Raw genomic sequence first — 144179 nt, 5'->3', positions numbered from 1 at the left:
GGGTTTTTAGCAGAGGTTTCAAACAAAGGCATACTGTGCGTGTCAGCAAATTTCTGTGCCAAGTCCGTGGGTACCTGAATGGCACTCCTCAAGTCACATTTATTTCCAACAAGAATCCGTGGTATATCGTTGGCTAGCAAATGCTGTTTGCATTCTTCTATCCAAGATGGCAGGCTATGAAAACTCGCCATGTTGGTCATATCATACACGAAGACAACAGCATGTACGTTTCTGTAGTAGTGCTGGACCATGCTCTTTCTGAATCGTTCTTGTCCCGCTGTGTCCCATAACTGGATCTGAAAGCGGGGGGAAAAAAAGAGGAAAACTGAAAGTTTCATTCCAATTATACATGCAGAAAAATTTAACCACCTTTGCATGGTCTTTCCTACTTCTTCACTTGTACTACTTTGCTCCCTTCCATGATGCCTTTTCAGTGTTATTTAAGGGATCCAAATTTCATGATACTAGTCTAGTTACCTCATCATTAATGCAAGTGTCAGAACAAAGACTTCAATTTAGCACTTTAATTTCAGTAAATCAAGTTTGTTTAGAAAAATTATACCTCAAAAATTGATTTTAAAACGCTAAGAGAAACAGATACCAGGTTTTAACAAACATGTGAAGTGTCTAATTCCTGCAAATTTGGTTACAATATGCCCTTCCCTACATTTCACTCATCTAATTTAAAATAGTAGACTTAGGATAGATGTGAAAAGTCATGAGATCTAGCCCCCAAATCAATATATATATATATATACATCCTATAAAATCCAGGCACCTGGTAACCCATAGGTTACTTTGAAAATTTTAAATGAATAGGAAATCACTTATCTATCCTAAATATCTCTACCAATAAAAATATTCCAATACCTCCTAATGGAAATATGGGGGAGTTGGGGAAAATGATATCTGAAACTAAATACAGGACTTCCCTGGTGGCGCAGTGGTTAAGAATCCACCTGCCAATGCAGGGGACACGGGTTCCAGCCCTGGTCCGGGAAGATCCCACATGCTGCGGAGCAACTAAGCCCGTGTGCAACAACTACTGAGCCTCAACTCTAGAGCCCGGGAGCCACAACTACTGAAGCCCGCGTGCCTAGAGCCCGTGCTCTGCAACGAGAGAAGCCACCGCAATGAGAAGCCTGCGCACCGCAACAAAGAGTAGCCCCCGCTCGCCGCAACTAGAGAAAGCCCGCGTGCAGCAATGAAGACCCAACGCAGCCAAAAATAAATAAATAAATAAGTAAATTAATTAATAGATAAATAAATAAAGCTAAATACAAGTCATGTGTTATGATTCTCTTAAAACACTGAATTTATCCTGCCTTTGTTTGGTTCCTAAAAAAAGTTAAATGAGGAGGGTACTGGTCACAATGGAAAAGACTAGAGGCAGATTTGCTTAGATAGCCTAAACTGGTGATTTCTCTAGAGCAATACCGAAGGAGAGTGAAATTGAGGGGAGACTGTAGATGACACCCAGAGTAAGTAGGATGTAAGACAGGAAGCGCTGAGAACACAGCGGTATATGGTAAGTGCTCAATTAAGATGTAATGAATGAATAAATATATTTAAAAATGTGATTAGAGATGGAAATATTGATCACCACTCTCTTTCATGCTACCTTCGTTTTTAGCAGTTTTGATTTTTTTCATCTTTTTTTGGTGGTAGCTCTTTTTAGTCCAAATTTCTCCATCTTTGAAATATTCTCCCTTTCTTCCAAATTAACATAAATCTAACTCTGTTCCAGGTGGAAATATAAAATCCTATACAGGCGTATCCTGGAGATAGTGCAGGTTTGGTTTCAGACCATTGCAATAAAGCAAATATCACAATAAATCGAGTCACACGAATTTTTTGGTTTCCCACTGCATATAAAAGTTATGTTTACACTATATTGTAGTTTATTAAGTGTGCAATGGTATATATCTTAAAAAAAGAGTACATACCTTAATTTAAAAATAATTTATTGCTAAAGAATGCTCACCATCATCTGACAAGTCAGGGTTGCCATAAAACTTCAATTTGTAAAAAATGCACCATCTGCAAGTGTAGTAAAACAAGATATGCCCATAGAAACTTGATTTCTCAGGCTCTCTTGGAACTACGGGGACCAGTGACACAGTTCTGTCTAATAATTTGTAAATAGTTTTTTCAGGGGGGGGTTCTAGAAAAATAAACTGATTTGTGATTTTTTTAAAAAAAGACAGAGCATTTGGCACGTGCCTTTTGCACTTCTCTCACCACACCCGCTCTGCCTGGAATGGAATATCATGCTGGGAGGCTCAGCAGCCATTTTATAAGCATGAAGAAGAAAGCCACACACAAGAATGACAGAGCAGAAGTCTAGCATAAATAGAATACTGCTGACAGCGTACCATCATACAGACTGCTGTCCCTGGTCTCCTTATTACATGAGAAAAATAAAACCTTACATGGTTAAATCACCATAGTTGAATTTTTCTTACATGTAGCTGAGTGCTATCCTAAAATTATTTGCTATGTACACTGTTTAAAACCTTTACCGCTTACAGTCACATTTACTCAGGAAAGTACAGGTTCTGCCTTGACGCACTCCTAGAGACCACTTCACACAGTACTTTGTTAAAAAATACCCACTTTGTGATGTAAGCAACACAGTTGACAGATGGGCCATAAAGACTCAGTATCATATAAATCAGAGGTAGAAGCAAACAGTTGTCAGCAAACTAAGAACTAATAACATCTAAGACTATTTAAATCAACAAAAATTTATTAAATACCTACTGTGTACCCGTAGTTTACTTACACCACTTGGGCTTTGCTTCCTCAACAGTAAAAGTAAAATTTAGTTTCAGACCCTATAAAATAAGCATTCATAGACTAGTTACACTAACTATGCAAAGAACTAATAAGGTAAATTATAATTTTTTAAAAATACAACTTTCCTTTTTAAGAAAAATATTTTTTTAACCCCAATTAACATGTTAAGAATAAAAACACTCAGCATACAACTAAAACTCTTTCAAGCTATAGATGTCGGAATTTATTACAAAGCTACACTGTGTACTATCAAAATAAGATTAGAAATACAGATCAGTGGAACAGAACTTAGAGTCCAGAAATAAATCCATATTATCTATGGTCAATTGATTTTCTACAAGACTGCCAGGACAATTCAGTGAGGGAAAGCACAGACATTTCAATAAATGGTGCTGGGAAAATATGCAAAAAATGAAGTTGGACCCCCTACCTCACACCATATACAAAAATTTATTCAAAATGGATGAAAGATCTAAATTTAAGTTAAAACCATAAAAATCTTAGAAGAAAACATAGGGGTAAATATTTGTGACCTTGGATTAGGCAATTAGGTTTCTTAGCTATGACACCTAAAGCAGAACCAACAAAAGAAAAAAATAGATAAACTGGACTTCATCAAAATTAAAAATGTTTGTGCTTCAAAGGACATTATCATGAAAGTGAAAAGACAACTCAAAGAATGGGAGAAAATATCTGTAAATAATACATGTGTTAGGGGTCTAGTATTCAAAATATTTAAGACCTCTTACGACTCAATAATAAAAAGACACATAACCCAATTAAAAAATCGGCAAAGGATGTGAATAGATGTTTCTCCAAAGAAAATATACAAATGTTCAACAAGTACATGAAAAGCTGCTCAACATCATTAGCCATCAAACAAATGCAAATCGATAACAAGTGTTTGCAGAAATGTGGAAAAGTGGAACTCTCATACATTGCTGGTGGGGATGTAAGTGCAGCCACTTTAGAAAAGTTTGGCAGTTCCTCAAAAAGTTAAACAGAATTTTATTTAGCCATAAAAAGGAATGAAGGGACTTCCCTGGCGGTCCAGTGGTTGAGACTTCACCTTCCAATGCAGGGGGTGCGGGTTTGATCCCTGGTTGGGGAGCTAAGATCCCACATGCCTCGTGGCCAAAAAACATAAAACAGAAGCAATATTGTAACAAATTCAATAAAGACCTTAAAAAAAAAAAGGGAATGAAGTACTGACACATGCTACAACATGGATAAGCCTCCAAAATATGCTAAGTAGAAGAAACCAGACACAAAAGGTCACATTTCTATGGTTCCACTTATATGAAATAACCAAAATAGACAAACCCATAAAGAGAGAATATAGACTGGTAGTTGCCAGAGGCTGGGGAATGGGGAGAAACTTTAATGGGTGAGGGATCTTACTTGGAGTGATGGCAATAATTTGAAACTAGATAGAGGTGGTGGTTGTACAACATTACAAATGCACTGAATGGCTCACTTTAAAATAGTTACTTTGATGTTATTTGAATTTCACTTTAACAAATTAGGCGAAAAAAAAGAGAGAGAGAGAGAGACAGTTGCCATGTGACCCAGCAATTCCACTCCTAGGTGTATATCCAAGAGAACCGAAAAGATATGTTCACACGAAAACTTGTACACAAATGTTCATAGCAGCATTATTCATAATAGTTAAAAGGTGGAAACAACCCAAATATCCACCAACTTATGAATGGATAAATAAAATGTATGTCCATATAATGGAACATTATTCAGCCATAAAAAGGAATGAAGTACTGACACATGTTACAACATGGATGAATCTTGAAAACATTATGCTGAGCGAAAGAAGCCAAGACACAAAAGGCCATACATTGTAAGCTTCCATGTATATGACATGTCCACTATTAAGGCAAGTCCCTAGAGACAGTAAGTAGATTAGTGGTTGCCAGGGTCTGAGGGAACAGGAGGAATGGGGAGTGATTGATCATGGGTATAGGGTTTCTTTCTGGGGTGATGAAATGTTCTGGAGTTAGACAGTGATGATGTTACACAGGCTTGTGAATATACTAAAAACCACTGAATTGTATATTTTCAAAGCATAAATATCTCAGTTTTTAAGAATGAAAAAACAAAACCCACTTCAAACTATATCTTTAACATTCAGAAAGAGATTTTGGGAATAATTTGGATGACCTACATAAAAGCTGTCCAAAGAAATTGGAACTGATCTTTTCCCTTTTAGTAACATTCTTGCAGCTCAGGTATTCAAAAATCATTTCATCGATGGATACAAATGAACCTATATACAAAACAGAAATAGAGTCACAGATGACAGATGTATTATAGAAAACAAACTTTGGTTACTAAGGAGGAAAGCGGGGGAGAGGGGGAGGGATAAATTGGGAGATTTGGACTGACACAGACACACTACTATATATAAAAAGGTAACTAATAAGAACCTACTGTATAGCACAGGGAACTCTACTCAATGCTCTGGAATGACCTATATGGGAATAGAATCTAAAAAAGAGTGGATACCTGTATAATAGATTCACTTTGCTGTACAGCAGAAACTAACACAACATTGTAAATCAACCATACGCCAATAAAAATTAATTTAAAAAATCATTTCATCAATGAAGAATGATTTATAATGTTTTAAGCAGAGTATATTTTTAAGTTAAAAAAATAATAAAAAGCACACAAAAAGGAAATATACCAAAACATTAACAATGGTTTTCTTTAAGGCAATTTCCCCCTATATTTCTACTTTACTCTGTTTTCCACAACAAACATACATTTGTTCTATTTGTTTTAACAAACTGAAGTTTAAAAAACAAAAATTATGCAGAATTTAGACCTGCCTCAAAGAACCGTAGAAGTCCTCAATAAATGTAAGTGGTGATGATTAGGATGTTTATCCCTAAGAAAACCACTTGCTTGTTTTAGGCTAGGATTGACTCAACGATACCCCTCTTCCCATCAGCCCTGCTCAAAACATTCTAATCATATCAAAACTTCCAGGAAACAAGAAGTCGTAAATAATAACTCTGCACACTTTATTGGAGAACCGTAAAAGTAAATACTATGTTAAGTGAGGCACTTACAAAGAAGTACAGCTATCTCTCAGTATCCATGGGGGATTGGTTCCTGGACCCCACAAAATACCAAAATCCACGGATGCTCAAGTCCTTTATATAAAATGGCATAGTGCTGGCATTTAACCTACACACATCCATATACTCTAAGTCATCTCTAAATTACTTATAATACCTAATGCAAAGTAAATGCTATGTAAATACTTGCCAGCAGTGGGCAAATTCAAGGTTTGCTTTTTGGAACTTTCCGGAATTTTTTTTCCCCAAATATTTCCCCATGGATATGAAGGGCCGAGTGTATCTAAAAGGAAGCTTCAAAATTTCACTCACCGAATTGCTAGAACCAGTGAAGGCATAGGACACAGACACAGTGTTATGCTGCCTGCTGCCTTTCAGGTCTGCACAGGACACTGAGGTGAGGGCCAGCGGCTGCAGAAGGAGCAGTGAGAGACCCGGCAAAGAAAGGACAGGACAACTAATAAAAACTGTCAGCCACAGAAGGCTAGAGGAAACTTCGACTGAAAGAGAGAGACACAGGGCTTCCCTGGTGGCGCAGTGGTTGGGGGTCTGCCTGCCGATACAGGGGACGCGGGTTCGAGCCCTGGTCTGGGAAGATCCCACATGCCGCGGAGCGGCTGGTCCCGTGAGCCACAGGTACTGAGCCTGCGCGTTTGGAGCATGTGCTCCGCAGCGGGTGGCGGGGGGCCGCGACGGTGAGTGGCCCCCACTCGCCACAACTAGAGAAAGCCCTCGCACAGAAACGAAGACCCAACACAGCCAAAAATAAATAAATAAATAAAGTGTAAAAATTTAAAAAAAAAAAAAAAAAAAAAAAAAGAGAGAGACACATATAGATACCCAGCGGGGAACAAACCTCACGATAACCTAGAAAAATCTTGAGCTTTAGCTGTGAGTGGAGTGGTTCACAATGCTTAAAAAAAAAGAGAAAACGACGCTCTGGAACCTAAGGAAGTGACATGCTTTTGTCCCGGGAAATGTTAAGTTAGGAAGTATTTTCAAAGCAATTTTTCCCAATTTAATACTTAATATTTTAAGAAAGAAAACGGCTCATAGGTGCTTCTACAAGATATTACTCCCATTTTAAACATTATAAAGATAACATAGAATATACGTTAATAATATTTCATGAACCTCTACTTTAAATTCCAATATCAAGTTCCAACAAAAATGACAAACTAATTGCTAAATACTAAGGGCAGATTCTTTTTTTTTTTTTTTAATGTCTATTCAATGCTTTGCCCAGTTTTAATTATTTGTCTTTTTATTATTGATAAAGTGTGTGTGTGCACACATGTGCGTACACATATAGATTCTGGACACTAGACCCTTGTCAGGTATATGATTTGTAAATATTTGCTCCCGTTCTGTAGGTTGTCCTCTTATTTTTTTTTTAAAATAAATTTATTTATTTATTTATTTTTGGCTGCATTGGGTCTTCGTTGCTGCACACAGGCTTTCTCTAGTTGCAGACAGCGGGGGCTACTCTTCGTTGCAGTGCGCAGGCTTCTCACTGCGGTGACTTCTCTTGTTGCGGAGCACGGGCTCTAGGCGTGCGGGCTTCAGTAGTTGCGGCACGCGGGCTCAGTAGTTGTGGCTTGCGGACTCTAGAGCACAGGCTCAGTAGTTGTGGCGCACAGGCTTAGTTGCTCCGTGGCATGTGGGATCTTCCCGGACCAGGGCTCGAACCCGTGTCCCCTGCATTGGCAGGCAGATTCTTAACCACTGCGCCACCAGGGAAGTCCCAAAGAGCAGATTCCTACTGTTCATGAAAGCTCTTTTTAGTAGCTTTATGACCAAAATGAGAAATGACCTGGCTAGATTGATTTAATGCTTTTTTTGCTTGACTGAAAAGGATAAGGGTATTAGCCCAGATGACCTTTCTTTGTTTGATCAGCTATCAAATTTACTCTTCCCCTGTTCTTTCAAAGAACACGTTTTTATTATTTTTGCTTCTAAGCAGACTATATAAAAGATCATCTGGTAATTACATAAAAGCTTCTATTAACAACTTGACGATGTAAATCAACATCATAAGGAGTATAAGTAACATTTCAAGAGAACTCTTTTTGCTTTGGGTATACAGAGTAGAAATATGTACATCTGATGTATAGATCCAAATGGCAAATCTTTAAATTTATTTTAAATTTTAGGGGTTTTTAGCTTCCTTAACAAGGAGGAGTAACAAATTTTGTGTGACTATTTGAAAGGAATACTTCAAAGGAAGAATTTAATTATAGCCTAATGAAAGGGCTAGGAAGAGAGTCAGCAGGGAGAGAACGGAAGCAAGAGCTGGGAGCCCCGGGGTTGTCAACTCCAGCACTGCCACCTCCACGTCACCACCACAGTTTAGGGATGGGCATGTGTCACAATCCCCAGTCAGAACCACGGAGTCTCCATTTCAGGACTGGTGTTGGAACTGGCAGAAAGAGAACTTTACTTCTGGGTTTCCAGTTACGTGAAACAAAAAATTTTCATTTTGCTTTGCTACTTTGAGTACAGAGTCCGGACACAGACTCTAAAGCACAAGATCTTGATTACTGATTAAAGATTCCTGGAAAGTAAGTAATTCTATCGCATCTCACCACCTGAGTACACACACCAATGCTGCCACCTGCAAAGACGAGGTACAAGAATCACAGGCTTCTGAAATCAGGCTGGAGGAAGAATGGGACTCTGGCCTGGTTCCAGGGGTCCTTCAGACAGTAGAATGGCTTGGGTCTGTGAAAATGTATATTGCTTGTGCCATACAGGCCTCACCAAACCACTGCAATACAGAATCTCTGTCAGACTAGACCCAAATATCCCAAAGTTTTCTGAGCTAAGGAGTCACACATTAAGATTCTTTTTAGGGTACCCCAACAGTTAATACTCTCATTCTCTGAATTCCAATGCAAATCAAATCAAGAGGACCAATTTGGTATCTCCCTACCCACCATCACCACATTTTAAGATGAATTATCATTTTAATTCTAGTAAGGTAAGGTATGAGATGATGTCTTATAAACTATGCTTTGACTTATAAACGTTAGATGACTTTTAATAAAGATCAAGATACAACAATGGAGAAGGGTAAATAATCTGATTTATATTTGGCTTCAGCATTCATTGCATACCATCTTCATCACGCCATGAAACAAAGCTCTCCTCCACTCCCTATGCATTTAACTAAATTGGGCATTTTGTTCTCATCCATCTATGCTCCCCGGCTTCAACTTCATATTCATGATTATCTCCTCCAATTCCACACTTCTAGCTGCGAATCTGACATTTCCATCTGAGCACACCACCATCTCAACAAAGAAATGACTATGACAATACTTTTTACGGAGCCTCTCAAACTTCAATCTTCCATATTGTACTTCTCCCCTCTACTAAAGGCATACCTACCTCCAGCCAACCTGACCCACACCCTCAGCCATCTGAGTCCTCTTCCTTCTCATCACCAAAAGCCAGTTACTGAAGCCTTTTGGCTTTACCATCAAAATGCCTCTCTTACCGCCTCTTTCTTTCATTAGCTTCCCTTATCACGCCGGTTTGGATTTCCAGAGCAGCCTACCAATTGATCTGCTGCCACCAAGTAGGCAGCACTTATCCGAGCCCTGCATAGTTTAGAAACTGAGCCAGACACTGGAAGATGTCTACGGGGTTATCAGACACGTGCCCTGTCCTGAACAAGACTGAGTAAGACCTAATAAAAGAGGTGGATGCATATATAGCACAATGAGGAAAGAGAGAGAGTTTAAAGGCTCAGGTAAGGTGCTAAAGGAAGCTGATAGAAGGAAGAAATAGAATTGAGAATGAGAGGCAGGGAGATTCCTAATACAGACACACTGAGTTGAATAAGGAAGAAGTACATGTGGTGAAATATGGGAAGGGGGGATATTCCAGGCAAATAGTGGGAAATGTAAGAGGAAAACATAGGGATCAGGAAATAATTGGCTGGACTATAGGGTACTTGAAGGAAATTAATGGGGAAAAAAAGTTAAGTTAGAAAAGCAGTCTGGAGCAAGAGAAGGAAGGCCTTATGTTAATTTAAAAAGTTGGACCACCTAGAGGGGTGGGATAGGGAGGGTGGGAGGGAGGGAGATGCAAGAGGGAAGAGATATGGGAACATATGTATATGTATAACTGATTCACTTTGTTATAAAGCAGAAACTAACACACCATTGTAAAGCAATTATACTCCAATAAAGATGTTTAAAAAAAAAAGTTGGAACTTTACAAAATAATGGAGAACTACTCAGAGCATCTGAGGCAGGGGAGATTACTCTCCCCAAAGCGCTACACACATCTGGCATTTTGGCAACAATGTACAAAACAGATTAATTGAGGACTGGGGTTGGGTGAAGTTGAGCTGCTGCAATAGAGCAGAGCGTAGAAAAGATGAACTAGGATTCCGAAGGAAGGGTGAATGAGAGAAATCACCCAGGTAGAAAACTAAGGATTTAGGGAGCAAAGGAGAGAGGCGAGGCCTCCGGGATGAGAAGGATAACATCAGGACCACCTAGGTCACGTCGAGGAGAAACCGGAGAGGCAGATTTGACAGGGACGATGAACTCACGTCGGAATTTTGAGGGGAGGGAGGGATTATCCAAATAGCCATGTCTACAAAACAATAGGAAATGCAGAATGACAGATGAGGAGAGAGGTCTGGGCCAAACAAAGATTTGGAAGTTATCCTCATAGACGTGATAGGCGAAGTCAAGAGACTTCTAAAGGAGAGGATGTAGATAGAAAAACAGGTCACGGGGCAGATCGAGTCTCTCTCAGGATTCCTCCTCAATCGCTGCCACATTTATCTTCCTAGAGCACTTGGACTTTTTGCCACGCGTACAAAATCAAGCTACACCCTAGCTGTTTTCCAAACTCTTCAGAAACGTTGCCACCAAAACCTTTGCAGTCTTCTCACTTGCCACTTTCCCGCAGGAACCTTTCATCCTGCTGGAGCATCCTGCTGACTTTCCCCATCAAAATCTCCCTCCAAGTGAGAACGATCCCTCCACCAACATCCAAGCCAGTAACTTGGCACTCACCTACTGCCTGGTTTTGCTAGTCATCTTTTTAGGTATATAAATCTTACCCCTATCTAGGACAGCAAATCACCTACGGAGTACATCAGGGTCAGCAAACTTTTTCTGTGTTATGTTAGGCTTTGCAGGCCTAACAGTCTCTGTCACAACCACTGCTCAACTCTGCCATTGTTGTGCAAAAGCAAGCACAATATGTAAGCAAATGAGCCTAGCTGTGTTTCAATACAACTTTATTTAGGGACACTGAAATTTAAATTTCATAAAGTTTTCACTTGTCATTAAATCTTATTCCTTCGATTTTTTTTTTCCTCCAACCATTTAAAAACGTAAGAATCGGGACTTCCCTGGTGGTCCAGTGGCTAAGACTCCGTGCTCCCAATGCAGGGGGCCTGGGTTCGATCCCTGGTCAGGGAACTAGATCCCGAACGCTGCAACTAAGAGTTCTCAGGCCGCAACTAAAAGCTCCTCCCGCATGCCGCAACTAGAAGATCCCGTGTGCTGCAACTAAGACCTGGCACAGCCAAATACATAAATTTTTTTTTTAAATATAAAAATCATTCTTAGCTTGCAGGCCATATAAAAACAGGCAGCAGTGCATAGATGGTTACTGGACTTATTGTGGTGATCATCTCATAATGTATGCAAATATCAAATCACTATGTAGTACACCTGAAACTAACATAATATTGTACATCAACCATATTTCAACTTAAAAAAACAGAAAAACAAATTAAAAAAACAGGCAGCAGACCGTATTTAGCCCTCAAGCATGGTTTGCTGATTCCTGCACTGAATCATAATTCTTTGTGCCTAACAAAATGCCTTCTTTCCAGCAATTACTCATTAAATGTTTGATTGACCAATGGGGCAAGAAGTCCTGGTTGTTTTCCTTTAGTTAATATTAACATGGGAAAATTTCATATCACTACAAATAATAAGTAAGCTATCTCAAAGTTCAAATAGGAACTGATGATCCCTAGTTGAGAAAGAGATTAAATCCAACACTAGGCTTTAACGATTCTGCTGGTGTCTGCCATTGCCACAGGCTGATACGAAAGGAATACGGCTATGAGGAGGACACACATAGAAGGAAGGAGCATGAGGATTAGAGCCTCAATTTAAAAAGCAAATGTATGGGCTTCCCTGGTGGCGCAGTGGTTGAGAATCTGCCTGCCAGTGCAGGGGACGCGGGTTCGAGCCCTGGTCCGGGAGGATCCCACATGCCGCGGAGCAACTAGGCCCGTGAGCCACAACTACTGAGCCTGCGCGTCTGGAGCCTGTGCTCCGCAACAAGAGAGGCCGCGACAGTGAGAGGCCCGCGCACCGTGATGAAGAGTGGCCCCCACTTGCTGCAAATAGAGAAAGCCCTCGCACAGAAACGAAGACCCAACACAGCCAAAAATAAATATATAAGCAAATATGGTTAAGAAAAAAAAAACCCAAAAAATCAAATGTATTTTTATTTAAGGAATTAATTTTATAATTTTATTTAACTTCCAAAATTCTACAAACAAGATTTTACTCTTTCAATTATACATATATAGTACTTAGGACAGACTAACAGATGTAGACTTAATTACATTTCGTGAAACATTTTAAGTGATTCTGAAATAGCACTGCTGTAAGACATGCTCTCTGAAAAATTTCCAGGCCACAAAACATTTAACACAATATCTCACTTTTATCAAACAAATAAAAATAATGTCTAGAATGTCATTTTATTGGTAAAGTAACATAGAGCTTCCCAGCTTTCACTTTAAGATGAAAAATTAGAAGAAATGTCATTTCAGGTTAAGCTTATAATTTTCCAAAGAAATAATATGAACATTTCAGCAGCACTTAAGATATATTATAGGTTAACAAAAAAGAAGTAACAGCAACACATAGAATGAAGCTCTTCTATATCACTTCAGGGTTTGTTTTTTTCTTTTTTAAGACACCAAAAAAAACCTTGAAAAAATTTTCCAAAATAGCCATGTCTTTTTCTACTACAGAAATCTCTGAATATTTCTGTAATCTTTTCAACCTCAATAAAAATCTCTGTCAAGTCTTACAGTTGGAGATACAAGTCAATGGATAAGGCCTTAGGAAGAATAAAAAGAGGGAGTTCCCTGGCAGTCCAGTGGTTAGGAAGGACTTGGTGCTTTCACTGCTGTGGCCCGGGTTCAATCCCTGGTCAGGGAACCCCGTAAGCTGTGCGACTCAGCAAAAAAAAAAAAAAAAAAGAGGGCTTCCCTGGTGGCGCAGTGGTTAAGAATCCGCCTGCCAGTGCAGGGGACATGGGTTCGAGCCCTGGTCTGGGAAGATCCCACATGCCGTGAAGCAACTAAGCCCCTGTGCCACAAGTACTGAGCCTGTGCTCTAGAGCCCGTGAGCCACAGCTGCTGAGCCCATGTGCCACAACTACTGAAGTCCGTGCACCTAGAGTCTGTGCTCCGCAACAAGAGAAGCCACCACAATTAGAAGCCTGCGCACCACAACGAAGAGTAGCCCCCGCTCGCTGCAACTAGAGAAAGCCTGTGCGCAGCAACGAAGATCCAACACAGCCAAAAATAAATAAATAAATAAAAAAGAAAGAAAGAAACTCAGTGTCCCTATCAACTAGGATATCAACTAAGGGACCCTATCAACGTATCAGGTTGAGCTGAAGCTCAGGAAGAACAATCCCAGAGAAAAATGTTTCTCCTTGCTCCTCTCAACCAGAGGGAATAACTCCGTGCTCCCAGCTTCATCACATCTGTGGTTCTGCTTTACTTATCACTGCCACCACTAATCCCAGTAGCTAAGCCTTCGATGTGACGCACTGGACATATTTTATATACTTTTAATATGCTGTAAGTATCTCTGAAATTTGCACCTGATTCATCTGTGATCTTAGAGTATAAATGGCAACCCGGAGGCAGGTAAAGGGCCACTGAACCCCAGCTCCTCCCCTGCCTCCATCCCCTCTATTTTGTTACTATCCTGCTTCCATGTGAGGGGAATTCCTCTTCCCTTCAGCTGTGTGCCTATGCCCTACTCCATCTCTGTTCCACTCTCGGGTTGTGCAGCTGCAGAACTGATGGTGCCAAAGAGAAAAAGTGATGTTAAACCACCAGGGAAGAAGAATTTTCTTAAGATTACCAACTATGGAGCCAGGTGCCTTATATATGTTCTCGTCTATCCCTCATATTAGCCTGATGTGGTACTATTGTCCCAATTTTTCAGATGAGAAAATAGTCTCCGAAAGATTAAGGAAACTGCCTAACGACTAGAGTAACCAACCGCCCCAGTCTGCCTGAGACTGAGGGGGTTCCTGGGAACGTGGGACTTCAGGTTTAAAATTGGGACAGTTCTGGGCCAAGCTGGTCACTCTACTAAGGACACACAGCCCTTTCATAGGTTCAGATTTGAGCCAGGTCAGTTGGGCGCCGAAGCCCCTGCACTTTTTCTCAGAACTCCTTCTTCTCCCAAACAAACTCCCTCTCAAACCTCAGAAAGAAGTCCCACTACTTTCCTCCCCCAAAGGTTCCTGGGCCTAACTTAATTCTGATGGAAAAGAGCCTCTTGGGCTTCCCTGGTGGCGCAGTGGCTGAGAATCCGCCCGCCAATGCAGGGGACACGGGTTCGAGCCCTGGTCTGGGAAGATCCCACATGCCGCGGAGCAACTGGGCCCGTGAGCCACAATTACTGAGCCTGCGCGTCTGGAGCCTGTGCTCCGCAACAAGAGAGGCCGCGACGGTGAGAGGCCCGCGCACTGCGATGAAGAGTGGCCCCCGCTTGCCACAACTAGAGAAAGCCCTCGCACAGAAACGAAGACCCAACAGAGCCAAAAATAAATTAATTAATTAATTAAAAAAAAAAAGAGTCTCTTATTCTACCTTTTTCTTTGCAATGTATACAAATCTTTCTTAACTCACTAATACGGTGCACCCAAAGGACCACCACTCACAGCTTGAATGGGACAATGAAAAATTAAAGTGAAGATTAAAAGGCAAAAGGGCCTACAGAAGACTGATGTCTTTTACAACCCTATTTCTCCTTTACTATCATTAGCAGTAAAACCCCTTTTGGGGTGGGAAGGTGAAGCAGTGGTTAGGCAACTAAAAAATAAATTGTTTGTGCCTCAAGGATGTGAGGGTGGGAATGAAGTGAGCCTATTTTTTCCCCATGGGGGACTGAGGTAAAGATGAACATCCTAATTCAAAGTGAAAACATAAATGCAGTATAAGGAAGGCAGAGCAGTTCCTCGGGCCCACGTGTTTTAAGGGATGGTATCAGCAGGTAGCTGAGGGGTTAGTGGTGGCTCAGACTCAAGAAGTGTGTCTAAGGATTACATCATCAGGAGGCCTCAGCCCTGTCACTGATCCTTACTCTCCAACGTCCCCATTGCAACCTCAGAACCCCAGGCTCGGCCTTGGGCTTACTACCTTCTCCACTGTTACTGTGTCTCCAGTCTCGGGAACCACCAGTAAGACTTAAAGAAGACTTGAAAGCTGGTGGCACCGAGAATGTGCTCTGGCAACCCAAGTAGGAACCAAGTACAAATTACAGAACGTGTCTGCAGGAAATCAGATTCTTCTCAACAACTCAGTGTCATACCAAAACTACTGTAACAAAACTGTATGCAAAAGAAGATCTAAGTACTTCCTCAAAGGCAAAGGGGCTTTACTTCCACAGTACCTAGAGCAGTGCTAAAATGAATGTTTAACAAATAGTATTTCCTAAATGAAATTCCCATGCTTGAGAAATTTCACTGTTTTTCCTTCGGTCTTACTTCACTAACTCCCAGCACGTGAGACACAGCCCGTGAGTCAGTGGATACCCCCTACACCCTGGCTACTCAATGTGTGGTCCACAGACTAGCTGCATCTGCATCACCTGAGACCTGACCGAATTAGAATTTGTATTTACTTAAAAAAAAAAATCCCCAGGCAAATCTCAGGCACATCAAAGTTGGAGAAGCACTGCCTTAGAAGTTTGCTATATACAAATCCTTCCAATGCCCAACTCCCATCTCCACACCAGCGTTTGAAAAGATGGAGCGCACGCCCCGCACCGGGCCAGCAATTAACCCACGGAGCGGTTGGGACCCTTGTCATCCCCGGGACAACCTTCCTCCTTGACAGTCTGCCATCCGCTCACCTTGATACGCTCCCCATCAATCTCCACCGCTCGTTCTCGGAAATCCACCCCGATAGTAGCCTCGGTGCGGTCGGGGAATCGGCCGGCGCAGAAGCGGTAGGTCAGGCACGTCTTGCCCACATTGGAGTCGCCAATCACGATGATCTTGAAGATGCGGGAGCGAGCCGGGGGCAGAAACCCTGAGGCCCCTGACATCGCACCGCTGGACGAGAAGCTCGCCTCGAGCGACGACTCCATCTCCGAAGCCATTCTCCTGCCCCGCCCCAAACCGAGGCGGAGGAAAGGAGACGCAGAGAGGCTGGGCGATTACGCCACCGCCGGCGAGCTCGCCCAGTCCGCGGGCTCCGTCGCTCAACGTCCCGGGAGCCACCGCCCTCCGGGCCGCCAGCGCGCGTGCGCACCTTCCCGCCCCACCCCCGCCCCGCGCAGGTGTGGCGCCCCCCCAGACCAGCCTCGCCGACCCTGCCGCCCGGCCCGCGGCTCCACCCCGGCGTCAGTCGGGCCTGCGCCGTCTACGTGGGAAGGGACGGGGCCTGTCGGGGGCTTGACGGTGGCGCGGAAGCCCAGCTGCCGAGAGGCCGAGCAGAGCGCCCCAGGCCCGGCACCCCGGCTGGCCCGGCCCTGCCACGTCCGAGGCTCCCGCCCCCCGGAGGAAGCCGCGCGAGCACTCGGGGGGCGGGGAGAGAAAGACTGCTGAAGGGAAGGAGGTGGCACCACGCACTCTCGCGAGAGGGCCGAAGAGCCGTTTCGGCGGGGGCGTGTGCCTGCTGAGGACGTGTAAGGTCTCCGGAAGCTTCGGGCGTCCCGTTCGGCGCTCTCACCGACGTATCGGTGTGGCTTCCCCGGACCTGGAGGTGGAGGCGGGTTCCTTTGGCTTGCAGCTGGGGGCCGGCTGCTCTGCCTGCCTCCTCCGGGCTCTCGGGACCGCGGGCGTTGGGACAGTGACAGGGGCCGGGGAGGTGGAGGGCTGGGGGGTGCGAGGCTCCGCCGGAGGCCCGCGGGGCGCGGGAAGCCGTTAGAAGCGAGCGCCGGGCCGCGCGGAGCTTGAGTCTTGGCAGGAGCATGGCTGTCAGTGAGCAGGCGGGAGTTGGAGGCCGCCCGCCGCCTCCGCGCGGAGGCTTTCGTTAGGCGCGGGGCACCGGCCCAAGAGGTAGAGCAGGTGGACCCTTTGGCGGCATTGAAACCGGGAGCTGGTACTAGACGGCCTCTCTGGTGAGAGTAAAACCCACTGTGCCCGAGTTGTGTCTTCGTGCTTGGGTGACGGTAGCGGAGCCATTAAATATTACTGAGCGCACACAGAAGTTCTCTAGATCCATATATCCGAGGAAAATGGTAATAGGCGAGACCAGCCAGCATTGAAGAAGAGTCTCTGGATCACTGAGACTCTTCTGAGGAAACCTACCCTACATTAAGTCACAGAAAAGGTCCAACATGTGCAACCATATCGCTTTCTGTGAGAGGTTTTGTTTTACAGTGTCAAGGCTGGGGCTTGGGGGTGTTTTGTTTTTTCTGTTTGAGCACATAGTTATGCCGTTTGGAAATTCAGGGACTGTGGAGAGGAGGACAGGCATGCCTTAAATAGAATGAGGGCAACAGTAGAGCACTGAACGCCCTAGGGAAGGAGATAGACTGCTTATTTCTTAAATTTATTTATTTATTTATTTTTGGCCGCCTTGGGTCTTCGTTGTTGGGTCTTCTTTGCGGTGCGCGGGCTTCTCACTGCGGTCGCTTCTCTTGTTGCGGAGCACGGGCTCTAGGCGCTCGGGCTTCAGTAGTTGTGGCTCACGGGCTCAGTAGTTGTGGCTTGCGGACTCTAGAGCGCAGGCTTAGTAGCTGTGGCGCACGGGCTTAGTTGCTCCGTGGCATGTGGGATCTTCCCGGACCAGGGCTCGGAACCCGTGTCCCCTGCATTGGCAGGAGGATTCTCAACCACTGCACCACCAGGGAAGCCCCTAAACTGCTTATTTCAATAGATAAAATGAAAATGTGGTCAGAGAGAATTTGTGGTAGAACCTGAGCATGCCAAGTTGCCAGGAATTTGCAAAAGCCTTTAATATACAATAATTTCCGTTGCGATAGAAAAACTTTATACAGTTACTGATACACCAACTTATGTTAGCCGGGGGAAAAAGTTTACACACCTGGTTGAATGTGTTTACCAATTATATTTATTCAGTTTCCTGTTACAAAACCAGAACATGGCCTGGAAAATCCTAATTGTTTACCTGTGACATTATTTCCATGAAAAGTAATCATCCCAGAAACTATTAGAGGGCCTTGGAATATATTCATCTGACCTATTCTACCTATCCCATTTAAAGGATAGCATCTGAAGATTTAATAACAAAAAGCAGTTGAAGCATTCCAAGCTGGATAATCAGGTAATTTTTAAGGATGGTGAATAAAAGCATCAATGTCTCTGCATCCCAAGACCCTTGCTCTCTCTGTTGTATTCTGGCTTTTTTGGTTTAGCTCGTGCTAAACTGCATTAGAAATTCTTTTTCTTGTCTATTTATCCGATCCTTTTCATATTTCACATCCTAGCTCAAAAGTCTCATCTCTGTGAAGCTTTTCCTGCTTACTTCAGCTCAGAGTGTTCTTGATTTATTCTAAATCTAATACGCTCTTTGGGGTATTGCTCATTGGGCTTTGGAATACTGTCTTTGCTGTTTAAGTTTCATGGTTATGTGCTGTGCCTTCCAACTAGATTGTCAACTCTTGACTACTGACTGAGAGCTCATTGTTACTCAGCAAATGATGAATAAATGAGCGAGAAATTTCTTGTGTAAGCATTGTCAATTTGAACCCTTTGCCAGTTATACACACTTCAGCACCACTTAGTTGGAAAAATCATTGTAGACACTTGACATTGTTATGAAGAGTTTTATATTTTCAATCTGCAGTTTGAGAGGCTACTTATGTGACTAAAGTGTATGTCACTCTTCTTAATTGAATAACCCCAGAACCTGCAGGTTTGATGCTTGAAGGAGAGTCTGCTGTTGGGAAGAGTGGATGGATTATGCAGCCCTGTTTTCTGAGAATTCATTTTGTTCTTGGAGTTTTTCACTACTTGCTGCCACTACCGCTTGGCCCCAAAGTATAAGCATGTTAACCCTTCTTTCCTTAATACTTTACTTCAAAGCTGAGGAGAGACTGAATTTGGATCCTTTAGCAGTACAACTGGAATATTATACATAGTTTAGGGTAAGATGGGTATTTAAAAGTATTTTTCTAATAGGAGAAAAAACTGAATGGATATTAAAAATGTAAAATAAGGGTAATCTTACGTACAAAATATAACTACTCATGTTCAACTTTTGTTTACTACAGAGATGCCACCTCCCTGTGGCAAAGGCCATTTTTTAACTGGTCTTACCAAGGAATAGCTCCTAGACAACTTCACTCTTTAAGTTCTGGCCTGAGCACAGAGGACAAGAGAGTTCACTTGCTTGCCTATGTAAGGGTTTCTCGACCTTGGCACTACTAACATTTTGAGCCAGATAATTCTTTTTTTTTTTTTTTTAATTGAAGTATAGTTGATTTACAATATTATGTTAGTTTCAGTTGTATAGCCTAGTGATTCAGTGTTTTTGCAGATTAAACTCCATTATAGGTTATTACAAGGTAATGGCTATAATTCCCTGTGCTATACAGTATATCCCTCTTGCTTATCTATTTTATACATAGTAGTTTGTAAATCCATACCTCTAATTTCTCCCTCTCCCTTTTGGTATCCACAGGTTTGTTTTCTATATCTGTGAGTCTCTTTCTGTTTTGGATATACATTCATTTGTATTATTTTTTAGATTCCACATATAAGTGATATCATACAGTATTTGTCTTTTTCTGTAAGCCAGACACATAATTCTTTGTTGTGGGCAGCTGTGCTGTGCATTGTAAGATGTTTAGTAGCATACTTGGCTTCTACCACTACCTGCCAGCAGTACTCCACCCCTAGTTGTAACAACCCAAACCATCTCTAAACATTGCCAAATGCCCCTGGGGGGTAAAATTATGTCCTCTCCCCCCTTTCATTGAGAATCACTGGCCTATATAAGGGCTCTTCTGACAATTCTGGTTTCCTGTCCATCCCATTGGACAGCAGGAATCATCTCTCCCTTAAAGACAGAACTCCAGTTCCCCAGAGAAGAACAGCTTTGGTCTTGTTGGCCTCCACCAGGTTACCATATCACTAGTTAATGGTAATCCCAAATATCTTACAAGAGATACTACATTATAAATAACAAGGACTTTAATTTTAGTACCTAAACAGCGAATTACCATCAACATTTTATAGGTAAGTTTACTGAGTTTCAGAATTCTTCAAGTCATATCTTCATAAGTAGGGTCATTGAGGATTTATGAAAGTTAACTATGTATTCTGTATATAGCACTGTGCTAGTGATTGCGGCAGGGGAGAAGACTTCAAAAATTCTAGATGTGTTCAAGTGTGGAGGTAGACTAGGAGCTAGGATGGAAGGCCTTCTTGTAGTGGACAATAAAGATGAGTGTGCCTCTGGTAGTGGCATTCTAGATAATAAACTCAAATTATGAGTAAGCAAGACTTACAAATATTTGATATATGTGCAAAGTGCAGTCACAGTGGCCTCTGTTGTTTCCGTTCTCATTCTGTTTCTCCCTCCTCACCTTTAGAATGTTTGATTATATAGCATTCCCAGTATTTGACATATCAAAGGCAAGCTACAGACAGTAATTTTGAAGAGGATCTAAAGTAGGAGATTTAAATACTAAACTTTCTAACTTGCAGGTAGAGAAGGTATTTTCTTAATGTGCATGTTTATAAAAATTTATTTTTAAAATAAATGCACAGAAGAATCTCAATTTTAAGTTATACTCTCTGATACCAGAGCAATAAAAACATAAGCTTTTTTTTTTTTTTTTTTAAGTAAAAGGATGAAAGAAAATCCATCATCTACTGTACTTGGAAGCTAAGAGGAAAATCTCTTATATAATTCTCATTCAAGGAGAAAATCACAATTGCTGATTTACAAAGTATTTAGAAATTAATGACAATGAGAACAATAAAATTGAAACATAAGGATTCAGCTGAAGTAGTATATAAAGGAAAATCAATAGATTAATATTTATCAATAATTTAATATTAACCAATTAATATTAATTGGTTAATATTAATATTAACCAATTAATATTAATTGGTTAATTAATATTAACCAATATAGAATGAATAAAAATATACCAAATGGTCTACCTCTCACTTATACAGTACTTAATGTGTCAGACAGTGTTGTGTTCTGAAAAAATTTACTCATTTAATCTTCACAGTATACCTATGAAGCAAGTAATATTCTCCCTCTTTTACAGATAAAGAACCAAAGCTCAGAGAGGTTAAGTGTCTTTCTGAAGTTTATTCAGCTAATAAGTGATAAAGTCAATAATCAAACCCAATCTTTTAACCACTACACTATACTGCCTCTTACCTTAAATGAGAAAAACACATAAAGTTTTAAGGAAAAGCAGGTAAAATAATTAATAAAGCAATGAATTAGAATCCAGAAATATAGATCAAAAAAGGAAAGAGCTGGTTGTTTGAAATGATCAATAAAATAAATATGGCAAAATAAAAATAGCAAAGATTTTTAAACAGGAGAGATGATGTTAGAAATTAAAAAGATATATTCAGATACAAAGGGAATTTTAAATATGAGCAAATAATTTGTATAAGTCCATGTATTCATAAAAATATTTTATTGAGCACCTACCACATAACAGGCAGGCCCTATACATGTCACTAAGGATATGGTGGTTAGCAAAAAGGTGCAATTTGTGGAATTTGCTTGACAATACCAGAGAAGAAGGAATTTACTCCAAGAAGATTTACAGAAATCTTGAGTCTTTGGCTGACTGCTAATCTGAGCATGTGTAGAGTAATACTCCACAAGGCCAACCAAAGATCAACTACCAAGGAAAGAACAATTACCCGGGAGCTGTAAATTGAAAAATTCCCAGAGCTCATAACAGACTGAACAACTTCAGAGTTACAAGCTTGAGCAAAGACCTCATTGAACATCTGAGGAATTCAGTAGAGACACCTGAAGGCTTATGCCTTTAGTAATAGGGCTGCCCTAGCCCTAGATTAAAAGCTACTCTAGATTTAACCTAACAACATTTAAAAACAAGCCTTGAAAGGATAAAGCTGATCCACAATAACTTAACTTCCTGCCAAAACAAGACTCAATACTTAAAAACACACACACAAAATCAAGACAATCAGCAATATAATGTTCACAATGACCAATATACAATAAACAATTACTAGATATGTGAAACTTCAGCAAAATTTGGTCCATAACTGGGAGAAAGATCAGTTAACAGACTAGAAATGACAGAGATCACAGAATTAGCAATAGGCCATTTAAAAAGGGCTGACAAGTAAATGTGAACATTATGATAAAAATTGAAGATATGTAAAAGAATGAAATGCAACTTCTGGAGATGAAAAATACAGTATCTGAAAATTTTAAACATCACTGTAGAAGCTTAACAGCAAATTAGACACTGTAGAAGATTGGTGGGAGAGTGAGTCAAGATGGCGGTGTGGGGAGTGAGTCAAGATGGCAGTGTGGGAAGACATGGAGTTAGCATCTCCCCACAACTAGGGCACCTGCCAGCCACTGTTGGGGGACTCTGATGCCCAAGGAGACAGGAGGAACCCCAGAGTGAACTGGTAGGACATAAGGGGACTGAGGGGAGAGGAGAACTGGAAGCCAGACAAGATCGGCACCCCTGAGGCTGGGGACATCAGGAGAGGCAGGTGGGAGGGACTCTCTGGGAAGAGTGGGAGAGGAGCAGAGGGCGATCACCTGGCCCACTGGGGCCTGGCAACCTGCTGAGCTCCCAAGCCGGTTCCCCTGCTCCAGGGCCCCATCCAGGCCATGTGGGTCCTTGGGGGCATAGGAAGGAGGCCGAGGGAAGAACAGGAGAGGCAGGTGGGAGGGACCCTGCGGGAAGAGTTGGAGAGGAGTGGAGGGCGATTGCCCTGCCCACTGGGGCCCAGGGAGCCTGCTGAGCTCCCAGGCTGGTCCCCTGCAATCCAAAGCCCCCTCCAGGCCGCGTCCTGGGGGCATAGAAGGGAGGCCGGGGGGGTCATGAGAAGCAGGTGGGAGGGGCCGTCCAGGAGGAGTGGGTGAGGAGCGGAGGGCGATTGCCCCACCCACTCGGGAATGGGGGCCTGCTGAGCTTCCAGGCCGATCCCCTGTTCTCCAAAGCCCCTCCAGGCTGTGTGGGTCCTTGGGGGCATAGGAGGGAGGCTGAGGAGATCAGGAGAGGCAGGCGGGAGGGGCCCTCCCAGACCCCAGACCGGAGGAGCAGGAGTGGAGGGCATTTGCCCCACCCACTCGAGCCCAGGAAGGCTGCTGGGCTCCCTGGTGAGGTCCCCTGCCCTCTGAGACCAGGACTGGGGGAATGCCTGGGCCCCTTCTGTTTCTTGAGCCTAAGCCCCACCCCCACAGCCCCCAGGGCCTTTTCCAGCCCTGTGGGTCCTGAGCATTGGCCCTGTCCACTGCCCAAACCTCGCCCTTGCTCAGGCCCCACTCTCCACAACCAAGGCCTTTCCCCTGCCCTTTTTTTTTTTTTCTTTTCCTTCCTCTTTTATACTACTGTGGTACTGATGTACCTTCTGGTTATTGATTCATCTATATTTTTATTTTTACATTCTTTCTAACATATCTGTTGGTTTCCCTTTTTTACTTTGTTATTGTTCTCTTTTTTTTTTTTTTGCCACCCCACGCGGCTTGTAGGATCTTGGTTCACGAGCCCAGGGTCAGTGGAAGCTCCTGTGGTGGGAGCTCCGAGTCCAAACCACTGGACTAACAGAGAACCTAAGACCCCAGGGAATATTCATCATAGTGAGGTCTCACAGAGGTCCTCATCTCAGCACCAAGACCCAGCTCTACCCAACAGCCTACAAACTCCAGTGTTGGAAGCCTCAGGCCAAACAACCAGTAAAACAGGAACATAATGCCACTCATTAAAAAAAAAAAATGAGATGGCAAAAAAATGTCACAGATGAAGGAGCAAGGTAAAAACCTACAAGACCAAATAAATGAAGAGGAAATAGGCAATCTACCTGAAAAAGAATTCAGAGTAATGATAGTAAAGATGACCCAGAATCTCGGAAATAGAATGGAAGCATGGATTGAGAAAATACAAGAAATGTTTAACAAAGATCAGAAGAACTAAAGAACAAACAAACAGAGGTGAACAACACAATAACTGAAATGAAAAATACACTAGAAGGAATCAACAATAACTGAGGCAGAAGAACGAATAAGTGAGCTGGAAGACAAAATGGTGGAAATAACTGCCAAGGAGCAGAATAAAGAAAAAAGAATGAAAGGAATTGAAGACAATCTCAGAGGCCTCTGGGACAACACTAAATGCACCAACATTCGAATTATAGGGGTCCCAGAAGAAGAAGAGAGAAAGAAAGGGTCTGAGAAAATATTTGAAGAGATTATAGTGGAAAACTTCCCAAACATGGGAAAGGAAATAGTCACCCAAGTCCAGGAAGCACAGAAAGTCCCATACAGGATAAACCCTAGGAAAAACACACCAAGACACATATTAATCAAACTAACAAAAATTAAATTCAAAGAAAAAATATTAAAAGCATCAAGGGAAAAACAAAAAATAACATACAAAGGAATCCCGATAAGGTTATCAGCTGATTTTTTAGTGGAAACTGCAGGCCAGAAGGGAGTGGCAGGATATACTTAAAGTGATGAAAGAGAAAAACCTACAACCAAGATTGCTCTACCCAGCAAGGATCTCATTCAGATTCGATGGAGAAGTCAAAAGCTTTTCAGACAAGCAAAAGGTAAGAGAATTCAGCACCACCAAACCAGCTTTACGACAAATGCTAAAGAAACTTCTCTAGGCAGGAAACAAAAGAGAAGAAAAGACCCACAAAAACAAACCCAAAACAATTAAGAAAATGGTAATAGGAACATACATATTGATAATAAACTTGAATGTAAATGGATTAAGTGCCCCAACCAAAAGACACAGACTGGCTGAGTGGATACAAAAACAAGACCCATATGTATGCTGTCTACAAGAGACCCACTTCAGACCTAGGGACACATACAGACTGAAAGTGAAGGTATGGAAAAAGATATTTCATGCAAATGGAAATCAAAAGAAAGCTGGAGTACCAATACTCGTATCAGATAAAATAGACTTTAAAATAAAGACTGTTACAAGAAATAAGGAGGAACACTACATAATGATCAAAGGATCAATCCAACAAGAAGATATAACAATTATAAATGTTTATGCACCCAACATAGGAGCACCTCAATACATAAGGCAAATGCTAACAGCCATGAAAGGAGAAATCGACAGTAACACAATAATAATAGGGGACTTTAACGTGCCACTTACACCAATGGACAGATCATCCAAACAGAAAATAAATAAGGAAACAGAAGCTTTAAATGACACAATAGACCAGATAGATTTAATTGATATTTATAGAACATTCCACCCAAAAGTGGCAGAATACACTTTCATCTCAAGTGCACATGGAACATTCTCCAGGATAGATCACATCTTGGGTCACAAATCAAGCCTCGGAAAATTTAAGAAAATTGAAATTGTATCAAGCATCGTTTCTGACCACAACGCTATGAGATTGGAAATCAATTACAGGAAAAAAAAAAACTGTAAAAAACACAAATACATGGAGGCTAACCAGTGTGCTACTAAATAACAAAGAGATCACTGAAGAAATCAAAGAAGAAATAAAAAAATACATAGAAACAAATGACAACAAAAACACAACAACCCAAAACCTATGGGATGCAGCAAAAGCAGTTCTAAGAGGGTAGCTTATAGCAACTCAATCTCACCTCAAGAAACAAGAACAATCTCAAATAAACAATCTAACTCTATACTTAAAACAACTAGAGAAAGAAGAACAAAGAAAACCCAAAGTCAGTAGAAGGGAAGAAATCATAAAGATCAGAGCAGAAATAAATGAAATAGAAATGAAGAAAACAATAGCAAAGATCAATAAAACTAAAAGCTGGTTCTTTGAGAAGATAAACAAAATTGATAAACCCTTAGCCAGACTCATCAAGAAAAAAAGGGAGAGGACACAAATCAATAAAATTAGAAATGAAAAAGGAGAAATCACAACTGATACTGCAGAAATACAAAGGATTATAAGAGACTACTACAAACAACTATATGCCAATAAAATGGACAACCATGAAGAAATGGACAAATTCTTGGAAAGGTACAATTTTCCAAGACTGAGCCAGGAAGAATTAGAAAATATAAACAGACCTATCACAAGTAATGAAATTGAAACCATAATTAAAAATCTCCCAACAAACAAATGGCCAGGACCAGATGGCTTCACAGGAGAATTCTATCAAACATTTAGAGAAGAGCTAACACCAATCCTTCCCAAACTCTTCCAAAAAATTGCAGAGGGAGAAACACTCCCAAATTCATTCTACGAAGCCACCATCACCCTGATACCAAAACCAGAAAAAGATATCACAAAAAAAGAAAATTATAGACCAATATCACTGATGAACATAGATGCAAAAATCCTGGACAAAATTCTAGCAAACAGAATCCAACAGCACATTAAAAGTACCATACACCATGATCAAGTGGGATTTATCCCAGGTATGCAAGGAGATTCTTCAATATATGCAAATCAATATGATACACCACATTAACAAATTAAGGAATAAAAACCATATGATCATCTCAATAGATGCAGGAAAAGCTTTTGACAAAATTCAACACCAATTTATAATAAAAACTCTCCAGAAAATGGGCATAGAGGGAACCTACCTCAACATAATAAAGACCATATATGACAAACCCACAGCAAACATCATTCTCAATGGTGAAAAACTGGAAGCATTTCCACTAAGATCAGGAACAAGACAAGGATGTCCACTCTCACCACTCTTATTCAACATAGTTTTGGAAGTCCTAGCCACAGCAATCAGAGAAGAAAAAGAAAAGGAATACAAATTGGAAAAGAAGAAGGAAAACTGTCACTGTTTGCCGATGACATGATACTATACATAGAAAATCCTAAGGATGCCACCAGAAAACTACTAGAACTAATCAATGAATTTGGCAAGGTTTCAGGATACAAAATAAATGCACAGAAATCTCGGGCATTCCTATACACCAACAACGAAAAATCAGAAAGAGAAATTAAGGAAACACTCCTATTTACCATAGCAACAGAAAGAATAAAATACCTAGGAATAAACCTGCCTAAGGAGGGAAAAGACTTGTACTCAGAAAACTATAAAACACTGATGAAAGAAATCAAAGATGACATAAACAAATGGAGAAGTATACCATGTTCTTGGATTGGAAGAATCCATATTGTGGGAATGACTGTACTACCCAAAGCAATCTACAGATTCAATGCAATCCCTATCAAACTACCAATGGCATTCTTCACAGAATTAGAACAAAAAATTTTACAATTCGTATGGAAACACAAAAGATCCCGAATAGTCAAAGCAATCTTGAGAAGGAAAAACTGAGTTGGGGGAATCAGGCTCCCTGACTTCAAACTATACCACAAAGCTACAGTAATCAAGACATTGTGGTACTGGCACAAAAACAGACGTATAGATCAGTGGTACAGGATAGAATGCACAGAGATAAACCCACGCACATATGGGCACATAATTTACAACAAAGGAGGCAAGAACATACAATGTAGAAAAGTCAGCCTCTTCAATAAGTGGTGCTGGGAAAACTGGACGGCTACATATAAAAGAATGAAATAAGAACACTCCCTAACACCATACACAAAAATAAACTCCAAATGGATTAAAGACTTAAATGTAAGACCAGACACTATAAAACTTTTAGAGGAAAACATAGGAAAAACTCCTTGACATAAACCACAGCAAGATCTTTTTTCACCCACCTTCTAGAGTAACAGAAATAAAAACAAAAATAAACAAATGGGACTTAAACTTAAAAGCTTTTGCACAGCAAAGGAAACCATAAACAAGACAAAAAGACAACCCTCAGAATGGGGGAAAATATTTGCAAATGAAACAACAGACAAAGGATTAATCTCCAAAATATAAAAACAGCTCATGGAGCTCAATATCAAAGAAACAAACAATCCAGTTAAAAAATGGGTGGAAGACCTAAATAGACATTTCACCAAGGAAGACATACAGATGGCCAAGAGGCACATGAAAAGATGCTCAACATCACTAATTATCAGACAAATGCAAATCAAAACTACAATGAGGTAGCACCTCACTCCGATTAGAATGGCCATTATCAAAAAAACTAGAAACAATAAATGCTGGAAAGCATGTGGTGAAAAGGGAACCCTCCTACACTGTTGGTCGGAATGTAAATTGATACAACCACTATGGAAAAGAGTATGGAGGTTCCTTAAAAAACTAAAAATAGAACTACCATATGACCCAGCAATCCCACTACTGGGTGTATACCCTGAGAAAATTAGGGTGTATACCCTAATTCAAAAAGAGACATGTAGGGACTTACCTGGTGGTGCAGTGGTTAAGAATCAGCCTGCCAGTTCAGGGGACACGGGTTTGAGCCCTGGTCCGGGAAGATCCCACATGCCGCAGAGCAGCTAAGCCCATGCGCCACAACTACTGACCCTGCACTTAGAGCCCATGAGCCACAACTACTGAGCCCGCATGCCACAACTACTGAAGCCTGCGTGCCTAGAGCCCATGCTCTGCAACAAGAGAAGCCACTGCAATGAGAAGCCCATGCACTGCAACGAAGAGTAGGCCCCGCTCGCCGCAACTAGAGAAAGCCCACGCACAGCAACGAAGACCCAACGCAGCCAAAAATAAATAAAATAAAATAAATTTTTAAAAAAAAGAGTCATGTACCACAATGTTCGTTGCAGCTCTGTTTACAATAACCAGGACATGGAAGCAACCTAAGTGTCCATCGACAGATGAATGGATAAAGAAGATGTGGCACATATATACAATGGAATATTACTCAGCCATAAAAAGAAATGAAACTGAGTTATTTGTGGTGAGGTGGATGGACCTAGAGTCTGTCATACCGAGTGAAGTAAGTCAGAAAGAGAAAAACATACTGTATGCTAATGCATATATATGGAGTCTAAAAAAAAGAAAAGAAAAGGTACTAATGAACCTAGTTGCAGGGCAGGAATAAAGAGGTAGACATAGAGAGTGGACTTGATGACATGGGGTGAAAGGGCAAAACTGGGGCAAAGTGAGAGTAGCATCAACATACATACACTACTGAATGTAAAATAGTTGACTGGTGGGAAGCAGCAGCATAGCACAGGGAGATCGGCTCTGTGCTTTGCGATGACCTAGAGGGAGGGGATATGGGGACATGTGTATGCATATGGCTGATTCGCTTTGTTGTGCAACAGAAACTAACATGGTATGGTGAAACAATTATACTCCAATAAAGACCTGTTTTTAAAAAAATTGCTGAACTTGAAAGCAGCAATAGAAGCTATTCAAATTATAGCACACAGAAAAAAAGGGAAGAGTTTCAGTTTCCTGGGGAACAATAAATATGAAGTGCTTTAATATACATGTAATTGGAATACCACTGAGAGAGGGCAGTATTTGAAAAAATAATGGCCAAAATATCTCCCAATTTATTTTTTTAATGAATTTATTTATTTATTTATTTAGTTATTTATTTATTTATGGCTGCGTTGGGTCTTTGTTGCTGCGCTCAGGCTTTCTCTAGTTGCGGCGAGAGGGGGCTGCTTTTTGTTGCAGTGCGCGGGCTTCTCATTGCGGTGGCTTCTCTTAGGCACGCGGGCTTCAGTAGTTGTGGCACATGGGCTCAGTAGTTGTGGCTCGCGGGCTCTAGAGCTCAGGCTCAGGAGTTGTGGCGCACGGGCTTAGTTGCTCCGTGGCATGTGGGATCTTCCCGGACCAAGGCTCACACCCGCGTCCCCTGCACTGGCAGGCGGACTCCTAACCACCGTGCCACCAGGGAAGCCCCAACCTATAATTTTCTATGGAGCAAACTTATCTTTCAAAACTGAAGGCAAAATAAGGCCATTTTCAAACAAAAGCCAAGAGAATGTGTCACAACAGACCTGTGCTATGTAAAATATTAAAGGAAGCTCTTGATGCTGAAGGAAAATGACACCAGATGGAAACACAGAACTACACAAAGGGATGAAAAACACCAGAAATGGTAAATATCTGGATAAATAAAAAAAGACTCCTTTCTCAGTTTAAAATTTCTTTCATAATTGACTGTTTAAAGCAAAAATAATAGCAGTGTAGTGTGGGGATTATAACATATAGAAAGAAAATGTATGCCCACAATATCACAGAGAACGAGAGGGAAAAACAGAAGTATATATATTACATTATATGTGTTGTAGTATGACAAAAGTAGACTATGATAAGTTAAAGATGCATATTGTAAAACTTAGAACAACAATGAAAATAATGAAAGAAGCATAGCGAAGGCAGCCAATAGAGGAATTAAAGTGGAATATACTACAAATTAGTCAAAGAGAAGCCAAGAAAAGGTGAAAAATTAAAAATGTAGATTGAATAAATAGAAAACAAATATCAACTATATCAATAATTAAATACATTGTAAAAGGTCTAAACCCTGCAATTAAAAAGACATACCTCTCTAACTAAAAAAGCAAGGCCCAATTATATACTGTTTACAAAAAAAGGCATCATCACCACAAAGACACAGATAAGTTTAAAGTAAAATGATGAGAAAAGATGTGCAAACAGAATAAAGCTGGAATACCTATATTATTGTCAGACAAAGGACAAAGTAGACTTTAGGAAAAGGAATTTGGCCTATCTTCAAGACAAGGGATAAAGAGGGATGTTTCATAATAATAAAAGGGTCAGTTCATCAAGATGTAGTTACAAAGCTTCAGATTACATGAATTAAAAACTGACAACAGAAAAGAGAAATAGAAAAATCCACGATTATAACTGAGATTTCAACATTCTCCTCTCAAGTTTTGATAGACAAGTAGATTTTAAAAATCAGCAACGATATAGAGGACTCGAACAATTTTATCAACCAATTTGACCTACTTGATGTTCATAGAACACTACATCAAACAGTGGCAGAGTACACATTTATTTCAAAATGCATATGGAACATTCACCAACATAGACCAAAAACTGGGAGATAGTTTTTAAAATTCTCAGTAAATTTAGAAATGACTGAAAGTATCAGCCAAGGTCAATCAGAAAATAGAAACCACAGTAATCTGACCATGCAAAGTTTAATATAGAGAATTATTAACTATGATGGGATTGGGGTAACAAGGGGTTAGCTAGTAGAAAGTGAAGAGAACTGTAAATATAGGAATATCAGATATAAGAAGTAATTACTACCCCTAGGGCTGAGATAGGTTCCCCAAGGTACCCCCGGGCCTGTCCCCAGCTGCAGGCTGAGATCTAGACCTTGTTAGAGAGGGCAAGGCCATGGCTTATTGACTGGCGGGGAATTTGCTTTGGTTGTGTGCCAGTGAAGCATGCTAGAAATCCACCTTCTGGAATTTACTGAAAATTTACTCTCTAGGGTACCAGAGAAAGCTGTTCATGGGTCAGTGTCTTGTGGGAGCCACTCTGCTCCAAAAGTCTGAAGGTGGATCTGGGGAAGCTGCTGGGTGCTGGGGAAATTGCCCAGAATGCAGGAGCCTGGTGCTGGGGAAGCCACTTGCAATGTAGCAGCGAGGCACTAAGAAGCTGTCTGTAGTGCAGCAGCCAGGCAAAGGCAAAGCACTGCAGGATGGGGGGTGCGAGAGAAGCTATGTGTGTTTCAAGTGCCAGGCAAGAAAGCAAGCAAGAACTAAGAAGGAAAATTCTTTCCAGCACCTTCTACTGACATAACATAACATTGTGCCAGCTGGCAAAGGAAAAATATTTAAAGAGCACAGTTCCCGTTTTAGAGCAGGCAATGAATCTAGGAGATAAAACAATTCTTAATAAATTGCTTAAAGGAGAAAAATCTTATCTGTCATCATCTCTACAGATACTGAAAAGGCATTTGATATAAAATTTAACATCCATTTTTAATTTAAAAATCTTTGGTAAATTAGGAGTAGGATACTTCCTTTACAAATAAAGAATATCAAATATTTTCTTCCAGAAGCATGGCTGGTAAGGCTCTTTGAGGGGTCTTCCTCCGGCAGAACGGGTATAATCTACACGAGATATGCTCTATAAGGCATCACTGATCCTCAAGAAGTTGAGAAAGTCCTAAGGAATCCCTACCACCACCACCCATGCACAAACCCTTAGCCCAGGCTGATCAGCAAGCAGATAGGAGGACATATCAGGATAAGTCCTATCAACAGCTGCAATCTTGATACACAGCCCTGGACCAGTTGCCAAGTGGAAAGCCATGCATGGGATTCCCTCACTGAAACAAGACTCTCTATGGGAGCTGAATTAATTTTAAGTCTGTGTTGCGCCCTGGCTATGAGCAGAAACAGAAGCAAAACTTTTCTGGAAGAAAACATCCCCAATTTAGGTCAAGAGGACTCCCAAGATTAAGGTCAAGCAATGAGCTCACAGTCAAAGAACTACAAGCACCAAGAAGCCAAACTTCTGTGAGTGAGTATCTGCAGAAATAATATTTGACAGATATATAACTCCAAGGACCATACTAGTGGAGCTGATACTCCAAATGTTTAAAAAAAAATGTAAAGGATGTAATCACAAAAGATGAGCAAGGCCTAATGAATAGGCAGTGGGGGAGGCAGGTTGGAGAGGGGAGACTTTCTACACCACAAATGTAATTGTTGTAATGACAAAACTCAGTGCAAAGATTAAAGAAAAAATGAGATGCAAATGAAAAGAAAGTTGATAAATGAGAAGATTTATCTGAAGAAATTATCTAGGGTATGCTACAGAGAGACAAGGAACTAAAAATATGAAAGAGATAATTAAGAGATGGACACTAGGATGAGAGAGCCTGTCATATAACTAATTGTAATCTCAGAAGGACAGAATAGAATAAAGGAGAAGCAATATTCTCCCCCAACATTTTATAAAACTTTTTAAACATACAGAAAAGTTGAAAGAATTGTGGAGTGAACACTCTTATCCACCAACTAAATTCTAGAATTAACATTTTGTTACATTTGCTATATCACTTATCTGTCCATTCTTTTACCCATCCATCAATGCATTCTCTTTTCTTGATGCATTTTAAAGTAAGTTGTAGACCTCACCTCTAAAGATTTCAAGGCGTTTCCATTAACTAGTGTTCAATACTGTTTTATAGTTCTTTTTTCCCACCTAGGTAAAATTTACATACAGTAAAATGCACAAATCTTAAATGCATCATCCAGTGAGTTTTTACAAGTGCATATATGGGTATAACACAAACTCCTATCAAAAAATAGAACATATCCATCACCCCAGAAAGTTCCCTCATGCCTCTTGTCAGTCAGTCAGTCCCTGCCTCTTACCTCCCACTGGTTACAAATGTTCTAAATGAGATGCAATATTTAAAGAAATAGTACTATGACTTTTGCAGAAAGAATGAAAAACAGGTACCTGCAGTTTTAAGAATCACAACATAACCGGACTTCCCTGGCGGCGCAGTCATTAAGAATCCACCTGCCAATGCAGAGGACACAGGTTCGATCCCTGGTCTGGGAAGATCCCACATGCCATGGAGCAACTAAGCCCATGTGCCACAACTACTGAGCCCGCGAGCCACAACTACTGAAGGCCACACGCCTAGAGCCTGTGCTCCACAACGAAGCGCCGCAACTAGAGAAAGCCCCCGTGCAGCTATGAAGACCCAATGCAGCCAAAAATAAATAAACAAAATAAATAAATTTTTTAAAAAAGAACTAGAAAAAGTATCTTTAAAAGAAAAAAAAAAAAAGAATCACAACATAACCAAAGCAGGGTAAATAAAAAGAAATGCATAATGACACATAGTAAAGAAACTGAAGAACTCACAGGAAAAGATCATAAAAGCAGCCAAAGAGAAAGGACAGATCACTGTCAAAAGAACAATTAAAATGACAATGGGGGCTTCCCTGGTGGCGCAGTGGTTGAGAGTCTGCCTGCTAGTGCAGGGGACACGGGTTTGAGCCCTGGTCTGGGAGGATCCCACATGCCGCGGAGCGACTAGGCCCGTGAGCCACAGCTGCTGAGCCTGCGCGTCTGGAGCCTGTGCCCCGCAGCGGGAGGGGCCGCGATAGTGAAAGGCCCGCGCACCGCGATGAAGAGCGGTCCCCGCACCGCGATGAAGAGTGGCCCCCACTTGCCGCAACTAGAGAAAGCCCTCGCACGAACCGAGGACCCAACACAGTCCAAAAAAAAAAATAAAATAAATAAATAAATAAAGTAACTATAACAAAAAAAAAAATGACAATGGATTTCTCATCAGCATCAATAGAGGCCAAAAGTTAATGGAATAATATCTTTCAAGTGCTGAAAGTGAGCTAGAATTGTGTACTCACCCAAACTATTGTTCAAGAACAAGAGTAAAAAAGAAACATTTAAGTTAAATGAGAACTGAGAGTTTACCTCAGAGACCTGCATTAAAGGAACTCCTAAATGATATATGAGAAGCAGTATTTCAAACAGGTTAAGAATATTTAAAGTCTGCTTGGTTTGAATCCCTGTTCTGCCACTTGCTAGTTGTGGGATATTAGGCAAGTGAATTAACATCTCTGTGCTTCAGTTTTCTCGTTTGTAAAATGTTGACAATAATATGTGTAGCTGATTCACTTTGTTGTAAAGCAGAAACTAACACACCATTGTAAAGCAATTATACTCCAATAAAGATGTTAAAAATAAATAAATAAATAAAATAAAATGTTGACAATAATAGTATATACCTCATGGAATTGTTATGAGGACTAGATGAATTAGTAGAAAATAGAACTTAAGGACTTCCCTGGTGGCCCAGTGGATAAGACTGCACACTCCCAATGCAGGGGACCTGGGTTTGATCCCTGGTCAGGGAACTAGATCCCACATGCATGCTGCAACTAAGATTCCCATGCCACAATTAAGGAGCCCATCTGCCGCAAATAAGACCCAGTGCAACCAAATAAATAAAAAAATAAATTTTTTTAAAAAAACATAATAATATCATAATCCAAATTAAAAAAAGAAAATAGAACTTATAACAAAACCTGGCATAAAGTAAGTGCTTTGTAAGTGAGAGCTTTTTAAAATTTTTTAAAAAGAAATTATCCTAGAAGAATGGTCTGAGGTGCAAGATAGAATGGTGAGTGAATCAAAAGGTAAACAAACTTGTCAATCTAAACATTGTCTAAAAAAATGTCTGATTTGTGAGGTTTAAAAAAATGTACAGAACTAATACCTTGAATAACACTAGCATGTAGGCGTTGGGAGGAGGAGTAGTCATTTTGTTTAGAAGAAGGGTTAATATACTGTTAACATTTTGTTAAGTTAGAGGTATAAGAAAACTTCTAGAAAGTACAAATATAGTGTACGAATTCCACATAAAGGGAGAAAATGGAATTTTAAAACTCTGAACAAAAGTTAATTTTTAAAAAAATACCTCCAAAAGGGTGAAAAAGTGGCTCAGAGAAAGCAAGGTAAACATAAAAACAATGTTGAAATAAGTTCAAATACATCAGAAATCAAAATAAATATATATGTATTAAAACTACCAGTTAAAACATAGAAATTGAAATAAAAAGAAAAACCTAGCTAGATGCCATGTATAAAACACTTAGGGGCTTCCCTGGTGGCGCAGTGGTTGAGAGTCTGCCTGCCAATGCAGGGGACACGGGTTCCAGCCCTGGTCTGGGAAGATCCCACATGCCATGGAGCGACTGGGCCCGTGGGCCACAACTGCTGAGCCTGCGCGTCTGGAGCCCATGTTCCGCAACAAGAGAGGCCACGATAGTGAGAGGCCCGCGCACCGCGATGAAGAGTGGCCCCCACTTGCCACAACTAGAGAAAGCCCTGGCACAGAAACGAAGACCCAACACAGCCATAAATAAATAAATAAAAAAAACTCAAAAAAAAAAAAAAAAAACACTTAGTTCCTCTGGGAATTGGTTCCAGGACCCCTGAGGATACCAAAATCCATAAATGCTCAGAGACCTTATATAAAATGGGATAGTATTTGCGTATAACCTACACACATCCTCCCATATACTTTAAATCATCTCCAGATTATGTATAATACCTAATACAATGTAAATCCTATGTAAATAGTTGCTAGCACATGACAAATTCAAGTTTTGCTTTTTGGAACTTTCTGGAATTTTTTTTCCAAATATTTTCCATCTGAGATTGGTTGACTCCATGGATGCAGAACCCTCAGATAGAGAGGACTGACAGTATATATGGGAAAATGGTTTTTCAGGCAAAGGGAAAAGCAACTGTAAAGTCCTAGAGACAAAAACAAGGTTCAAGGAGTGCAAATATTTAAACTTTTAAAATCTGCTTAGAATCAATTTTTTTTCCCCATTTCAAGTGAAATATAGAACTCTTACCACCACATAGGCCCATTTATCCTCTCCCCTTTATGTTCTAGTTGTCATCAATTACATCTACATGTGTCAAAACCCCCCTCAGACAATGTTGTAATTTTTGCCTTTAACATCAAACATATTTTATGAATTCAAGAGGAGAATAGTCTACCATATTTATACAGGTATTTACCATTTCTGGTGCTCTTTCTTTGTTCCTGATGTTCCAGTTTCCTTCTAGTATCATTTCTCTTTTGTCTAAAGAATTTCTTTTAGCAATTCTTTTAGAACAGACCTGCTGGCAGTGAGTTCTTTTATTTTTTCTTCATCTGAGAATGCCATTATTTCACCTTAATTTCTGAAAGATATTTTTACTGCACATACTATTATGTGTTGACCATTCTTTTCTTTCAGCACTTTAAAAATGTTGTGTCCCTTCCTTCCAGACTGCATGGTAACTCAAATTGTTGTTATTCTGTAGGTAATATATTGCATTTCTCTGGCTGCTTTCAAGATTTTTTCTTTGTCTTTATTTTTCAGCATTTTGATGATGATGTGTCTGGGCACAGACTTCTTTATGTTCATTATGTTTGGACTTTGTTGAGCTTCTTGAATCTGTAGGTTTATGTCTTTTGCCAAACTTGAGACTTTTCATTCATTATTTATTCAAAAAATTTTCAACACCTTTTGTTATTATCCCACAGGTCCCTGAGATTCTATTCGTTGTTTATCCAATTTTTTTTCTCTGTTGTTCAGGTTGGATAATTTGCATTGATCTGTTTTCAATCTCACTGATACTTTTCTCTGTCGTCTTCTCTGCTACTAAGACCATCCAATGAATTTTTATAATTTTGGCTACTATATTTTTCAATTCCAAACTAAACATATGTTTCTTCTTTATATTTTCTATTTCTTTGCTGATACTTTATATTTTTCCATTGGTTTCAAAGGTGCTTTTGATTGCTTGTTAAGAGAATTTTTATAATAGCATTGAGAACTTTGAAGGGCCTGGGATTTTACCTTACTTGCAAGTTAACAAGTTAGGCTGCCACAGTTTAATGGATAGTGGCGGAAGTTGTGAGTCTCCTGGGTCAGAGACAAAGGACAATTTATTACCTAGAGCAGTAGCAGGAAGTAGAATATCAGCATTTATGCCAGTTTCCTGAGCCCCAGGTCCCACCAAGTAATGCCAGGAGGACCAGGTGATACCTGCACATGCAGTGAGTTTCATTATAGGAGAGGAACTTTATGGGAAACTCCAATTTGTAATGAGGGACTAGCAAACCTATCCAGCTGTGCCCTGGAGAGAGACATTATCTTTTTTATTCTAGACAGCAAACAAATCTGCCCTTGGCCCCAGAGGAAGACATTATCTCTGTCTTCCAAGGATGTTTGCTATACAAAAATCCCTGAAAAGATAGTCTAGGCAAAAAGCTGTTAATGCCCTTGCCCAAAAGACATACAAAAATACAAGAGATCAATGGAGAATTGTCTCTCAACAAATAGCTGCTTCAAAGCCTTTGTCAGATAACTCCACTATCTGTGTTCTCTCAGCATTGACATCTTTTTTGCCCATGTGAATTCAGATTTTTCCTGGTTCATTGTATGGTTAGTAATTTTGATTTTATCCTGGATATTTTGACTGTTCTGTTTGTTTGTTTTTTTTTCAAACTGTATCTGGCTTTATTAGAGATACTTTTCATAAACAATCATGGTATTTCAGGCAGGACATGGGCAGACAATCGTTAACAGTATAAAACAACTTTCAAACTCCCTTTTTCAGTGGACCACCATAATCTGAAAGCCACTATAAAACCCAGTGAAGTCTTCATGTGATGCTCTGAACAGGGAAAGTTTAGAGTGAGGGTTGACATTTCACATTTAGCATGTTGTTTAACAACTTTTCACAAGCCGACCCTGACTTTCAGGAAATGGAAGTGAAAATGGCAGAAGTATCGATCTGAAGATCCACAACCTAAAAAAGGAACCGCTGCTCTTTTGAGGGATGCCATCTCAGTGGTCACACTGGAAAGTCCAGATTGCCTGACATACTGGTAACCAACTTTGAGGGGTCAGGTTCCAACAGGTCTCTGGGTTTAAGGGAGTCAAGTCTAGGCTGAAGGTAGTGAGGGAGAAGAGGACATAAAAACTAAATTTAGTTTTTCCACACCACAAGGCATTTGTGCCAAGGTGGCTACTGTGTGTCAACATCAAGGAACCCCTCCTTCCTGGGAACCGAGAGGAAGTCTCTCAAAACCAGACGGGAAGGGTGTTCTTTTTCCCACATCAATCCAGCTTCGGGGACAATCTATTAGTGACATGTGCTCTTCCCCAAAAAAACAACAATGAAGTGTTCTGCATGCTACCAACATAGCTTAAAAAAAAAAAAAGTAAAACAAAATTCTGCATTTTTGTAAAACTTGATAGAAAATAGTACTTCAAACTGTACAGTCAGCAGAAGCACACAGTCATCAAGAATGCACACACTTCACTTGGCATCCCCTGCACCCTCAGCTTTCTGTGCCTGGTCTGTTTGGGCATCTCCGTTTTCTACAGGGTTATTCCCACCCTTGCCTGCAGCAGCTTTCCCCTTTTTCCCTTTGGGTACCTTCTCTCCCTTCTTTGCAGGGGCCTTTTTAGGCTTGGGCTCTGGCTTTGGAGGCAGGTTTAGCAGATGACCTTGTAGAGCTTCTCTGTGGTTCGTCCTTCACCTTGGTTTTATCTCCTTTATCATCCTTTCAGCCTTTCTCTTGGGCATGGTGGCGACCGCGGCAGGACGTAGGCGCTGGACACAGGGACGCAGTGGCGCACGGCTTTGGCCGGTCCAGGGGTCGCTCTCACCTCTTCTTCACACTGCTCCTACTGTTCTGTTTTGAAACTCTGTGCATGCATTCTTTAAATTCTATTGAGAATGTTGATATTTTGGTTTTAGCAGGCAATCAGCCTGGGTGGGTTCAGGCTGTAGTGTAATGGTATGCATCTCAAGGGAACTAGGATTTTGGAAGGAAGGGGAAAGGTTTGGATTTGGCAGTGGAGAGCAAGCAGGACTCGAAGGATTTAAAACAAAACAAAACAAAACACCTACAACTTGAGAGTATTGCAAGGAAACAAGGAGACGCCCAGGTTTTTGGTTAGAGTAAGAAGATAAAGGGAAGGGTTAGAAGAGTTGTTAAGGGCAACAGGGGATTTGACTCATGACAGCACAATGAAAGAGTCAGGATAGATTAAGAGAAGTGGGAAGTTAGGCTAGATTAGAACAAAGCATTATGGGGTTAAGAATCTATATGATGAGTTCAAAAAGAGACATGCACCACAATGTTCACTGCAGCTCCATTTACAATAGCCAGGACATGGAAGCAACCTAAGTGTCCATCGACAGAGGAATGGATGAAGAAGATGTGGCACATGTATACAATGGAATATTACTCAGCCATAAAAAGAATGAAATTGAGTTATTTGTAGTGAGGTGGATGGACCTAGAGTCTGTCATACAGAGTGAAATAAGTCAGAAAGAGAAAAATACTGTATGCTAACACATACATATATGGAATCTAAAGAAAAATGGTTCTGATGAACCTAGAGGCAGGACAGGAATAAAGACGCAGATGTAGAGAATGGACTTGAGGACATGGGGAGGGGGAAGGGTAAGCTGGAACGAAGTGAGAGAGTGGCATGGACATATATACACTACCAAATGTAAAATAGATAGCTAGTGGGAAGCAGCTGCATAGCACAGGGAGATCAGCTCGGTGCTTTGTGACCACCTAGAGGGGTGGGAGAGGAAGGGTGGGAGGGAGACGCAAGAGGGAGGGGATATGGGGATATATGTATACGTATAGCTGATTCACTTTGTTATACAGCAGAAACATTGTAAAGCAATTATACTCCAATAAAGATGTAAAAAAAAAATCTATATGATGAACTTGACCTGTTAAAAGAGGCAAACAGGCATTTGAGGTATGATGCAATTATTTCTAATTTTTTTAAAAAGGAAATTATAGCCTGTTGGGATTGTTCTTTTAAGTGGTTTGTAGCCGCTAATAGTGGTCTCTTGGGATTGTTCTCTTAGGCAGTTTATATTGGTGAAGCAGGTAGATTCCATTGAGATTTGGGAGGGGAGGGAAAGTAGACTTGCCAGGAGCACACTGAACTCTGTGAGCCTCTAAAGTCCAGTTGGGGTTGTGGCTGGAAGGACTTGTGCAGCCATTCTTTAAATCCAGAACACTGAAAACCTTAGAAGCGTCCTTTATAGACTAAATCTTTGGTGTTGCTGCCACTGGACAGGCAATCTTCCAGGAGCATGGAAATCCTGCTGTGGGTGGGAAGTGTATAATGATGTATGTATACCTACTGGGAAAACCCAAGAAAAACAACATCATTTTAGGTCTCTCCTCAAACTTCAACCTATCAGAGGGGGCTTATTTGAACATGTTAACTGAAGTAGTATTTTTTGTGGTCACTTTCCATCCTCTTACTATGCTTCCCCCACCTTCTTAGCACTTATCACCACGTGTCATATATTTATTTGTTTAGTATTTCTTCTCAGTAGAATGTAAAGATCTTGAGAACAGATTTTTTTTTTTTTTTTTTTTTTTTACTGCTTATTTCCAGGACCCAGAATAGTGCCTGAATATTTACAGAATAAATGAATGGATAGATAAGAATATTAGACCCATTAAGTGAGTTCAGTATCATGGCCAATTACAAAATCAATAATCCTAAAATTAATAGTGTTCCCATATACCAGCAAAAGCCTTCAGAAGAATATTTTAAAAGATAATATTTATTAACAGCAACAAAAAAATATAAAATATCCAGAAGTAAACTAAATGGAAACTAAATAATATGGAAATTTTACTGACAGAATTGAATGACTAGTGAAGTATACCATATTGCTGGATGGAAAGACATAATATTGTAATGATGAAAATTCCCCCCAAATTAACCTATAAATTTAACAGTATCAATCAAAATCCCAGCAAAATTTTTAGGGGAGACAGAGGGGCAAAATTTGATTAAAAGATTTAAAATTTCATCAGGAAGAATAAAGGCTTTAGATAGTCAATTAAATTCTGAAGGAAGGCACTGATAAGGGACATTGCTCTACCAGACACAAAACCAAAAAATATAGGAAAAGACAAATTTGTGGTATGTATCAAAGCCTTAAAAAAAAAAAAAAAAAAAAAAGGTGCATAGCCCAGGCATTCCACTTCCGGAAATTTTTCCAGTCAGTGTTTGCTAAATAGAGGATGGTTCAAACAAATCATGGTTTAAACAAATACCTGTGGAATACCGTGGAGCTTTTAAGAATGACAGTGTAGGGCTTCCCTGGTGGCGCAGTGGTTGAGAATCTGCCTGCCGATGCAGGGGACACGGGTTCGAGCCCTGGTCTGGGAAGATCCCACATGCCACGGAGCAACTAGGCCCGTGAGCCACAACTACTGAGCCTGCGCGTCTGGAGCCTGTGCTCCGCAACAAGAGAGGCCGCGACAGTGAGAGGCCCGCGCACCGCGATGAAGAGTGGCCCCCACTTGCCGCAACTAGAGAAAGCCGTCGCTCAGGAACGAAGACCCAGCACAGCCAAAAATAAAATAAATAAATAAATAAATAATTAAAAAAAAAAAAAGAATGACGGTGTAGAACCACATTAATTGCTATGGAAGGTGTTCACCATATATTTTTGTGTTAAAAAAATTGATTACAAAACAATACATCTGTTATCCTCATTTCTTATAACATTGAAAAATAATAATTTATATATATATATATATATATATGTGAGGAAATAACCTGGATGGAAGGTTATACATGATAATTTTAATGGTAGTTCCTTGGGAATAAGGATTACAAATGATTAAAGTTTTTTGTTGTTTTTTTGAATTTGTATACTGAAAAAATTAGGAAGTTTCCCCCAAAATGGGATGGCAGTTAAACTCTTCACTACTGCCACCTGGTGGCTACCACTGAAAGATATCATTTCTTTTCTATCACCTTAAGAAAAAACACACATAACATCATAACTATAAAGTTGTAAAGAAATCTGCAGGATCACCTAGTTCTAGCCATCATTTTATGGCTGAGAAAATAAAAGGCAAAAACGTTTAAGCCATTTGTCTAGCGTCACACTGTTAGTGAAACTTATTAATAGTAACAAACTCTTGTTGAGCCCTTTCGCTAAGTTCTTTATATAGACTGTCTCATTTTAGTCTCATAGGAACCTATGAGGCAGTTCCTATTTTTACTCTCATTTATCCCTATTTAACAAATGTGGATCCTGAGGCTCACAGAAAATGACCTACCCAAGGCTGCACACTCAGGCTAGAGAAGGCATTCTGAGGTCCACAACCCTTTCCTGAACCTCCGCTACGCTGCCATCTTAGTCTCTGAATTGCCCTTGCCCTTTCCACTTTATCCCACTGCCTCTTCCTTCAGTGCTTTTGGTGAAAACTCTTAAATATGCCCAGTGTGATGTTCCTCCAGGTTGAAAAGAGAGTATAAACATTTACGGAGAGAAAGATAAAGAAACAAAGTAGTTTTACCCCCAGCTCCTTTTAAGAATCTTGTCCAGATGGAAACAGACTTACTTTGAATTGTTCCAGTGTCCAGATCCTAAGGAATCTTAGAGACTTGGGACCATGGAAAGGCTTCCCTGGGTTCCCTGCTCCAGTGTTCCGCATGCTATGTTCTCCCCTTAAGTTTTCATTTACCACAGCTGAAGAGTTACTATCACTCTATGCAGTTGTTCGTGTACTTCTTCCCTTCTCTCTTCTAGCCCTTGCCCAAATTCTTAGGGAAAATAGTCTCTAGCTCTGGATCTATCTTCATGCGTCAAAAACAAATGGCATAAGTGCTAATAAGTGCAAAAATTGTACTAGGGATAAATCTTTTGAAAGTGAAATTAGAAATGGGAAATAACTAGTGCGATTAGCCTCTGTAGCCCTTGAGAACCTAAAAAGTCTTTTAGAATTGTTCCCAAAATGAATACATACCTTTGAACTATCATCTAGTTAAAGCTGACTTTTCTTTTTTTTTTTTAATAAATTTATTTTATTTATTTATTTATTTTTGGCTGCATTGGGTCTTCATTGCTGTGCGCGGGCTTTCTCTAGTTGTGGCGAGCTTTCTCTAGTTGTGGGGGCTACTCTTTGTTGCGGTGCGCAGGCTTCTCATTGCGGTGGCTTCTCTTGTTGTGGAGCACGGGCTCTAGGCGCATGGGCTTTAGTAGTTGTGGCACATGGGCTCAGTAGTTGTGGCTCGCAGGCTCTAGAGCGCAGGCTCAGTAGTTGTGGCGCACGGGCTTAGTTGCTCTGCGGCATGTGGGATCTTCCCGGCCCAGGGCTCGAACCCGTGTCCCCTGCATTGGCAGGTGGATTCTTAACCACTGCGCCACCAGGGAAGCCCAAGCTGACTTTTCTTAAGTACAAGTTTGCTTCAAAATAAATTAAATCTTTTAATTTGTACTAGTGCTGTAAAAGTGTTATTTTTCTAAGCTAGTGAAAAGAACTTAGTTGTTAGACAGTCTTGAGTTAAAATTCACATATAAGCTATGACTTGAGTAAATTATTAAATTTAAGTTAAATTACAATTTTTTCTTATCTCTAAAATTAAGGATAATAATATCACCAAAGGTGGTGGAGAGGATTCAATGAGATGACACATGAAAATGACATACAGGCATCTAGCAGATACTCACTTCCTTCCCTTCTCCCTGTGTTATGTACTTATCTCGTCCAAACGTTCTTCACACACCTGGGCTAGGATTTCTTTGAAGGAACCAATTCTACCTCAGCCAGCATGAGGTGTTTGAGGCTCTTTACTTTTTTTCTTTCACATCCCATCTTCAGTCTGTCAGTAAGTCCTGTGGGCATCACTTTCAGGATAGATGCTCAATTTGACTTTTTTTTTTTTTTTTTTAACCCCTCCACAGCTACCATGCCAGTCCAAGCCATCATCATCTCTCATCTGACTGGTGCAGTAACTTCCTAACTGGACTCCCTACTTCCTTTCTTGCTCCCTACCATCTATTCTGCACATGCAGCCAAATTATTTGTTTACAAATTATGTCACTTCTCTCTTCAAAACCTTCCAAGAGGTCCCCGTCACTCTTGGACTAAAAATCTAAAGTCTTCACCAAAGACTACTAAACCTCTGTGACCGGAACCCTGCCTACCGTTCTCATACCTCTCTCCTACCTCGCTCTGCTGCAGCTGCACTGGCCTCCTTACTTTTTTAAAAACAATTGAAGTAGAATTGACTTACAATATTATATTAGTTTCAGGGGGCCTCCTTGCTATTATTCTTTGCTGCTGCCAACCATATTCCTGCCTCAGGACCTGTGTATCTGTTGTTCTCTCTGCCTGGAATGCTCCTCCTAGATCTTTAATGCCTTGCCTTTTCATTGCCTACCTCAGAGAGGCTGAAGCTAGGCACCCCATTTAAACAGATACCCTTCCCAAACTCTCTCTCTCCTTAAGCTTCTTTATTTTTTCTCGTAGCATTTACCAACTACCTTGGCACTGAAAAATACATACATACATATATATTTCTCCGTCTTCGCACTTGAAATGTAAGTTCTGTGGAGATGGAGACTTTGTTTTATTCTCTTTGTATCACTAGCATCTAGAACAGTGCCTGGCATGTGCCAGGCATTCAAAAATATTTGTTAAAAAAATATATTGTGGAATGAATAAAAAAACTCTTAGCTTCCTGCCATCAAGTCAGCAAACTTGCCTCCTTCTATAGCCATCCTTTCCCCTCTTCCTCCTTTAAGTACAAGAGATGTTTTTCTTCTTGTCTGAGCTTGATGTCTCACCTATGCTGCCTCCTCAATGACCTTGACTTAGCCTTTACATTCCCCTCTCCCGCCTGCAGAATTCTCTTTCTAGCAGGCACACGTCTCTCCCATCTTAAATAAAAATCAAAAGAAAATCCTGTGTCCGCATCTCTTATCACCTGCCAATCTCTCCTGCTCTTCACAGCCAAACTTCTTGAAATATTTCTTTACCCTCCTTGCATTCCTCACCTCTCCATTCATTCTGGTTTCTCTAAAACTCCTTAGAAACAGCTCACGCCTGCTTTAATGGTTCTCTTTGCTGAGCTTTTCCAAGACATTATTCTCTGAATGTTTTCTCCCACTTCCCTGACTGCTCCTCTTCCTGTCCCTCCCTAAAATTGTGTGTACCCGAGTTCTGATCAGGGTTCTTCTTATTCTACAGATTCTCCCTCAGCAATCTTACCCATGCCCATAGTTTCGGTTACCACCCAAATCTGTATGCCCAACCCTCATCTCCATCTACCAGGCTCACAATTTATATGACCTACTGCCTACTTGATCCCCACTTGGATTTCCACAACCACCTCAAAACAGAGATGTCATCTTCCCTCTCCTAACTTGTCTCTCCTCCGGTGGTACTTATTTTAGTGAATGGCACCGTCATCCACCAGTTGTTCGCGGAAGCTACCCTTGGTTTCTCTTCTCCTTCAAAGCCCCTCACCCCCATCCAGCCAATCAGTAGGGTCCCATTAATTCTCCTACATTGGGTCAAATTGTTGCCCCACCCCTACCCCCTGAAAGATATATCCAGGTCCTAACTCCTGGCGCCTTTGAATGTGACCTTATTTGGAAACAGGATCTTTGCAGGTATGATTAAGTTCAGGATCTCGAGATGAGAGCATCCTGGATTTCGGATGGGCTCTAAATCCAATGTCTGGTGTCCTTATGAGAGAAAGGAGAGGAGGGAGAGGCAGATTTGAGGCGCAGGCACAGGGAGGGGGCCATGTGAAGACCCCTGTGAAGACGGAGGGAGGTTCTGGAGCTATGCCGCTACAGGAACAAGGATTGCCAACCCCGCGGACGCCGTGATTTCAGACTTCTGGCCTCCAAAACTGTGAAAGAATGAATTTCTGTTGTTTTATTCCCCAAGTTTGTAGTAATTTGTTACGGTAGTCCTAGGAAACTAATACATCTACCTTCTAAATATCTTGAAATCCCTCCACGTTTTTCCATCATCCTTGTCCCCATCTAGTTCAGACCGTGATTACAACAATCTTCTGCCTCGTCTCCCTGCTGCTAGTCTCAGCCGGCTTTCTAAAATGCATGGAATTTACTTCACTACCGACAATCTGTGAGTGGTTTGCCAGTGACTCCTGGATTAAGTCTAAATGCCTGGTCCAGGGCTTAAGAGTTTGGCTTCTGCTTACTTGGGTAGCCTTATTTCTCATCTCTCTTCACCCTCACCCTTAATTCTGTGCTCCACACTTAGTAATAATTTCTTTCTTTTTATTTTTTGGCTACGCCGCACGGCATGTGGGATCTTAGTTCCCCGACCAGGGATGGAACCCACGCCCCCTGCAGTGGAAGCGCGGAGTCTTACCCACTGGACGGCCAGGGCAGTCCCGTAGTAATAATTTCTGATATTTATGGGATACTTACTCTGTGCCAGACACTATTCTAAGAGCTAGATCTCACAACGGCCTGTAAGACAGGAAACAGGCTTCTTTCAACGCCTCTGCCTCTGGGACGTTGCTCACGCTGTTCTCGCCTGAAGTGCCCGCACTTTGTCTTCCCTTGCCCTTTGTCCCCTCCTCATAATTCACACCCACACTTTAGGTCTCAGCTTATTCAGCACTTCCTCCATGAAGCAGTCCTTGATATTCCTAATCTGGGTTACGTGTCCCACCCCTACCGTCCATATTCCTCTCACACCCTGTACTTCCCCATCATGATATAAAACATTATAACTGTCTATTTACTGGTGTCTTAGTCCGTTCAGGCTGCTATAACAAAACATCACAGACTGGGTAACTCAAAAACCACAGCAATTTATGTCTAACAATTCTGGAGGCTGAAAGTCTAACATCAGGGTGCCAGCATGGTCAGGCGAGGACCCTCTTTTGGGCTGCAGACTTCCCACTGTGTCCTCACATGGTGGAAGGGGTAAGCAAGCTCTCTCTGGGGCCTCTTTTATAAGGGCACCAATCCCATTCCTAAGTGCTCTACCCTCACTCATGACCCAGTCACCTCCCAAATGTCTCACTTCCTCGTACCACCACCCTGGGGGCTAGGATTTCAACATAAGCATTTTGGGGGAACACAAACATTCAGACCATCCAATAGGCCCACAGCTCACACTGTATTTTATGTTTCCTGCGGAAAGAGGCTGTTCCTATCTCTTGCCATTGTAACCCCATCCCCAGAATCTAGCACAGTGCCTGGCACATAAGAGATACTCAACATATTTGAGTAAATCAAAGAACCTTGAATAAAGGCTGTTAGTACCATATGTCTCTACTGACATAGAGTAGGAAAAGATGCACCCCTAGACCTAGATGCCAACTGTCCCCTCCCTCAGAATTCTGATGCCTCCTAAGCCTTTGCTTGGGCCCATTCTGAAACATCTTTTCGTAAGAATTTCCTGAGACACCCAAGGCCAGTTACTCCTCACTTTCCCATCACACTCAGCACTTTGTCAAATACAAGGCTCTCCAGGAAGCTATCCTCTCCCATTCTGCTCTGCAATCCTCCCAAACCCTTCCTCTTCTGGCTCTGTCCTCTACCCTGTCTCCTCTGGAACTCCTGCCTATTCAAAACAAACTCATCTATAGTCTCATCCTTATAACAAAATACTCCTTCCACCTCCTGGTCTTAAGCAGAAACCTGGTTTCCCTTTAGGAAACTACTCTTTCTACTCCCATCTGGGGTGGAGACTGTTAATCTGTCTCACGCTCATGGAGAAGCCTCTCCTTTCAGAATTATATTGTTCAACCATCTACCTCTCTACTCCAGCTGGTTACTGCCATCTGCTAACTTCCTAGTTATTCTTTTCTCTAGTTCATGGTCTTTATCTCCGTGTGAGTCCCACCATCATCTGGGATCATTTGGTTGTCCATTTGGACAGCCCTATCTTCTATTTCCTTGAACCCTCTCAATCTGATGACCTTTAACACACTACACTTGATCTATTCCGTGACTGTACTTAGGTTTGTCGCCAGGAACGGCCCTACCTCTTAAATCCTAAATTTCAGTATCTTCCATTCCTTCAGCACATTAATTTTCTTACAAAGTCCTGTCCTGCCACTTCATTTCTTAATCAGCCTAGATGCGTGGCTCAGCTTTTCACAGACACCCTCGCTACCTTGTACCCTTGTTTACCTGGCTCAGATGCAGCCTGGGAACAATCGAAGCATTTACTTTTCATCCCTATACCCAGGCTTCTGAGTACTTGCCTGGGCTAGAACTCTTTTGGTTGGTTGGGATGAAAATCAATTCAAACTAGTTTAGAGAAAAGGAGAGTTTCGTGGAGCTACCAGAGTAGCTCATGTAAGCAAACCCCAGGAAGGGCAGGAGTCCAGCTGGGGCTCCAGGACAGCTGGAACGACAGCCTCCTGCTGCTGGGATTCACCCTGGCTTTTCTGCTTCTCTCAATGTACTGGTTTTCTCCACATGACAAGAAAGAGTCTCAAGCATCATATCCTATGGTTCCTAGAAAGTTACTTTTTCCTCTTATTAGCGTTCAGAAAATCCCAAGGGAGGGCTCGGACCTAGCTTAGATCAGGTGTTCACTCAGGGACCAATCACGTATAACTAGACAAGGTACTTGAGTCAGTAGCTTCCATTAGAACGAGATGACAGAATCAAGGAAGGAACAGTTTTCCCACGAGCAGAGAGTAGTAGACACACAGAATAATAGATGGCTGCCTCAGAACTCCTAGAGGTCGATTAATTGATGCCACTGTAAACTTATAATGGCAACTTTAGAAGGACTCTCAGAACTGTCCAGAAGGTCTGCTTGTCCTTAAGGACTTTGTTGAATCTCCCTCTGTTCTTACAGTTCCTCAAAATAGAATTTTGAGCGCTTCCGTAATCATACTGGATTAATCTTTCAGAACCCTGTCATGTAGTACATCTGGCCCTTGAGGTTTTAACTCAGTTATCAAATTTGACCATTTCTAAGCAATGGCTATTGCATAACAGAAGAATTAGGGTTGTCCAAAAGGATTTGAAAACAATAGTAAAAGTGCTTATTTTGAAAAGATCCTATGACCATGTATTGCTTGAAAATTTTCACTGGACCTAACCAATGGCCTCTGAATTTCTCTCACAACTATGACATTCAAAACGAAAAAAACAACACGTGACACCTCTACCTTGCAGAATACAGAAACACGACGTATGCTGCTGATACTACTTCTTAGCAAGTGCTGGGTTTCCTCTAGGTTATATAATCCACAGCTCATGGCATACAGTTACTGCAAGTAGGAATGGGGTCTTATCAATTAAATGCCTGGTTTAGAGCAGTAGCTACACTATTGATTTAATCTCGGCCCATGGTATGCTTGGTTTTTTGGCAAATGCTAAAAAGCATTAGCTTTTTCTTTTATAATTTACCTAATTTCTAACCTCACATGAACTGTTAGACTTCACAGGTGCTAAGCTCTAGCAGTAAGGTTCCTATAACCCCAAGTGCAAGTTGAAATGACAAGTAATCTCTTTTGAGCACCTTCTGGTTTCTTCTGGCTCACTGAGCCAGCTTTTAACCTATGACTGGTTTAAAGTGGATTGGTCATCCTGTATGATGACCTTTCTCATGGTAAGTTAATACATTTAAGCTGGCAGTCTCATTTATTCAGCGGTTTACGTAAACTGATCTCTCAGAGCTTTATTACCAGTGGATAAACTTTTAAAACAGAGTTCCTAAACCTGTGTTTAGCTGCCAATCAGGCCCAACCCTGCTGTCTACCATTATATGCCACTACTTAAGCAATCCACTAGCTGGTCATATGCAAACTCATAACCACTACAGGTCATATGGAAACAATTTTTTTTTTTTTGGTCTGTCTTTTGCAGGTTGATTTTGATGATGAAAATCGTCTAACTTTTGCTAATCAAGTTAGGGGCATATATAATGTCTTCACAATTGTTGCATTTCCAGGTGAGATAAAATTCATCCACTTAGTAAATACTCAGTGAGCATTTCCTTTGTGCACGGCTTTATGGTTGGGGTAGTGAGGGACATAACAAAGTAAAATCCATGGTCCCAGGTCCCAATCCAGTTTGGGGGAAAAGATCTCTATAAATAAAAATGTCAAATAATCAAGAACTAAATAAGTTTGAGCTGACACAAATATCAGATGTTCTGATATGAGTAGAAAGGACAGTAAAGCTGAATTTCCAGGAGGGAAGCATCACTGCGGGTTAAAGTGGTCAGGGATGCATCACAGAGAAAGTGAGAAATACGCTGTGCTTGGAAAGGAACAGGAATTGCATGGCGAATTCCATGCTGGAAGAATGGAACAAGGAAAAGCTTCAGTTTTAAAGCTTGGTGTGTGAGTCAGTTTGCTGGGAGTTTTGACCAGGGCAGTTGTGGAAAATCAGACTGCAAAGGTAAGAGGAGGCTAGACTATGCTTGCTGTCAACAACAGATGTTGTGTGCAACTATGAAGAATCACCTTATGTTGGATGAATTTCTTTTTTCATCTTAGATGTCCCTGCCGTATCAAAAGTGCCCATTCTAATGTTTAGACCGCAAGCCTGGAACATGGTGGAATATAGTATCATGGCAACAATTCACTATTTTTAATGTTGGTGAGGAATGTTGTATAAAGCTCACATGGCTCCAAATGTATTTAAGTGTTCAGTGGATGCTCCCTTTGGAATCTTAGCAGTATTCTCAAGCAGGCTAATAACGGAACTACTTACGACTTTCCAGCTTATTGGTAGATATATTCACTCACGCAACTATTTATTGAGTACCAACTAGGTACCGGGTATTCAGTCTACACTTTGAGGGATTTACAGATGAATAAACATGATTTCTGCCCTTAAAGAGCTTGTAATAGTATAAAAATAAGATAGATACTCAAAAAAGTTTAAGTTAATACTACATATAAAGATGAATAAAAGAAAGATGGAATGTGCTATGAAAGATCAGAGAAGGAAGAAATTCAACTCAGCTGAGAAAAACCTTAAAGAATGGGCAGAATTTGCTCAGTTGGTAATTGAGGAAAGAACATTTCAGCAAGAGTGAGAAATATGAAAAAAGACTTGGCATGGGAAAGCATTAGGAATGTTTGCAGAACTGTGAATAACCTAGTTGTTAACTTGTTTGTTCATAGATTAATGGACAGCAGATTTCCAGTTTTTTAATTATGATGTGCTGACACCTGGGAAAGACACTGTACAACAACGCAAGTGGCCCTTTCTTTTTTCTTTCAAAGGTAATATTTTCAATAAGCTGCCAGTGCGTGCCTCTTGACCACACGATTAGTAAAGCTAATTCTGAGATTTTCATGAGCTACAGTGAAAGAGCACAAAAGGCACAATATTAATGTAGATTCATATCAGACTTTTTTGGTCAGAAAGGTTCATTTAAATGTTTAAAAAATGGAAGTCCCAAGGCTTCATGACAGTTTCTTCTTCTAACAGGAGAAAGCTCAAAGTTGTTTTTCCCAGAGCATCTCTAGGGGGATATTACTCACCACTAAAAAGGAATTAGCCACTGATACATGCAGCAACACAGGTGATTCACAAGATAATTACGCTGAGTGAAAGAAACCAGGTTAAAAAAGTAAATACTTCATGATGATCTCTTTTATATAAAAGTCTAGAAAATGCAAACTAATTTATAGATAAAGAAAGCTGAGGCTGGGGGCTGGGAAGGGGAGCAGGGAAGGATGACAGAAGGCCCTGAGAAAACCTTCTGGGGTAATGGATATATGTTTATTACTTTGTGGTGATGATTTCATGGGTGTGTACATGTGTCAGTGGTACGTTTTAAATATGAGGAGTTTACTGTTTACTGTATGTAAACTATACCTCAATAAAACTGTTTTTAAGAGATACACTTCCATTGGAGGACCACCAACTTCATCTTTTATACCATTTTATGTCAAATCTGAGTAAAAGATTAGTGTAACATTTTAATGAGATCTGTGTGTGTGTGTTTTAATTTCTGAACCAGATAAGATAATCATGACGAAAAAGACAAAAACACTTATATGATTAGGTATAAACTATTACAGTTAAATGATGAAATAAAATGGTCTATGATATTTTATTTCTATAGACTGAAATTGCTCAACTTTATTAGGGAATAAATACTAAGGAATATTTAAACTCAGAATATAAGTAGATAAAGGAATAAACAGTCCTGTTACTACCTCATGCAATAATGTAAAAACAGACCATTCATTGACACAGAAAATTTAACTTTAATGAACTTCTCCACTTAGACGTAGAAACAACATTGCCATCTAGTTGTTGAATACTGAGTAGTATATTGTTGAAATATTCTTGACAGTGTTCAACTTCTCTTTTATGTAGCTACTCAAGGAACGTACAGAAGGCCCCAGCCAATTAAACTTCCTTCCTAAGGGTGTGACTATGACTGCCACAGTGTGGTTATACTGCCACTGTAAGTACAAGGCAGGTGACCGTGTATTCTCTGACTCCTTCATGCTCAAGGCTCTTCTGTGTGACACACACACACACCCCAAGGAAAACAAACATAAAACAAACAACTTGATCCCTGCCCTGAGGAGATTAGTCAGGGAAACAAACAACTAGGCATTTCAATACAATGCAGTGGGTGCGATGAGAGCAGGAGTACAGGCATACCCTGTTTCGCTTCGCTTCGCTTTATTGCTCTCTGCAGAAATTATGTTTCCAAACTGAAGGCTCGTGGCAACCCTGCGTCGAGCAAGCTAGTCTGTCGGCACCATTTTTTCGACAGCATTTGCTCACTTCATGTCTGTGTCACATTTTGGCAATTCTCCCAATATTTCAAACTTTTTCATTATTATTATATTTGTTATGCTGATCTGCGATCCGTGATCTTTTTTTTTTTAATTTTTATTTATTATTTATTTATTATGCTTATTTTTGGCTGTGTTGGGTCTTCGTTTCTGTGCGAGGGCTTTCACCAGTTGCGGCGAGTGGGGGCCACTCTTCATCGCGGTGCGCGGGCCTCTCACTATCGCGGCCTCTCTTGTTGCGGAGCACAAGCTCCAGACGCGCAGGCTCAGTAATTGTGACTCACGGGCCTAGTTGCTCCGCGACATGTGGGATCTTCCCAGACCAGGGCTCGAACCCGTGTCCCCTGCATTGGCAGGCAGATTCTCAACCACTGCGCCACCAGGGAAGCCCGCGATCCGTGATCTTTGACGTTACTATGGCAAAAAGATTATGACTTGCTGAAGGCTCAGATAATGGTTCGCATATTTTAGCAATAAAGTATTTTAAAATTAAGATATATACATTGTTTTTTTAGACCTAATGCTATTTACTGTACACTTAATAGACTTCAGTATAGTGTAAACATAACTATTATATGCACTGGGAAGCCAAAAAATGTGTGTGACTTGCTGTACTGTGATACTCTATTGCAGTGGTCTGAAGGTGGACCTGCAGTAGCTCTGAGGTGTGCCCATTCAGAAACTGTGTTAGCTCAAAAGAGCACCAGGGGGCAGTTGGGGGTTTAGGGACCACAGCGGGGAAGAAGTTTATCTAACATGAAAGCAATGAGTAAGGGAAGAAAAGTGATGAAATACTGAGGTTTAGGGAGGTCAGGAAGATGAGACTCTGCAGTGGCCTGTAAACTGTTTCATTCTAGAAGCAACAGGAAGCTGTTTAAGGATTCTAAGCCAAGGAATTAGATTTGTAATTTAAAAATAATATTCTGGCTGCAGTATGGAGAATAGATTAGTTTAGGCAAGATATGATGATACTAATGAATGAAGAAAACTGATGATGAAAACAGACATGCACCCAGAATGGAAGGAAGATGAGCAGAGAAAACTGAGAAGGATACTTGCTGCCTTCTCACTCCACCTCAAGCTGGCAGAACTAACTCACTGTTGCTCCCTTGGGCTCCCACTCTTGTTCACCTATGCATCTATCAAGGCACCCCTCATTTGTCACTGAATGTATTTATCTTTGTTTCTCCTTCTACTAAGCTGTAAGGATCTTACAGGCAAGAATCATGTCATATTCGTCACTGAATTCCCAGGACCCAGCACAGTGCCTGGCAGATAGTCTTCAGTAAGACTTTTATGAGAGTCCATGCTTTTTCCACTATATCATACTCCCTCCAAAAGACTGGCGAATGAAATCTTTCTCAAAAGCAGGAAAAAAGGGATTGCATCTTATGTAAAGCACAGATAATGACCCTTATACTAAAGAGGGTGCAGTCCATAGAGAAAGTCCTTGGGTTCTGTCCTCTGGGATGTCTGCTGCATGCCTGCCAGAGAGTGGCAAATCCACGGCTGCTTGTTTTAAACCATAAGGAAGTCCAGCAGAGACCAGGCCAAACACTACCACACGCATCCTTCTGCACGGTAGCCCCCGCAAGGATCCAGCAATTACCACCCCACCGGGATCTAGAAACACTCCTACAGAGACGAGGTTCAACACTGCTAGGACCCTCGGTTAACCAGGGTCAAAACAACTAGACAGGGCTTCCCTGGTGGCACAGTGGTTGAGAGTCTGCCTGCCAATGCAGGGGACACGGGTTCCCTGGTCTGGGAAGATCCCACATGCCGCGGAGCAACTAGGCCCGTGAGCCACAATTACTGAGCCTGCGCGTCTGGAGCCTGTGCTCTGCAACGAGAGAGGCCGCGACAGTGAGAGGCCCGCGCACCGCGATGAAGAGGGACCCCCGCTCGCCTCAACGGGAGAAAGCCCTCGTGCAGAAGCGAGGACCCAACACAGGCAAAAAAAATCCCCCCAAAAAAACAACTAGACAAAAAGCTGAGAAACTACAGTTCCATCCAAATTTTTCATTCCTGGTCCCTGCTCAGAAGGCAGCCTCCTCACCCAGCGATCAGCTGCCTCTCACTTCTCGTCTCCAGCTCCAGACTGCTGTGTACCTGACAGCACGCCCTCTTGACCCCTCATCTCTACTCTTCCCACAAAAATCCTCCCTTAGCCCTTTCCAGTGTGGACCTTGGCCACCTCTTCCACTATAAACAAACTCACCGACACATTTACGGCTTTTCTGATGGATGTCCTCGACTCCTTTCTCAAAGATACTACTTCCTTTGCAGTTGCCTCAAACTGTATGTCCCGCGAGGCTCAGAATTGGTATTACCTTTTTTTGTCCTGTAGCCTTGTCTAAAGCACTTCACTCTCCTATAAAAACTTTCATTCCTTTGAGGTTTATTCCATCCGATTTTGTCACCCTTTACCTTGCTTTGTCCCTAACAGCCGTTTATCTCCAGACCATTCTCCACAGTAACATTATACCTGGATCATTTTATTCCTTTAAACCCCAACTCATTTCACCATTTCCTAGGCGATTTCAATATTCGTGTGGATGGTCTGTTAAACACCCAAGCACCACAGTTCCAGGGCCACTGCCACACTCTCTGCTTTATTATGGAGTAGTTCTGAGTGATTTCAATACCCTTATCCTTCCATCCACAGATGGCATCCTCAGTATGCCTGACCCACAGTCGCATCAAGGCCTTCATTCCTGTGATGCTGCCTTTTCTTCCAGTTTATTCTTGGTCCCATGTCTTTCCATATCTGGCCTGGGTCTCTTAATTGGTCATAGGGCCTCTTCTCTCACCGGTGCTTTCAATCCCCCTCCATATTTTTCCTTCCCTGGTGTCTCTCTTCCAACACACACGTCTAGAACAGTGCCATATTCTGCCAGGCACCCACACCTCAGCCTCCTTCCCTTCATCCTCGTCTCTCTCCTCCATCCGTCATCCAGCTCACAATTCTGGGTCAGTCCTGTAATACGCCTGGTTCTATAAGCCATTCAGCTGAGGTACTAGAAGCAATCATAAAACCACTATACTCTCATGATTTCCAAACTCAATTCAGTGGTTAACACTGTTCATTAATGCTTTTTTCTTTAGTCAGCTGAATATTCCAAACTACCTCCATTCTCTCTTCAAATCCCTCCCAAAACTAACTTTTACCCCCTCGTACTTCACAAATAGCATACTTTCCACTTCACAGAAAATATTGAGACCATCTAGTATAAACCTCTTCTCTCACAGCTATAAATTTGCTTACACCATTCTCTTACTTCCTTTTTGTTTCCAAGAAAGGGTGTCTTTTTCAAGGTCTACCTCCTTTGGGACCTAACTCCATCAATTTTCTCCCTCCTCTACAAGTTCCTTTCATTCTAATTATAATCATGCTCAAATCTCTCAACTATCGTGACCCTTCTTTTTACCCCTTTATCTTCTTTTTGTTTCTGCCCTCCATCTTCCCTTTCCGTCTCATTCAAAGGTTTTTGAAAAAGCGGCATTCTCTTGAAGCCTCTATGTCCTCACCTCCCACTCACTGCTCACCTCATTTCCCTGGCTTCACTTTCCACTACTCTGTGGAAACCAATTCTGCTACGTTTATGAAGGACTTTCTAACTGCAGGATCCAATAAACACTAGTATTTGTGAGTTTATGACAGTTTTCACTAATGGTAATGTTTCCCCCCCCACTGCACTCAGGAAGAGTCACTCTTTGGCCTGAAGTACAATATTGTAGTTGGGGTGAAAGGTAAGGTACAGAATAGACCCTGTTATCTTGGTTTTTAATTATAATACTTTAGCAAGACAGCCTGGCAATCTCTAATAATCAATACGTCTATAACATACAGCTCTTGGCCACATTACCACGGGCATCTTAGCCACTGGAGTGGCCTCTTTTGCAAAACACTGCATTTCACTTAAGGGATAAACGACGGTAGTTTCCAATTCACAGAACTGGTAAATGATCTTATGACACTTATCTTCACCATCTTAAAAATCCACTTCCCCATTGTAAAAGGAAATCCAAACACCAGCATAACAGGAGGTTATGGGGAAAAAAAGATAAGTTTGAAACATAAAGCAGTGTCATATATATCAAAAAGGGTAAACAAGTACTGTGTAAAAATGCATAGTTTAGAAAATACCCATTTTTTAAAAATTTCAACAATTCTTTCTTCTAAGGCAGTTCTAAACAGCACAAGGCATTTAACTTCAGTAATAGCTCTTTAAGCAAATGTATGTGGTCCAGGAACATAGCGTAGTTTAGTTTGCCTTGAAACGAAAACCTGGGTTCAAGTTCCTGCTCTAACATCTAGTTTTGTGAACTTGAACACCCAGCTGATAATGCAAGAAGGAACACAGGGCAAGACGTACATGGGTCCTTTGACCCAGCTCTCTACTACTAGCTGGGCACCTTTTAGCAAGTCATGTAACATACCTCCATCTGTAAAGGAAGGATAATAGTACCTACATATAAACACCTTGGAAATTACAAAGGGCAATAACGTTTTAGATATTATTTGAGCCTCTTTTCTTCCTGAAAAATTATGTTACACATCCTGGTAACCCTCCCTCATACTTTTCTCATCACTCTTGATAAATCAGTAGAAGTACCCTTAACCTTCTGGGAGAGTATAGAAACCAAAGAAGCATTTGTTTCAATTGTTGAATTTTTCCCTACTTTCTGAGTGAGTTATAGTATTATCTTAGTATTAGTCTATTTTTGTCCACCCACTTTTTCAATGGGGAATACAAAAATTGGGTTTTTTTTCTTAACTTTGTACAAAGTATCCCACATAGACCCAAAATCAACAAAAACACCTAATGTTAACATTTTGCCATATTTATCTCAAACATGTTTTTTAAGAAATAAAAATTAGATCCCCTATGTGGCTCTCCCTCCTTTCAAGAGAACCACTGTCCTGAACTCTGGACAGTGGTTCTGGACAGTTTATAATTCCCAAACCTATTTTTAAACTTTTACTTTATGTGAATATATCCATAAACCATACTTAGTCTTATCTCACTTAAAAAATTTACGTATAAGAAATATAATACAATGCCATTTAACTTGCTTTTTTTGATCACTACTGTTTTAGAGAGCAATCCTTGATTCACTTAATGCTAGCTTATTTATATTAACTGTATGGCATTTCATTAAATGAATATAGTATAATTTATTTGTTTATGTTACATTTTATTTCCAAATTTCATTATTATAAACAATACTGTGATGAACATTCTTGCATGTCTCTCTGGCAAATGTGTGGGAATGTTTACAGGGCATATATATATGTGTGTGTCTGTGTATATGTACATATACACAGACACACATATATGTATATATACACAGGTATATATAGATATATATAGATATCCTAGAGGAATTGCTGGTTTACACACATTTGATTTTAGTAAATAAATATTGCCAATTGCCCTCATAATGATTATACCAATTTATACTCCCAAAGACAGTACACCTGAGAGTTCCTGTGCTATTTTTCAACATCTCTGCCAGCACTGACATTCAGACTTCTAAAATGCTACCAACTAGATGGATGTGAATGATCACATCTTGATTTTGAAACTTTTGACCCCAATCCTTAAAAAATTTTGACTCTTCAGCACTATTATCTTCTACTTCTCCTAGCTTTCTGACTACTACTTCTTGGTCTCTTTGGCTAGCTTCTCTTCCTCTACCCCCTTTTCTCTCGGTATTTGTAAGTCACCATCTTTTTTTATTTTTTATTTTTTAACATCTTTATTAGAGTATAATTGCTTTACAATGGTGTGTTAGTTTCTGCTTTATAACAAAGTGAATCAGCTATACATATACATATGTCCCCATATCTCTTCCCTCTTGCATCTCCCTCCCTCCCACCCTCCCTATCCCACCCCTCTAGGTGGTCACAAAGCACCGAGCTGATCTCCCTGTGCTATGCGGCTGCTTCCCACTAGCTATCTATTTTACATTTGGTAGTGTATATATGTCCATGCCACTCTCTCACTTTGTCCCAGCTTAACCTTCCCCCTCACCGTATCCTCAAGTCCATTCTCTAGTAGGTCTGCATCTTTATTCCTGTCTTGCCCCTAGGTTCTTCTGACCATTTTTTTTTCTTTTTTTAGATTCCATATATATGTGTTAGCATATGGTATTTGTTTTTCTCTTTCTGACTTACTTCACTCTGTATGACAGTCTCTAGGTCCATTCACCTCACTATAAATAACTCAATTTCGTTTCTTTTTATGGCTGAGTAATATTCCACTGTATATATGTGCCACATCTTCTTTATTCATTCATCTGTTGATGGGCATTTAGGTTGCTTCCATGTCCTGGCTATTGTAAATAGTGCTGCAATGAACATTGTGGTAATGACTCTCTTTGAATTATGGTTTTCTCAGGGTATATGCCCAGTAGTGGGATTGCTGGGTCGTATGGTTGTTCTATTGTTAGTTTTTTAAGGAACCTCCATACCGTTCTCCATAGTGGCTGTATCAATTTACATTCCCACCAACAGTGCAAGAGGGTTCCCTTTTCTCCACACCCTCTCCAGCATTTATTGTTTGTAGATTTTTTTGATGATGGCCATTCTGACTGGTGTGAGGTGATACCTCACTGTAGTTTTGATTTGCATTTCTCTAATGATTACTGATGTTGAGCATTCTTTCATGTGTTTGTTGGCAATCTGTATATCTCCTTTGGAGAAATGTCTATTTAGGTCTCCTGCCCATTTTGAGATTGGGCTGTTTTTGTGATATTGAGTTGCATGAGCTGCTTGTAAATTTTGGGGGTTAATCCTTTGTCAGTTGCTTCATTTGCAAATATGTTCTCCCATTCTGAGGGTTGTCTTTTCATCTTGTTTATGGTTTCCTTTAATGTGCAAAAGCTTTTAAGTTTCATTAGGTCCCATTTGTTTATTTTTGTTTTTATTTCCATTTCTCTCAGAGGTGGGTCAAAAAGAATCTTGCTGTGATTTATGTCATAGAGTGTTCTGCCTATGCTTTCCTCTAAGAGTTTTATAGTGTCTGGTCTTACATTTAGGTCTTTAATCCATTTTGAGTTTATTTTTGTGTATGGTGTTAGGGAGTGTTCTAATTTCATTCTTCTACATGTAGCTGTCCAGTTTTCCCCGCACCACTTACTGAAGAGGCTGTCTTTTCTCCATTGTATATTCTTGCCTCCTTTATCAAAAATAAGGTGACCATGGGCTTCCCTGGTGGCGCAGTGGTTGAGAAACTGCCTGCCAATGCAGGGGACACGGGTTCGAGCCCTGGTCTGGGAAGATCCCACATGCTGCAGAGCGACTAGGCCCGTGAGCCACAACTGCTGAGCCTGCACGTCTGGAGCCTGTGCTCCGCAACAAGAGAGGCTGCGATAGTGAGAGGCCCGCGCACCGTGATGGAGAGTGGCCCCCACTTGCCACAACTAGAGAAAGCCCTCGCACAGAAACGAAGACCCAACACAGCCATAAATATAAATAAATAAATAAATAAATAAAATTTTAAAACTGCTAGGTCCACCAGAATCAACCTTTGAACAAAAAAAAAAAAATAAGGTGACCATATGTGCGTGGGTTTATCTCTGGGCTTTCTATCCTGTTCCACTGATCTATATTTCTGTTTTTGTGCCAGTACCATACTGTCTTGATTACTGTAGCTTTGTAGTATAGTCTGAAGTCCAGGAGCCTGATTTCTCCAGCTCTGTTTTTCTTTCTCAAGATTGCTTTGGCTATTCGGGGTCTTTTGTGTTTCCATACAAATTGTGAAATTTTTTGTTCTAGTTCTGTGAAAAATGCCATTGGTAGTTTGATAGGGATAGCACTAAATCTGTAGATTGCTTTGGGTAGTATAGTCATTTTCACAATGTTGATTCTTCCAATCCAAGAACATGGTATATCTCTCCATCTGTTTGTATCATCTTTAATTTCTTTCATCAATGTCTTATAGTTCTCTGCATACAGGTCTTTTGTCTCCCTAGGTAGGTTTATTCCTACGTTTTTGTTTTTGTTTTTAACATCTTTTCTGGAGAATAATTGCTTTACAATGGTGTGTTAGTTTCTGCTTTATAACAAAGTGAATCAGCTATACATACACATATACCCCCATATCTCCTCCCTCTTGTGTCTCCCTCCCACCCTCCCTATCCCACCCCTCTAGGTGGTCACAAAGCACCGAGCTGATCTCCCTGTGCTATGTGACTGCTTCCCATTAGGTATCTATTTTACATTTGGTAGTGTATATATAAGTCCATGACACTCTCTCACTTCTTCCCAGCTTACCCTTCCCCCTCCCCATGTCCTCAAGTCCATTCTCTATGTCTGCATCTTTATTCCTGTCCTGCCCCTAGGTTCTTCAGAACAATTTTTTATTTTTAGATTCCATACATATGTGTTAGCATACGGTATTTGTTTTTCTCTTTCTGACTTAGCTCACTCTGTCGCAGCTCACTCTTTTAAGTCACCTCCCTTCTGAGTTTCAGACCTATATACCTAGCTGCCTACTACACATCTTATGGGACACATGCCTAAAATTCATGTCTGAAAAGACCTCCTTTCCCCTCAATTTCTTCTTCCCAATTCTTGACTGTGTTTAATGATACTGTTAAAGACAGTGTTGCATGCCAAAACCCTGGGCATCACTGCTAGCTTTTACTTCTCCATGCACCGCTCTCTTCCCTCCAACATAGCCAGCTGATTGAGGTCCTACCTTCTTCACATCTCTTGTATACTTGGCTGTCTTCATAATGAACTGTTGTTGTCCTTACCGCTTCTTACCAGATGTTATATTGATCAGAAGCAAGCACTCTGTTAGACATACCTGGGCTTGAACGAGGATTTTTATCACTTACAAGCTATGTGACCACAGGAAAATTATGATCCTCAAGTTTTCTGTTACATGGGAATGATACCCACCTCATCATGGTTTCTTCAAGGATTAAATGAGCTAATGGGTACAAAATGCTTACCACATTGCCTGGCACATAGTAAGAACTCAGTGAGTAACAGCTACTACTCACCAGCTCAGCTTGAGTCTTCTGATTAGCTGTTGTGCCTCCAATAGTGCTCCCCATTCCCACCATCACAGTGCTAGCAGAATTCTCTCAAACACTTATCATCCTTCCCTAATTCTTCAATAACTGACCTTTGCTTACACAAAACCAAATCCAGTCTTTTAGTAAGTCATCTAAGTCTCTCTTCAATCTGAGCCCCAGCCTCATTTCCCAGATTCTGTGAGGATATTTTACATACAGTTCCTGAATACATTATCTTGTTTCATGTATCTGTACCTTTAGGCACATTCTATCTTTTGTCTGTATAGGAAATTCATCTTTATCTTTCCAAACTCAAGGAACATTCTCTGTTAAGCTTTTCCTAGTCCTTACAAACAGAAATCAGTACTGACTCTGAGGGGTTTATATATTGCTGCTGCAATCATTTCTTGATTTGCTTGTTTCCTTCACTAGCCTATGAGAACTGTGAGAGCAAGGACTATGTCATATAGTCATATATGTCATATATCCCCAGTATGAAGCATAGTTCCTGGAGCTGGTAGGCATTCACTAACTACTGAATGGATGGAAGGAAGGACACTGGGACTGGCCTTATTTCATATCTTCTAAATAATTTTAAACAGCAGCATCAAGAAATCTGCTAAGTTCACTAAAGTTTTCATGAATGTCAAAATGATGGAGGTCATTTTCTCTACTGTGTGAAAAGGCAAAATATGTAAAGTGCTAGTACATGTAAAGTAAAACACTAGTGGGAAAAAAAAAAAAGCAAAACTTGAGCTGTTAGTATCTAGGAAAAGATTATAAACTATTTCCTGAGTATGCTGGTCCAATGTACTACAAGAGACAAACAAAGATAATCAAGTAGAACACTGACAAGTAAACAAAAAACATTGTTTTGCAAATACTAATATTTATAATGAATGCTCACTATGTGTCAGGCTTTGTGGTAATCACTTTATATACAGTATGTTACTTAATCCCTCCAACAACTATATGAAGTAGAAATTCTTAGTGTCTTGCCTAAGGTACCTGAGCCAGGATTTAAACTTAGTTCTGTCTGGGACTTCCCTGGTGGCACAGTGGTTAAGAATCCACCTGCCAATGCAGGAGACACGGGTTCCAGCCCTGGTCCGGGAAGATCCCACATGCCGCGGAGCAACTAAACCTGTGTGCCACAACTACTGAGCCCACCTGCCTAGAGCCCGTGCTCCGCAACAAGAGAAGCCACCACAATGAGAAGCCCCCGCACCGCAACGAAGAGTAGCCCCTGCTCGCTGCAACTAGAGAAAGCCTGCGCACAGCAACGAAGACCCAACACAGCCAAATATAAATTAATTAATTAATTAATTTAAAAAAAAACACTTAGTTCTGTCTGATCTAAAAGCTTGTTTTAACTACATCATACTATTGTTGGGTCAAGCCACAAAGTGCTTATGCCAGAAATTTGACATTTAGTCACAAGGATCAGAGAAAAGTAACTAAAGCATAAAGTAAGCCTTCCATGTGAAGAGATTAAAACAATTTTGACCTTCCAGGTTGCAAAGGTGAAGGAAAGTCATCCACGTCTATAAACTCAGAAATGGCAACGAACAGTGTCAACCAGTTTCATTTATCAAAATCTTTAACCAGTCAAGAACAAACTAGATAGACTTGAGGGTTGGTCTATAAAACAATTCCTATTTTGTTAAAGAAAAATACTAGACTGGATAAATTTGGGAGATCTATCCAGAATGTCATCTCATAAACTAGGTTTTAATTTGATACATAATTCTGTAGCACGTAAATCTCCTTTCCAGGTTCTATACCAACAAGCCACATTTTGGTTTGAATTCCGTCTGTCCTGGAATGAGGGTTCCTTTCACATCTGAAATTTGTAATAGCAATTCACTCATTTATAGAAAATGCAGTCCTTTAGGGAGAAAAAAAACCGTATGTATTTGATTTGAGATTAGGTATGTATATTAGGAGTATATGAATTTTCAGGGATTAATACCTACCACCTATCCTTATTTAAAAGCCTGCGGGGGCTTCCCTGGTGGCGCAGTGGTTAAGAATCCGCCTGCCAATGCAGAGGACACGGGTTCGAGCCCTGCTCCGGGAAGATCCCACATGCCGTGGAGCGACTAAGCCCGTGCGCCACAACTACTGAGCCTGCGCTCTAGAGTCCGTGAGCCACAACTACTGAGCCCACGTGCCACAACTACTGAAGCCCACGTGCCTAAAGCCCGTGCCCCTCAACAAGAGAAGCCACCGCAATGAGAGGCACACACACCCAAAGAGTAGCCCCTGCTCGCCACAACTAGAGAAAGTCCGCACACAGCAATGAAGACCCAATGCAGCCAAAAATAAAAGATAATAAATAAGATTAAAAAAAAAAAAAGCCTGCAGGCTCCGTGCTTTGCTTTGGTGCTCATCCATTCCAAAACTCAAGCATCTAAGGCAATTATTGCTTCAATGGAGCCAAGTTACCATGACATCTAACAAAACTATGTAGAGGTGATTTCTTTCTTTGAATACAAGCATCTCATGTAGTAGAGCAGCAGCATGAGGGATCTTTGTTCCCCATCCAGGGATCGAACCTGTGTCCCCTGCATTGGGAACGTGGAGTCTTAACCACTGCACTGCCAGGAAAGCCCCAGCAGCATGATTTAAGCAGGGAAAAAGCATGGACTTTGAAAATAACCTGACAGACCTTTTGACAGAAAGTTCAAATACAAATTCTTCCCTTTAATGTAAGACAGGGGAAAGTTAATCTTTTTGCACTTACACAGTTGCTTGCCCTTTGAGCTTTTTGAGGAAAAAACCAAATACTATAAAATATTTTAAACTTCTTCCTCAAAAAAGACAGTATACCTTAGAATCACTGGGGTAGTCTTGAAAGAAAGAGGTAAGAAGAAAGGGAGAGAGGGAGAGAAGGAGGATGGGAGGAAGGGAGAAAGGAAGGGAAGGAAAACACAAGATAAGACCAATGTCCAGGCCTGGCTCCAGATAATTTAAATCAGAACTTTGCAGGTGGGCCTGGGCACTGAGGTTTGTGGCTTTTAAATAGTCCTCCTGGGATTCTAATATACAACCAGGATTAAGTTTATGACTTAAAAAGATTCAACTGCCAATCCTAAGTAGAGAAGATCAATTGTGGACCACAGCTTTGTTGTGATGAACACTGGCTATATATAGGTCAAGTGTCTAGAAATAAGCAGTGCAGATCCCCATCTAGTGTCTCCTTACTTGTAACGATTAAAAGGCAAGATACTAGGCTGCAGAAAATAGAGCCTTACAGGTAAGTGGTTTGTGTGTCACCAGTCCCCTTATACTGTTTGAAAGATGAAGGAAAAACAACTACTGAGTGGCAATCTTTGCAGTAACTTAATTCCACTGGACATGACTGTTACCTGGGTGGTTGGTTGCTAAAGACATGAAGGATGAGTAGATTCACTGCCAACTAAGGCCACAATGAACAGGCAACTGAGAAAGTAGAGGATGGCGCTCCGGTCACCTGCTTCCTACAAGGCCAGTCACAACTGTTCCTCTGACAAACTACAGGAAAAAAACAAAAATTAGATGCGAGACATTCATTCAACATAAATAACGGATCTGTGGCATTTTGAGGAAATTCCTGAAGACCAACAGAGAGGGACAAGGGGAAGATAAATGGGAATACTCTAAACCAATAGATAAAAAATCTATGAGCCTTTGCAGGTGACCTGAAAGTTAATAGTACTTTATTGCTATTTTCTACAATCTATAGGGCAATATTAATATTCACAGCAAATTTAACAAGGATTTGAATATCTACTACGTACTGTCCTAATCACTGTACCTTTATACTAAAATGTACCCAGTGTAAATCCTTAAGATTTCATACATCACATTAGAAATGGATTTTCATGAGTCTGAACCAAAGCATTAATCATTTAACTTCACATTGCAATCAGATATTTCTCTAAAATTAAAGCATCCTAGCAGGTCAATGAACAATGCTATGAGATATGGAATGCATCAGCCAACAGTAAGACTACTCGAAGTCAGATAGTTCGAAAGATGAGAGGTGGTTAGCTTAGTTATTCACTATTAATTAAGAAACACCAGAGTTTTAGAACACTTTAGAAAACCCAGTATCTAGACCAGTTGTGATAAGGCATCAGGCACTAGACAATGGATTTGATAAACTTGCAGATCAAAGCAAACAAGTGGCAGGTTTATCAAAGCTCAGTACTAGGAAACTATGGTAGACTGGAAAGATAGCCATAGAATGGTATGCAGACAGGCTTCGTGGTTGTTAGACAATGCACAGGCAACTAAATATAGAAGGCAAATTTAATTATTAGCTGAAAGCAAGCCATGGGATCCAGAATATATTCCAAAAATCTCTTCCCTCCTATGTTGTTTCTAAAAATTTATACTTATTGAGGCCCAGCTGAGCATTTAGCAACAGCAGAAATCTTTATATCACAGATAGGAAATTTCCCATCATTTTTTCGTCACCATCAATTTTTTTTTTCAGTTAGGAAGAACTGTACCACTTGTATGAAATAATACAGACCCTTAAAATAGACACCAAAAAATGCATATTAAAAAATGTAAGAACTATATTACAGTCTTGTTAGATTGCCAAGTATCAACTTTACTTTTGCTACAAGAAGCCTTGAAACAAAATCTGTATTCTGCTTTTGGCACACAGAACCCTACAAAGAGCACTGAGGATTAAAATTCCAAGTTTATCTATAGTTGACAGTTCAGTAAATTCTAATTTAAATAGTACCAATTTTTCTTTCTTCTGGCTATAATCCCAGGATGGCATCGCTTCAGAGGCCAACTGGATAAACCAAGAGGCTGGAACCCTTAGACCCTCCCTCCTACAACACACAGCCTCCCTTCCCTTCTGCCCATGTTTACGTCACCCGAAGAGGGGCGTGTCCTGACGGAGGCGGCAGCGCCAAACAGGCCGCGTGGTTAACCTAGAGTGCGCAACAGGTAATCCTCTGGTTATCAGAGTGACGGCACTCCTCCAGAGGGTCCTGCACACTGCCGACATCCGCCTCACAGGATGCACTGAAAGCTGCAAGTGCAGCTCAACAGAGAGGAATAACCTTTTCCAGAAATGCTTTATTGCTACAAGTTGTGAGGTCTCCAACCATCAAAATTGGAACAAAACTTAAGGTTTCAGCCCCCCCACGGGGCAGCACAGCCACTTCATGGGGCTGTTTTTAATGTAGGTTTGGCAGTGGACCCAGCAAAGTTCAGATGACAGCAGAATGGTATCAAGAAACCTTGCCTGTAATCGAAAGAGGTGGAGCACGAGCTAGAAGAGGAAGACTACCTTCCATCTGAAAGATCAGTCTTCCTTTGAATTCTCTCGGTTAAGAGTAACGTCAAAATTTAAGGCTGGTAGTTACTAAGACAAGGATATACGTTATCTGGTAAGAAAATCCAACACTTCACTTTTAAACTTTTTCCAAACAGATGCTACACATGGCAACTGAAATATTCCTAGAAATGGTGTAGAAGAGAGACTTCCCTGAATTTATCACAACCTACCTGAATCTAGACCACACTTTTCTGGCCTCTTCTTAAAATCACAGCTTTCGTTTCACAGCTCTAACAGCAATATACCACGGAGTACAGACAACACTGTGAAAAACAAGGGCTTGATGAAACCCACAGAAAAGCTATTCACTAATATCGGGACTACTTTTAGTCATGCTATTAGATCACTTTATTCTTGTGCACAATAAATAGATACAGAAAAATGTTGAAAATGTTATGACTCAACTATCTAATTAAAGCTGAGAAAAACTAACCTAGTCAGATTTTAGTTTTTAAATGAGAAATGACAAGAGTAGTAAATATAAAGAAAAACAAAAAGAACTTTACTTCTCCTATGTTAATACAGGTCAAGGGACCCTTTCTTCTCAAAAGGGTTGATAACACCAGTTCTTAGCAATAGACATAAGGCACTTGTTTAGATTACAACATCACTGCATTTTCTTCCCACTTTTTTTTTTCTAACCCTGTTTTCCCCACAGTATCATTTTGGAATAGAGTGAATGAGGCAAATGTGTGATGACCCAGGTGATACTACCCAGAGCAAGACAGTGCAGTACAAGGTTTTAGGGGGGATGTCTGGACATAAAATGAACCCTTGTCAATGTCCTCTGACACCAGACAATGTATCCACTATCAAGTAAACCTGAAAGAAAATAAAATATTTATTTAATAGTTCCAGTAAAATTGGGTTGGAATACAATATACAGGTTAGGAATTTAGCTCCTCATGGATGGCATCTGCATCAAGAGTTCTTAGTACTTATGAATATTCATTCTAAGACAATCTACATCATTTGAACATCGTCAGGACAAATATATGAATTTCATTTCCATATACAGTAGCGTTTCAACATAAGTCACACATACGTCCCCTACCACGTGGCTGGTGCCTCCTCCCAACACCTCGTTAGCGGCAGAGGGAGCACTAGTGTTCCCTCCCCCGACAACGAGAACTTCAGTTGCCGTTCACAGGAGAAGCTGGAAAAGGTTTTGTTTTGTTTTGTTTTGTTTTGCCATCTGTTAAGATGTTCCTGAGACAGGGCCAGTTAATAAAACATAACAAAGCACTGGAGTTCAGTCTGTACTTGTCTTTACATCACTAAATCGTTAGACTGGGATGTGGAATGCAGGTCATGTACTATGAAATGTTGAGTTTAGCACACCTGTTCAATCAGTAAAAGGATCAGGTCTCCTGAAAATTCCCTTTAGAATATACTTTCTATAAACTAAAAGTACCACAAAAGGTCAGTTATATATACAATCGATTCATTTTACTTAATCTCCTTATTTGCTGAGATCTTGCAAATGCAACGAGAGTGCTGAGCCTCTGGCCATAGTTCTCAGTGTACAGGTTTAACATTTTAAGGCTCATTTTCTCAATCAAAATAGCAGTTCTCAGTTTTCCTTTCAAATTACTAATTATAGTCATAGTACCTGCTGCCATCCTAGCCCTCAATGAAATCTTAATGCAGGAACAGCACTACACTTGCATTAGGTAATTTTTTTGACACCAACACTAAGCCCAATCTAAAAAGCTCCCCTCTGCACTAGCCTTACAGCACATTACACTGCCTCAGGCTTGCACCTCTGTTTCCACCTGTGTATTTTCACAGAAGCCCAACACATATTAGTTGAAATATTCACACAACTGTTTTTCAAAACAATTTATTGCATCATATTTGGTACCTTATGTTTGACAACAAAAAGGAAATTACATCTGTAACTGCAGGAAAAAGAAGCTGGTCTGTTATCGAAAAAAAAAAAATCTTGGGCCCTTTAAAAATTACAAAGTCTTGGGCTTGCCTGAAACAACTGAGCAAGAAATATATTCTTAGAAATGTAGGGCTTCAAGTATTACAAACCTGTGACACTGTGGAAAAATTCCAGAGGTATCTAAACTGCAGCACTTTTTTTTCTGCATGTCGTGAACAAGGCCTGCTGAGGTTTTTAACTGTTAGTCTCTTGATCGGTCACAGAATGGTAGTCAGGAGTTCTGCTCTTTAACTCCGAGCCACGGTAGGTTGTCCTTTTTCACTCTCGGGTGAAAAAGTTCACGCTTGCTAATGAGTTGGTGCCACGTCACAGTGCATTCGGTTCTTGCATTACAGTTTTAACAAGTTTGGCCAAAACAATGCTGAAAGGTTTGCATTGTTATTTTAGTTCTTCAAGTTTTAGTTAGAATTGAGATTGTTCCAACTGGTTCCTCCAGTTAAAAACTGTGGTACAAGAACACCAAACTGATCATGTACAGTGAATTTTGGAAACACAACAAGCGTATTGAACACCCTCTAGGTTTCTTATAATTCTGCTTGGTATCTCTATGTCCCAGCTTCTACAACATCAAGCATCTGTTGCAGGCTTCTCTGTAAATGGCGATTCACACTGCATACTTCCTATGGTCAGAGTCAACCTTGTAACAAAACCAGTCAGACGCTAAAGCCCCAACACCTCTTTGTGCTCAGTGAAAGAATCCAGTGCTACAAAACAGCATCTCTGCTGTCTGAGATATAGTGAAATCTCACAAGACAGATTTAAAGTAATATTTCTGCCACACACCTGCTTTGTTAGCTGTAACAGCCTCCAGATTTTATATAAATTAGTTTAAAAACATGGGTGGGTAGGTAGGAATAGGATAAGGTATCTTTTTTTAACCCCTCAATTTTAGCAGCTTTTAATTTTTTAAGAAACTGAACCTATATCCTGTAATATGTTAGATATTTTATATATACTTTTCAGCAGGATAAAAAACGTAAAACACTATTTGAAGGCAAGAACATTTACTCTTCTCATTGTGTGTAAGTTAGAGCAATGCAGCAGGTGCGTGACAAAAATATTATACACTAGATATGGTCCAAAGTCATTCTATTTGCTTGTTTAATGATGTTCAAATTTCATTGGCCAGTTCTTCAGTTTCTGCAGAACTATCTCCGTTAACTGTGATCTTCATATCCTCTTCATATCCAGGAGGCATGAAAGCCAAAGCGTAAGGGAAAAGCTTATGACAATTTGCTCTGTAAACTTCAGCAGCTTCTTTACAGTCTCCTAGGCTACCATCACACAAGGCTTCTAATACCTCCATACATGTCTAAAGAAAGAAAAAAGGTCATGTTATAACTTGTCAAAAAAAAAAGAGAGAGAGAGAGATTTTACTGTGAATTTATGAGACATTTCATTATCAAAAGATTTCCAAAATAAGAGGCGAACGTACATATTTAAGATACACAAAAGCATTTACTCCCGCTCTGCCTTCCATTAGAATTAGTTTCTTCAGAACTGCAGGGGTCATACAAAAGGATGGATGTCTAAACAGGGCCAGGACTAAGGTGGGACAAGCAAGGTGTGTGGGGTGCTACATCTAAAGACACTCACTCTCAGCAAGTAACCGCTGGCAACCTTGCCTCAGCCTACCTGGCTCTGTGTATAAATGTTGACATTTACATGCCATTGTCAATTACTTTAAACTTTTCAGAGGCTTGGAGCCAGTTGGCAAAATCAAACATTGTTTTTCAACCCTGTATTCAAATTAAAGAGAACCGTAAGGTATGTCCAATGACGAAGCAGGGAAGAGAGTCTCAGAAACACAAAGGGTATACATGCAAGAAAAATTTGTTCATGAAAACTGATAATTCTTTCAATCAAACCCTTACGTAGGTCTGCTTATATTTTTAAATGATTCATGTTGACTTGCATTTCTCAAGTTTTCTTCCCTTACCTTTTCACTTGGAAAATACTACACAGTTTCTGGATATATTATAGTACCCCACAAACTTTGACAGCCTAGAAAGGTTCTAATCTAAATGACGCGTTAATTAGCATCTGAGAAGTAAAAACTTTCTTTCTTAAACATATTTACTTCATTTGCTATTAAAGGAATATATTAAACTGTCTTTCAGCAAGTGCTTTTTTATCTGGCCAAATATCACACAAAGTAGCTGTTCTTTGTTTTCAGCCAAAAGTAGAATCTGTATTTTGCAACACATCCATATTATCTTTTACTCTACGTAATTACATGTATACTGCAAAATGAGCATTTTAATTTAATTCCTGGTAAATATATCTTAAATACATCAGAATCGTCACTAAAACCACTGCTTGCTCAGAAATGTATAGATATGAACTGAGATCCAAAATTAATTAACTAAGTTAGTGTGTATAACTTTACCAAAACAAAGTTCTTAAAAATATTATTCAACATGATTATTCTTATTATTCAACTAGATGTGAAACTAGTTACTGTATGCCCAGTAGCCTGCTGTATGTGTGTGCACACATATACAATCTTAAATAAATTTAAGAGAAGCTCAGTTTCTGAGATGGATTCATAATAGTTTGGAGAACAGTATGCATAAATAACAAAAAAACTATTTGGTGAAAATTATTCTCTTGGTGAAAAGAGAAACAAAAAGTAGTCCGGGAAAAAAAAAAAAAAAAAAAAAAGTAGTCCGGTACTCTTACAGAGAGATTATGAAAAGGTCTTTACCTGGAGGTTTCTGCTAGTGAGGGATTCATCAAGTGTCGTTGCCAGCTCTACAGCTCGCTTCTGACTAGAAGGATCTAAATAATAGACCATTTTGGCAGCTAAATGAGAAGGAAAAAGGAAACGTGTTTTATTTCAAGATAAAACCAGCATGTTATCTTCTATCCATTCAACTATAAAATGCAAGGTAGGGGTCCTGTAGTTAAGATTCTGCGCTTCCATTGCAGGGGGCGTGGGTTCAATCCCTGGTTGGGGAACTAAGATCCCACATGCCGTGTGGTGTGGCCAAAAAAAAAAAAAGCAAGGTACATGTGCACACAGAGTGTGGCACTTTATTAGAAAAATGGGAATAACCATTTGAAATATTGTTATTAAAAAAAAAATCCTGGGAGAGTAGACCAGAAACAGTCGAAGTGTCCAAACTAGGAGAATGATTAAGGTAAGAGAGACTATGAAGAAATACAAATATTCTAATAATTGTTGTCTTTGTGTGGTGGGACCATGGATAGTTTTCTTCTTTCTAAAATGAGCATAATTTGGCGTTGAGGAGAATACTTCAGTGTGTGTGTGTGTGTGTGTGTGTGTGTGTGTGTGTGTCTGTGTGTTTGAGGGGTAGGGGTGTGGGAGATACCCAACCTTGATGGCACGAGCCAAAAAAACTGAATTCAGAATTCCACAAAGGCATATACAAAGCTGCTGGGCTTCTTAGCCAGGTATTTTAAAAGCACACTACTAAAGCACTACCCATGCAGTCCCATCAAGTCCAGACTCTGGCTCATTAGCACAGACCCTTGCCAAATGATCCTTGCTCGTGAGATGGTTTCAGGTGTGTAGCACTGTCAAGTTTGGTATCCTATATAGCATCAGAAATGAAAGGTGATGGGTTGTATCCAAGTGAATTTTAAGAGCATGTTGATGAGAGAAAGAAAATAAACGGAAAGCTCCTCCCTGACTGTATGTAACAGATAGCTAAATTCAGTTTATACTTGCTTCTTTGTAATGCCGATGCAGAACCAGGAGAAACTACTGGTCTTGATTCATAGTAAAAATTTTATCTAAGAAATTTAAAAATTTATGAGGCATATTTAAGCTGCCTGTTTTCATGGGAGTAAAATGTGACATGTACGCATTTGCCTCTTCCATGCAAAAAATGTGTAACCTTGTCATTGATCCGTCATAATAAAAACTGAAGTTGTTTTAGAGTCTAAGATAAGGACAAAATAAAGTGATTACCTGATAATCTGTGTGGCAATGAATCAGAATTCCTTTTCAGAAAAGTTTCGTTAAAATTCTTTGGATTCGTTGCTCCAAAAAGACGATTCATTTCTTGTTTTAATACTGTTCTAACTGTACCAGGTAAATCTTTACTTTCACACACTGCTGAACAAATTTAAAACAAACTCTATTAGCAGTTAGATACTGATAAAGTTAGTAGGAATTAAAAAATTATCTACCTGATGAGGCCAATGAAACAAAGCAATTATACACAAAGACTAGATAAACCTACTGATAAGTCAACATTTAAAGAGCTAATCTATATAAATTTAAAGAATGTGTATCAGCAGAATAGTCTAATGATTTTCTAAAGGCTATCAAAGACATTTCATTGACAGATGATTCATTTCCAGAAAAGAATTCTATATTGAAAACAATATAGATGCTGAAAGACGAAGTACCACAGCCTTCTAAGCCCCTAGCAGCTGCCCCCCTCAACTTTAAAGGGAGTTTATAAAATAGGGGCTTGATGGCACCTACCTGGTAAGTAGTGTCACAGCAAATATGTAGTGTAGAAGACAACAGAATTTTCCTCACCCTCTCCATCTTCTTCTATACCCAAGTAAGCCATTACAAATTTATCAATTAAAAAAAGTGGTCATTGACCTTTATTTTCAGTGATTATGTGAATTGAGCTACCATTGTATAATAAATTCCGAAGGACCACCGAAGTATTTTCCTGTATGAATACACTGTATTCATCATACTCCCAGGCTTTGGCATTCAGAGATGGAAAAACTGGCCCCCAACCTCTCTGGGTTGAATCCTAGTTTAGCTTTGTTTCATTATTATTTTGGTATAGAGAGACAGTCTGGAGCTTTGAGCCAGACAGACCTGGGTATGAATCTAGGCTTGGACAAATCATAACCTCTCTGAACCTCTTTCTTGATTGGTGAAACTGAGGTGATATCTAACCCAGAAGGATCACAGTAAGGAAAAGCTACGAACAAAATAGCTAATGATGTAATAGGTATTCCATAAACTGTAGGTACTATTTTTGTCATAGACTGAAGAAAAGATAAATAGATTTTCCCTTATGATTAGGAACTACTGTTGTGGCTTTCAAACTCTGACTACAACTCTGATGAACATGTATCCTATATACATACCTTATTATGGGAAATGAAAGTTTCACGGAACACTGACCCTTAATTTGTGCAACACGTGCTTGGATCTTCCACTCTGTTTCTACTTTAGGTTTTCAAGTGCTGAAAACGACCCACTAAACTTCTTCCGTCGTCTCACTAATGGATCGTTACCCTAAGTTTAAAGAACACTGAACTCTTGAATAGCGAACGTCCAAGTGAAATATTCTACACGTAATTAGTAACTGAATAATTGATTGATATATGCCCTTTGTTGGTTGAACAGCATTTCTTCTATCATTCTACAGAACTGGGTAGTTCAAATAAGTGAGCTACTAATTAAATAATTTAGTTTAACCTCCATTATGGCTGTATTTGCAACTTGGATTTGGCAATTTATCAATATCCGTCTTTCAGAGAGGAACTGGCACAGGAGTACAGAGAGAACCAGCAGAAAAATTGTTAAAATAGGTTATAGCCAATTACAATGAACATTATGTCAACAAACAGGGGTCATCTATAAAATATGTTATTTCCATGGGCCTTATTGGTTTGCTTGAAATGCTTTCAGGATATTTTATATGCAGATAGGGAAGTAATTGTATAGTTTACATTATAGTTGGAAACTACACTTTTCATGTTTTTCATTACTTTCATTAACTTGTTTTCCTCAGATTAAACAATCTCCCCAGAAAAATCAAAACTGCTTTAAAAAAAAAAAAAAAACTCATACAATTTAAAAAAATACATAAGTATGTATCTCTTGGGATGTATCAAAGAGGAAATATTTAATAACTCCCAACATCGACTAATAGCTGTTTCCTTTTTGGGGGGTATTAATAGTTTGTATTAATAAAGCAATTCTTTGTTTAACAGATAAAAAGAATGTTTTCAAAAACATTTCCTTACTAGTTCACAAATCGTTTCTGGCCAACTCAATTTTCTCCCCTAAATCATGTAGATTGGAACTGTAATTTCCAGAAAGATATTAATTACAATCAATCAACCAACCAACCAACCAATCAATTCTACTGTAGCAAAAAAAAAAATTTTTTTAACATTATACACCAAGGAGGTGAGGAATTTATTTATTTATTTATTTATTTATTTATTTATTTATTTAGCTAGCTAGCTAGCTAGCTAGGCTAGCTGGCTGCGTTGGGTCCTAGTTGCGGCACGCGGAATCCTTTTGTTGCCGCGTGTGGGATCTTTTAGTCGCAGCATGCAGGATCTAGTTCCCTGACCAGGGACTGAACCCAGGCCCCCTGCACTGGGAGCTCAGCGTCTTAACCACTGGACCACCAGAGAAGTCCCTGTAGTAAAATTCAGAATGTCCTATGGAATTCTATATAAGGAAGTTCCACCTGTACCTTTAAGAAAAGGGGCAGCCTCAAACGGCGAAGATTTATTAGGTAAGCTTTTATGGCTGAAGACTAATGAAGGGCGGGGAGTCAATCTAAAAATCCTTTGAAATTGATAAAAACTAACCAAAAAATACTGAGGTCTCACGAAAGTAACAAATCTCAGACTACCTAATTATCCTCCACGATACAATAGTAAGTTCTGTGAACGAATCAAGAAAAAGGAGTTAACTGCGGGCGGGGGTAAAACCTTTTCTAAGAGGCTCACGGTCTCAGTCCTCAGATACCCTAAAATTAAAATCGTGTTTGGTTCATGCTATTAGCTTGTTAGCAGATTAAATAAACCTAGTAATCACCAACAGTTAAAAGTCACACCGAAGAAGGGGCTGATTCTTAGCAAAAGGAGTTTCCCTGGGTTCCCAGGCTAGCCAGCATTTTTTGCTAATTGGGTAGAATATGGTCATATTTTGTGTGAGATAATGACTACTCACTACTAGGTTATAGCACAACCTACTAAGTGATTTACTACTCAAAATGACAAAATAAATAAATGAGAGTATTAATTAAGCAAGGTGGTTTTTTTTTGGGTGGGGGGAATACATAAGTATGGAAGAAAAATAATCTGCAGGGAAAAGGAAGAAATGAGTTTGTACAAATGAGAGAGGAAAATGATGTAAGATTCACGGTAGATCAAAGTGATCAAATAATACTAATTTTAAAAGCTTTTAAGGGAATATAAACATATAAGGCAATATTAAAACAACTGAATACCTAAGCTCCTATCTTTTACTTAGAACTGACCAGAAATATAATTAAAATTGCTTTAAATTTTACAACTTAAAAAAAAAAAGTGAAAAACTTCAAAGTGGTAATATCATCCCCCTAATTAAAAACGGGGGAGGGAATACCCTATACAGTAAGTGACTTCGTGTAGCAGTTATTATCTACATTGGTAGTATAACAACATTCTGGAGATCTGGAAGCTGCCCATGACCATGCTGAAATGAACATTCACTTAGAGAAGTCTCTACAACTGAGAAAATAAGTGCGGAGGCATTGTTTTTACCTCCACCCTCTCTGGAAAGGTGTTACTTGTGAGGATTTCTTTGTAAAGAAGTTACTACAATATAACTTAACATGACAAATGTGTTCCTGAAAAGTTACTTCAACATCAAATCTTTTTCTCAAGAACCAAATATATTAGTTAAAGGAACCCTGTGAGTTACAGTAACAAAGATGCCGAAATCTAGTGAAAATAAGGATGACTTTGTAAATCTCTTCCTGACAATGATGTCAGCTGAACCCCTGGAGCAATGGGCACAGCTAACATTAACTCCACTCAGTCATTCTAACTTTGAATGCCAGGACCATTCTGCCTTCGTTCCTCTGAAGTCCATAAGCATTTTAATTTTCTGAAACAACTGTTGCAAGAAAATGGTCATATGTTCATCAATCCACACACTCATTACAAGCAAATACATCTAAATATGCCACTTTTAATTTGTATTTCAAAGGAAAGTCTCTAACTCCATAAAATTTATATGTATTATTTTATTACCTTTCAGGAAAGAATTGACTATATAAAAACAAAGTATGTATATATTGAAAATAGTTTAAACGCACTCCATTCTAACTGAGAATGAATTAAGACTTGTTTCTAGCCTTAAAAGTTATTTTTAATACAAAAAAAAGAGACTAAAAAGAAACTCCCTTATTTTCTCTAAATACAGCAATTATTTCTTCTATTTTCTATAATGTGGTTACATTACTTATTACTTCAGAATTTTTAAAAATTGAGGAAAATTTTTCTATGATTCAGTTTCTGTAACAGGAATCATTTTTTTGACAAGCATAAATATGATTTAAATAAGGCTTTACTTTTTCTTAGAAGTCAAAACAATGTTCTTAATTGGGACAATTTAGCATTTTTCAAAAGAATGACCGGGATGCTTGGTTTAATCTCTTTATTTTTATATGATGGATGGGTTCACATGGGGTTAAGTATTCAGCAATGAGATAGCTAATTTAATAGTATTTCCAAATTCTGCAAACTGTTCTTTTAAAGATTTAATTTCTCCTTATCCAGTCACTTAAAAAGAAAAACAAAAACAACACTACTTGACTACAGGAGTACTTTATTCTAAACTTAAAGCTCTTGTAGTAGAAAGAACAATATGAAGACCTGGGCTCTCATCCCTGCTTCATTACTAATTATTGATGTTATCTTGAATAAGTAATTTAGTCTTTTAGGGTCCCAGATTTCTCAACTATAAAAGGAGAGATAATTAGCATAAAATTCCACCTTTCGTGCTCTAAAATTCTGTAGCTTTACTTCGCATTAAAACTAACGTACGGATCTTACTGTCTAAACCTTTGAAAAGTACAACAACTGTTTTATAGTTCTTTTTAAGCTGTATTTAGTGACAAAGATTTTATGACTCAAATAACTGTGCTAAAGACATCGATAAACAAGATAACTGGTCAATTTCAAAGAGCTACTTTAATTTTAGAACAATTTACTAAGAAGTTTTACATAATGAAATATGATTCAAAAATTCAACTTATTAACTTTTTAGAAACAGAAATAAAGGTGATTCTCAAATATCTGGACTGAATGATTCTATGTCAAAATCAGGTAACATTTCTAGCCTGAAAATAAAGACCTTTATCACAAAGAAAAGAACCCTTTTTTTTCCCCCTCAGCTAGTTTAATACACAGCAGCCTTAAAATGATTGAGTTTATGATAAACTTGTACAAATCACTTATACAGTCACTATCAACTACTGCAGTCAAATACTTAAGTAATGGAAAACAAAAACATACCAGTACTAAAGAGTCGAATCATACATTCATGAAGCCAGGGATGACTAGAATCAATGGCAAATGCCCTCTTTACTGATTGTAGCATCAAAAGAAACTTTTCTATAAAAAGAAAAAGATATATTTTGATCATTTGATAAAAAGAGATGCCCTCCTTTGGAGGGCTAATTTATTACAAATAGAAAAACTCATTTAGAGTCCATCACATCTGAACTGCAGCATATGACTAACGCAAATGATTTCCTCAGATTAGCAACATTAGCTAATATTTTCCACGCAACACTCTTTAAGAAAAAAAGGTTTTATTAAGTATAAAAAATTTAGATAGCATTCAACATTACTTGAACTAATGCCATATAAACAAGAAAATTTTGAAGCCATTTCATGCCCTGACCTCTTTGTTATAGTCAAATAAACGAATTTTTCCCATTACTTAGAAAACTTCATTGCTTACGCTTGAAACTAATATTGTTTATGCCTTTCTTGTGTTTTGTGACACGTGAAATGGTTTCCCTTCTACCTGACTGTTCCTCCCCTGTCAATCCCTGGCTTCTCTTCCCCCTCAGAAGGTGTAGGTTATGTCCTCAGTCATTTTCTAAGGACAGTGAGTCTTTCTCAGCGCTACCTCCTCCCACCCCATCCCCCATGTTTTCCAAGCTTCAGTACTGTTTCCACCTGATGAATGGAAAATTGCACCCGAATACTCACCACACTTCCAAGTCTCATCCATAACCACCTCTTTGTTAAGACTTCCCTAGTTTGGTATCATTCTCCAAATATCAAAATTCAAAACCCTGAATTCTGACAATTCCTTTTCCCTTACCCCCTATACTCAGAAAGCTAAAAATACTGCTATGTCCTTTGTCATTGCCAATTTCACACTGTTGCAACGCTGGAGAGTGATTCAGAGGTTAGTACACAGCAAAGAAGCCAACTGAATGGAATTTAGATTGCCTTTCACCACTTAAAGCAGAACAGCTTTTGTATTTTATACTCTGGGGCTCCATGCAAGAATATTTGTTTAAAAGAGAGTTGTGTTAACTGTTAAAAGTTTTTAAATTACTTGACTATTTATTAAACTAATTTTCCAGATTATAACAAAATCATTGTGGAAAATAGAAAATATAAAAAAATATTTTAATCACTCAAATTCCATCAAGAGACAATCTCTTATCTTTTGATCTATTTTCTTCCCAGCTACTTTTCTATTTTACAGACTCATATAAATATCTTAATAAAGATTAAAATCAAACTATACCTAGTTCTGAATCTTATTTTGAAACAACGTTATATAGCAACCTTTTCCTGGCATTTGATAAACATGATTTTTAAAATTTATTTTATTTATTTTTTAATATTTATTTATTTTGGCTGCACTGGGTCTTAGTTACAGCACACCGGACCTTCACTGCAGCGTGTGGACTTCTTAGTTGTGGCATGCATGCAGGATCTAGTTCCCTGATCAGGGATGGAACCCAGGCCCCCTGCACTGGGAGCGCAGAGCCTTACCCACTAGACCACCAGGGAAGTCCCAGCATGGGTACTCTACAGAGGTACCATTTTATTCTGAGGTACCATTTTATTCTATTTCGTTTAACAGGACAGTTACACTGTTTGGAGCAGTAACTTTTTGTCACATGTTACTAACCAGTTTCCCTTTCCTTCAGTATGTATCACCTCAGTGATAAACTTTTTTCAATGAACCACTTGGATTACATCAATTCAATACCGTAAAATCTTCTTAGTATCTACTACGTATAGCTTATAAGAATTCTAAATCTGGCAGCCAAGACCCTCCATTTGTCCTTTGCGTGGCTCAGGCAATACAGATAACCTCAACATGACTTCACACACTTGTGTTTTCTTCGTGGACACTCTTCCCTTCTGTGCATCTTTTCTTTCAGAAGTATGGTACATTCTTCAAGATACACCTCAAACATCACATCTTCTATTTAAAACAATGGCTAATAGCTGACATTTATTTAATGCTTACTGTGTATCAGACACTATTCTAAGATCTATGTGTATTATGTATTTACTAAGTTTTATCCACATATGAACATGATAATGCCTATATTTCACCTTAATCCTGGTTATATATTGTACATCTGTTTTTGATGCTAATGTCCCAGAAGAGATAATCACATCATTGTACTTCCCCACAGCATGTTGTCAACAGGAGGCATCTCTGTGAGGAAGCCGCACTGGCATTTGCCAGAACACCCTACAGTGCTGAGGCTGTCAGAACTGGGCGGCTGTAGCTGAGAAATTCCGTGATCAGTCTGATCAGGGCCACTGTACCCTAATTGCCTACCTTTCCTAAAGTAAATCTCAAAGGCAAAAAGATGAGTTTCTATCTTGTTCTTCACCAAGTTCTTCAACGGAGTTAAAAATTTAATAGCTTCTTCCAATGGAGTTTCAACCTAACAAAAATAAAAGATATTATACAAATGGAAGCAAGATTTTGGGGGGATGTGAATTTACTCTTTCTATCAAAAACACTTTTTTGCTAAAAATCACTTACCAGTCACCCAGAAATACACTGTCATATTTCACCCACCCATAATCTAAAGGAAGAGGATTTTGAACTCCTCACTGGTTTTTAACTGTTGAGATTATACATTATCTCTGGATAGAAACTATCCAACAAGTAAAGAAGAAGATTAAATAGAACCAAAATGAGGAAAAGAAAGACAGTATGAGAAACAGGTAAGATAGCCAAGGGAAAAAAAAAAAAAAGACAGAGAAGGGATGTGAAATAGGATGAAAAGGGCTAAAAACTGTAGAGAACATTAAAGAATGAGTGAATGCTGAGTATAATCAAGCTATCAAAAAACAGTACAATATCCACTCTGTGTTGCTTTGTTCCACTACAAATTCTACAGAAATCTACATTTATTCAAATGCCATACTATTGGTGAGATGTCATTGGAAAAGATTTATATTTACAGAACTCTGTCTCTACCACCCTTCATTAATTATATAAATGTACTAATTACATATCTGTGATATTACCGGGCAAGTATAATGCTTACTAGATAAATGTGCTACTCTACTTGTAGACTGAGTATTGAGACAAGACTATTCTCTGTAGACTGGGGTGGAGGTAGGGAACAACACTATATTTATCAGAAGGGCACTGAACATCTGGGTCCTATATTCACCTTCTCTCATCACAGAGGCAATAACAATTTACCCTCAATGGAATTCGGATATGCCATATCTGTCCAACATGCTTCTGCCAGTACAGTAAATTGTGGTTTCACCAACACATTTTCTGGCCGAGGAAATTATTTAATAGCATTAAAAACAAAACAAAACAAAACAAACAAACAAAACCAAGTCAAGCCATAAACGGTGTCTACAGGATTTACCTTGTACTAGTATGTAAAGCACTAGCCATTATTCTTAAGGACATATGCCAGAAATCAATATATGACAGCATCACTCTAAGAGCTCTAGATATCAAGAGACAGAGGAGAAAACAAGGGCCCTCATAAGTATGCCTTTCTCACATTTGTAAATATTCTGCTTCTTATTCCCATGACTCTATGCTCTACTGAGTTAGAATCTGTGGTATACAGGGGAGAAATGGTTACCAGGGAAAGGGAGAAGACTGGAAACTGAAACTGCCACCCAGGTACATCAAGCTTTTCATTCCTCAAGAGGTACCGACTGAAATGAGGATCACTGTATTGACCAGGATAATTGACTCCAGGCAGATCTGGCTGTTATTATTATAAAATAGAAACAAAAAAGGATATTGGGAAGTGGAATCAAGCACCTGACAAGCATTACACTGACTGAAATCAAGTATCTGATTTGGAAAGAAAAAAGAGAGGAATGAATTCTGTCTGCAGTTCTCATAAATGAAAACATACGCCCCCAAAGGAGATGTGGGTCTCTTGTCCCCGCATGCTCCTGTGTGCCTCGCACAGGGAAGATTTTGTCAAGCTAAATCTAAACGATAAAATATAGGTACATAACCAAAATAAAGCTAACTGCATTTCTACATTTACATATATACAGTGCAGTAGAGGGGGATATAAACAAAAGCATGTAAATAGGGATGATGTTCTACAATCAGTGCTTCAAGATTTAAAAAAAAAGTCAAAACTACCCTTGAAAATCCCTGAAGTTGTTGAGACAGACACATAGATATAGATATGAATATATAATATCACTAGTTCGCATTATATGTATGAAAACCACACATTTAAGTACCAAAATCGCAATCACTGTAGCAAGATAGTCACACTCTGAGAGGCACAAGAACTGAGACGGCAGTCATACCTCCCCCACCTCAAACTCAGGTGGGGTCCTATGTCCACTGAGAGAAGTACTGGATGGAATTCCCAGCATCATGCATACGCTTTTCTGTCTCTGTCTTGAAAAAAAATTACGTCCAGTCAAGATCTGAATTTACCTAAGTTAAATAGATATAGAAAGGGACTGCACTGTGTTGACGGGCCATTTGCAAGGGCATTTTTTTAACATGCAATTTTAAAATTTATAAACTGGCCTGAACTCTAATCCAAGTGTTAAAATATGTTGTATAGGAGTGTATCTCCCTATACTCCCAGCACAGCGACACAAAGTCTAACACCGTACACTAGCTTAAGACTGAAGTTTAAAAATAAACACTATACAGACAGAGTGCTAAAGACTTATTACCCTTATAAGGAACATGTGTGTGCATAGAAGGAAAAAAATCCAGTTGAGATGAACACCGGCCAAAGGCACGGAGGAACATAGGATGGATGGTACACGAGAAAACTCATAAATACCAACTACCAACTACGGCCTCATGATAACCTGGATAAACAAGCAATACAGATTCCACCAAGTTTTCAGATTTATACTCAGTTAATTCAATATTAAACTCACTAACTAAACCTCTTCCTATTTTCCTTCTCTCCTTCACTGGAATAACTGCTAATTTGACAATGCTTTTAATTTATTTAAATTATCCTGAACTGGTGAACTGAATTTATCATTTACTACCTGGGAGAATGATGAAATATAACCCCCCTCCCCAAAAAAGGCAACTACAGATTATAGACCCAGAATTGGCAGGCAGTTTTTTAAATAGCCTACAGCGTCCCTCCTGATTATGAGGGCTTGGTGTAATCTGGCCTTGCCACCTCACTGCAATATGGGTGAGTGTGGATGCTATCAGATGGGGGCATCTTGGAGGCAGTTATCCTGGGAAGAGAAAGGTGTTATGTGCCTAACAGGTAAGAACAGCATATACTGAAGAGCAGTCCATGAAGCTGGGTGCCTTCCACTAGGCTCCTTTCAAATAAAGCAGTCAGAAGCACTTTCTGTAGGCATGATTTTGTTGTGAGACTACAACCCTCTAGCTACAAATGATTAGACTACAACTTGACATCTGGCCCCAAAGCAGCCATTATAGGTGAAACACAAAGAAAATGGAATAGTGTATAAGGAGACCTGGTACAAGAATTCTGCTCTGTGGGGTACTCCTTATTAGACACTGACTAAAGCCAAACAGATCCCCTCTTTAAGAACTATAATGCGAGACGTAAAGAGCTACAAGAAAAAAGTCATTAAGTAAAGTTGTGGGACAGAGAGAAAGCAAGTGGAAAGAAGGACAGTGGCAGGCAGTCAGTGATGGTGGTAAAAGTGGTAGCAAGAAAAGAAGCTGAGGCATAAAGGTGAAAAGCCCCTAAAGTTGGTATTATCCCCGAGTAACTCTGTAGTTTTCCATGGGGCCTAAAAGGTCAATTTTCGGTGCTTCTTCACATCCCTGTATATTCTTCCAGGAAGCTCCCAACAACAATAAAAAGGCAGTATCTTTGTTCTTAGAAAGCACACAATTATTTGTAAATACAGCTTTGTGAAATCCAAGCTACGTTTATCTATGCTTCTTAAATAGTAATATAGCCACGAGATACTACTGTCCATCTGCTCTGATAGAATTCTAAAAATATTTTCCAACTCTATTCGGTAGGTATTATAATTTTCCTTAGTTATAAAGCAATCAATGATTTTGAATTTTTAGTTACTAGTAAGGCTAAACTGAACTCTAGGGCAATATGCTTACTATATTGCTTTAACATAGTAAATCATGCAATTATCTGCACGTGGAGTAGGAGGGTGTCAAGGGCCAGAAGAAAAGTGCGTATGTATGTTACTGATGACAATGATTCACAGGACAACGAATGCCTTGGTTTCAGCTTAATAGTTAAAAATGGCAGATAAGATTTTGGCTTGGGGAAAATATTTGAGGACTTTTAAGATATTAGGTACAAATAGTAAATATAATAAAGAAATACTGTAAACTGACAACATGAGTGAGAGAGAGACATACAGAATTCACTTTTTAACGAGTTCAATTTAGGCTAGATATAAAAAGTTCAATGTTACCACTTACAACAGACACTACATTCTTTACACATATATTTTCTCTAGTCCTAACATTTCTGCCTAGTAGGGATTTTTCCAAGTCCCATTTTATATTTGAGAAAACCATCAGAGAGGTTAGACAAAATGTCCAAGATACACAATGAAGTGTAAGAGCTAATATGTGGTCCCAGATCAGAATGACTCAAAAGCCAAAACTTTCCAATATACCATACTAGATTACTCTGGATCAGAATCATTATTTCAAGTTTTAAATGTGAGATACAATCAGAAAAAAAGAGAGAGAGAAGAAAAGGAAGGAAGGAAGGAAGGAAGGAAGGAAGGAAGGGAAAGCAAGCTAAAAATTAAAGTGATTTTTTTACTCTAAAATCTATAATCAAATTGGCTGAATAAGACCGTATAAAATGACAATAGGTGGTCATGAAATTTCACTCAATTGTGCCAAACACTATTCTTAAGTACCTTGGCCAGCTTCTCGGGAATAAGTTCTTCTTTTGGACCTCCAATTTCCTCATCATCATCATCCTTCTTCTTTTTCTGATTTCTCTGCTGCTTTTCTTTTTCTGCATTTTTTTTCTCTTCCTCTATCTGGGCTTTCTTTTGAGCTCTTCTTTGTTTATTACGTAGCTTCTTTAGCTCTTTGTCAGACATGTTTGCTGTAAGCAGCAAGTGTTAATAAAATTATCAGTGTGTTAATCAGATTAGAAGTGATCAATTACTATGTAATATCCCATATAAACGCCCACTACAAATCTTCCCTGTTACACACGTTCATGTGCCTATGCGTACCTTTTAGTAGCGCCACCCTTGTTAAAGAACACTGACCTCCTCAAAAAACTTGTGAGACCCGGTGGAGCCCTACTGTGGCGACCACAGCAAAGCTCAAAAGCACGTGAGCTCCTCCAGCAACAGTAAAGCGCCTGCAATTCTAGGAATGTGACCAGCTGCTCCATAACTCTATGGCACTGCCCCATGCCTTCTTAGTTATGCCTTCTCTAATCCTGTCAAACGGTGCTGCCACTGTGCCTCACATATTCTGCTTGTCAGAATACTTTGTTTATACATCTATTTCTCTTTTAGACCGTGAGTTCCTTGGTGGAAGAGACCTTGCTTTACTCGTAATCTCTGTATTGTCAGGGCCTAGCAGCATACCAAAACACAGAGAAAACACTCAAATATTTGTTGAAGGAATAATGAATAACTACACAGTAAATTTAAAATTTGACATTAAAAATTAACAATATCCCTTGAGGTACAACTATAGAATGTTTCAAAGAAGGACTGGAGATCACTGATAAACAAGCCATAATAAAGTGGAAAATCTGTACTGTTTAGACTTAAAGCAATAAATCTGAAAGCTACATGTACAATCAGTATTTATTTGGAAAATACTTGTCAATAATGAGAAATGAAAAAACTCATTCTAAAATATACCACCACTGTGGTGATTTTTAAATATGCCCACAAATTCTTCCCTTCAAAAAGTGGAGCCTATTTCCCTTTCCCTTAAATGTGGGCTATACTTAGTGACTCACTTCTCACTGATAGAATGTACTAGAAATGAAAGTGTATGACATCCAAGATTAGGACATAAAAGCACTGTGGATTCCTCCTTGCTTTCCCTTGGAGCACTCAGAGGAAGCCAGCTGTCATGTTGTGAAGAAACCCAAACCACCTAATGTAGAGACCCGTGTGGCCAAGAGCAGTCCTCTGGCCATGCCATCTTGGAAGCAGATTCTCCAATCCTTCAGGTGCCTTGGCTGACATCTCGACTTCAACCTCCTGAGAGACCCTAAGTCTTTCCAATCATACAGCTAAGTGACTTCTGAATTCCTGGCCCCCAGTACCTCTGGGAAATAAATGTTTGTTGTTTAAATCTGCTAAGCAATTTGTTATGTAGCGATAGACAACCAACATATTTTGGTCCCTGGAAGTGCGATGCTGCTGCAATAAAACCCTACAATGTGGGGAGTGGCTCTGGGACCAGAGAGCGGCCAAAGGTGAGAAGACTTGGAAAAGAGAATTAATGGAAGCTTAAGAGCCTTAGACTATTAATAGATATCTAGATTTTGAAGAGGCTGCAAGTGAGGGCTAAAGTGAAGTGAGGAACACTTATAATCACATAGAGGCAGACAGCTTAGCAACACTTATAAAATGCATCAAGTGAACTGGATGATCCCGTTAGGTGGATTTCTAGGCCCCAAAACATGGGGGGGTGGGGGGGGAGAAGAGGTTTGAAGATGGCACCTGATTCTTCTTGCTGCTTCTAGCAAAAATGCAAGAGAAAGAAACTAAAGGAAGGAGCAGGGACTTGAGGGTTTTGAAAATTCTCAACCTCTCCAGAAATGGCTGCTGAGCAAAGATCAAACGCAGGGCACTGCCAGGAAAACATGTCAAAAGGGAGAGCAGAGAATTTGGCTTTAAAATCTTTTGTTAAGACTCAGAATTCAGAAAAATGGTGCCTTAGTTACTAGTCAAACAAAGGCTCTCTTAAAAATTTTAAGGGTGTGAGCCACAGATCCTCTCAATCACACAACAGACCTTCTAAGAAACTTAGAAGCTTCGTCCTCTCAGCAAAATCTCAAAGTAGACAAAGATACTTGTGCATGTGGATTTCAATGAGATTCACAAAAGATCCATGAAGTTTAAAAGAGAATTGTAACGGTAGAAACACAGAAACTTGGACTGAAAGGAACATAGTATAAAATGAAAAGAGGTCTTCAGACACCCCACCCCCAAATTTTGGAAGCAGATTAAGACACTACTTAGCTGCAGACAAATGCTAACTTTCAAGAAAAAAGAAGGATTCAGAAGGTAGACCCAGGAACCCAGAGGGCAGAGCCCAGAGCCAGAAAGGATTATTCCTAGGTCTCCAGTCCTCATCAAAGAACGGCTAACCTGGACCCAACGGGACTTGAGAGTTGACATGAACCAGGAACTCCAATGTGCCTCCCGTTCCCCACTCACCACCCCTTTGTGTCTACAGCGTGTGCCTAACCTCTCTCTCACCACTTTATACTGGTTCACAGGATTTCCTATCAAGAACTCTGCTTGAAGAGCTACACTAAAGAACCATATTCAAAAAACCTCATTCACAAGATAACAATCTGGACTTTGAGCTAATGCTGTAGTGGGATGAGACTTATGGAGGCCTTGAGAGGGGCAAGTATATTTTGCATGTAAGAATGTAAATAATTTGTGTCCAGAATGCAGAACATGGCAGTTAAAAATATGTCCACAAATTCTTTGATTTCTCCTTCCCACTCAAGTATAGGTTGTACCTGGCGACCCACTCGACCAATTAAAATGTAAAGGAAGTGGCAGGGTGTTATGTCAAGAGAAGAGAACATTAAAGGTGTTATGGCTTCCTCCTGGCTCTCTAGCGTGGCCATGTCTTGAGGAACTCAAGACACCCTCTGGAGAGACTAAGGAGTTAAGGCCTCCTGCCAAGAGCCGTGCGAGTAAGCCATCCGGGAAGTGGATCCTCCAGCCCCAGCCAAGCCTTCAGATGACTGCAGCGCCAGCCAATATCTTAACTACAACTTCCTAAGAGACCCTGATCCTGAACCACCTAGATGCTTCTGAATTCCTGACCTATGGAAATGGTTGGTTCCAGATGCTAAATTTGGGGGTAATTTATTATGCAGCAAGAGATAAAAACAAATATATACCTGTTTCTCTTCTTCCTGGTAAAGAATTCCTTACTACTAGAAAAGAAAATTTCAAACAAGAACTAAAAATTACATCCTACATTACAACACAAGACTGCGTGAGTGGCCACATAAATTCTGGCCTTTTAATGATGTGTGAAATAATTGCTACCACTTGCATCCTTACTGCAAGACTAGATACAATACACACATTATTTTATTTAACAATCTCACAACCTCATAATATTATTTTATGTATCAGAAAACTGAGTTTTCAGAAGAAAAATAATGACTCAGAGTGATAGTAAAAGGCAGAGCAAGGATGTAAATCCACTTCACTTTGCCTCCAAAGTCTAAGCTCTCTCTTTCCACTATGCTACACCAGGGGTCAGCAAACTTTTTCTTCAACAGGCGAGATACTAAATATTTTTCGCTTTGCAAGCCACAGGTCTCTGTTGCAACTAAACTCAGCTGTCATAGCACAAAAACAGCAACAGACAGTATGTAAATGAATGGGCTTGGCTAGGTCCCAATAAAACTTCATGTGCCAAAAGAAACTGCAGTATGGATTTGGCCCATAGGCTAGTTTGTGACCCTATTCTGTAATACCTGTCACTGCCTTAAGAGGACTCAACTCAGTTCACAATACTTGCCATACCAAGATAGAGAAAGGAATCCACACAGGAAATTAATATAGACATTAAGAGTCCAAACCCTGTTTCACATAATTTAGCACTAATTATCTGGATAGGCACTGTCTCAAGTTTACATAAATTAGCTAGTACTTGTGTGAACTTAATAGAGACTCAAAATTTTAGCTTAGGAGGAGCCAAAGGAAAATTCTACTACACTAGAATATTGCATTATCTTTTTTTTTTTTTAAACTGAAGAGAGGGGTTGTTTATTTATTTATTTATTTATGACTGTGTTGGGTCTTCATTTCTGTGCGAGGGCTTTCTCTAGTTGGGGCAAGCGGGGGCCACTCTTCATCGTGGTGCGTGGGCCTCTCACTATCGCGGCCTCTCTTGTTGTGGAGCACAGGCTCCAGACGCACAGGCTCAGTAATTGTGGCTCACGGGACCAGCTGCTCCGTGGCATGTGGGATCTTCCCAGACCAGGGCTCGAACCCGTGTCCCCTGCATTGGCAGGCGGATTCTCAACCACTGTGCCACCAGGGAAGCCCGCATTATCTTTTTTTAAAAAATTTGGGTTTGGGTATATGTGAACATATGCAGGTATATGTGTATACACAGAAAATAACATCTGAATCTAGACTACTCTACCCAGCCAAACTAACATACACATAAGAAGGCAAAATAAAAGAAATCTGGCCATATGAAGACTCTTAAGTTTACTGAGAGGGTAAAAACATGAGAAGCAAAAGATAACTTCTCAAGCAAATAAAGGGTACCTACAAGATCTTTGCTATAAATATCAAGCTTTTTGGTGAACCATTAGAAGCACTGTGTCTAAAAAAAAAGGCAGCAAGCAAACTACTGTTCCTATTAATCAGCACTATTTCAGCAACCCTAACCAATGCAATAAGGCATGGGGGAAAAAGAGAGGTATAAATACTTAAACTGCTTACAGATTAATATAACGGCCTACATAGAAAAATTTTTTAAATCAACTGAAAAATCTACTAAACCTAATATCAATGTTCAATAAGGATACCAACATACAAAAGCTGTAACAATATTCATTTGGAATACTGTAATGGGAAAGGGGGACATGTAAGGAAAATGCAAAGAGTAAATCTGCTAAAGTTATAACACAACAATTACACTAAAAAGTAAATAGGAGATACATGCATTCTAGTATGCGAAGACTCAATGTTGTTTAAGATCTCCTGATCCCCAAACAGTAATCTATATGTTAAATGCAATTCAAATTAAAACTCCAAAAGAAACTTTCTGGAAGATCAATTAACTCTACAGTTCTTACATAAGCAAAAATTAACATAAACCAAGAAAAATCGAAAGACATAGTGTTAGATTAAGAAGAGAAAAACGGATAAGAAGAGAAACCCGTGTACTGATGTCAATACAACATAGTTTCACTGTGTCTTTATAGTAAGTTTTAATATATGTGAGAACAAGACACCATGCCCACAACCCACCAAAGTATTTTTTCAGAGCTTACTTCAGGATAAAAGTGGCATTTTAAAAGAGTGGGGAATATGGACAACCTATTTAATAAGTACTATTTAGGAATCAGCAGTCTTTTGTGTGGGGATAAAAAAAGCTACCCTCCACCTCACATCACATATAAAAATTATCTCAGATGATTAAACAGCCAAATGTAAAAATAACAAAGCCAATATTATAAGAAAACATAGAAGATATTTATAAATATATTTTACATTTTGAAGGAGAAAAGGCTTTCTAAGCAAGACCCAGAAGCCATAAAAGACTAAAAAACTTTGATTTCAGAAAAATTAAAGCTTTTACATAAAGAAAGACACCCCCTGTAAATAAAGGTTAAGACCTAAGTGACAGGAAGAAAATATTTGCAACACATAAATAAGGATTACAGTCCTGAGTATGTACAGAACTCCTACGAACCAAGAAGTTTCAAAATAAAACGGGCAAAAGATATGAACAGGCAATTCACATAAGAAACCTAAAGGCCACATGAAAACGTACGCAGGTGTTCCACTCTTAAAAATCTAGGAATTATAAATTAGATGTTCTCCAAAGTAACAAAAATGTAAAGGATGGACAATTTTCAGTGTTAGCAATAAAATAAAATATCAGTACACTGTTGGTGGCAATAAAAACCTTTTATGGAAGGCAATTTTATACATTTCTCATACTCTCTGACCTAGCAATTTCCACTTCTAACAATCCATAATAAAATATGTGCATAACGATGCCCTACAGGACATTTACTGTAACACTGTAAGGGGTTGGGGGGGGACCCACATGGATTCCCACATAGCCATTAAAATGACTGATGATGATATTAGCTGTGCCCAGACATGGAACAATACTATAAAAAGAAGGGGAAAAAGTATAAATTTCAGAACACTATGAATCATATCATCCCATTTATGGGCTACAAAAATAAAACGAACAAAACCACCACAAGAACTACCCTGAAAGGTGTGTGTAGAGCATGTGTGCACATAAAGCTCTGAACATGGTAACTGTGCACAAAGGAAACTGAACATTTCATAGGGATAGATAGCCCTTTGAAAGAAGATAGCCTGTGGGTAGGAGAAAAGGGAAAGGGGATTTTCACGTTTGCTAGTTATTTTTCTAAGTTGTTTCAACTTTGTATGTTAAGAGTTAATTGTGCATTATTTGCATAATTTGAAGAAGAGGTGGAAGGCAGGAAGAGTGAACAGGAAGGTAAACAGGGACTTCCCTGGGGGCGTAATGGTTAAGAATCCGCCTGCCAACGCAGGAGACACGGGTTCGAGCCCTGGTCCGGGAAGATCCCACGTGCCGCGGAGAAACTAGGCCCAAGCGCCACAACTACTGAGCCTGCGCTCTGGAGCCTGCAAGCCACAACTATTGAGCCCGCATGCCACCACTACTGAAGCTCATGTGCCTAGCGCCCGTGCTCCACAACAAGAGAAGCCACCGCAATGAGGAGCCCATGCACCGCACGGAAGAGCAGCCCCCGCTCACCGCAACGAGAGAAAGCCAGCGCGCAGCAACCAAGACCCAACGCAGCCATAAATAAATAAATAAATAAGTTTATTTATTTATTTAAAAAAAGGAAGGTAAACAAAAGAAGCCAGAGGATCACTGCTCTCAGCTTCAATTATAAATTGTCCTGTAGATTCTCATTGGCATCTTCTTGCCAGTTGAAGAAGCGACGACAGATAGATTCAAGTGAAATCTGTATAAGGGTTTCTATATGTGACCTTAGAAAGTTCTAAATTGTTCTTAGGCAACAGAAAATATAATTTAACAACAAATTAACAGAAAGATCCAAAGGTCTTTAGCAGGAGGAAGTATCGAAAGTAACCAACATAACCTCAGGAGAGGCATAAGCTCAGGACTGAAGAAAAAAAATCTGACACAGTTTTTATGTCCCAACTCCTGTAACATTTTTGCCATGAAAATGTCACAAAATATTTGGATGAACAATTAATTTTTATCTTTCTACATTCCTAGGTCACTTTTATGCTGAGATCCTTTCCCAAATAATTAACTAAGGAAGACTTCTCCTTACACATCCTGACATCTTGCTATAAAAATGGCAGGTTAAAACTGGTCAAATGGTAAATCATTGAGCAATTTTACTGGCTTAATTCTAAGCTGGGTTTTAATGTTCAAGCAATATTTACCTTTTAGTAGGTTAATTATTCATTATTACTAAAAGGAGAAATAACTAGATATACTGACGGCCAACACTAATGTGGAGTTCCAACACTAATATAAAATTAGTATAGTATTGTACTTAACAATTTATAGTATTGGGTAAACCAGATAGTAAATGTAAAGTTCATGAAATTGAACTCCTTAAAAGCTAATGATCAGTTACAAATTAAATTCTTGCTTAACTTTTGAAAGACTAAAGTAAACGGTATTTTTCTTTTGTTGCTTAGAAAAAATCACAAAACAGTCATCACCATTTTTTAAAGTATGTATAACATCGTCCCACAAGGTGCTTAATAAAAAGCTCAGGAAATGGACTTCCCTAGTGGCTAAGTGGTTAAGAATCCGCCTGCCAATGCAGGGGACACGGGTTTGAGCCCTGGTCCAGGAAGATCCCACATGCCGTGGAGCAACTAAGATCCCACATGTGCGCCACAACTACTGAGCCTGCGCTCCAGAGCCTGCAAGCCCCAACTATGAAGCCCACGCGCCTAGAGCCCATGCTCCACAACAAGAGAAGCCACCGCTATGAGAAGCCTGCGCACCTCAACGAAGAGTAGCCCCCGCTCCCTGCAACTAGAGAAAGCCTGCGTGCAACAAAGACCCAACGCAGCAAAAAAAAAAAAAAAAAAAAAAAAGTTCAGGAAAAATCTACATTACACAAAAACATAAGTACACACATACACACCACAAAAACAATAAGAACTCTTTATTATACCTGTATCAGCTTCACGTTCTTTATTCTCATCTGTAAGGGGGTTGTCGTGAAGCTTCAAATAGATCTCTATAGCAATTCTTGCTGCCTTGAAGTAAAATGGATGCTGTCGAAGTACATCTTCTAGTTTTAATAAGTCCACATATGATCTAAGGGTAATCTTCCTCATACAGTATGTATGAAAGTCAAACTGGTCATCAGTGATTTCTATAAAATGCTAACAAAATTATCTTTTTTATTACAGTGAAGTATAGCAATAGCAAAGAAACTACAAAAATGAAAGCCTTGGAATTACTTGTTTCCTAGGCATGAAAAAAATCAGTAAAATTTTAGAATATTAAAAATGACAATAATTCAATTTAAATACTTTGCATATCAAATAAGCAAATATAATTGGCCATCACCTAGCATAGTATAATGGCATACATAAGGCACTGAATTACTTGTTGAATGAAAGGAAACACAATGCTTTAAAATGTATATATTTATTCCTTCCTTAATCATACTTAAGTAAAGCTATCAGGACAAACCCAACAGAATTTATTAGCATACATAATCGTGCAGTACAGTAGATTTACATGTTAAACATTCAGTCTTTATATTTAGAACAATTTGCAAAGGATTTTAATACTGCAGTATATGGTAATTTTTCTGAGAATACAAATCTGAATTCTATGCAATGAAATGCTGGTATGTGGGAGAGAAATCAATCAGTGAGTAAGTCAAGCAACCAGAAGCTAACACATTTCAACTAAGCTCTGGGGTTCTCGACTTAATAACAGAACAAGCATGAAATTATATAAATTATTTTTATATATGAAAATCACAAAAAATGAAAGCCAACTACTAGTGATAGAAATGACTCAGAAGTGAAAAGGACTAAGAAAAGAACAAATTTATCATAACATGAGGAATTACACAGGTTACAGAAATACTGGGAAAAGGCTTCAAAGCTTGTAAGTAATATTTATCAGGGCATAAGGCACCACCAATCAACAGCTTTCTGGGATAGCTTAATGAGCTTTGTATGTATTAATGAAGAAGCAGAAACATTCAGAAATCAATGAAAACACAGCCAAGATACAAACTTTCCCTTAAGTTTCTTACAAGAATTCCGGCAGGAAGAGTAGACAATGGGGAAGTCTGCTTAATATAGTCTATATTATTTCCATTATAAAATTTGAAAAATATGAACACTGGTTTTTAGAAATCACTTACTATACATTATAAGGTGAGAGAAAAGAAAAAACTATAGGATTACCTCAAAACTTTCAATGTGTAACAAAATGAAATGAGAAACTTTTATGTATGTGGTACTTACTCTCTCAATCTCATGACATTTCTTAAGTGCTTCACCAAATTTATTCATTGCCTTATAAGCTTGGGCACATTCTGTCTGGAACCACATGCACTGCATTTCATTTAAATTCTCAACCGCTGATGTTCCTTCCTATATGAAAAGCACACATACTCAAAGACAATTTCTTATCAAATACATTATTCCACCATAGGATTTAAGAAGGAAAGATGGTCAACTGATTTGAATTCTTTCAAAATAATTTTCTAATTTTTTAAACCATTCTCAGGGTAAGAGGGAATAGTTAATATGTGAAAGAAATTAGAATTGTATTTCTAACCACTAAAAAAATATACATATATAGCCTTGTAAATGATTAATCAAAAGGTCTACATAATTGGGGATGGAAAGTAACATAAGAAACAGAACAGTAACACACGGCAGATGTTCAATTAATATTAGTTCCCTTCGCCCTTAAAAATTTCAATTGAACATACATCAATATAAATCAGAGTTTAAAAACCCACTGCACAACCATATTAAAAAAATGATGTTTTATACTAATATTGATTTCAGTTTTTTCTGATAAGGCAACTTAATTAAAATCCTGTCTTGATATTAAAAATATCAGATGTAAACTTTGAAAAATAAACAAGGTATACAAGTATGAACTATTTATTCACAAGCAAGAAAACTAGCTGTACAAACCCTTGTAAACTTCGAGCACATTTCTTCAGCCTCTTTTATCAGATTGGCTTTTAGCATGTATTTTGCACACTTGGAGTTGATAAATCTGTCTGCTGTGTCCAAGGCCTGGGCCTCATCCATCCACCTCGCAGCTTCTTTAATATTCCCAGCATGCTAATAATAACAGGGTACAAAAGCAAAATAAACCAGTCAGAGTATGCTAATTTTACTATGCAAGTAATTAGTTTCCTGTTCATAAATAACTAAAACACAAATGGAAGAAACAGTAATCTTCTGTCTCTTACGACCCTAATCAATGTAGATGCATACATTCTACAGAAATATAAGTTCTGATACCTTTCTGGAGATGTAGAATATAAGCTCTCTGATAGTAAAGATTTGTTTTAAAAATTTTGTCTACTGTTATAACCTCATTGACTACACACTACAACAGTGCCTGGCACATAGTGAATACTCAAAAATAATTGTTGAATCAAAGAATAAATAATAATCAAAATCTTTAAGCCAGAACAACATAATTTAATGTAAAGGTCATAAAAGGCAAAAGGATGGTCAAATCTCTACTCCACAAGAACCATGGAAACATTACATTAGGACCACTGGCGGACATTCCACAATGAGCCTCATTCTACTTCATCTAACTAGTCCATTCGGCAAGGTCACAAAACTAATGAGTCTTACTTGGCCTTAAAAAAGTGCTTTTAAAACATTACTTGGGGGACTTCCTGGTGGTGCAGTGGTTAAGAATCCAACTGCCAATGCAGGGGACACGGGTTCGAGCCCTGGTCTGGGAAGATCCCACATGCCGCGGAGCAACTAAGCCTGTGTACCACAACTACCAAGCCTGCGCTCTAGAGCCCGCGAGCCACAACTACTGAGCCCGCACGCCTAGAGCCCGTGCTCCACAGCAAGAGAAGCCACCGCAATGAGAATCCTGCACACCGCAACGAAGAGTAGCCCCCACTCGCCGCAACTACAGAAAGCCTGCGCGCAGCAACGAAGACCCAACGCAGCCAAAAATAAATTAATTAATTAATTTTAAAAAAATTACTTAATTTCATAATTTTTTGGTAAATGAATTATTGGTTTACAATCTCTTCCCCAAGAGCTTTTATTACTAAATTGTATTTGTATTAAGATAGTAAAGCAGTAACTTTATTTTAAGATGATTTTTCTCAAGCAAGACCCAGAAGTTGAAGAGGCAAAGAGGTAATATGTAGAATTCATAGTAGACATCTTCAGTTTCGTTTTAAGATTACCAGATACTGATATATATGAGCTTACTGAAATGTTAATAGAAACAAACATTTCACAGCAAATGTAATTATTTTTTATTATCTATAGCCTTGCTACTTAAAACCAAGAAAATAACCAGATACATGTATGAACAACCATATATATGAATGACCATATGTATATATGTATACTTGTGTTTGTACATAAACTGATACACATGGGTGAGCAAATGAGCATGACCATGACAAGTCTCAAAGTAATCAGACTGAGAAATGTTACTATATCTGTTGCTCCATGTTTTGCGAGCTATCAAATACGCCATTTCTCTTACCGCATTCAGACTCTATAGCATGTGTTTTCTTAATCTGTGTCTCACTGCGTCGTAAGAAAAGAGGAGAAAAGATTTTTACCTTATAGATTTTAGCTTTCACAAGAAAGAGTTCTATCAACGTGGGTGTACTTTCAATAGCGGTATTTATGTACCCCAGAGCAACAGACGGCTGCCCAGTTCTGTCGTAGTGCTGTGCCAAGTAGTACTGGACCCAAAGTAACGTGGTCGGCGGTTCTTCCTTCCCATCGTCTTTGAAAAGTGGGGGGGCGGGGGAGGAAAGAAAGCAAGCTTAGTCATTAGAGATATTAGTAACAGACTAGCCACCTCAAAGTGGCTCTATCTTTATTAACAAGGGAAGCAGCTCAAACCATGTGATTTATGCATCTGGTTATGCAACTAGCTCTAACCCTACAAAATCTTTGGAAGGGACCACGCTTTCTGCTCTGTATCATTATAGCTCCTAGCACAATGTCCTGCATAGTAACAACTTCATATAGTAAACATGGCAGATGAATGAGATCAAAGCTATAACAAATTGCCTAAAAAGAAAACTGAGGGGAGCGAGGGGGAGGGGAGGGTTTGGGGTGGGGGGAGAAGACATGACAAGCTGTACTAGAACTATGAGTATACTGGTCAGGATGTTATGTATGAGGGTAAAAAAAAAAAAAATAAAGAGAAAATTTCCATTAATGTGATGGTAAAAAAAGAAAAAGAAAAAAGAAAGGCATGACTGCTTAATTGGGTTTCTAGCTAATGTACCAAACTATACATAAATATACTTGTGATGTGGTTACTTTGAATTTTGGTGATTATAAGACTCTTAATATATTTTAATATTATTCTGAATATGCAACAATGCATAATTTAGGTTAAATAAAAATTATACCCAGAAAATGAGATGAGTAAAAATACTTATTCTGTATTTTAGTTCATAATTTTATTTTTTATATACTCACAAGAAAGTGTGTAAGTTAAATATACAACCCACACATTAAAAAATGATTTTTTAATACAAATTTCTAAAATCTAAGAACTGTTATTCGCTTTCAAAGAAAGCAACAGAGTGCTTATTTTTATCCTAGTAGAAGTAGGATGGCTCAGTGGACAAACAATAGGAGTGGAACTCACCAACTCCCGTTCTGATAGATCTGCAACTAAAGTGCTGCATATTCTTGGGCATGTCATTGAACCTCTTCCACATTTGTAAAATATGTAGGAAAATGCTGATAATCAAAGGAACATCATGATGATTAACCAATGAAACCATGGTAACGCCTTCTAAAAAGTACTATTTAAATTCATCTGAGACCTAGAAACAGTGATCAACTCAATAGCAATAAGCACCCCAGGTCCCATACTGGGCTTTCCCACTGTAGGAAACAGGGCTCCTTGGGAAAAACAACTGATTACATGTCTGCTGTGGGCAATATACAAGATGAGCTAGAATATTTTGTCATACCAAACTGCAAGGAAGCTATCAATTACTATCCTAGTATGTGAAGGCTTGAACCATTTGAAACTGCAAATATGTTTAAAGTCATGAATTCATAATAATACCTTTAAAACATGTATTGGCCATCTTTGAAGAATGCTACTAAACCAATTCATTATTTTGAAAACTGGTAAAGAACAAAAAAGTAGGCTAGGCAGGGGAGAAAAAGCAGCATTTATCTTGCTTTTTCTATACAAACTGAAATACTGCATAAGCAGATAACAGATAGTATCTCTTTTTAAGATAATAAAAAATGAATGGTAGAATATCACTAGCTTATAATTCTTAACAGTTCTTAACATATGAAACAAATACTTCATGCCTCCTGATCAAAGAACACACCACCATCTTGAAATAATCTTGCTCATCCCTTTGTCTTTAAAACAAAAAGGAAAAAAAAAAAATCAAATCAAATCTCATCAAACCTGCAGTCAGACCTTTCCATTAGAAGTTTCTGTAATGATGGAAATGTTCTGGATCTGCCCTGTCTAATAGGGTAGGCATTAGATTTGCATTAGCTATTGAGCAGCACTTGAAATGTGGCTAGTGTAACTAATTAAATTTTTTATTTAACTAAAAAAATTTTAATAGCCCCATGTGGCTAATGGCTACCATACTAGACAGCACAACTCTGCATCCAACTACCAATTTATAACAAATCCAGAGGACAGAGAAATAACATGTTAAGCAACACCATATGGGTATATTCAGCAAAATCTATACTATAGAAAAACTCAAGGAAAAAAAACTAACTTCTTTAATAAATAAATTGCAGGAAGAAGAGAAGATAGAGGGAAAACCTACAGGTTTATAAAAAAGGGTTAAGAGACATATCAAACAAACTCAAAGTATAGATTTCACCTGTATCTTCATTCAAACAAACTTCAAAAACAAAGAGAAAAAATGCTATTTCCAAGATACCTGGAAATGTAAGCATGGACTTTTTTCTTTGATATTAAGAAAGTATTAATGTTCAAGTATGGTGATGCTATTATGGTTATAATCTTTAGAATACTGAAATATTCATGGATGAAATGATGTGATGTTTGGGATCTGTCTTAGAATAACATGGGAGTAAGGGAAGTAGGTAAGAATACAGATGAAATAAGTTTGGCCATGAGGTAAGAACTACTGAAGTTGAGTGGCGGGTAAATGGAGTGTCATCATACTATTACAGCTAGTTTTGCAGGTGTTTTAAATTTTACATAAAATTTTCTTCAATAAGCTACTGTTATTATCTTCTTACCAATGTACATTTCACACAATGTGTACATTAATGCACCTTCATCTTAAAGGGAAAAAAAGTTTAAATATACTAAGCTTACTGACTAAATAATGAACAATACTGACCTTCTGGTCAAGAATTTCGCAACATATTAAGTTTTTCAAGATTTTTTTAAAACATAAAACTTGAGCACTTACCACTGGGGTTAAATAACCGGCAGCTTTTTAGAGATGTTTCATAACCTACTACTAATTCTTCTATGATTGCCACCTAGAGTACAAACACACAAGCACACTTTAATAAAAAAAAATAAATATATAGTTACTATGCTTGTGCAAAATGTGTTATTTACTACTAGAGGGCTAAATAAACATTCCGATTCCCCCCTCCACCTATCTCTCTCTCTCCCCTTCTCATACACACACGCACACCTTTTTATAAATCTCTTAACCTATGGATAAAAATTTAAAACCATACATTTATGAAGGTGTGTTTTAAGGCAAAACTTTCCAAAAAACTTACTGGCAACTCCTTTCCCTGCTATAAAATAAAGCATCAAGCTGAACTAGAAATCAGGAAAAGGTTGGACAGAAAGAGGTAATGTTAGGGATGATTTTTATCTTGGTTCATTTTTACCTCAATTCACATAAATAACACTCACAGTTAACATTTGCACTTCAGGAATCAAGAATTAAATACTGTGTAAAAAGAGAAATTCCGCAAGCATATGACAGCATCCACTCTCAATTTCATCACCAAGGGGAAAGCATCAGTAGAACAGAAGCAGGGCGCCAAGGGTGGGTTTCTGAGATCCAGGAGAGTGAGTGGCCGTCCCAGTTCTGGTCTCTCCTGAGTCATGACTGTACTACTTACTCCTGGCTTCGTAAGAGATCTGTGAATACTTTTAATTTATTAATTCCCTTCTTTGCTTAATCCATCTATAATGAATTTGTTACTACAGAAGCTCTCTTAAATGACCTCAACTTAACTGACTCAACAGGTTAACACCAGCTCTCTCCATCCCCTCAGAAAACTGTGAGGACTGAATGGCCACAGCTAGGTTATTCTGGTGCACCCATGTTCTTCTCCCACAAGGTGAGCTACATGCCTACTAAGAGGTTTATTTTCCCAAACCTGTTTGAATTAGTTGCATTCATTATCATCACTGCAGAATTTAATTCAATATTATGTAAACTTAAGAAATGAGAACAAAAAGAAAGAACTGCTTCTATTAAGTCGAATACCATGGAAAGACTCAAAGATAAATTAGACATTTTTTACCAATTTAGGTTTAAAAAGACAACCATAAAGGGAAAAGTCATAACAACATATATGATTCTACAATCAAGACTGCTTCACAAGCATCACGTTCTCACTGTACCAAAACTAGAAGTAAAATACCATATTCTATCAATGTGATTTAATCAAGGGGGAAAAAAGGTGAAACAGTCATCAATAAAGCCCACCATATCTTGGACCTCTCAACAAAAGACTGGCAGATAAGTGCCCTTTATATGCTTTAGGTTTAAATGTTTAGCACATTTAATCTGTCCCACCTTTAAGGTGTTTTTTTTAAACCCAGCCAACATGTCTGATGCCACTGTACTTATAAACAAAATAATCTAAATTAAGATTAAAACACCCTTGGGACTTCCCTGGTGGTCCAATGGTTAAGAATCCATGCTTCCACTGCAGGGGGCGTGGGTTCGATCCCTGGTTAGGGAACCAAGATATCGCATGCCATGCAGTGCGGCCAAAGAAAAAAAGATTAAACACCCTTTAACGAGCGTTTTGAATATTGTAATACATAGCTGAAAGAGTAAGCTAACTTACTGGGACAGCAAACAAACTCCTCTGACAGAATTTTTTTTCTACCAAATAAAAAGGAGAAAGATTACTAAGCTTCAACTTAGTTCAAAAAAAAAAAAAAAAAATCACTTCTGGCTTTCACCATGAGCAGGAATTAGAGAAAATACTGAAGAAATCACTACCTTACCAAATTTTCATCCCTGTACCGACTCATTAAAAAGTACACATCAGAAACAAAAGACAGAACAAATAAGCAGTAATTTATTCAGCTAAATAGAGCAGAGGATGAGAAGGAAATAAGAGGCACAGAAGCATTTAAACTGCAAGCTAGGAAGACTGTTAGCAGATTCACAATGTGTATACTATGTGCACAGGTAGCCAAGATCAATTATTCCAAATACTGAGCAAAGAAATGATAGTCAAAACACAAAACCAAACCAAACCATTGTATTTTGCTTTACCTTTTCTTTATCTTTGTATAGAGACCTCAAAGTATTGAAGACTGGTGGACAACCCTTGCTGAAGTTCATCCTTAGGAACTTATCCAAACATTCTTTAAATTTCTCACCTTGGAAGAAAAAACTCCTGTTGACTTACATGTACCCAGACAACTCTAAAAATGCATACATTAAAATCTTAACATGCATACTCATATATTTAAAACCAAGGAAAGATACTGTATATCATAACACCATTTTCATTCCTTCACAGTTATTCTCACTTACCAGATAAGAAGTTTAATGGCAGTCTTCTTGGCACCAATCCCCTGGGATACTTAGTCCAGGCCTCCTCATAAATTTTTAGTCGTTCTAACATATTAGCTGCAAACCAAAAAAAAAAATTTTTTTCATATGTAATTAAAACATATATTTTTCTAGAAAATTACAAATTTCTGAAAATATATAAAAATTACCATATTAAACAGAAAATTTGAACATGGGAAAAATTATTCATAATCTAACCACCTAAATATATCAATAATCATTTTAGAATACTTCTAATATTTTCATATTTTAACCTATAATCATATAAAATACATAATTTTCCTTATCCTGCTCTGCTTTAGGTGGCCTTTCAAAATCTGCCTGCTCTACTGTAGTTCCAAGAAAGGCTCGGTTATTATGTTTCCACCTATGGCTTCTCCAGTATTCTCTTCAGCCTCTCCTCTAACTCCTCTCCTTTGATTTATCTTGGAGCTTCTGGATTTATCCTCTATCTTCCATTTCTCCATAATTCTTTTATATTTTCTTTTACTCTCAGGTAAGAACTTTCCTTGTTCAATCTTTCACTTCACTAATTTTCCTCAGTTGTGGCCCCTCTTATATTTAACCTATTAAGATTTTCATGTCACATCAAGAAGTAGGTTTTTCATTTCCCAGATTCCTAACAAGCACTTTCTCTTAACTATGCATACTTCATTGCCTCTCTTCATCTTAGGCTTCTCTATGATCTCTACTCTCCCTTTGGCTGGCACTGACGATTACCTTTCCAATGCTGGTGTTACTACAGAGGATGACATTCTTTGTACAAGGTTTCTCTCACATTTATACCAGGAATAGTTCACTATCAGTCTTGTGGGAAACTTCGCTTCAAATTAGATCATCCTGGCTAAAGACTCTGCCTTTTTGTAGATGACACGTTTCTGGGCTTGTCCTCACAAGTAGGTCCTATTCATGGGAGAGAATGGTTGGGGAGAAGAGTGTCTCTGGACCAAGTTTATCCGAGTCCTTCTTGCCGCATAGGAAACAGTGCTTCCCTTTCAGCTTGGCAACATTCACTTGCCCCTGGCAGGCCACTCTGCTATAGCCACAGGTTATCACAGAAGTCTCTCTTTTGGGGAGACATCTCCATTTCTACATTTCCCTTTCATGTTTCTGATGCTGCTATGCATCTGTAAATTTTTCAAACTTGTTTCTAAAATTCTTTTCACAACTCTTTCTTTGAACTTGTAGTAGAAGAGAAGTTTCAGAAAACGCTTAGTCTACCATATTAAATGGAAGTTCACAAATGTACTTCTATATTCAGATTTTGAACCAATTCTTTTTTTTAATTAGTTTTTCTCCTGTTAAACTTTCTCTTTTTAAAATATTTATTTATTTATTTAGGCTGTGCCAGGTCTTGGTTGAGGCACACGGGATCTTCGTTGAGGCATGTTTAGTTGTGGCATGCGGACTTCTTAGTTGTGGCATGCATGTAGGATCTAGTTCCCCGAACAGGGATTGAACCCGGGCCCCCTGCATTGGGAGCGCAGAGTCTTACCCACTGGACCAGCAAGGAAGTCCCTGAACCAAGTCTTAACCAGTTCTTCTAGTTATGATTTTCACTGAGTTAACACAATATATATTAACAAAAGAAGCAATTAAAACTTAGAGAGTAAGTTTTAACCAATGCTACCTGGCTTGAGTGCCTTTTCCAAGCCTTTGTAATAGGCCCAGTTTTCAGGATTTCTCTCTTGTAATCCTCTGTAAACATCAGCTGCATCTCCCAAACGACATAATTGCAACAGAAGTTCCCCTGATAAAAAACAAATTAAATTAAGTATCTTCTGGTTGTAACTTTAAGTATTCCTCAAACTTTCTCTTAAAACCTCTTCAATATTGGGAAGTGGGTAGATTTGGTATCCTCCTGAGTTCTCAATTCCCTTCAACAAGACTATTTACCATGTTACTTTACTGTCCCTCCTTTTTGCAAGTTCATGTGTAGAAATGTCATCCTCTTCACATCCTCAATTTATTCAGGTATTTTTCTAACTCCAGGCTACTCTCTCAAGGTCACTGAACACAGTCACCAAGCCATCATCTACTACTCAAGTATTCCTGACAACATATGGACAATTTCAAAATCCAAATTAATGCCCCAATCCAATACCCTAACCTTATGATGCCCTAATCAACTAGGAAACGATTGTGCTTTAGCAGCCCATAAGCATGGCCACATTGTCTCTCTTCCCACTACTGTTTTTTCTCTCTTCCAACTACCAAATATGCATCTTGCTTTAAGCTTAACTATCTTGACTTTCTTCTTCTTGTCTCACTAATCCTACCCTCCAACCCTAGAGGAAAACCGTTCCCTTTTCTCCATGCCTTTCAGCAACCTGTAGGCTCACTGCTTATCTTCTCTGGGTTGCATGACCAATCTCATCCCTGAATGACACTAGCAGCCCCAAATATGAAAACTAATCTCACAACCTAGGCTCCCTCATTTACCAATTTTAAGGCCTGGACCATCCCGATTGCTTGCTTGCGGTACACCTTCTCATAAAAGAAGTCAGCAGATGAATGGACTGAGGCACTGGTTTCACTAGACATATATGAGCTCCAAACTCACACAGGCCTCAAACACTGCTCAGGAATCCTTTTCCCTACCTTAATGGGCTCCCATTCACCAAAGGTATTAGTTTCAAACCAGGACTTCACCCTTGCACCCTTTCTATTATCAGATAATAAAAATGAACACTTACTGAAAGTGAAAGTGACTTTCAAATGTTTCACTTGCATTACTTAATTCAATTCTCAAAGCTCTATGAGATAGGTTACTATTATTTGTGTCATTTTAAAGCAGAGAACATAAGTAAACTTGTCAAGGGTCTTTCAGACAGTTAACTGTTAAGAGTCAGGATTTGAACCCAAGCAATTTGGCTAAATGAGCCCATATTCTTAATGTTTATACATACCCTCAGTGGTTCTCAACCAGGTGCATTTTTGCCATCCATGAGACATTTAGCAATATCTGGAGACATTTTTGGCGTCACAGTAAGGGGAGCGGGTGCTATGGTATCTGATAGGTAGAAGCTACCAATGCTGCTAAACATTACACAGCATACAGGAGACCTCCACCTCCAACACCTCGGTCCCAAAATGTCAACAGCACCAAAGTTAACGGTCAGATCTACACTAACCAAAAGCCTACTTCACCAAAAACATAAATAATATTTTGCTACTTTTCTCCCCTACGCTACACCCATCCACATTTCCTTCCCTTCATCTTCATCCACCTTTCCCTTGTAGAAGAAACCGATGGTATAAGAATTAACAATGAAACTTTCTGCCTAACTATGCCCACTCACCCACGCCAGGAAATTCCTAAATTATCCTGACTACCCACCACTAACATCAATGCCTTTTATTACTGGAATATCCAACGATTGATGATTCTACTCTTAGTTCCCTTCTATTCTCTTTATATACCCTGTCCCCAATACCTGATTCACTGGAGATATCAAAACATATTTTGTGGAACGAACTGATGGCTCTGTTTCCTATTTCACTGAGAAAATGGAAGCAACGAGAAGAGAACTCCCAAATACCCACTACATCGACACACCTACTTGCCCATACACTCTACCATCTCTCATTACTGTGGATGAACTATTCATTTTGCTATCTAAGCCCAACCTTTCAACTTTTCCACTAGATCACATACCCTCTACTGTACTGCATATTCTGTCTCATTATCCAGTGAGCATAAGCAAATGCTGTAAAAACTTCTTTTGATCTTATAACCCATTCCGTCCACCACTACCCTATAGGTGTTTCCTATACAGCAAAACTACTTGTATGCATCATTTATGCATGCTATCTTCAATTCCTCTACTTAAATCTCATTTAAATCTACTTGATTTGTTTGGGCTTTTACTACCCTCCTTCCAAATGTTCAGAACGTTTTTCTGTTAAGGTCATCAGTAACTTCCAAATTGCTAAATCCGTGGGTCAATTCTGAGTCCTCAGCTTGAGCTGTCATTCTTCCTCACTAATAAAGTTATAAAAATAATAAAACAAAACAATGTACTTAAGAGTATTTTGAACAATGTCACATATTTCCGTAAAGAAACTGAGGCTCAAGTCTTGCCCCTCATCATTTAGCTGGTTAGTAGCCAATGAAGGAACTCAAACTAGTTTTTTCAACCTCATGATCTTTCCAATAAGTCAGAAACCTCCTCCTTTATAACTAACAGACTGCTAAGGGATGATCAACTCAAGTGCGAGAGGGCTGTCTTGGACCTACAGCTCACAAATGAGCTCCAGGCGCCTGAGACTTCCATTCTTTTCTTGCCAGCAGCACTATCCTCTGCTGAAAATTTCATCAAGCAAATGGTGGCTATACCCACTCTGCACACAGATACCACACTTTCTAGTATTCAACTTCAAGGGAAGCCAAAGAAATCTGAAACCAACAAACTTCAGTCGCCTGGTCTCACAAAGGTAAAGGAATATTTCAGATGGCAATTCTTAGAAAGTATTCATATTCTCAATTACTTGTTATTTTTCTTTCACTTTCCATAATCAGTTCCTCAACTTTTAAAACTACAAAGACTCCTTCTTCTCAACCCTCTAATAAACGGCAGAACTGGAGATCTTTATTTAAGGATCTACCCATCCTCCTACCCTAATCCACACATATAAACCCGAATCTCTGGTTTCAATTCAAGTTCTGTGTTCAGAGAGACATTCAGATAAACCATAAAGAACCCTAGGAATGTCCCAGAAGCACTTTAGTAAAGACTGATTTATCAATATATATTGCTGACAATAAAGAAATGTGTTGTACACATTCAGTTTCACCAATAAGCAGTTTCTAAGAAAATCCTCTGTCTTATAAAATTGAGCAATTGCCTCCAGTGTCTTAATCAACTCTAAGTATCTTTGATCTGAAAATACTGTAAAGAGAAAATATTGTACTGAGTCACTTCATTCAATGATTTATTGTTCACAATTTTTTTTCCTGTAACAATATCCATTGTTTGAATGTGTATTTTCCCACATTACAAATTATTCAAAGTGCATGAGTAAGAAATAGATTTTGACATCAAATCAAGAAGTTGTGTTATATGCAACTATCAGTAGCAACTAGATTTTTCAGTTTTGCTCTTTGTCATAATTAAATACCGGAATAAATTACACTCTTTAAAAAAAATACCTTTGGTTTCTTCTACAGCAAGTTTATCACAAATCTGCTTTTCATAGGTACAAAGATGTTCCAGAGCTTCTCTATAGAGACCTGCTTCCCGAAGAACTTGATTCTGATATAAAAGGAGTTCACTATATTCATAATCCACTTTATCAGGGGATGTCTATATATGGATATAAGGAATACTAACAGTAAGAATTTTGTTTTCATATTAGAAAATTGTTCACACACTCAAATACATACAAGAAGTCAAAGGATAATATATGATGGACAAAATTCATTTTTTTAAAATTCCTAAATATCTTTCTAGGGAGCAACTAAGTAAATAATGTCAATATTAACTTATAACCCACTGAATAAAATAATCCATTAAGTCCTTACATATAATAAATAAATAGGGGAGAAAGGAAAGCTCTTGCTTAAGAATAGAATGTCAAATAAATCTAGAAGGAACAAGACAGAAAAATCACCCTTTTGAAACTATCATAGGAACAGTAGATTCAGGCAAGAATCATAATCAATGAATGCTAAAACTAGTGGTGAAAAGTTTGATGAAGAACAGACTATCCATAAAGTCTCAAATTGTTTATTAAATACAAAGAGAAAAAAACAACAAGTTTATAGTGAAGAAACCTGGCAGACACCACCTTAACCAAGTAATCAAATGGAACAGACACCACGTGACTCAATGTGGTGAACTAAGAAGGGCTTGAAATCACTTCTGTAGTTTCCTGCCAAAAATGCATAACAATATCTAATAATGAGGAAACATCAAATAAATCCAAATTGATGGACATTCTATGAAAGTACTGCCATGACTCTTCAAAACTACCAATGTCATGAAATACAAAGAAAGTCTTTGAAACTTCCAGATTAAAAGAGACTGAAGAGAAATGACAACTAAATGTAAGTTATGATTCTAAACTGGATCCTGAAATGGAAAAAAAAAGTCCTGGAAAGGATATAAACAGGTTGATTAGTAAATTTTGAATATGCGTTGTGGATTAGATAATAACAGTCTATCAATGTTAAATTTCCTAATTTTTTGATAATCTATACAGCAGTATCTATAGATTTGACAACTATAAAGTTATTCTTAGGAAATACCACACCGAAGCACTTAGGAGTAAAAGAGCATGGTATCTACAATTACTCTCAAATGTTTCAGGAAAAAAATTAAATAGCTAAATAAATATAGAGACTGTAAGTAAATGTATCAAATATTAACAATTAGTTAATGTGAGTGAACTTCTATATGGAGTTCTTTGTACTCTTCTTGCAACTTTTCTGTAAGTTTGAAACTATTTCAAATAAAAAGTAAGGCTATATACACTTCTCTCTTTGAGTTATATTAAGAATAAGACCTAGTTTACTAGGTATGACTTCTGGTTGTTACCTGTTGTGTTTTCCTAAATTCTTCTAAAATCTTTGCTGCCATTTCATAATCTTCTAATAAATGGTAAGCAATAGCATAACCAATCCACGATGCTCTCTGTGCAGGTCGAAGCTGAAGTAATTGATATCTCGTTTCCTTTAAGAGGGGGAAAAAAACACGTCTTAGTTTTACAATGAAAGTAAATGCTTCTTAAAAAGATCATGTTCATTTACCCCACAACACTGAGCAATCTATAACACAAGGATGAAAATCATAACAGAAAATAGTTTCAAACATCCACATTGTGTAGCTTTACAGAAGCAAAAACGTATTTCTTAAGAAGCACAATGAAGCTTCCAAGATAATCTTGTAATTTTTTAAAAGGTTAAGACATGGTACCCTTTATTACTTACTGATCTACTTACTCTAAGAAAAGAGGACATGGGGAGGGGGAAGGGTAAGCTGGGACGAAGTGAGAGAGTGGCATGGACATATAAACACTACCAAATGTAAAATAGATAGCTAGTGGGAAGCAGCTGCATAGCACAGGGAGATCAGCTCGGTGCCTTGTGACCACCTAGAGGGGTGGGATAGGGAGGGTGGGAGGGAGACTCAAGAGGGAGGAGATATGGGGATACATGTATATGTATAGCTGATTCACTCTGTCATACAGCAGAAGCTAACACACCACTGTGAAGCAATTACATTCCAATAAAGATGTTAAAAAAACCCCAAAACTATGGGATGCAGCAAAAGCAGTTCTAAGAGGGAATTTTAGAGCAATACAAGCCTACCTCAAGAAACAAGAAAGATCTCAAATAAACAATCTAACCTTACACCTAAAGGAACTAGAGAAAGAAGAACAAACAAAACCCAAAGTTAGCAGAAGGAAAGAAATGATAAAGATCAGAGCGGAAATAAATGAAATAGAAACAAAGAAAACAACAGCAAAGATCAATACAACTAAAAGCTGGTTCTTTGAGAAGATAAACAAAATTGATAAACCATTAGCCAGACTCATCAAGAAGAAGAGGGAGAGGACTCAAATCAATAAAATTAGAAATGAAAAAGGAGAAGTTACAACAGACACTGCAGAAATACAAAGCATCCTAAGAGACTACTACAAGCAACTCTATGCCAACAAAATGGACAACCTGGAAGAAATGGACAAATTCTTAGAAAGGTATAACCATCCAAGACTGAACCAGGAAGAAATAGAAAATATGAACAGACCAATTACAAGTAATGAAATTGAAACTGTGATAAAAAATCTTCCAACAAACAAAAGTCCAGGACTAGATGGCTTCACAGGTGAATTCTATCAAACATTTAGAGAAGAGCTAACACCCATCCTTCTCAAACTCTTCCAAAAAATTGCAGAGGAAGGAACACTCCCAAACTCATTCTATGAGGCCACCATCACCCTGATACCAAAACCAGACAAAGATACTACAAAAAAAGAAAATTACAGACCAATATCACTGATGAATATTGATGCAAAAATCCTCAACAAAATACTAGCAAACAGAAACCCACAACACATTAAAGGGATCATACACCATGATCAAGTGGGATTTATCCCAGGGATGCAAGGATTCTTCAATATACGCAAATCAATCAATGTGATACACCATATTAACAAATTGAAGAATAAAAACCATATGATCATCTCAATAGATGCAGAAAAAGCTTCTGACAAGATTCAACACCCATTTATGATAAAAACTCTCCAGAAAGTGGGCACAAAGGGAACCTACCTCAACATAATAAAGACCATATATGACAAACCCACAGCAAACATCATTCTCAATGGTGAAAAACGGAAAGCATTTCCTCTAAGATCAGGAACAAGACAAGGATGTCCACTCTCACCACTCTTATTCAACATAGTTTTGGAAGTCCTAGCCATGGCAATCAGAGAAGAAAAAGAAATAAAAGGAATACAAGTTGGAAAAGAAGAAGTAAAACTGTCACTGTTTGCAGATGACATGATACTATACATAGAGAATCCTAAAGATACCACCAGAAAACTACCAGAGCTAATCAATGAATTTGGTAAAGTTACAGGATACAAAATTAATGCACAGAAATCTCTTGCATTCCTATACACTAATGATGATAAATCTGAAAGAGAAATTAAGGAAACACTCCCATTTACCATTGCAACAAAAAGAATAAAATACCTAGGAATAAACCTACCGAAGGAGACAAAAGACCTGTATGCAGAAAACTATAAGACACTGATGAAAGAAATTAAAGATGATACCAACAGATGAAGAGATAAACCATGTTCTTGGATTGGAAGAATCAATATTGTGAAAATGACTATACTACCCATAGCAATCTACAGATTCAATGTAATCCCTATCAAATTACCAATGGCATTTTTTATGGAACTAGAACAAAAAATCTTAAAGTTTGTATGGAGACACAAATGACCCTGAATAGCCAAAGCAGTCTTGAGGGAAAAAAAAGGAGCTGAAGGAATCAGACTCCATGACTTCAGACTATATCACAAAGCTACAGTAATCAAGACAATATGGTACTGGCACAAAAACAGAAACATAGATCAATGGAACAAGATAGAAAGCCCAGAGATAAACCCACGCACCTATGGTCAACTAATCTATGACAAAGGAGGCAAGGATATACAATGGAGAAAAGACAGTCTCTTCAATAAATGGTGCTGGGAAAACTGGACAGCTACATGTAAAAGAATGAAATTAAAAAAAAAAAAAATAAAAAAAAAAAAAAAAAAGAATGAAATTAGAACACTCCCTAACACCATACACAAAAATAAACTCAAAATGGACTCAAGACCTAAATGTAAGACTGGACACTATAAAGCTCTTAGAGGAAAACATAGGAAGAACACCCTTTGACATAAATCACAGCAAGATCTTTTTTGATCCACCTCCTAGAGTAATGGATATAAAAACAAAAATAAACAAATGGGACCTAATGAAACTTAAAAGCTTTTGCACAGCAAAGGAAACCATAAACAAGACGAAAGACAACCCTCAGAATGGGAGAAAATATTTGCAAACGAATCAACGGACAAAGGATTAATCTCCAAAATATATAAACAGCTCATGCAGTTCAATATTAAAGGAACAAACAACCCAATGAAAAAATGGGCAGAATGCCTAAATAGACATTTCTCCAGAGAAGACATACAGATAGCCAAGAAGCACATGAAAAGCTGCTCAACTTGACTAATTATTAGAGAAACGCAAATCAAAACTACAATGAGGTATCGCCTCACACCAGTTAGAATGGGCATCATCAGAAAATCTACAAACAACAAATGCTGGAGAGGGTGTGGAGAAAAGGGAGCCCTCTTGCACTGTTGGTGGGAATGTAAATTGATACAGCCACTATGGAGAACAGTATGGAGGTTCCTTAGAAAACTAAAAATAGAATTACCATATGATCCAGTAATCCCACTACTGGGCATATACCCAGAGAAAACCATAATTCAAAAAGACACATGCACCCCAATGTTCACTGCAGCACTATTTACAATAGCCAGGTCATGGAAACAACCTAAATGCCCATCGACAGACAAATGGATAAAGAAGTTGTGGTACATATATAAAATGGAATATTACTCAGCCATAAAAAGGAACGAAATTGAGTCATTTGTTGAGACATGGATGGATCTAGAGACTGTCATACAGAGTGAAGTAAGTCGAAAGAGAAAAACAAATATCGTATAATAACGCATGTATGTGGAACCTAGAAAAATGGTACAGATGAACCGGTTTGCAGGGCAGAGGTTGAGACACAGATGTAGAGAACAAATGTATGGACACCAAGGGGGGAAAGCCGCGGGGGGGGGGGGGGGGGATGGTGGTGTGCTGAATTGCGTGATTGGGATTGACATGTAGACACTGATGTGTATAAAATTGATGACTAATAAGAACCTGCTGTATAAAAAAATAAATTAAATTAAATTTAAAAATTTTAAAAAAAGATAGTACAAAGGAAAAAAACCACTTTTTTAAAATACAGTGCCCAACTACTGAGCTAAGATCTATAGAAAACAACTCAACAGGTACTACATGGAAAAATAAAAAGAGGGACTAAATAAATCTGATTTAATAGACTGATTTAAGGGTTAAAATATAGCTACAGTGGTGATCATTTTGTAATGCAGAAAAATACAGAACACTATGTTGTGCACCAGGAACTAATATAGCATCATAGGGCAATTAAACTTCAAAAACTCCAACCAACCAACCAAACTCAGAGAAAAAGAAATCAGATTTGTGGTTACCAGAGGTGGGAATGGGAGTGCCGTGGGGAGAACGGGGTATTAAATGAATGTGGTCAAAGGTACACACATCCAATTGTAAGATAAATTAAGTACTAGGGGTGTAATGTACAATATGATTAATATAATTAACATTTCTGTATGTTATATGTGGAAACTGTTACAAGAGTAAACCCTAAGAGTTCTCAGCACCAGGAACAAATATAATTTTTCCTTTTTCTATTACTTTGTATCTATATAAGATGATGAATGCTTACTAAACTTACTGTGGTAACATTTCACGATGTAAACAAAATCATTATGCTGTACACCTTAAACTTATACAGTGCTGTATGTCAATTATGTTTGAATAAAACTGGAAGGAAATCCCCCCCCCCGCACACACAATGTAGCTACTAAGACAGAATATTAGTCTCTATGAAGGTAAAAGGAATAAACAAACAAAAAATATATATATAAAAATGTTAATTTTTCACTGAATTGATTAACTCAATCTTATACAGTAATCCAACTCTGCCTCACAGTAAAATAATTTTTAAATCTGATTAGTCCAGTCATAAACACAATCACTACTGGGGGAAGAGAGTAAGATTCAATTAAATTTTTTTTTAATGGAAAACTTGTTATCAGAAAGTACTCAAAAAAAGTTTTAAATATTTAAACAATATTTCCTCCTTAGAATAAAAAAATTCTCTACTTACCCTGTAACCCTCAAGATCTCGCATTTGAATCTGTAGTAAAGAAAGGTCCCTTAAGATTTGAAGATTGTCTTTATCCCATTTTAGCGCATTTCTGTAACACTTAATGGCTTCATCATATTTCTTGTCTGACCTCTGGAGAAGGCCATAAACATGCCAACCTAAAGGATTTAGTTAAGGATACAACCTCCAGGTCAAGAAATAAAGTTCCAATAATATTCTCTATGAAACTCAGAAAACTACATCTATTTATAAAATTATAAGCTTAAAAAACAGAGAGAATATAAAGACAGAAGGTAGTCTGATACAGTGGGGAAAAAAAGCACAGCTCTTCGAGCCAGAGAAAACAGGTCTAGCCTGCCTTATTAGCTCTGTGACCTTAAACAAGTTAATTTAATCTTATGTTTCCTCAATTATAAAATATAAATAAATAGAAAGCCTATACAGCAAAGCACAGCAGTTTGGTGACAAAATGGAATAACATATAAAGTGCTCACTGGCTTGCACAAAAATAAATGCTCAATAAATATTAAGAATTATCTTTACTTTTAAAAGGAAAAAGAGGGAATGGGTATCCATGACATGTAATTGTTTTAAATCAAGTGTATTTTCTTTTCCTTAGCTAACAAGGTCCTTGGGACAGACCCTTAGTGCAGTATAAAGTTCCTAAAAATCAACCACTTAAATTTAGGGTGCAGGTGGCCAAAATGGACAGTCTCCTATTCAAAGAACTTAAAGTCTAGTAAGGGATACAGATAAGTAAGCAAAATTATAGTAGGCTGTAAAACTGTGCTACAAAGGGGGGAAAATATGTAAATAATCCCACTCCCTTAATACAGGTCTTTTTCACTTTAGATCTTGATTACTGCAAGTCACCCATCCTCCTGCCTTCAGTCTCTCTGCTTTTACTCTCACCTGCCAGAGTAACCTTTCTAAAACACACACAATCAAAAGAAGAAAGTCTACTTCCCTTTCCAGAAATGAGTAATGTTTCTCTCTCAGATCAGATTCCAACTTTTCAATCTAACAACTTCTACACTCCTTAAGAGTCAGTAAATACAGAATTTCTAGGGTGACATGTATAACTGAAAATACATATATAACGTTATAAATTTTATTTGAAAAATAATCTTCATTTTCATTATGCAAATGACAAAGTAAAGGTTAACAAATCTTCTCAGTTGGTTGAAACATGGTTTTAAAAAGCCTGAGATACACTACCCTTCATAATCTGGCACCCATTACCTACCTTCCTATTCCCCGCACCCCCATTTCAGGACTTGATCAACTCTCTTGAGGACTGCAACACCTTTTAACTGCCTTGAATCTTCTTCTTCTAAAAATCTATCCTCAAGGAGTTTAACACTGCTAAAAATTTAAAGAAATTTATGTTCATCAAGAGGAACCCAGTTAAATAAAGCATGGCAAGTACATATAGAACACTGCACCAACATTAAAATGATGAAAAGATAGCTACAAAATCTTATTACTTAATCCTTTGCTTACCTTTTCAGTTTCTGGTTACTCTCAACTCACTCACTTCTGCTTTACTGGATTAGTGATAATTGTTGAACAAATTATAACATTTTATGTAATACTCAGAAGTGTTAAGCTTCTACCAAGTATCTTCCTTCACTAGACTATAAGATCCTTGACAGCAAAATCCGTATCTTTTCTTAGTCTGTATTATTCCAGACTAACACTTGAAAATTTGCTAAGTGTTTCAGCACTTCATTGTGTTAGCCAACAAAATAGGTAAAGAAATATGTTAAAAACTATTTAAAAAACAGTAACCCACAATTTTTTCTCTATCTTCCCTCAGACATTTGTACGATCCTACTCTCACACTTCCCTTCATAAAATAAAATTCACCTCACACAGTACAGCATTATCAGGGACTATGTTAAGCATCATTAAATCTTTACACCACCCCAGTGAAGTGGGTATGAGTATTCTCATTTAACACATAAGGAAACTAAGCCCTAAGATCACAGTTAGAAAGAAGCTGAGCTGAGATTCAAACCAAAATGAAGCCTACTCCAAACCCTGGGCTCTCAATCAGTATACTATACTGCCTTCTAATACTCCTTATTGTATATCCTTCTCTAAATTCATGCTATGATGAAATCGGCAGGGTACCTCTTTTTTTAAGTGTGGGAAGAGCTTTCATAGATATTTTAAAAGGCAAGTCCCATTCATCTGTGACTAGATACAATGGTAGAACATGGCAGGTATACAAAAATGTTTCCTGAATGAAGGCAGTTGCTATTATTCAACTGAAGAAAGAACTATCTCCTCTGGAGTTACACAGTAAGAGAGATCTAAAGCTTCTGACTCCCAAATTGTTGCCTTAGCTCAACACACCACAATCCAACCCTTAAATATACAAAAAGGATACACACATGACTCTTCAAGTCATTTCTCAAACCTCTACGAACCAATTCATAAGCTTCTTCCTTTTTTCCCAAACAGTTCAATGTTAATCCTTTCATAGCCAGGGTTTCTATTTTTAAAAAAAAGAAAAAGAAGAAAAGGAAGAAAAAAGAAAAGGAATTTAAAGATAACTAACAACAACAAAAACGGTAACCATAATCTCAAAAACAAATGTTACATTATCCTAAACATTTAAAACTTCAAGGAGATTCCTGGGAAAATGTCCAGGTTTTTAAAGAATTAAAATATTTGTTAAATTGACAAATGAAGTAACTACACATTTCTATACTGTAGGCCTCCCTAGATTTTTTTTTCTTTTTTTTAGATAAAAAGATACAAAAATGCATGAATATCTGGTAATCCATATGCTAACAAGATAAAATGATTTTCCTACTGTTCAGGGGAATTCCATGACCTTATTAAATCACTACTTTAAAGTATGAAAAACTTTATCTTGAAACAGACTATCTCTGTGAACCCAAGTTACATAAAGGTTAAATTCACTGTTCAACTATTTAAATATACACATAAATTACATTTCTGGTTTTCATAAATTTATTTTAAAATGATTTTTTGGGATTACTATTAAATATACAAGTAAAAGAAGATGTCAAACACCTGTCGTTCACAATCCACAGATTAAAAAAGAGTTGAGGAAAATATTAATTTTCAGAAAGTGAAAAACAATATTTCTAATTTCATAATGTATATTCTATGAAACACAAATGAATATAAAATATTCATTATGATTAATTTGCCTTTTAGGACTACAATTTAAAATTTATAGAAAAATTAATTAGGAATAAAAGATAAGGATTAAACATATTATCCTGAGGAAAAGTCAACATTTATAGTAAAACACAGATAAAGAAACGGAAGCAAAAAAAAAAAGAAGGAAAAAAATGTGTACAAAATCATCAAAAATCATGCATAAATTTAAAGGAAAAGGAAGCAAACAAACAAAATATATTTGGCAAGTAGCCAAATTAGCAAGGTACTGTAGAAAGTAACACTTTGTTGTTAAACAGGTAAAATCTATTCTTGCAAGAAACAACTTCAAGTGTCTTAATTAATGAAAACCCAGGTTGTCAGTAAGTGTAGAACAAATCATAACTTATGTACTGTTAAAAAGTATTTTCAATTAAATTATGATACTTCATATGCAACCTGATTTCAGATATGTTAAAATATGAAGGGAAATTGCATTTTAGACACAATGAAAGTTGGTACTCTGCTGTACTGAAACTCTATGGTGACTATACGACTAAAAGTTATATTACCATTATGCATACTTTTGGAATGAATATAAAACAACCTAATATCCAACCGGCTAGCAAAACTATTTTTTAACAAGGAAATGGAGAGAGAAAATTTTAGATACTTTATTCCCACTGCTTTCCATCTTTAAACAATTTTATTACTATAGTGAAAGTACACGAGAGTACAGATAGCTAACAGGGAACTATTGCTCTCTCCCTCTTCAATACTAAGAGAACATTATCAAATTAATTAACAAAGAGTCATGTTTCCTAACTACAAATCAGACCTGTGAAAGCTTATTTTTCCTTTGCTTCTTTACAAGTTTATCCTACAAACATCTCACTGTCCAATTTTCTACCCTCACACAGGCAAAAGCTATGTAAACTTTCAAAATCATGTCTTAAACATGACTGTCTTGAAAAACTAATTAAGATACAATGCTAAATAAGAAGGTGCTGGTTCATGAGCAAAGACCCAAATGGATACTTTCTGAATAAGCTTATTGTAAGGAATAAAATTTCTCTAGCTCAACCAAAGTTCTCAAGCAAAATTTTCTTGTAACATTTTAAATAAACTTATTTATTAAACTTAAATTAGCATATTTGTCTTACTAGGTTCTTTTGCCTTTCCTATGGTGCTAATATTCAAAATAGGAATAAATCAGAACTCAAGTAGATTGTGTTATCATTTTCTCGACAATAAATTCAAAGTATTAGTATTAAACATCTCACAGGAGTCAAGGATAAGAAGGTCCATTCTCTCTGGAAAACAGTCTAGGCAGCTGGGATTAACAGAACCCAAATAAGTGAAACCAGACAAGTAAGCAAAGCCTTACCTACTTACGCTTACAAGCAAGTGTACAGTATTTACACTTACCTCCATGCTCAGCAAATTTGGGGTTAGAGAGGATTTGTTTACAGAATTTCAATCCATTTCTGTACTGTTTATGTTCATAACATCTCTGTCAAAACAAAAGAGAAAACTTTAAGTTTAGCAAGAAATGCAAACAATTTTAAATTCGGTGCTAAATTTTTGATTCTGTTAAATACAACAAAATGATCACGTTATTTCCATATTCTCCTAAATCCCACTAAAACGCAGTTTAAAAAAAAAAATACAGGGAGTTCTCTGGTGGCTTAGTGGTTAGGATTCGACACTTTCACTGCAGTGACCGGGGTTCAATCCCTGCTCAGGGAACTGGATATCGCAAGCCACACTGTGCAGCCAAAATTAAAAAAAAAAAAAAAAAAGGAAGGTTCAAATACAGAAAGTAAAAGCAAGACAAAGGGACAAAATATACATAAGAAAATCATTAGCTTACTCCAAAAGGTCCAACAAGTGTTAATAATATGAAAACTGGAAAAAAAAAGAAAGGTGTAGAAATTATATTTTAAAATAACATTTTCTTTTTGCTGAAGGAAACAAGTCTCTGAAGCCACAAGGGACAAACAAGTGCATGCAAATTAACAAAGGGGAAAAAAGACCCACACTATGGCACACCATAATGAAAATTCAAAGCCTGGAAATAATGGTCCTTAAAAACTTCCAGAGACAGGGGTTTCCCTGGCGGCGCAGTGGTTAAGAATCCGCCTGCCAATGCAGGGGACAAGGGTTCGAGCCCTGGCCCGGGAAGATCCCACATGCCGCAGAGCAACTAAGCCCGTGTGCCACAACTACTGAGCCTGAGCTCTAGAGCCTGCGAGCCACAACTACTGAGCCCATGTGCCACAACTACTGAAGCCTGCACGCCTAGAGCCCGTGCTCCGCAACAAGAGAAACCACCACAATGAGAAGTCCGCGCAATGCAAAGAAGAGTAGCCCCCGCTCACCACAACTAGAGAAAGCCCATGCGCAGCAACGAAGACCCAACACAGCCAAAAAAAAAAAAAAAAAAACTTCCAGAGAGAAAAAAACAAGTCACATAAAAAAGATCTGTTATCAGAATAGCACTGAACTTTTACTCCAAAGTCACAATGGAATATTGCTAAAAGCTATAAAACTACACACAGCCTTCAAAATTCAGAATTCCTTACCTAAACTGTCAATCAAGTATATATAAGTAAAATGACAGTTTAAAGCTTCTCAGAAAGTTAAAATTTTATCTCTGCACTCTTCCTTAGGAAGCTATTAAAAGGAATCAAAACAAAAAAGATAACATGGGACTTAGTAAATAAGTAATCTAATGCAGAAAAAAGAACTAGAGAACAACCACTCCAAAATAAAACAGGACGCCAATGGCCACCATGGAATAGGTTTCTATCAAGGACAAAAATGGAAAATTTTATTTATAAACACCTGACAGAAATACAGGCACATTTGGGGAAAATGAGCAATGGGTCTATAGAAAACCAGGCAACTGAATAAGTAAGATAGGTATTAACTCCAGGAGAAATAAAGTCTTATATAAGAGAGTGTGGTGGTCTTAGTGGTCTTAGCGTAATATTTGGCTCGACAATAAAAAAATACGTGTATAGTTATAAAAATGTAAATATTTAATACTGGTTTATCAAAATATTGTGATATAAGTATAAAGAGAGAAAGACAAGTGAGCAAATGTGTGAATGATGAAGTTCCAAGCCCTCATTCTCCATAAGCAGAAGTCAACAAATGTCTAAAAGTCATGAGAAATAATGTTATAGGGACTTCCCTGGTGGTTCAGTGGCTAAGACTCCATGCTCCCAATGCAGGGGGCCCGAGTTTGATCCCTGGTCAGGGAACTAGATCCCACATGCCACAACTAAGAATTCTCATGCCGCTACTAAAGATCCTGCGTGCCGCAACGAAGATTCTGCGTGCCACAACCTAAGACCTGGCGCAGTCAAATAAATAAATAAATATTTTAAAAAAGAAGAAAGAAATAATGTTATATTACTAAGCAACAGAAAAGCAAATACCAGAGAAAATAGCTAGAAGGACTGAGGGTGCTTGATTCTGGTGTGGGAAGGTATGGAGGGGATGGGGAGGGGGGGTGAGTTGACAAATTCTTTTTCATCATAAACCTTTTAGTGCTATCTGACTTTTAAGTATCACCATGTGCTTTCATAACAATAATTATTTTTAAAGCACTGTATTCATTACAGAAAACATCTTAAAGATATGGTACTCTATGCCAGATTTCACTGTCATAAGTTTAAACAAATTTTACTCACAATTTTTAAAACAATACATTCAAAATCTGGGAGGGGTAGTTAATGCAAATGATAATAAAATCATAGAAAAATGTGGAGAAACAAAAATGTAAAATTTTACATTCAGCACCATGAAATCAACTGCTTAAAGCTCAATGATAGAGCCAACTACAGAGCTGTCTTATAATCAACTATGTACTCACCATCTCTATTTTGTTGTTCACATTTCAAACCTAATACACTATCCAAAACACAACTGATTTTCCCCCCAGAATCTATTCACCAAGTCTTCACTGTCTCAAGAGATGCCCTTCCCTCAACTCACCCTCACTCAGATGATGAAGCAAAAAACCTAATTATCCTCTGTGTTTTCCTTCCCTGACACTTCCATTCTCTAGTAGATCCATCAGTCCTAGTTTCTCTGCAATAGCTTCCTAACTCTCAGCCCTTCCCACAATCAACAGGCAAAGTGATCTGGGGGATACGAGGGAGGGGAGAGCAGAAGCAGTAACGTAACCATATGCAGCCAAAGAAACATACGACTAAGCAACTAAATTTAGTGTTCCTATTTACTTAGCAGAAAGCCTAAAAATAATTTTTCTTATAATAATTAAAATATTAGTAAAAACCATTAAAGGAAGCTATGACATAAAGACTAGGCTAATTAAAAGTGACACTCCTAACTTGTCACTGTTTTCCAGGAACTACATACATACAAAGAATAGTTTAAGCACACTATTCTTTTTTTTTTTTTATAGATCTTTATTGGAGTATAATTGCTTCACAATACCGTGTTAGTTTCTGTTGTACAACAAAGGGAATCATCCATATGCATACACATGTCCACATATCCCCTCCCTCTTGAGCCTCCCACCCACCCTCCCTATCCCACCTCTCCAGGTCATCGCAAAGCACTGAGCAGATCTCCCTGTGCTATGCTGCTGCTTCCCACTAGCTAACTATTTTACATTCGGTAGTGTATATATGTCGATGCTACGCTCACTTCACCCCAGCTTCCCCCTCCCACCCCATGTCATCAAGTCCATTCTCTATGTCTACCTCTTTATTCCTGCCCTGCAGCTAGCTAGGTTCATCAGTACCATTTTTTTTTTTTTTTTTTAGATTCCATATATATGTGTTAGCATACGCTATTTGTTTTTCTCTTTGTGGCTTACTTCACTCTGTACGACAGACTCTAGGTCCATCCACCTCACTACAAATAACTCAATTTCGTTCTTTTTATGGCTGAGTAATATTCCATTGCATACATGTGCCACATCTTTATCCATTCATCTGTCAATGGACATTTAGGTTGGTTCCATGTCCTGGCTATTGTAAATAGTGCTGCAATGAACACTGTGGTACACGTCTCTTTTTGAATTACGGTTTTCTCAGGGTATATGCCCAGTAGTAGGATTGCTGGGTCATATGGTAGTTCTATTTTTAGTTTTTTAAGGAACCTCCATACTGTTCTCCATAGTGGTTCTATCAATTTACATTCCCACCAACAATGTGGGAGGGTTCCCTTTTCACCACACCCTTTCCAGCATTTATTGTTTGTAGATTTTTTGATAATGGCCATTCTGACTGGTGTGAGGTGATACCTCATTGTAGTTTTGATTTGCATTTCTCTAATAATTAGTGATCTTGAACATCTTTTCATGTGCCTCTTGGCCATCTGTATGTCTTTGCCATCTGTATGTCTTCTTTGGTGAAATGTCTGCTTAGGTCTTCTGCCCATTTTTTAATTGAATTGTTGTTTTTTTTGATATTGAGCTCCATGAGCTGTTTTTATATTTTGGAGTTTAATCATTTGTCTGTTGTTTCATTTGCAAATACTTTCTCCCATTCTGAGGGTTGCTTTTTGTCTTGTTTATGGTTTCCTTTGCTGTGCAAAAGCTTTTAAGTTTAATTAGGTCCCATTTGTTTATTTTTGTTTTTATTTCCATTACTCTAGGAGGTGGGTCACAAAAGATCTTGCTGTGGTTTATGCCAAAGAGTGTTTTTCCTGTGTTTTTCCTATGTTTTCCTCTAAGAGTTTTATAGTGTCTGGTCTTACATTTAGCTCTTTAATCCATTTGGAGTTTATTTTTGTGTGTGGTGTTAGGTAGTGTTCTAATTTCATTCTTTTACATGTAGCTGTCCAGTTTTCCCAGCACCACTTATTGAAGAGGCTGTCTTTTCTCCATTGTATGTTTTTGCCTCCTCTGTCATAAACTAGGTGACCATATGTGCATGGGTTTATCTCTGGGCTTTCTATCCTGTACCACTGATCTATATTTCTGTTTTTGTGCCAGTACCACACTGTCTTGATTACTGTAGCTGTGTAGTATAGTTTGAAGTCGGGGAGCCTGATTCCTCCAGTTCCATTTTTCTTTCTCAAGATCGCTTTGGCTATTCGGGATCTTTTGTGTTTCCATACGAATTGTAAAATTTTTTGTTCTAATTCTGTGAAGAATGCCATTGGTAGTTTCATAGGGATTGCACTGAATCTGTAGAGTGCTTTGGTTGGTATAGTCATTTTCACAATACTGATTCTTCCAATTCAAGAACATGGTATATTTCTCCATCTGTTTATGTCATCTTTTTTTTTTTTTTTTTTTTAATAATGAGAGCCTCTGGGAACTACAGTTTTGCCTTTTATTTTATTTAATTTATTTATTTATTACTTATGGCTGTGTTGGGTCTTCGTTTCTGTGCGAGGGCTTTCTCTAGTTGCGGCAATTGGGGGCCACTCTTCATCGCGGTGCGCGGGCCTCTCATTATCGTGGCCTCTCTTGTTGCGGAGCACAGGCTCCAGACGCGCAGGCTCAGTAATTGTGGCTCACGGGCCTAGCCGCTCCGCGGCATATGGGATCTTCCCAGACCAGGGCTCGAACCCGTGCCCCTGCATTGGCAGGCAGATTCTCAACCACTGCGCCACCAGGGAAGCCCTGTTTATGTCATCTTTGACTTCTTTCATCAGTGTTGTATAGTTTTGTAAGTATAAGTCTTTCACCTCCTTAGGTAGGTTTATTCCTAGGTATTTTATTCTTTCTGTTGCTATGGTAAATGGGAGTGTTTCCTTAATTTCTCTTTCTAATTTTTTCGTTGTTAGTGTATAGAAATGCCAGAGATTTCTGTGCATTAATTTTGTATCCTGTAACTTTACCAAATTCATTGATTAGCTCTGGTAGTTTTCTGGTGGCATCTTTAGGATTCTCTATGTATAGTATCATGGCATCTGCAAACAGTGACAGTTTTACTTCTTCTTTTCCAATTTGTATTCCTTTTATTTCTTTTTCTTCTCTAACTGCTGTGGCTAGGATTTCCAAAACTATGTTGAATAAGAGTGGTGAGAGTGGACATCCTTGTCTTGTTCCTGATCTTAGTGGAAATGTTTTCAGTTCTTCACCATTGAGTATGATGTTTGCCATGAGTTTGTCATATATGGCCTTCATTATGTTGAGGTAGGTTCCCTCTATGCCCATTTTCTGGGGAGTTTTTATCATAAATGGGTGTTGAATTTTGTCAAAAGCTTTTTCTGAATCTATTGAGATGATCATATGGTTTTTATTCCTTAATTTGTTAATATGATGTAAAGACTAGGCTAATTAAAAGTGACACTCCTAACTTGTCACAGTTTTCCAGGAACTACATACATACAAAGAACAGTTTAAGTACATTATTCTTTCTTTTTAAAATAAATTTATTTATTTATTATTTTTGGCTGCATTGGGTCTTCATTGCTGTACATGGGCTTTCTCCAGTTGTGGTGAGCAGAGGCTACTCTTTGTTGTGGTGTGCGGGCTTCTCATTGCAGTGGCTTCTCTTGTTGCAGAGCACGGGCTCTAGGCACGCAGGCTTCAGTAGTTGTGGCACGCAGGCTTCAGTAGTTGTGGCTCGCGGGCTCTAGAGCGCAGGCTCAGTAGTTGTGGGGCACAGGCTTAGTTGCTCTGCGGCATGTGGGATCTTCCCAGACCAGGGCTCGAACCCGTGTCCCCTGCATTGGCAGGCAGATTCTTAACAACTGCGCCACCAGGGAAGCCCCCTAAGTACATTATTCTTAAAACCCTCAATTTGCTCTCTAAAAATTTATTTCTGTAAAAACGTAGTAAGGGAACTTCCACTTTTGGCCATGATGGAGTGAGGCTGAACTTGTCCTTCTAACGTAAACAACAAAACCAGACAAAATATATAAAATAACTGTTGCCAGACATTGGACAACAGGCAGTGCAGGATTGTGAACCACGGGTTGGGGGGACATGACACACTTGGTAATGTCACTGTTTTACAGATCATAGCACAGGGAGAAGGATCCGAAGCAGAGCACAACAGTCCACAGAGCTGAAGAAACAAAGACTGAAGTTCACGGAGGCTGAGGTATTCTGCAAGGCAGAGTACTGAAAGTGATGGAACTATTCAGAGAAAGACATCCAAAAATCTGCATGGGGTCCTCGTGCATCTGTTGCCAGAGATTACAAACCTAGTTAGTGGCAAAATTCCTAGTTAGTGTTGGCGGGCCTAACAGTCTAGGTCCTCTGAGTCCCAGTTAAGAGCTCTTTCCATCACATACAGAAATTTTATTACATTTTATTAACATAAATATTATTAAAGCCGAGTTTTCATCTTTTAACAGATCTTCTAATCAACAAATTCAACTTTTATCTCACCTTTTGTTCCTTTGCTTACTCAGTACTATAATCAAATAGGCAATAAAAATGCCAAAAATAAGGTGACAAAAATGAACACACACAGATTAACCAATTTGATAATTCTCCCAAATAACTGAGTTTACCAAATGAAAATGAAAAACCGAACTCCACTTTCTTTGAATGAGATAATAATACTATACACTTAGTTTTTTATTTTATCAAACTTCACAAAAGTAATTAAGTTTCAGTTCCTAATGATTATGCTCCCAATTAATGAAATTTGGCGGCTGCTCATATTGAAATTATACTCAATGCCACTAACCCAATTATCTTCTGTCAAGGTGACCCATAAAAATAATTGAGAATGGCATACCATTCAGTGTGCATTTAAGGAAACAGACCTCAATCTCTTTTTTTTCCTAAAAGCACTACTCTTACAACAGGTCACTCATAACAAATGAGAGTAGTATTCTCACAGTTTAATGGAAAAAGTAACAGCAAACATTCAATTTACTTTACCCCAGAAAATGTCCTTGAAACTTCTGCTCTTGCCCAAAGATAAACTCTAGTAGCATACAGGGTTTACAAGAAAAATAGGAAGTAGTATATCATATTCAACAATTTCTTTCCTCCAAACATATAAGGCCAGATCTATGTATAATTCAGCTTTAACACAGGTTTCTGTCTAATCAAAATGGAATCTTATAAAAGCAGTCTTAAAGTATAACAGAAGATATAATCATAAGAAGTCCTTTTTTGAACTATTCAAAAGGCGTAAATGTACAAAATGAAAAAAATAATTTGCTTGTTTTTAAAAATCCCATGTAACACTATCACCAAAGTTAATTCTACAGAATCATGGGAATAAAGCTACCATGATAAGATTCTTTTTTTTTTTTAAACCATAAGATACTTAATGCTGCTTTAATCAAACCTGTAGACTTAAAGTAAATCTTTAGAGAATTTACTTTGATTTAGGTTAAGAGAGATGCAAATACTACATACAGTATACTTTGACCAAAGGTTTCACATCAATTCACTTAAAACAGGCTTTGTAAAACGACATTGTGGGCAGACATGTTAAGTTCTCCATAGTAGAATCATCAAATTAAATAAAAATACATGTCTACAATCCCATCTCTGAAATTCTTGTGTTTGGGGAGTTCTTGAAATTTCAGAATTATAAATAAGGGGTTCCCTTGGTATGGAATGAATGCCATAGTATTCTGTTTGTCACCTTGCCTGTAACATGAACATATGTTAATTCAAAATTAAACATAATAGTTTCAAAAATATTAGAATATTGTAGACGGTTAGCTTTCATTAGCAGCTAAATTTTAAAATATTAACACTGTGCTACAGAAACAGTAAAGCAAAACAGGATATAATTCAAACAGAATGAACTGTTCAAATCCTGTGTGCTAAATGCTGGCACCATACACTGAGACTCCTGCTTCTAAAATGTCTAGGAATAACTGATACCAGCTCATGCTCCTGCCAAGCATAAAACTGGTTAAGTAAATATGAAATAATTATTTTCAGCCATTGGACAATAGCCAACACAGGACTGTGCTCTTAGAAGGGAAACAAGGTAAATCCCAAGAAAATCTTTTTTTTTTTTTTTTTTTTTTTTTGCTTATAGGCATTTTCCAGACTGCAGAATAGAGAGGAGGAACACAAGTAGAACATGGCAGTCTTACTGACCTAAGCAGATATCTGAGATAGAAAACGCCTGAAGAGCTGAAACTTATGGAGCAGGGTATCAGAAAGAACTGTACAGAGATGAAATTTCAGAAATCTGTACAAGAGTTTTGGTCAAATATTAAATTGATCAGGCACACTGCAGAATTCTACTCAAGTTGGCCAAGAACAACTACCAAGTAGCATGAGCTGAACAACTATTGATGCTTATACATGGCTGGGAGACATCTGAGTTCCAAACATCCAGTTAGAGACTTCATTAAACGCTCCAGGATTCATCAGAGACCCAGAAATGCCACACCTTGGGAATAAGGATAATCTAGACCCACTTTTATTAAAGCTTAAAAACAAGAACAAGCTGATGCACAAGCAAATTAACCATCTGCCAAAACAAAACTCTATTACAAAGGACAACAAGATCCAGATACTCAATATCCTAGTGTCTATAATACACATTACAGAAAAACAAAAATTATTAGAAATGTGAAGAAACAGGAAATTGTGACCCATGACCTACAGAAAAAAATTAATCAACAAAAACAGATTCAGAAATAATGATAGAAATAGCAGACAGACATTAAAACAGTAACTATTAAGTAATATTAAAAGATTGAAAGGAAAACATGAAATAATCAGGAAACAAATAGGAAATCTCAATAGAGAACTGGAAACTATTAAACCCACAGAACCGAGAATCTCAACAAACTTCAAGCAGGATCAACTAAAAAAAAGAAAACAACAAAACAAAAAGCAAACAAAAAAAGAGGCACATCACAATCCAAATGCTAAGAAGTAAGGACAAAAGAGAAAATTATAAAAGTAGTCAGAAAAAAGCCTGTATTCTAAAAGGTCTCCAATTATCATATCAGCTTCCACCTTAAGAAAGTAGAAAAATAAGAGCAAATTAAACTCAACATAAGCAGAAGAAACAAAAGAAAAAAGAACAGAAACAATGAAATAGAAAAGAGAAAAATAAAGGAAATCAGTGAAATCAAAAGCCGGTTCTTTGAGAAGATCAATAAAATTGATAAACCTCTAACCAAATATGGGCATGATCACAAAAGTACACAGCACAGCGAAATAACTAGAACCCCAGCTTTCTAGACAGAGGATGAGAAGAGGAGCCCCAGGGAAACAAAATATCAGGAAGATCACAGAGGAGGTGGAACTGGGGAAAGCAACCCCATAAAGTTGTTTATGAATTCCAGGGTTCATAAACATGCAATCTTATTCACAGCACACCAGACTTTGAGAACTGAACTAACAGATACATCATCCAGGCCCCAGGCCAGCTACTGGATGGCACATTAGCAGGACAGATCCAACCAGTACTACAAAGATTTTAAAAACAGAACTGACAGTAGAACTGTGACATGGCAAATAAAGAAACCAGGCTATTTACATCAATAGAAGATAGTGACATATAAAATTTAAATATAATACATACAATTTATGGGGGGTGGGGTTGTTTTGTTTTGGCCACACCGGGTGACATGCAGGATATCAATTCCCTGACCAGGGATCGGACACGTGTCCCCTGCAGTGGAAACGGAGTCTTAACCGCTGGACCGCCAGGGAAGTCCCAATACATACAATTTAGATTTGGCATTAACATTACATAATTTTCTTTAGTATTAAATACACCTTTCTATTGTTTTCCTTCAGCTAATAAAAAAAACATTTTATCCATCAAAACTGATTAAAAGGAATGCAGCCTCCAATCAAGCTAAATGATAAAGCCAAACTTAGCTTTAAAAGTCAGCCATTTTGAAATGATGCCTGGGATTTGACAAAATAACCCAGGGGGTAGGAGTCATAGATGAAAAAGAATGCACTGAAAGTTGGTCACTGTCAAACCAAGGAGACAGGTTCATTATATTATTGTCTTTGTTTTCATGTGTTTGAAATTTTCACAATTAAAAAGTTAAAAAGAAAATGAGCCTTAGCTATGCCACCATCAACTCAGGAAACATTTATTAACTTACTAGGAGCCTGGCTAGCACTTAGCAGTGCCAGTGTACTGGAACTACTTTTAGTAGTCCTACTCTGTAGAGCAGACAGGTATGGAGAAAGGGCACCTACAGTCTTTAGACCCAGAGCTATAGCTATTTAACGTTTTAATTAGCTAATACTAAATAAAATTTAAAATTCTTCAGTAAACCTCCTCAGTCACACTACCCACATCTCAGGTGTTCAATAGCCACATGTGACTAATGGCTAACACAGGGAAATTCAAATGCAGAACATTTCCATCATCACAAGAAATTCTATTGGACAACGCTGCTCTAGAGTCTACAGTTCAAATCTTAGAAAACACTTAGACAGGTTTGCATCACTGGCTTAATTAAACTTATTAGAGCCTCAACTGTGTTACCTGCAAAATGTGGACATTAACAACCTTGCAGGGTTAAGGTGAGAATTAAATACAAATGTATAAAAAGAACCTGAGTAAGCACTCAATAAAATGTTTAAATAAAGCACTATGGTATCAGTTACGGCTTAAAATATTTAGACCCAACACAGTGTGACTGATTATAGAGAAATCTGAAAGCAGAAACTGAATTAAAATATACAATCAGGAGGAACAAGGTGTCTCTTCTGAGATGGTGTAAATGCTCTACATCTTGAAAGGGCCACAGGCTGCACTGGTTTGTGACTTGTCAAAATTAAAGAGCAGCATGCCCAAGACAGCTAATAGAACAGTACACTCAAAACCTGTGCACTTCACTGTAGGTAATGATACTTTAAATTTTTAAATGTTTTTTGAAAAGAAAACATAGAAACGCTGAAAAACTACCTCTATCCTCCCTTTCCTTTAATTCTTTTAGTTAGAGCTTCCATTTGCAGACAATATGTTAGCTTTTTATATTATACAATTTCTGGCAAACTATTACAACCATGAAAACAAATCTTATGAATGATTTTTCCCCCTCCTAGTTTTATACTATTTTAAAAAATACTTTTGTCTTAATTCTATAGTAAATGTCATCTGGTGCAAGTGGTCACACAGCTCTTGTTGGCACCAGCTCGCTCTACTGAAATGTTTTTAGCTATATTGAGCCAAACTCTATCACCCTCTAATTTCTGTTTACTGATTCTAGCTCTTAAGACTTCAGTTTTCTCTTATTCAAGCTAAACATCTTTGTAATTTTAGCTGTTCCTTATATGAAAGTTTTAAGTCCTTTGACCTTTTGTGCCACCCTCTGAAGTCGATACAGTATTGTTCCCATACTTGTATATTTTATAAAACTAGTAAAATTTCAAAAAAATTAGACAGTTTAAATGGGGTTGGGGACTTCCCTGGTGGCCGAGTGGTTAAGAATCCGCCTGCCAAGGCAGGGGACATGGGTTCAATCCCTGGTCCGGGAAGATCCCACATGACGCGGAGCAACTAAGCCTGTGCGTCACAACTACTGAGCCTGCACTCTAGAGCCCATGGGCCGCAACTACTGAGCCCGCACGCCTAGAGCCCGTGCTCCACAACAAGAGAAGCCACCGCAATGAGAAGTCCTCGCACCGCAACAAAGAGTAGCTCCCGCTTGCTGCAACTAGAGAAAGCCAGCGCGCAGCAACAAAGACCCAACACAGCCAAAAAATAAATAAATAAATTTATTTTAAAAATGGGGTTGCTTAATTTTTATTTTTCTAAATAAACAATCTTTTAAAAATCTGTCAGTATTTCACAAAACAAAAGGCACTTCAAAAATTTAAAGTAACAAGTACATAGTCTCAGAACAAAAGACAAGAAAGGTCTGTGGGAATTTTACACCAATATTTTTGTGGTGTGTCAGCATTACGGAGTCGTTGGTCTTTATCTCTCCAAGTTTTGGGTCCATAAGTTAAAATTACAGATGAGGTCTTACTAGCCACAGAATTGAATGTGACAATCACCATCTGCTTTCTGGATACTAAAATCCTGTTAATGCATTATAAAACGTGCCAGACTTCTCTTACCTTACTTTTTTTTTCCCCCCAGCATTAAATTATGTCACTTGAGAAAAGAAAATTGGAGGAAAATTTAGGATTCCTGCTTAATATGAGTAGAACTCTGCTATGAACTCTGACTGCTTAGGGATAGGACAAAATTAAATAAAACTCAAGGTATATACATATGATTGAGAGTCAGCTATTTAATAGAACCTCATAATTATTTCAATGATAAACAATCCCAAAGAGTTTAAAGAAAACAATGGAGTGGTCATGGGGCACAGCAACAAAAGTATAACCAATTACTCAATTATATAAAACCTGAACTGCAAATTATATTAAAGCAAGCACTATTATTTTCAAGAATAACACATAAAACCAGAAATGATTTACAGGATAATGGCTGCCCCCTAATTTCTAAACATTACACAAATCCTCATAATAACAGGTTGGGGCTTCCCTGGTGGTGCAGTGGTTAAGGATCCACCTGCCAATGCAGGGGACACGGGTTCGAGCCCTGGTCCGGGAAGATCCCACATGCCGCGGAGCAACTAAGCCCTTGCGTCACAACTACTGAGCCCACGCGCCTAGAGCCTGTGCTCTGCAACAAGAAGCCACTGCAATGAGAAGCCTGCGCACCGCAACGAAGAGAAGCCCCCACTCTCCACAACTAGAGAAAGCCCGCGTGCAGCAAGAAAGATCCAACTCAGCCAAAATAAATAAATAAATAAATAATTTAAAAAAAAAAACCATACAGGCCAAGAAAGGAAGCAAATAAAATCACCCAGAGCATTACAAAGAGATAAGACAACTAAAAACTCTAATTTACATGTAATTGCATAAACACTGAAGACCAGAAGTCTCATGTTCCAATGGGAACTGTCCAAAAGAAAAATACAGCAGGGTCCTCGTGGTGACTGAATGGGTAATATTCAGGATTTACCCAAGTTCACCCAAGCCAGAGGTCAAAAGGAAGTACTGAGAGACATGGTGGATGAGAGCAATGGCTACTGGGGAGTCAAAATGTAGAGGCTCAGAAAGTCTGTTAAGACCAAAGGTGGCAGTTTTAGTACGGCATAGCTTTGGAGGAGAAGGAGACACCTTAGAAGGAGAAAGTGTCACTTGAAGGTTTGATGGAGAGGGCAGCACTGAAGATCAAGGCCTTATTAAACCAATACAGAACAATGTGGGAGAGGGGACTTATTTTAAAAACTGCATTTGACTGTAGCAACAAAGAGGGTACTCTTGAACTAAGAGACTGAAGAAACCACCCAGCCTCACCCAAAAATAAAATTGTCTATATTGCTGGTGCAGTAAAACCCATCACAAATAACCTGAACAGAAAAAAGAACCCAGCGTTCACACCAAGTTACTTACATAGAGTTTTTAAAAGTGAAAAATTTGGGCAGATGAAAACACACCAAAAACCATAGCGATAACACATTGGAAAGATGTAATGCTCCATCACAAATTAGAAATAATTAAATAACAAATGCAGACATAAAAGAACACCTCAAATCAAATATTCAAAATTTTAAAGCGCAAACAAGTTTTAAAATAGGAACAAACTGAACTTAAGAAACAGAAAAAAACAAAATCATCACAGAAATGAAGACTAAATTACAAGATGTATGATCTAAAAAGATAGAAAATAAGACTTCTCAAGCAAATGAATAACAGAGAAAAGAATTGAAGGAAACGTAATATAAAAGAGATGCAAAGATCCAATAAGCAAAGATCACTGAAGAATGAAACAACTGACCAGAACTAATATTCAAAACTATAATTCTTGACTCAAAAGAAAACATCAATCTACAATCTGAAACCACAAGGGAAAATTTATCCAGAATAGTCAACACAGAGACATACCTAAGTAAAACAATTCAATTTTACAGATAAGAAAAATTCAAGTCTTCGAAAAGAAAGACCAAGTCATTGACAAAGAAAAGGAAATCAGGTTGGCGTCAGCAACATATAAGCAAGACAACAGGGGGTCAATTATTTTCAAGAAATGTAAGAAGATGTGAATCAAGGATTTTAAACCCAGCCAAGCTGTCCTTCAAACATCAAGACTGTAGGAAAACACTTTTAACATCTAAGACCTTAAGAGATTTCCACAAGCACTGTTGAGAAATCTATACTAGACAATAAGCTTCATCCAACCAAGAGATGACTGGGAAAACTTCTGGAAAAGGTCTGCTGTTTAATATTAACTATATTTAATTGTAGAATTAAATCTAAAACAAAGGTATTGATGAGGGTAGAATAGTACATAAAATGGCATGCTCTCACAAAGTAAAAATAACTTTAAAAAGTCAGAGGAAAAGAGACTAGAAAAAAAATTAAGTAGAATAAGCTTATTCACTGCCTCACACATAAGAAAATGGATTTACCGCCTGCCAATGCAGGGGACACGGGTTCGATCCCTGGTCCAGGAAGATCCCACATGCCGCGGACCAACTAAGCCCGTGAGTCACAACTACTGAGCCTGTGCTCTAGAGCCCGTAACCCATAACTACTGAAGCCTGCGCGCCTTGAGCCCATGCTCCGCAACAACAGAAGCCACCGCCATGAGAAGCCCGTGCACCGCAACGAAGAGTAGCCCCCGCTTGCCACAACTAGAGAAAGCCCGCACACAGCAATGAAGACCCAACACAGCCAAAAAAAAAAAAAACTTCATGACATTGAATTTGGCAGTAATTTCCTAGATGTGACTCCAAAGGCACAGAAAACAAAAGAAAAAAGAGAAAAAGTAGACTTCATGAAAATTTAAAAATTTTGTGCATCAAAAGATGACACACAGGGACTTCCCTGGTGGTCCAATGGTTAAGACTCCGCGCTCCCAATGCACGGGGCATGGGTTCGATCCCTGGTTGGGGAACCAGGATCCCGCATGCCCGTGTGGTGCAGTAAATAAATAAATAAACAAACGAACAAACAGGCCTGGGGGGAAAAAAAGACTACACACAGATGGAAGAAAATAGTTGCAAGTCATATATCTGATAAGGCATCGATAGCCAGTAAATAGAGAGAAATCTTACAACTCAACAACAAACAACCCAATTAAAAAATGGGCAAGGACTTAATTAGACATTTCTCCAAAGACAGCATACAGATGGCCAATAAGTACATGAAAAGACACTCAACATCACTAATCATTAGGAAAACGAAAATCAAAATTGCGATGAGATACTACTTCATGGTCACTAGTATGGCTATTATGAAACAAAAACAAAAACAGAAAACAGTAGTGTTGGCAAGAATGTAGAGAAACTGGAACCCTTGTGCATTGCTAGGAACCACTATGGAAAACGGTATGGTATGCCTCAAGAATTACCATATGACCCAGCAATCTGCTTCTTGGTATATACCCAAAGGCACTGAAAGCAGGGTCTTGAAGAGAGATTTGTACACCCATGTTCACAGCAGCATTATTCCCAATGGCTAAAATGTGGAGGTAACCCAAGTGTCCATTGACAGATGAACAGATAAACAAAAAGTGGTATATAAATACAACAGAACTTTATTCAGCCTTAAAAAAGAAGGAAATTCTGACACCTGCTATAACATGGATGAACCTTGAGGATACTGTGCTGAGTGAAATAAGCCCGTCACATAAAGACACATACTGTATGATCCCACTCACATGCAGTTCCTAGAGAAGCCAAACCCATAGAGACAGAAAGCAGAATGGTGGGTGCCAGGGGCTGGGGGAGGAGTGGTGATGGGGGAGTTGTTTAATGGGTGCAGAGTTTCAGTTTGGGAAGATGAAAAAGTTCTGGAGATGGACGGGGTTGATGGTTGCACAATGATGTGAATGTGCTTATTAATGCCACTGAACTGTACACTTAAAAAATGGCTAAGATGGTAAATTTTATATTATGCATATTTCACCATAATTTTTAAAAATGGGGGGAAAAAAGAAAATGGATTTATTTTATAGGTGATAAATAAAATAATACCATAAAATTCACAATCACAGCATAAAATTCCCTCCCCTCCACACCCTAAGTAAGAAAAAAAGAGGACTAAAGGAATTTTTTTTGGCCACGCCACGTGGCTTGAAGCATCTTAGTTCCCTGACCAGGGATCAAACCCGGGCCCACAGCAGTAAAAGCGCCGAATCCTAACCACTGGACCTCCGGGGAATTCCCAGGAATTTTTAAAGGTATAAACATAAAAGTTTATAAAACATAAAACTGATTAAAACAAAAATATAAACCTTCTTAAATACCAAAAAATATACAAAAGCAAAATAAAAATATTAAACAGAATACAAAGCATAACATAAAACCAAGATGAGATCAATTCAATGAAAAAGCTAACGTCCTTAATAGACTACACCTATAACAGATGTTTACTAATACATATGCTTTACCATTTACCAAGGACTTTTATACATATCTCACTACCTGACCAGTGAGGTAGGTCAGGAAAGTACTGTTTCTCTCTTTACTCAAATTTACAAACGAAGGCTTAAAAAACATAAAAGATAAAGTAAAGCAAAGTCAGGATTAAAACCCATCATCTTTCTATTTTTCTTTCCACACCAGGCTTCCCCCATTGAGCATCAAAATTGTTTCAAAACACAAATTGAAGAAACGTATAATATTTTATTTCCTGCTTTAAAAGTGTTACTTAGCCACCCCACAAAAATCTTTAGAATGAATTAGCCTGAAACTTTTGATACTCTGGGTACAAAGCTTCTTCTAACAAAGAAAATGTTGGAAGAAGTTTAAGTCTCCTTAATGGCAGTGGCAACTAAGTTGGCAAAGAATGTGACACTATCTCAGATACTAGATGCAAGAATAGACACACTTCAGGGGACCTCCCTGGTGGCGCAGTGGATAAGACTCCGCACTCCCAATGCTGGGGGCCCAGGTTGGATCCCTGGTCAGGGAACTAGATCCCACGTGCATGCCACAACTAAGGAGTCCACGTGCCACAGCTAAGGAGCCCTGGAGCTGCAACTAAGGAGCCCACCTGCTGTAACTAAGACCTGGTGCAACCAAAATTTAAAAAAATAATAGTAACAGACACACGACAGAGTGAGGGAAGGGCTACCCAGACCCAGGCTGTGTGACCTCTCAGTAAGTTCAGGTATGGCCAGTCCCCTACAATGCTCGTTTTGAAAACACATATTTGCTCCCACACGATTGATAATTTGACGTTTCGAGCAAACTAAATTTCAAAGTTCAAGTTTGCTTCTGTGGGATTTGTCCCCCAGAAATACTAGATGAACACAGAAATCTGCGCCCCGCTGAAACGAGCTGCATAGGCACGCAGAGCACAGACACACGTCTCAAACATCTAAGCTCCCTCAGCTCACCTTGTGGGTTATGAGGTGTCACAACTTCCTCTCAGATTTAAGATAATTTTCCTTCCATCACTTCATAATAATTCACCAGCTGCAATCCTTCTGACACCTACTTCTACAAGCAAACTTCAGGTCTTTTCCAAGGTAAAAGGCAGTATTTACATTATAGTATTTCCATATTGGTTAGCCATTTTACATATGTAAAACTGTGCTATCATTTCTATTAGGTTCTTACCTTGGTTCCTAATTTGGCATCAATGAAGTTTTTAAGTGTTGTGCCGACTCCATTTTTCCCACAAGCCCTGTGGGTTTTATTACCTGATTTTGCATAGTGCACTGACTTTTAGGAACCCGTATGTTCTGATATAGCACAACTGACTGTATATAAAGCAATCAGAAATATACTTTAGACAATGTAATCATAAGTATTGCCTATACTTATTACAATTTCCTCAAAGGAGTAATGCAAGGTTTATATCAGCTAATGTGGAAAAAAAGCCTGGCATAGAATCTGGCTCAAAATAGATGATCAATAAATGCCAATTTACTTCATTTCCCTCTTCTTAAAGATTCTGACTCAGTTCCCAAGCACCGATAACCAAAGGTGATCTTGTAATCTTCAATGAGATCTCTCTGAAAAAAAGGGTACCATATTAAGTGAAAGCCATTAACATAAGGGGAAAATTTTTTTTTCTTAAATCAGAACCACCACCATGTGTGGAAGTACACAACCAGCCCGGAGGGGTTTTTTTCCCCCTAGGTCTATTTTTTTTTTTTAAACACATGGGCATACTTTTTTTTTTTTTGGCTGCGCTCAGGCTTTCTCTAGTTGTGGTGAGCGGGGGCCACTCTTCGTTGCGGTGCGCGGGCTTCTCATCGTGGTGGCTTCTCTTGTTGCGGAGCACGGGCCCTAGGAGCGTGGGCTTCAGTAGTTGTGGCTCACGGGCTCAGTAGTTGTGGCTCACGGGCTCTAGAGCACAGGCTCAGTAGATGTGGCTCACGGGCTTAGTCGCTCCGCGGCATGTGGGATCTTCCCAGACCAGGGATCGAACCCGTGTCCCCTGCATGGGCAGGCAGACTCTTAACCACTGCGCCACCAGGGAAGTCCCTTAGGTCTATATTCTTAAAAGCAAACTTTCATCTCTCCTTTTATACACAATAAGATAAAACAACTCTTACAGATTACACAGAGAAATGCTCATATAATCTCCTCTATAATAAAAACAATCTTTAAGATTAAAATTATCACTGGCTTCAAATAAGATTATAATTTCCCCAGTACATTTTAGTAGAAATTTCAAATGATCTCAACTGAAAATGTGCTCCTATTATACTTACCAAAGAAAATCTCAGTGGAATAGAGCATATCAGGTAACAAAAACATTAACCTCTCCATCATTTATTTCTATATTGCAATTTATATCACTTTTAAATAGACAAAAGATTGCTTTTATTAAATTAAAATTTTATGGAATTATTTTAGTTCCAAATTAAGTAGTGAAAATACAATTCATATCTTACCTAAAGGGGAAAAACCACATGCAACAAGTTAAACTTGTTTTTTTTTAAGTTACAACTTCAATACAAGTTTGTGCAATATGCATCATAAAACAGCTTAAATGTAAATGTACAGCTGACATTCCAGGGAAATTCCCAGAAGTCAAGAATACAGTCACAGGACTTCCCTGGTGACGCAGTGGTTAAGAATCCGCCTGCCAATGCAGGGGACACGGGTTCGAGCCCTGGTCCGGGAAGATCCCACATGCCACGGAGCAACTAAGCCCGTGGGCCACAACTACTGAGCCTGCGCTCTAGAGGCTGCAAGCCACAACTACTGAGCCCGCGTGCCACTACTACTGAAGCCTGCACACCTAGAGCCTGTGCTCCACAAGAAGAGAAGCCCACGCACTGCAATGAAGAGTTAGCCCCTGCTCGTCGCAACTAGAGAAAGCCCCCGCGCAGCAATGAAGACCCAATGCAGCCAAAAATAAATAAATAAAATAACTTAATTAAGAAAAAAAAAATACAGTCACAGCAAAAATTGCCTCCCCTCTACATCCTAATATATATACTAACAACCATCACTCTTTTAAATCTCTTCACTTGTTCTTCTTACTGTCAGCACTGGCAACTGACATTATTTCTAAAACCATTTTTCACTAAGAATCTTCAGTTTTTCTCTCTTCAATAGGGCTACTGCCTACAAATAGAGAGCAAAGTTGGATTTAGATGTGGATGCTGATGGTTGGCTAGGGTCACTGATTAGTTAAGGGGCTTGCTCTGCCACACCAGCTTCCCAGCATACCTTTCCCAAATTCCAAGAATTCAATTTGAGTGTTAAATTTTCTAAAAAACACTCACAAAGCAACTGTAAATGACAAACGCTCTCCCTTCTAACACTTTATATTCCTGTCTCGTGGTCTCATATACAGGGGCCCTCACCCCGGCTCTGTGCCAGAGTCAGTTTTAGAGCTTCATGAGACTACAGATGGCTGAGTCTTACTACTGGATACAACAGGCTCATGACAAACATCCTCATTTAATCCAGATACCATTTCTCCTCCAGGGCTAACATAACCAAAAAAGAAACAATAAAAATTTCCTCTTATGATTTTGTGATGGGAAAAAGGGCCATGTAAACAAACCTGATACCATGATTCATTCATAAATGAAACTTCCAAGGTCTCACCGGGTAATACAGGTTCTGCCTGATACCCTACAATTACCTCATATAACAACGTATTCTACAATGCCAAGGCCCAGCTTAACTCCCTTCTCCAAAAGTCTTTATGCAAGCACAAAATCCAAAGATTACGGTTTCGCTCTCCTGCCCTGTAGTCACTGTCTTAACACTGATTCTATGCAAAAATATTTCTTGAATACGTATTATGGTACGTTATTCTAACTAATGGGGGTATAGCAATTAACAGAACAAAATCCCTATCCTCATAAAACCTACGTTTTAATTATGGTAGACATGTGATAAATGACTTGTATACATTTGTCAGATGGTGATAAGTGATGAGAAAAATAAAGCAAGGAAGAAAATCAGAAGGTTGGGCTGAAGAGGACTTCTGGTCAAGGAAGACCTCAGTATGACATTTAGAGGACATCTGAGCAGAATTCTGAAAGGAATAAGAGAAGAAATGAACCATGCAGTTATCTGGGGGAGAAAATTCTGAACAAACAGTCCTCTGCATATGATCCCTTCTATAACCTAGCTTTTTATGTCCAAAAGCACTTTTCTGAACAAAGAAAATATATTTGAATCAATGCTAAGAAATGCATTATCAGAAGCAGAAATACTAAAGGAAATTAGAATGCACACTAAACAAAGAGATCCCTTCTGTTAAAGCTGGTTGGCCAGTAGCTCTCCTGTCCACCAATCATACAGGGCACCATGTCTGCCTCTGTGGAAACTGCTTTTAACCAGTCTTCAAAGTAATAGGTGGGATGGCAACTCTATACCATCAAATAACTTAGTTTGTGTAATCCCCAATAATGGCCAAGACGGCAAGGCTTTGAAATACTCGCATGATCAAACGTTAAATTCAGTTCCCTATTAGCTTTTGTCTGCTTCTCTGCACATATCATGTTGTCTACTACAAGTGAAAACTAAACTGTAGTCGTTCATTTTTTTTTACCAGAATACTCTATTCTAGAAATAATCTGCACAAACAAGTATTTTAATCTACTTTTAACCCAAAAGAATCATGTCTTGAACATTTCAGGTTTCTAACACAATAAAGCATTTTAAAATATATATCCTTTGTCAATTTATATAAAAACATATACTTCTGTGTTCATTCATACTATATCCATTCCAGAAAGGATTTAGGATAGAAATCTAAAAGAAAACAAATAAATCAGTGAATTTGCCACATTATCAGATTTTTCTTCTCATAAGATTCTTTACAGACTTTTAAAAGAAGTATTTTGTGAGTTTCATAAGAATGTAGTGTATTTACATTATAGCAAAATTGCATTTCGTTTTCTAATTCACTTCTTTTTTTATTAAGATTTTTTTTGACGTGGACCTTTTTTTTTTTTTAAGTCTTTATTGAATGTGCTACAACACTGCCTCTGCTTTATGCCTTGGCTTCCTGGCCGCCAGGCCTGTGGGATCCTAGCACCCCTGACCAGGGATCGAACCCACACCCCCTGCACTGGAAGGCGAAGTCTTAACCACTGGACCGCCAGGGACGTCCCTCTAATTCACTTTTAAACAAATTTATTCTAGTTCAAACATTTGATTACCTACTGTATACAGAAAAAAGGGGACTTCAGAGCAGGTAAAACTTTGTTTCCATTTTTTATTTTTTCTTTGTTATATTCTAAACACATGCAGTACGGGTAAAAGTATATTAAGACCAATTTCAAGGTCACTGTCCTCACTCGGTTGCAAAACTATTATTGTCACATAGAAACTAAAGTCAGCGGACCTTCCTATGCACATATGGAAATCTACTTGTTAACAATTCCTAATTTTAATTTCATCTGCAACTAAGTCCAACCTAAGTATCATTAACTGTAGAAACAGCACTTTTTCCAAAAGCAATAAATAACATGAAATAATTTACCTACAACATTTGTAGGTACCTACAATACGTGTAGCCACCTAACAATTACTACAACTCCTTTTACCTAACAAAGAACTAGGCAGGTGTGGTGTAAGTGCCCTGAAAAAAAAAGTTTCAGGACTTCCCTGGTGGTTCAGTGGTTAAGAACCCGTCTGCCAATGCAGGGGACACAGGTTCGAGCCCTGGTCCGGGAAGATCCCACACGCCGCGGGGCAACTAAGTCCATGCGCCACAACTACTGAGCCTGCGCTCTACAGCCCGTGAGCCACAACTACTGAGCCCTCGTGCCACAACTACTTAAGCCCGCACGCCTAGAGCCCGTGCTCCGCAACAAGAGAAGCCACCGCAATGAAAAGCCCGCGCACCGCAACGAAGACCCAACGCAACCAAAAAAAAATTGCATTCCTGACCCTTACACTAGCTGTTAGCCTTAATCTCAGGGTGTTCCTTAATCTTGGGACATTTTGAGACTAAAGGAGGATTCTACAAGTGCACTGTCCAAAATGGTAACCATTTACCACATGTGGCTATGTGAAGTTAAATTAATTAAAATTAAGAATTCAATTCCTCAATCACACTAGACATATTTCAAGTGTACAAGAGCCCCATGTGGCTAATGGCTATCATAATGGAGAGAACAACAACTCCTTTAAAAGTTGTAAAAGTAAATAAATTGCTGTGGTAAAAAGGTGCTATAGTCCTACCTACACGCCAATTAGTCTTGAAACCAAAAAAAATGGCAATAAGGACTTCAAGGTAACTAAGAGTTAACACCGTATTGGATGCGACTTTCCTACACGTTTCCACACGAACTGACTAAATCTGTAGGCATATGGATATTTCTGTAAAACCAAAGTTAGTTCAACATGGGTTACTTTCCTTTCTCTAGAAAACCCGGATCCTCAGCGCTGTTAAACTTTTCAAACAAATGAAATACATTTAAATTACAAGAGGAAAGAACTAACACTTTCGTACACACACTCCAAATTTGAAGTCTTAAGTCTGGCAAATGCAGTTAATCCTTTCATAAAGAAGTGTCTGCATGAAAGCGGCAACCCACACACTAGATGCCAAACAAAAAACGTGCTACAAAGTATTAATTATAGCACCAAAGCTACAAGGCAGATGTTACAGTGTAAACAGTCCCTCCAAACATCATCGCATTTACGGTTATTTAAAAAAAAAAAATGCAAACGGCAAACATGTGAAATGCAGGGAATTATCGACCCTGAGCTAGCGTCAAAAAGATCCATTTCCCAAGTCCTTATATTCTCTTTTCTCTGCTGCTCATTTCTTGCGTCAGTGTTAATACACTTCGGTCTACAAGAAAATCTGTGTCCAGAACTTCTCCGCTGAAAGCTCTTAACTTTCCACTTCCTACTGGACCGCCCCCTCGCAATGGGCCCCACCTCCCAAGGAGGGTGATGTTTCCCGCTCGGAAGCTAAGAAATAAATGTCTCTCCCCTACTCCTGAAAGGAGGGAAGGAGGCCGAGAAGCTGCAGATCCCAGCATTCCTACTGACTCCATCGAGGCTGTCGTTTAGAAGCCTTCCTCTCCTCTTCTGAACTCCTTTCCTCCTTCCCTCCTCCCAGGTCATTCAGTGACCCCGAGCCGGGCGGGGACAGGTGACTCCCAAGAGGAGAGGAAGAGGGAGGGACGGACGATGGAGGGAGAGCCGCGCTTGGGCAATGAATGAGCTGTGCCGCATCCGCACCACCTGTTCCTTCCAAGGGTGCCACCCCGGCCTGCCGGCAGGGTTCCCAAACCACCCGGGCCGCCGCTCCTGCCCGTGTCGCCCGCTTCCCCGCTGAAAGCCAGGCCTCTGCCCCCTTCGCTCAGGGCGAATGAAAACCGGCCGCCTCGAAGCCAGGAGAACGGGGCCTACTCCGGAACCACGGCCTCCGGAGCGTGGGGACGGGAGGAGGAAGCCCGTGGCCCCTGGCGCGCGGGCCCAAGTGGGAACCCCGAGGAAGGAACGAGGCAGTGCATTCGGCCTGACTAGGAGCACGAAGGCGGGGTCCCGGGCGGCGGTGGCCCGGTGCCCCTGGACGGAGGTTAGGGGTGACAGGCCCGTGTACCGGCTAAATCCTCCTCACTGCTGGTCCGGAGCCTTCCACTTACCAAGATTCGCTTGAAGAGCGCGTTCTCCTTGGGCGGGAGGCTCACGGCCGGCATCGTTCCGGCTCCTCCCGCTGCTCCCGCCACCGCCCGGCTCGGTCAGTCTGTTTGTCCGACCGCCGCCGCCGCCGTCGTTCCCTGGCTGCTTCAGCCTTGATTGCCCCGATCCACCGCCGCCACCGGGCCTCGGGTGTCACCGCGTCGCCCAACCCAGACACCCCCTTCCCCTCGTAGTCTTTTTTCCCTTCTCACTTAACACTGCCGCCGCCTCCTCCCCCCCCCACGGGTCTCCGTCGGCGGTTCACGTGGTAACTGAACAGACCGACAGAGGCAGCCAAAATGGCGGACGTGGAGAGCTTTCCCACCCGGGTCACACCTCCTAACACGCAGGCGCGATGACCTCCTTTCCCCACCTCCTCTGTCCTGGAGCTTGCTGGGAAACCTGGAGGCCCGCCCAGGTCCGCGCAGGCCGCGAGGGTCGCGGCAGGCCCCGCCCATCCTTTCGGTTTCTTGTCTCCGAGGCGCCGGGGAAGCGAGGGGAGAGTGGCCAACTGCGGTTCCGTCCCCCTCCGCATCAAAAGTAGCGATTCCACTACTTCTTGCTAGATTGGCTTTTCATTCATTGGGTAGACTCTTCCAGTCTGTATAATCATAGTTTGAGCCTAAAGTGCTAAAATCCCGGTGTGTCCAAAAAGCGCTGTGTTTGATCGTGGACCAAGTGCCTAATTAAGCAGCAGAGGCGGAGGGGAAATGAAGGTTTCAC

The 144179-nt window shown here is 38.9% G+C and overlaps 2 protein-coding genes, 1 long non-coding RNA gene and 1 pseudogene across 6 annotated transcripts in view; 1 reads left to right on the top strand and 3 right to left on the bottom strand.

Annotated features, from left to right (window-relative positions):
- RAB33B (RAB33B, member RAS oncogene family) overlaps positions 1-16716 on the bottom strand; it is a 22719-nt gene extending 6003 nt beyond the window's left edge. The window contains exons 1-2 of the mRNA XM_082462211.1: positions 16052-16716; positions 1-296 (exon numbers count right to left, since the gene is read on the bottom strand). The exon at positions 1-296 is cut by the window's left edge and continues 6003 nt beyond it. Of these exons, the coding sequence (XP_082318337.1) occupies positions 1-296; positions 16052-16300 (545 nt within the window). The 5' untranslated portion in view covers positions 16301-16716. The remainder of the gene's footprint in view (positions 297-16051) is intronic.
- A 19395-nt stretch (positions 16717-36111) lies between these two features.
- LOC309660997 (non-histone chromosomal protein HMG-17 pseudogene) lies at positions 36112-40320 on the bottom strand (annotated as a pseudogene). The gene has a single exon. The product of its transcript is annotated as a non-histone chromosomal protein HMG-17 pseudogene (transcript).
- Positions 40321-50485: 10165 nt separating this feature from the next.
- On the top strand, positions 50486-68412 carry LOC309661006. Its single transcript, XR_014263783.1, has 2 exons — positions 50486-51764; positions 67109-68412. It is a non-coding gene; the product is annotated as an uncharacterized lncRNA (long non-coding RNA).
- Positions 68413-68500: 88 nt separating this feature from the next.
- On the bottom strand, positions 68501-143771 carry NAA15 (N-alpha-acetyltransferase 15, NatA auxiliary subunit). 3 transcript variants are annotated; one of them, XM_082462149.1, is made up of 21 exons: positions 143420-143770; positions 137266-137350; positions 118887-118971; positions 116716-116820; positions 114321-114478; positions 109365-109499; positions 107978-108131; positions 104456-104575; positions 102787-102882; positions 102523-102629; positions 100450-100522; positions 97615-97784; positions 95969-96121; positions 95285-95413; positions 93967-94180; positions 85730-85923; positions 81195-81303; positions 78884-78982; positions 73572-73718; positions 72342-72439; positions 68501-70946 (listed from the first exon to the last, which is right to left on the bottom strand). In XM_082462149.1, exons 4-21 carry the CDS (start codon positions 116807-116809, stop codon positions 70746-70748), a joined length of 2451 nt encoding a protein of 816 aa, XP_082318275.1. In that variant the 5' UTR covers positions 116810-116820; positions 118887-118971; positions 137266-137350; positions 143420-143770; the 3' UTR covers positions 68501-70745. The 3 variants fall into 3 exon arrangements, with proteins under 3 accessions (XP_082318275.1, XP_082318274.1, XP_082318273.1); XM_082462148.1 differs by lacking the exon at positions 137266-137350 and having other exon boundaries at positions 73572-73715; positions 143420-143771; XM_082462147.1 differs by lacking the exon at positions 137266-137350.
- Positions 143772-144179: the final 408 nt, after the last annotated feature.

The sequence above is a fragment of the Balaenoptera physalus genome, assembly GCF_965194825.1.
Source record: "Balaenoptera physalus genome assembly, chromosome: 5".
Classification (NCBI taxonomy): Eukaryota; Metazoa; Chordata; class Mammalia; order Artiodactyla; family Balaenopteridae; genus Balaenoptera; species Balaenoptera physalus.
This window is presented reverse-complemented; position numbering and strand designations above follow the sequence as displayed.

Excerpts from the sequence above, each read along its gene's own strand:
- NAA15 (XM_082462147.1), bottom strand. The coding sequence starts at position 143,473 with ATGCCGGCCGTGAGCCTCCCGCCCAAGGAGAACGCGCTCTTCAAGCGA. Across the intron at positions 118,972-143,419 it reads CGCTCTTCAAGCGAATCTTG|AGATGTTATGAACATAAACA; the intron begins GTAAGTGGAAGG and ends TTGTTTTGACAG. Across the intron at positions 104,576-107,977 it reads TGCTGTAGAAGAAACCAAAG|GGGAACTTCTGTTGCAATTA; the intron begins GTATTTTTTTTA and ends GTTTTTTATCAG.